At 40.5% G+C, this 123,690-nt stretch overlaps 6 protein-coding genes and 2 long non-coding RNA genes across 12 annotated transcripts in view; 6 read left to right on the top strand and 2 right to left on the bottom strand.

Annotated features, from left to right (window-relative positions):
- LOC116042236 (B-cell receptor CD22-like) overlaps nt 1-13,364 on the top strand; it is a 35,854-nt gene extending 22,490 nt beyond the window's left edge. Inside the window, exons 6-11 of the mRNA XM_036000018.1 lie at nt 10,125-10,227; nt 11,577-11,734; nt 12,086-12,167; nt 12,282-12,342; nt 12,915-13,132; nt 13,231-13,364. Of these exons, the coding sequence (XP_035855911.1) occupies nt 10,125-10,227; nt 11,577-11,734; nt 12,086-12,167; nt 12,282-12,342; nt 12,915-13,132; nt 13,231-13,303 (695 nt within the window). The 3' untranslated portion in view covers nt 13,304-13,364. The remainder of the gene's footprint in view (nt 1-10,124; nt 10,228-11,576; nt 11,735-12,085; nt 12,168-12,281; nt 12,343-12,914; nt 13,133-13,230) is intronic.
- On the bottom strand, nt 3,117-6,665 carry LOC116049905 (serine/arginine repetitive matrix protein 1-like). 2 transcript variants are annotated; one of them, XM_036000017.1, is made up of 4 exons: nt 6,435-6,665; nt 4,189-5,431; nt 3,966-4,158; nt 3,117-3,615 (listed from the first exon to the last, which is right to left on the bottom strand). In XM_036000017.1, exons 1-4 carry the CDS (start codon nt 6,500-6,502, stop codon nt 3,224-3,226), a joined length of 1,896 nt encoding a protein of 631 aa, XP_035855910.1. In that variant the 5' UTR covers nt 6,503-6,665; the 3' UTR covers nt 3,117-3,223. The 2 variants fall into 2 exon arrangements, with proteins under 2 accessions (XP_035855910.1, XP_035855909.1); XM_036000016.1 differs by having other exon boundaries at nt 3,966-5,431; nt 6,435-6,663.
- A 17,041-nt stretch (nt 13,365-30,405) lies between the features above and the next one.
- Nucleotides 30,406-37,974, bottom strand: LOC116042543 (B-cell receptor CD22-like). Of its 3 annotated transcripts, none has more exons than XM_036000025.1 (10): nt 37,898-37,974; nt 37,740-37,817; nt 36,612-36,962; nt 36,272-36,484; nt 35,743-36,006; nt 35,299-35,553; nt 32,611-32,871; nt 32,389-32,485; nt 32,217-32,274; nt 30,406-30,524 (listed from the first exon to the last, which is right to left on the bottom strand). In XM_036000025.1, exons 2-10 carry the CDS (start codon nt 37,807-37,809, stop codon nt 30,441-30,443), a joined length of 1,653 nt encoding a protein of 550 aa, XP_035855918.1. In that variant the 5' UTR covers nt 37,810-37,817; nt 37,898-37,974; the 3' UTR covers nt 30,406-30,440. The 3 variants fall into 3 exon arrangements, with proteins under 3 accessions (XP_035855918.1, XP_035855916.1, XP_035855917.1); XM_036000023.1 differs by having other exon boundaries at nt 36,272-36,490; XM_036000024.1 differs by lacking the exon at nt 37,898-37,974 and having other exon boundaries at nt 36,272-36,490; nt 37,740-37,881.
- Nucleotides 37,975-44,029: 6,055 nt separating this feature from the next.
- On the top strand, nt 44,030-121,384 carry LOC116036645 (B-cell receptor CD22-like). The gene is made up of 16 exons (XM_036000603.1): nt 44,030-44,072; nt 44,995-45,249; nt 45,879-46,142; nt 51,397-51,657; nt 52,034-52,115; nt 52,225-52,285; nt 53,037-53,179; nt 53,328-53,407; nt 53,735-53,848; nt 65,199-65,537; nt 66,663-66,878; nt 66,979-67,248; nt 100,206-100,466; nt 116,795-116,906; nt 120,679-120,827; nt 121,215-121,384. Exons 1-16 carry the CDS (start codon nt 44,030-44,032, stop codon nt 121,313-121,315), a joined length of 2,751 nt encoding a protein of 916 aa, XP_035856496.1. The 3' UTR covers nt 121,316-121,384.
- LOC116036647 (B-cell receptor CD22-like) lies at nt 51,223-77,003 on the top strand. The gene is made up of 9 exons (XM_036000026.1): nt 51,223-51,306; nt 68,340-68,600; nt 69,048-69,308; nt 71,512-71,630; nt 71,993-72,134; nt 74,985-75,066; nt 75,165-75,225; nt 75,606-75,787; nt 76,839-77,003. Exons 2-9 carry the CDS (start codon nt 68,504-68,506, stop codon nt 76,927-76,929), a joined length of 1,035 nt encoding a protein of 344 aa, XP_035855919.1. The 5' UTR covers nt 51,223-51,306; nt 68,340-68,503; the 3' UTR covers nt 76,930-77,003.
- On the top strand, nt 92,724-94,297 carry LOC116036649. Its single transcript, XR_004897007.1, has 4 exons — nt 92,724-92,889; nt 93,545-93,559; nt 93,734-93,770; nt 93,865-94,297. It is a non-coding gene; the product is annotated as an uncharacterized LOC116036649 (long non-coding RNA).
- On the top strand, nt 103,429-106,453 carry LOC118494810 (vascular cell adhesion protein 1-like). 2 transcript variants are annotated; one of them, XM_036000028.1, is made up of 5 exons: nt 103,429-103,778; nt 104,181-104,262; nt 104,965-105,013; nt 105,424-105,596; nt 105,743-106,453. In XM_036000028.1, the coding sequence occupies exons 1-5, from the start codon at nt 103,493-103,495 to the stop codon at nt 105,807-105,809; spliced, it is 657 nt and encodes a 218-aa protein (XP_035855921.1). In that variant the 5' UTR covers nt 103,429-103,492; the 3' UTR covers nt 105,810-106,453. The 2 variants fall into 2 exon arrangements, with proteins under 2 accessions (XP_035855921.1, XP_035855920.1); XM_036000027.1 differs by having other exon boundaries at nt 103,430-103,778; nt 105,409-105,596.
- LOC116065650 lies at nt 109,658-115,611 on the top strand. Its single transcript, XR_004897005.1, has 3 exons — nt 109,658-109,740; nt 109,835-109,908; nt 115,295-115,611. It is a non-coding gene; the product is annotated as an uncharacterized LOC116065650 (long non-coding RNA).
- Nucleotides 121,385-123,690: the final 2,306 nt, after the last annotated feature.

A 123,690-nucleotide genomic window follows, 5' to 3' on the forward strand; every position in this document is an offset into this window, starting at 1 on the left:
ATCACCAGACTTTACGCACTAAAAATAATAACTGGCTAAGTTTCCAACAGAACGATGAGGGAGATGTCAATCAAAGTGAAAACACCAGTGTGGCCTTTAAGGTTTCACATACAAATATTATATTTTTATGAAATATGATGCATTAATATTGATTAAACCATAGATATTGTTCTATATCTATGGATTAAACTACCAAATATAACTCATTAGCATTTGTTCCAGCTAGCTACAACATTACAATGCTGCTTATACTCTAATCTTTAATTCTGAGGTGATTCAGCTTCATTGTTACTGTTATTTATAGGAGTTAACTGGATGCGACTCAGTACAAATACAGAAGAAGAATCATCATATTAATCTGTAAAAACACTGAGCATGAACCAAATAATGATGTGACCACAAGGTGACGCAACATGCATGACAACACATCTTTGGATTATCACTTTAATGTTAGTTAAATTTTTTTTCTTGCTTTTGTTCCATCATCATCTGCTTCAGATATCTTCTTGAAGATTTTCCAGATGTTTCTTTTGTCCCATATTCACTACTGAGCTCCCAACGGACCTTATTTATGATATTTAGTGTCCCAAAAATTGGTTTTAGCACAGAATACAATTCCCAGTTGTTGGTATAAATACTTCAAAAAAGTTGCAGTTGACTTTTACCTTAGAAACAGAATTGTTGTCACGTTTCTTTGAGTAAAACACTGGTCCGTCTCTATATGTCAGTCAGGGCCAGACTTGGTGGATGGATACAGAACCTGGATGTCTTTAAGGATGATGTCAGGACTAATTATCTCTTCAACTCCAGCCTCGTCTTCTTCTCCTTCCTCTTCACCAGTGGTAGACTGAATATACTCAAATACTAAAGTATAATTTTGAGTTGTTGCACCTTAGTATTTTCACTTTATGACACTTTGTTCCTCCATTACATTGCATTTCAAAGTGACATATTGTCCTTTTTTTACTCAACTACAGCTTTAGTTATTAGTTACTCTCAGATTAAGAATTTTAATACAAAACAGGACAATTTTATAAACCATGATGCATTGTTGTAAATTAACACAATGAGCTGTCAGGAAGGAGGATCAGAACTCAGGCGCAGTCTGGAGTAGGTGGTAAAGAATCTTATTTTATTGAAGCTGTGAGTGTGGGCTGGCAGTGGGGGTGCTGGGTCCGAAGATGGCTGGACTGGCAGTGGGGGTGCTGGGTCCGAAGATGGCTGGACTGGCAGAGGAGGTGCTGGGTCTGAAGATGGCTAGACTGGCAGAGGGGGTGCTGGGTCTGAAGATGGCTGGACTGGCAGTGGGGGTGCTGGGTCTGAAGATGGCTGGACTGGCAGAGGGGGTGCTGGGCTGTGTTCCTCAGTGGGGCTGCATACTTGATGTTCCAGTGCGCTATTGGCAGCAGAGGATTCCAAAGGTGGGTTATTTCTGAGAACAGAGATCTTCCAGTTAGTAACATCAGGGAGCGGAGCAGACAGGTAGGTACAAAAACAAGAAACTAGACTAGATACAAATCTCAAAGGCTGGTGAAAAAGCATACTCAGTGGTAAGCACCAATCCGGCAGGGAGAGGAAAGTCCGACTGGCATTTGAAGGCAGATGATGGAGCAGGATGAGTAGCAGGTGCGCTGATTGGAGTTGGTACCAGGTGTGGGGAGAATCAACAGGGGGGGCGTGTCCTCACTCTGTGGAAAATGGCGGGAACAGAAACACAGACAGACAGACAAAAAAAACACACAGACACACACACACACACACCAAACACACGGCAGGCATAACAAAATGAAGAAATAAACCAAAACACATTCACACACACACACTAGACTGTCACCGTGCAGAAGTCACGGCAGGCGGGGGCGTGACATGAGCTGCCTCTCGACTAGCTACAACAATACAATGCTGCTTACTCACCATCTGCAATAATAATTCACTTTCATAATGTATCATATATTGTCAACTTTTTATGAGTATTTTTACACTGTGGTATTGCTACTTTAAAGGCATACTATGTAACTTTTCCCTCTTTGGTCCTCCTACAGGTTGTCTCATTAGAACTACAGCTCACTCGGCTGTAGTTCTAATGAGACAACCTGTAGGAGGACCGAAGAGGGAAAAGTTACATAGTATGCCTTTAACTTAAAAGATAAGTATAAAAAGCTCCTTATGATAAAAAAAAACTTCTAAACAAAAGATACAATATACATCTGAATCAATGCAATGAAACAATGAAATGGGTTAGGCTGTTTACCTGTTATCATCATCATCATGAAGCATGAACCAAAAAAAGGAACATTCAGCAGCAGCAGGTGGGCTGGAACAGAGGCTCCTGTAGCGCCTCCTGGAGGGCACTCACCTTAGCAGATGCTGAAAAACTGGTCCATGCCTTTGTCTCCTCCAGACTGGATTACTGTAACGCACTTCTCATCGGGATCCCTAACAAAAGCCTGCAGAGACTGCACTATGTTCAGAGTAGTGCTGCAAGGATCTAGCCTGGTCCTACCAGACTCTCTCAAGTGTTAACTTCCTCAGCACCGTGGGTGATCGGGCTTTCTGTTCTGCCGCTCCTCGGATTTGGAGCGCCCTCCCCGACCATCTGAGAGCACCTCAAACTATTGAGACTTTTAAAAAACGACTAAAAACATTTCTATTTAGCAGAACTTCTGAGTTTTAATTAACCCTGCAAGTCGCTGCGCTGTCTATTTGTATTTTATATTGATGTTTTTACCATGCTTTTATGATCTTAACTGTAGCACTTTGAGATTTGCTCCAAAAGTAAAGTGTATTACAAATAAAATATATTATTAAATCTATTATTAAGTCTCCTCGGGACTCAGGACCCACTCCACCTGTGATCCACTACTCTAATCCAGTGTTTCTCAAACGGGGGTACTTTGGAGAACTGCAGGGGGTACGTGACATTTTTTGCAAAATGTTTTTCAGTTACAAGACTGTAGTTACTTCTACTTGTACTTCTACTTTTTTCAAAGTTTTTGTCGCTGTTTCTGAAGTTTGTCACCTTTTTTTTGAAGGTTTTGTCGCTTGTTTTGACCTATTCTTGCCTTTCTTCCTTTACTTTTTTCTACTGTCTTTTTGTCTTTGAAGTTATTTTTTTAAAGATTATTTTTAGGGCATTTTCAGCCTTTATTTCTACAGGACAGCTGAAGACATGAAAGGGGAGAGAGAGGGGGAATGACATGCAGCAAAGGGCTGCAGGTGAGAGTCAAACCCAGGCCTGCCGCCTCTTTACTTCAGTTTTGTCAAATCTGAAATGTTTGCTGTCTCCCTCAATTACCTCTCTCTGTTTGATGCCATTTTTTTGATTGCTCTCATATTCTCTTAAATGATATATGTTAACAAGTCTGAGTTTGGGTGACCTGACTGGCATTGGCCCGTAGCGAAGATTTAACATATCTGGGCTATCTGAGTTGCAGCATAACTCAGAGATATTCTCCATCTTCTTCACATCTATTTCCTTTCTCTCTACCTTCAGTCTTTGCTTCCTCACTTCCCTCTCCAACTTAAATTCTTGTCTGTGTTTGTACAAGATCAGCTCCCTCCTTCGGTCAAGCAGCCGTTCTTTTTCTGCCATTTTCTTTGGATTTCTGAGGGGACCTGTAACCAACAGCATATGAAAGGTTAAGTCTGGAGTCCAGTTGTACACTCGCACCCCTCCCAAAAGGAAATAGGCAACATATTTGTTTTGTTGCAAGTTGTTAAAAATATATGTTGGCCTGGCGCCATAAGTGAGATAAGAGCTATCTTAGCTTAACTGAGTATGTTTCCTTTGTCCTCTATGATAATTAAATAAGATAAATAAATTAGTTTTTACATAGTGGTGTTGGACCTTTTACTAGTGAAGAAATTCAATACTTGTTCCACCACTGATCTACTGTGATCAAAAGGAGGCTATACATATACCTGTATGACATTTTATGTGACAAAACGTAAGTGTACTTTCTTACCATGACGCAGGAGGTAGCGCTCATCCACATGGGTTGAATGGATTTTCCTGGCAATGCGGTCTATCTTGCAATTGAGCCACCAAATGTTTATTCTTGAAAGCAGACCAAACGTTTTCCTCTCCTTCTCCTGGTTCTTTCTCTTCATCTTTTCACATCTCTCTCTTTCTCTTTTTAAACCCTCCTCCTCCAAACGCTGCTTTTCTCTTTCAATGATCTCCCTCTCCTTTCTCACACTCAGATTGATAGATAAAGGGCTATTAGCCCTTCTTTCTTGCTGCCTCCTTGTGGTCGAAGGCTCGTCGTCTTCAGAAGATGAAGATGTAGAGGAAGGGCTGTCACCACTTCGTCCGTCCTGCCTCAAGGTGTTTGAAGGGTTGAAATCTCCACGAGACAAAGGTCTCTCACCCCTTCGTACGTGCTCCCACCAGATGGTAGGCTGGTCAATGTCAATGCAGGGCAAATGGTTCTCACCAATTCCTCCATCCTGCCTAAAGGTGGTAGAAAGGTTGATGTCTACGAAGGACAAAGGACTTTGTTGTTGCTGCCTCTTTGTGGTAGAAGGCTCGTCGTTTTCAGAAGAGGAAGACGAAGTGCTCTCAGCCCTTTTTCCTTGCTGCCTGGTGGTAGAGGGCTTGTTTTCTGCACAAGACAAAGAGCTCTCGCCCCTTTGTCTGCTCTCCTTCATGATGGTAGAAGGGTTAGCGCCCACGAGGAACAAAGAGCTCACATCCTTTCGTTCTTGCTGCCTGGTGGAAGAAGGCTGGTCGTCTTCAGAAGATGAAGACGGAGGGCTCTCACCTCTCCATGCTTGCTGCCGTCTTGGAGTAGAAGGCTGCTTGTCTTCAGAGGATGAAGAGGAAGGGCTCTCAAACCTTCGTACTCGCTGCCTGGTGGTAGGAGGTTGATCGTCTTCAGAAGAGGAAGACGAAGGGCTCTCACCTCTCCATGCCTGCTGCCGCCTTGGAGTAGAAGGCTGCTTGTCTTCAGAGGATGAAGAGGAAGGGCTCTCACCCCTTCGTATTTGCTGCCTGGTGGTAGAGGACTTGTTTTCTGCACAAGACAAAGGGCTCTCACCCTTTTGCCTGTGCTCCTTCATGATGGTAGAAGGGTTAGTACCCACGATGAACAAAGAGCTCACATCCCTTCGTTCTTGCTGCCTGGTGATAGAGGGCTGGTTTTCTGCACAAGACAAAGGGCCCTCACCACTTTTCCTGTGCTCCTTCATGATGGTAGAAGGGTTGGTGCCTCCACTAGACGAAGGTCTCTCACCCCTTCGTCCGTGCTCCCTCAAGATGGTGGGAGGGTTGAGGTCTTCAGGAGACGAAGGTCTCTCACTCCTTCGTTTGGACTTCTTCGAAGAAGAGTCCATATCTCCTGAAGACCGAGGTCTTGCAAAGAATTTTAGTCCAAAAATGGATCTAAACATTTTCTTGATGATTTCTCGTTTGTATACTGGCGTTGTGAAACTGCAAGTACAAACACACAAACACACACAGCAATTACTTCACTGATCACATTATTGTTTCAAGCTGCACACTAAGCAGGTTATTTCACTTAACTAAACCTTCTGAACTTAAATAAACTGAGAAATATGTATCTGGTCACACATCATTATTGCACTGTGCTTGATAAAAAAAAATGCAAAAGGTCTGCCACAAATTTCACTTAGAATAATAATAATAATAATAATAATAATAATAATAATAATAATTATACTTATATTATATAGACTTCAGACTACAGTAATGTACTTTCAAATAAATCAATCAAGTATGAATGTATGTCAGACACATATACAGTACATATATCCATTGACATACTATAGCTGCAGCTAGCAGGCTACAGCAGTGACGGACTGGGATCAAAAAACGGCCCTGGCATTTGCAACACACAGGCCCTATTTTCAAACCACACCAACCCATAGAAATAAAATTGGATAGAAAGGTCATTTCCAATCAAATCAACGTAGCAGAAAGGTGTACCATTGCAATGGTAACTATAAAGTTCAACAAACCGTGGAGTAGTAACGTTACGAGGCAGAGAGCCAGCCGCTAAATGAGTCAAATTAACTATATGCCATTTTATTTCTATGCACCAACGTCACACAAATGTCATAAAACATAAAAAAAAAACCCATAAAAAGCAAAAATGTGCCGACAACAGTTTAACATCTTAAAGCATCTGCAGACCACTAGATGGCGGTGCTACGACATGATCCGCTCCACTAAAGGCACATCCAGCACAAATACACCGGCTCGACGTTAAAGCACAGTAGCTAAGCTAGCTAGCTACATCATACAACAGCTCCACCAAAACACGGAAAGAGCAATGCACGGCCACAGTTCAAATGACAACAGTTTCACCAAAATATGCAGCTGCTAACGTTAATATTAGCTAGCTGAAGCAACACACTCTATTTGTTTGTAAAATAAATCACTTAATTTAACATATTATTCACCGGAAGCCAACCGTGCTATCTTTGTTTTCTCTCTCTTTTTCTCGGCTCCCCCCTTTGGTCGTTTCGTGCCGCGGTTCATTGTCTTTTATCGTGGTGGTGGTCAGTGATAATGGATTCGGCGCTAAAAAAAACATTTTGAAACTATCATAGACTTCTATTGTAGTTGCTCGCTCTCGCCGTTCACGGGTACATGGTACTGTAAACATTTCCATGGCAACAGCGACTTGGACCAAACAATGACGTCGTTGTAACGCTTAGGATTGTGGGTAGTGTCGTTTTTCTCCATATGATCGCGAATGAAAATAACTTTTTGAAAAATAACAAGACAAATTATTGTTAATATTTGATTAATATATATATATATATATATATATATATATATATATATAAAACCATGTTGTAACCATGTTTAACAGGTTACAAGACAAATATTTATATATAAATAAAGTTTAGAAAAATAACAAGACAAATTATTATTTGATCAAATAATAATTTGTCTTGTTATTTTTCAAAACGTTATTTATATATAAAATATATATATTATCAGTAGAGGATGGCCAGTCCATCGCTGGGCTACAGTGAGAATGATAATATTAGACAATATTTCTACTATTAGTAAGAATAATAAAAATAATAAAAACACTACAATGAAAGCAGTATTTTCTACGACTAGCTCAAAAGACACCTTCACTGTAACACAACAAGACATTTCTGTTTTACATCAACAACCCACAGATCATTTTAAAACAGGACGTATTTAGTCATATAGTCATATAATTCACATGTGATCTGTGATAAGCTGCAGAATGTCACAAGTGCAGGGACTGCAAACCGCTTAGTCAATTTAAAGTGTCCTCGAGGGCAAGGAAACTACACATGCAGTCAATGTTGTGCAAATGCAATTTAGGCAACACGTAATGCAACATTTAATAATTAAAATTGTTTTGTGCAAGAGACAAAGTGCATTTGCATCTCCTGATCACAGACAGCACATCTGATAGCTGGAATATAACTGATAAAAATATGTATTTATTTGACAGAAACATGTGATGAAAGTAAATGTACTCCTTCCCCAACACAATACGGCTCTACTAAACAGAAAGAGTTGAGTAAAAAAGTAGTTTGAGCTCTGCTGTAAAGTGCGACTTACCTTTCCAAAGGGTTGTGTGGAAAAGGACTGGAACTCTGTGTGCCGCTGTAGAAGAGACTATCAGCGTTCTAGTTCTGTTGTTTTGTTTTGTTTTTAAATAAAAGCAGAGGTTGAGTCTACCGTTGCGCAAAGTCTACGTTCAGTTACGCGTTCTGATTCGTCGACTGACCGTAGACTCCCCCAATTAAATCGCTCCGTTTGACCGCAGACTACCAATTGGAAACGTAGGATTCGCCGACCGCAGACTACCAATCACACGCCGACATTCAAAGCTGAACCTGCCGCTGCGGTCAACGGAGGTCTCCGGTGATCGTAGCCTACAGTATTTCTGGTAAGTCTGAATGAAATAATTCTTAATAACACTCACGGCTTATATTTTTACTAAGCCTGAAATTATTAATTATTAATTACACGCACTGTTTGTACTGCCCAGTTGATTTTTTTGATCGTTTGGGAAAGCTAATGGTATCAACTAAAGCTAGCTATAAGTTAACTAAAAGTCCCGTTGACAGGTAACGTTAACGTTAAAGTTACCGCTAATCGTTCATTAAAATATTCTCAGCTGAGTCATTTTAAATAATACATTCAATTTTATTTGTTGTGTATCCACTACGGAATAATAGCGTACGCCGGTTACCTTAACGTTACTGCTAACGTTAGTTAGCTAAATGTCAGTGTCTCGGTCAAATCTCCGTCCTCGGCCTACGTTAACGTTACTCGGAGGCCTTTTAAATTAGGCTATTGTATTTGTTAAACACTAACGTTACGACAATATTTCTATCGAATAACGTTACAGTAGACCGGGGCGACCCTCCTCAGATACCTTCAGATTTCATTCATCATTCATTACCGTTACAGTAACGTTAACGTTACTAACTTGTCATGACAGACAAACCATAGTCTGCATAGTTTCCATTAATGCCATAATCACCGGTGGAAAAATCATGTTGTAGAGCAGGGATTCCCAAAGTGTGGTACGCGCACCCCCAGGGGTACGCGAGCTGCCACCAGGGGGTGCGCGAGAGGAAAAATGTAATGGCGGTCTGTTTTTTTAAGTGGGATTTTTCCATACAATAAAAAAACATGAACAGTAAACATTTCCTTTGTAATCGCTTTTATTTTAAATAAAAAAAACTATAATTTATTAGTTTTTGATAGAAACGTAGAAGAAGACAGCAGCTGTCTTCTTCTACGCACTGCTCTTCTTTTATGCACTGCAGCCGCTAGGCTACATGCGTGCCAACTCATTTCATTCATTCCATATATATATTATAAATATGCTTAACTGGCTGAAATCAGGGAAACTGTCAAGTGGGACGTCTTATGATAAAGTTGTTAGTCACAAAGGAGGAGAGGGACCAAGAGAGAGTGAGGATTTGGAGGCAACAGAGACGGAGAGAATAGAGAAAGAAAATGAGCGGGAGTCAGAAGATGCGCCGGAGGAAACCGAAGAGGAGGGAAGGAGATGGCAAAAAAGAGGTGATGAGGGTGAACACCAGACGGGGAAAAAAAAGAAGGAAATATGATGACAATTATCTGGGTCTGTTCTAGCAAACAGCTGTCTGAAGCCGTCTTATCTCCGTCGTCACCTGCACACGAAACATGGCAATTTAAGTCAAAAGCCCCTTACATTTTTTAAAGTAAAGTTGGAGGAGTTGCAGAAAAGCCCAAAAAAAAAAAGCAGTTTCATTCATGCGTTGGGTCTACGAAAGACGCATTACGGGCTTCATATCTGCTCAGTTACAGAGTAGGGAGAAAGGGGCTGCCGCACACAATTGCTGAAGACGTGTGTTTGCCAGCGGCCAAAGAGATGGTGGAGTGTATGATTGGAGAGAAAGAGGCAAAAAAGTTGGACGTGATTCCTGTGCAATTTAATTCAATGTACTGTCGTTCTAATTTCCATAACCGTTGTGTTATGATGATGATGATGATGCTAGCTCCACGGTCATTTAATAGGCTTAGCCTATTGCTGCAATGTTTCTTTTACGCGGCTGAAAATAACCGTGCTTTCTGTTACTGAGCCTGTGTCTGTCACTTGTCCTCTTAAAAGTGGAAGCTATTGGTAGCTTTGTTGCATTATATTGAAACTTTGTTGATGTTGTTATTGTCATGCGTGTTCTGGTTATTTGCGCATGATTAAACATGAGTCTTTATATGGCGATAAAACAAAGCTTTGTTGCGTTTTTTTTTTGAAGTGGGGATTGGGGGTGCACCAACCCGGTTGGGACATAGAAGGGGGTGGGCAGGAAAAAAAGTTTGGGAACCGCTGCACTAGACCATCACCTGATGTTCCTCCGTACTCTGCCCACTGACGTTGTGAGATTATGGTTCAGCTCCCAGGTTCAGGAGTCAGTAGGTGGAGATGGACATCACAGCTGTAAAATTAGAGTTCATGTTTCAAAATTCAACGGACGATGAGCGCAACGGGCTCTACTAACCCACCTTACTGTATGTCTAATGTGTATTTCTAATAATTATCAGCTATCCAACCTGTATTAGAAATTTAAATGTTCATATTTTGTTAACAAACACAGATGTTTTTCTCTTCTAGATGCTCCAAAGCTTCCCTCTGTGTCAGTGAGTCCCTCTGCTGAGATAGTGGAGGGCAGTTCAGTGACTCTGACCTGTAGCAGTGATGCTAACCCAGCAGCTAAATACACCTGGTACAAGGAGAATGTAAAGCTCAGACCTCCCATTGAAGAACAACAGCTGGTCCTCACGTCCATCCAGTCCTCTCACTCTGGACAATATACATGTAGAGCTAGGAACAGCCTGGGCTCTAACACATCCAAACCCATTTCGATTAAAGTGAAATGTGAGTGAAACCACTTTATTTAAATAACGGTAAACAGTTTCTTCCAGATGTTCAAAAGCTAGGCAATCAGTTTCAAACATATTTTTAGGATATTTCATGTTTTAGCACATTCAAATGTAAGATACTCATTGGTTGTTACCCCCTCCCCACACACAACACACACAAACATGTTGCAGCAACTCCAGTCTGGTTGAGGAAAAGGAGAAAAAAATTATATAAAATCACATCTCTGTTTACTCCACTGTGTCTCAAACCAAGAGTCAAACCTTCAAAATAACACAGCGTATAGAATGTAGAAACAGCAACGTCAGCTGCTCAGTCCACCACTTTGGTCCTAATGAAAATAGCTTCAAAAGTGATTCATCTGTTGTCATGACATTTTTAAAAAGCCTTACAGATCTAGAGGGCTGTTATATTCTGTCACTTGTTCAACATCTGTTAGAACTAATGACCACTTATTGCCTACCTATGTTTTCTCCTCCAGATGGTCCAAATCTTCCCTCTACGTCAGTGAGTCCCTCTGGAGAAATCAAGGAGGGCAGTTCAGTGACTCTGACCTGTCAAAGCAATGCTTATCCAGCAGCTAAATACACCTGGTACAAGAAGAATGGAAATCCAGAACTTCAACCTCTCAGTGAAAATACATCGCTTGTCTTCAGCTCCATCCAGTCCTCTGACTCTGGAGAGTATTACTGTACAGCTGAGAATGAGCTGGGGAGGAGGACATCTAGATCCATCTCTATTGATGTGAAATGTGAGTGAAACAGTTTATTTAAAATGAATGAGCTTAAATCTGTCCAGTCTTTACAGGAAAATATTTGTACTGATCATAACTACTTTCTTCAGCTCTAGTTCTTGCTTCCCATTCACAGTCTTCTGATATTCACTGAGCAGCTCCAGGAGATTTTAGGGGTTTTGTGCTGTTTTAGGACTCAAACATCACACATCAATGTAGTCAGACCACCTTCAAAGTCTAAAATGCTGATAGACACAGCTACACAGAGTTAGTAATTTAAATACCATGTGTTCTTCTGCAGTGAGTCACCTTTAACCTAGAGTAATCTCTGTTAACACATCTCCTCCAGATGGTCCAAAGCTTCCCTCTGTGTCAGTGAGTCCCTCTGCTGAGATAGTGGAGGGCAGTTCAGTGACTCTGACCTGTAGCAGTGATGCTAACCCAGCAGCTAACTACACCTGGTACAAGGAGAATGAAGACTCACCAAAAGCATCAGGACAGATCTTCACCATCACTGACTTCAGAGCTGAACACAGTGGGAATTATTACTGTGAAGCCCAGAACAGAAGAGGACGTCAGAACTCCACCTTACATCTGACTGTTGTGGCAGGTAATCATACTCCCACATGATCTTAACCTTCCAGTTCTTTATCTATGCATCTAATGACAAATATATGTCAACATGAATACATTTGCAAATTAATTGTTTGCACAAAACAATAGTTACTAATCCAGAGGTTTGACATTTATAAAAACTCACATTAACACACATTGTTGGAAAGATCATTTTTACATTATAGGACGTTAAGCAACAAACAGCAAAACTACAGTACACATGAGTCATTATGTGGAATGCATCTGTCTGAGGATCTATGATCTTATGTCTAATTATCAGTTGCTAAAGGACCCAAACAACTTGTAATTCCATAATGAATCGTCTGGTTTCATCACTGTTTCCCAGGTTCTATGAAATCAGTAGCTGCTGGATCCATCACTGCTATTTTCCTGGCTATCATATTCCTCTGTGCCTTCCTATTTATTAGGTGAGCAGTTCATCTTTACTGTGATTACATTCAGTGATGCATCCTAAATTCATTTAGTCATTTAGAGATGTATTTTGATGATTCATTTGATTGTTTATTCATTCTCCTTTCCAGAAGAAAGAGGTCCTCGAAACGAACCACCGAGCCTGGAGAGAGACCAGACAACCAAGCTCAGGTCAGAAGAAGAGTTCAGTCAGAGTCCTCTCTCACCTGGAGACATTTGAATAATGCTTCATGTCCTCTGCTAAATTATAAGTTGCTGAGACAGGGACACTGTATAAAATAATATAAACCTCTCCATCTACACAGACATGATAGGGTTTGTAAATAAAGAGGATTTAGACAATCCTTGAATTGTATTTCCCTCTGCTGGTGATCAGTAGGCATTACACCGACAAAAACAGAAGTGACCTCAAACCTGTGGTTCACTTTTTGGCTTTGAAAACGAGACTTGATCCCACAACAGAGAACATGAAATAAATATTGAAACCAGGAATTTGGAGCGCCTGGTGAAGTATTTGTAAATTCACTGGAATTGCAGAACAAGCCCCTCACCTTTGACCCTGCAGATGCTTTACAGAATACAGGTATATTCAGACAGACAGTATGAGGAAAATAAGGTGTCTTTTTACAATTAAATATAATGTAAACATGTTCTAGAAGAAACCCAATACAAGTACGAACCTAAAAAACAACCTTTAAACACTTACCTATGTAGCTGAGGACTCTTGTCTATGTTACCTTCAGGGTTCAGTGTATGACAGCCCTTCAGCTCCAGTCCAGAGAACTCCAGCAGAGCAGCAGGACGACCTTTGCTATGCCAGCGTGAGCTTCTCTAAAAACCAGGAAGATGTTCTCTACTCCAACATCAGGCTAGTTCAGCCCCACAGACACAAGGAGGAAGAGGAGGACGAGGATGTGGAGTACACTGCTGTCAACTTTAAGAGTGCCAGTGCTATCAAAGAGTGAGTCAATCAGAATTTTTTTGTATTCTCACCTTTTTAATGTTTTTTTTTTATGTTGTGGATTTTTCATTCTCTAAGTGTGTTTTTTTCATTCACAGATCAGGAAATCAAAAGGCTGTGGAGGATTTATCTGAACTGTACAGCACAGTCAGCAAACACCCAAGAGTTTGAACACAACACAAATCTGTGGTCTCTTTAAAGGGCCGGGTTGGTAATGTTGAAAAACTAGCAAGATTTGAAGGAAGCATCTCCTCGGTGCTCCGTCTAACCCCTCCCCCTGCCCTCTGGGCTCCCCCCCCCCACACAGACATGCACCCCCGCCTCACTACTTTAGACAGTGTTGAAGCAGGTTAAACACACATTTATGACTATTAGGATTAAGTTTATATACTGTATTTTATGCATTTTTATGACATGCAGCATTGGTCACTTTTCTAGTGTCATCAGTTAACAGCTGGTAAGCTTGTAATTTATAAAAATACCAATACAGAATTTGCTTAAAATGCAATAATTTACTGCTAGTGTTAGCGAATCATCTTGTCAAGTACATTTCTCCGTATATATTACTTTATCACAAGTTTTCTACTCAGTGCAGAAAAATCCTCACATTTTAGAAACTGGAAACGATCCAAACAGTTCTGTTGATCAACTGAGTGTTTAGTCAGCTATTTATTTCAGCTGGACTTGTAGGCCTGTATATTGTTAGGTAGTTTCATTTATAATAAAGCATTGTATTTTTTAAACTACATGTGTTTTGTGTGCAAAAATCTTAATTTGTAAAGCAGTAGTCTATATCCTTGGAATTCTAAACTCTGGTGGATTTCTGAGGACTATGGTTAACTGCTCCTCAGATCTCTGCAGGGTAAATCCAGACAGCTAGCTAGACTATCTGTCCAATCTGAGTTTTCTGTTGCACGACTAAAACAACCTTTGAACGTACACATGTTCCACCAAAACAAGTTCCTTCCTGAGGCTATTTGGCAGTCATTGGTTTAAAGAAATGCCAATAAACCAGAGCACGTTTTTCTCCCATCCCATAATGCTGTGTGGACTAGCCAGACCCTCCTCCACAGTGCTGTGGAGGAAGGTCTGGCAAAGCGAGACTAAGACAGAACTGACTGTACTGAAGGGTTATAATTTGTTGTTAATTTATGAGTTCATAAAGAGAATTTATATGTAACTTGATTAGTTACATCTTTCTCCATATAAACCACCGATGTGATGCGAACTGATTTAATGAGCCATTCGCAGTTTCACTGTACCGGCCGTGTGTACTTAGACTTGCATGGCTTAATCTTTGAGACAAGCATATGTTTCTTGCAGGATCAACCAGGTAGCCCTGGGGACCTTTAGTACATTTTAATATGAAATCTAACTGTATCCAAATTCCGTTCATGAGGCTTTTGTCTCTAATTTTGTTGACTCTTGTCCTGAGTATGAGGACATCTCAGAGACTGCAGCACAGACAGAAGACCCAGAGGAGCAGGAAGACCTGGTGTGAAGGTCAGACAGCTTTGAGTCTGCTGCATGGAGGGAAAAAAGACTCAAAATAATTTCTGAGGAATAATTCACCAAAACTTATTTGGTTTTCTTAAGATTCAGTTGAACCTGGATGGTAACAAAAAGGACAACATTGAAGTGGATACATTTACCTCAACTCCAACAGTTAGCATTGTCAGTTTTCAGAAGCAGCAGCAGGTAGCAGATGATTTGAGTGGAATGCAGCTTTATTTGTACCTGTGCAGGTACATTACATAAGTTCAGGATTTATCTTGCAATGCAAAATGTTATTTGAATGTAATAAATTGCTTTTAAGAAATATTAATCACCCTGTCACATGACACCTGTCCTGCCAGAGAAAGCCAGTAAAGTCCAAATATTTCACAGCATGTACAGTATATATTAGATAGTAGCCTATATTTCAACATTTACAAATTGTCCTCTTGGACAATTTAGAAATCTTTTTCTAAACCTGCAAAATTCTACTTGTAACTGCTTTACATAATTGCATTTTATTTTGCATCCCTATTATCCTTATTTATTTATCAAATATTTTTTTTCCAATTCTGAATGTTTTATTGTCTTTCTATATTTCTTATGATTGTACTTCCTGTGTTGTTGTTCTGTGTTTGTCTTTGTAATCTGACTCGATGACATTGATAATGAGAGTCGCCCCTCAATGATCTCCCGAAGATAAATAAAGGTTGAATGAAAAAAAAAAAACATAAGCCCAGCTCTGTCACACTTTGCTAGTTGAAACATGTTCTATGTATTTCAGTGGCTGACTCAAATCAACCTGCAGCTTGCACAGCAACTGTGTAGTTTGAACATCATGTCAGTTCCCCTCTCACTGCTGCAGAGGGCGGCGGTGTGCAAACAGTTTGGGATTTCAGCTTCAAGCAAACTCTTTATTTTTCAGAATAAAGTTGTTTTATTAATCAGCAATGAACACAAACAATAATAAAATATGTTTAATTGCTCTGACTTATTTCTCACTAGCTCATTATTTGTCCATCTGTATAACTTGTCACCATGTAATCAACTTTTACTCTGGTGGTAATGAACAACCTAAAACAACAACTGCTTCCTGAAATAAAGCTGACTCACCAGTTTGCTTTGATGAGACAAGAATTGAAAAGAACACAAAAACAAGATCACAAACATTTAAAGATTTAGTGAGTAACTTTTTGATATTAATGAACGTCCGTTACATTCAAGACATTAACAAATGAGTTGCTACAAAGCTCATTAAGACTATCAGCTCCACACAACTCTCTCTGTATTTCTCAGTATGACTATGTTCAGAAGATTGTGTCTTCCGGTGACTTTCCCACGCAGAAAAAAGGGACTGTTTGTTATTTATTTAAGGGGCCACTGGAGGAGTTTTGGGACCTTTAGGCTAAAAAGACTTTACCCTCTCCTTGCCAGTAATAATTTTTCTATGAACCTCCAAAATGACTTGAAGAAACATGACCGTCCACTTATGTGCTAGCTTGCCCTTAACAAAGAAGTACAGATACCATTTGATTTTTTACAGCCATAACATAGATGAGTTAACCTCTGCATTCTCATCTTACACATCCCACTCCTCTGTTATGGTGTGGTGGCCATTTCAGTAGATTTACTCACTAACATAGTTGTGGAAACACAATAAGCATGGAAACTAAATGCACACTTCCTGCATTACTGCATTACTTCAAGTACTAAGTTCCTCCTCTAGTAAACTAGTATTCACATGAAATAAAACAATAAAACATTGAGACCATTCAGCAAAGGACGCTGGGATATAACCAATTCAACACTGGTTGCTATGGACTCGTCACTAGGCTTTCTCAGACGTATATTTAGCACATAGGTAAAGCTGCCGAAGCTGAACATTATATTCCACAACGTATATGTTTATTTTTAAAGCAGATTTTAAGTTACATTGTAACAATTTAACAATTCGCCCTTATGAAATCCAATCTCGGCACGGCTGTCTTGGAACGCAATAGATAGACGCTTAAATTCAACTAAAATGTAACAGTGAACAATCAGTGTTGGACCTACAGTCTGTTGAGATGCCTCTCCAAACTCACCATGAAACGTTAAGACACTTTGAGAAAAAAGATCCGCATTTTGCCGTAATCCAATGGCACGGAAAAAAAAGTAATCCACAGAGATCAGTAGATCCACAAAAAGGGTCACGGTGTATCCAGCAAGGCGTCACATTCACCAGCCAGCTCCAAACAGGTGAACGAGGCCTCTCCACTTCGCTGTTTAAACAAAGTGGAATAAACGTATAAAAGTCCAAATCTACACAAAACCCGCAATCAATTAGTAAGCTGACATCACATGTATATACATGGCATTTAGGAAACCTTTATTGCAAGGTTGGCACGGCAAGATGTCCAGACTAGTGCAACAGTAACTTTCGTTTTTTGCGTCCTGCTGCTCCCATCATCAGCCAGGTAATATTTTTTTTACTAAAGTAGTATATGAAATCTGATGTATTACCTATCACCATTTAGTTGTTTTGTGTTATTTCAGATATTTATAAAATATCTGGTCATGCCAGATATAATTAATTATTCCACTCATTTTTTAAACAATGCAATTACCCGTTTCAGCCACCAGGGGGGCAGTGCTCCCTCTGCCCCACAGCAAACTCATTGGTCAGACCCATCTGGTAGCGAAGGAGGGCCGAGACTGAGAGCTACATGGATAAATATGCACCAAACAAGCCACTTTTCAAATTTTGCTGTTGTCATGAATACAAAAGGTGGGTGACCCCCCCTCCTAGACTAAAAAATGTTGGGTGACCCTCCCCTCAACAAAGAATAAAAAGACATGACCCTATTTTCCTCCGGTGGTCCATTCCATAAATACCGAACGGTCCCTAATTACCTCTTCTGAAGAGTCCATCATGTTTTTTTAATCATCCGTGTCCTCCTTGGCTACTAGCAACTGTGTGGAGGAGGGGTGGGGGTGGTGTGCAATCACGGAAGACTTTTATCATGTGGGCGCGCTGACAGTGTTGTTGTCATTACTTAGAATTCCTCGTGGAGGTGGCAGAACCACGCACTATAACTTCAAACTTTATCTGTTTCTTATTCTTCCACTGCAGCGCCACACTTTAAGGAAAGGGCTAATTTCATTCTATGAAAAGTGTAACTTTGGAAGATTTCTACTTGATCTTTCTAACTTGAACCGCTAAAGTCTCATATTACTTTCATATAAACACAATACGGGGACTGGGGTCTGTTTCAGGAAGGAGGTTTAACAAACTCTGAGTCTAACCCTGAACTCTGAGTTGATTTACCCTGAGATGGGAAACTCTGAGAACAACCACAAAGAAACTGGTCGGCGGAAATACTCATGCGCACATACAGCGAGTTTGAACATGTATTTCGTTAAAAAAGCAACACAGCGGCTGCTGTAAAAGAGAGAGAATTGGTGTGGGAGAACATTGCTGCTCGAGTCAATGCGTAAGCATTGACAGTGTATTCATTTCATATTTAATCACAGGTAACCTATAATATTACTGGTGAAAACTGGAATGGTATTACACCTATAATTTCATTTAGGTGCAATCCTGCGGAGATGAATCCCTATGTAGAGCATAAGATGGGTGGCGTTAGTGATATTAGGACGGATAAGGTTATGTAGCCTAGGCTGCATAACAGACTGGGAAGAAAAACGATACCGGTCAATAGAAGTTATCTGAAAATTAAAATGTCGGGGCTTCAATATCATCTCCCGACATATAACATCCTGCGAAGTAAAGCAGAAGTAATACAGCTTCTTCATCAACAGGATGGTCGACAAAAGGAAATGCTATGTTTTTAGAAAAAAAAACGTTTTATAGTCTGCCTAACATGGTTAATAAACCAACACAATTTTTTTTATTCATGCCGACAACAAACTGCAGTAAAATGCGCCTGATACAGACTGAATGAATGAATGAGGAAATGAAAGGGCGCTGTGTCAGAGGGAGGAGACTGAGAGAAACTCGGGGTTTCTTGAAGAAAATCTGCTCCCGACCAGGTTAGGTTCACAGGCTCAGTTACCATAGTAACTGACTCTGAGGTGAAGTTACCTCTCTTTCTGAAACAGAGAACCCAGAGTTTCCCTCATCTCAGGGTTAACAAACTCAGAGTTTTCACTAAACCTGCTTTCTGAAACGGACCCCCGGTCATTTTGTGTCCATCATTTACATTGAAAGTATGAACAGATGGAATAAAATGCAAGAAGTAAAGCCTGTCTCAGTGTAGAACCTGACTATTGTTCAACCTGGTCTTACAGAATTCCATAAAATGAACACGGCCCCTTTATTCATATGTCAGAAAGCGTGACAATATCTAAAAACATCTCATTTAAAGTTTGGTTGTCAGGTGACTGTCATGAAGGTTGTGGAGAGGAATAGAAACCAGTCCCTCCAGGCAAGCACAGAGAATATGGTGTGATCTTTATTCTCCATGCCAAGTAGCTCTTATCCTCTGCTGGCACCCCAATGTAAACTAAATACTTCTAAACTATAGGCCTAATTTGGACCTACCTCAATTAAAACTTTAAATAATGTTGCTTAAGGCTGGTTGTAGAATAGCTTCATGATATAATGCATATAGGGTTGTGTGTAGGTCTTGTCACTGTTTGTGAAAGATGAGCAATAGATTGTGGCTGATAATGTGCTTCAGTCTGGCTGCATATCACTTTGTTTATGTTGTTTTTTTATTGTAAGTATATATCAGCTGTATGATAAAACAATGTGTCAAGTGTTATGTGTGAAGCATTTGAACTCAAGGCAGAAATCCCTCTGGGGACAATAAAGTATCGCCTGCAACATGGTCTCCATGATATATTAAAAATGAAAACGTTGTCGTAGGACTATAGCAAAGACATCGTTGGAAACTTCTCAACCTGGAGAGTAACATATGTCAGTCTGAAGAGGATACATTACTCCTGCTTTGAAATATTGACCTCTGAACCTTGAACCCAGTACATGTTTGAAGGCTTGTCATTTAGCAACAGAAGGAGCTACACACATAGGACCAGCTGTTAAGGTACTACACACACATAGGACCAGCTGTTAAGGTACTACACACACATAGGACCAGCTGTTAAGGTACTACACACACATAGGACCAGCTGTTATAGAAGGTACTACACACACATAGGACCAGCTGTTATAGAAGGTACTACACACATAGGACCAGCTGTTAAGGTACTACACACATAGGACCAGCTGTTCTAGAAAGCTCTGGACCTCATCTGTCATGTTGATATGGTCATATGGTAATAAGCTATTTTCACCTATTCAACTATTATATTTTTAAAATCTGATGACACCAGTGTGTTCCCCATCCCAAAAAACCCCAGGGTGTATCCAAAATTCTACACTACCAACTTCTAATTATGAGAAATATACCAATATATTTAAAAACTACAACTCCCACTATAGACGGGCCCCAGAACCTGTTACCAAACTTGTGCACTTGTAGTTCTTCCGGGCTGGGTGGGGGGACATGTTCAACTCCTGTGTTTCTGCTGTCTGCCGTGGCTGCTGGCTCCATTCCATTTCAGCTTGCCGCCGCCGGCCGGCCGAACACACAATACATGAGACAAATACATGAAACTGTATTTTATTATTATTAATATCTTCATTGTTTACATCCTCAAATACAACGTTAGACAAAAACATCAATATTACGAATATTATGTATTTTTTATCATCCGCCGAGCGGCACGTACCACGTCACTTCCGGAGTTTTCCGCGGATTTTTTTAAACGTTATTACGGTGCATAACTTATATATATATATATATATGCATACTTATGCACACCACATACACACATACTCACACGTTATGCATGTGTGTGCAAGTGACGTATATATGTATGTGCAAGTGACATATATATGTTTGTGCAAGTGACGTATGCAAATATGCGCCATTGAAGTATGTATGTATGCGCAAGTGAAATATGTATGTGCAAATGAAGTATAGATGTATGCACAAGTGAAGTACATAGCGAAAGTGAAGTATATACGTATGTATGCGCAAGTGAAGTATATATGTATGTGCAAGTGAAGTATGCATGAATGTGCATATGACGTATATATGTTGCATATATGTGCAAGTATATATGTATGTGCAAATGAAGTATATATGTATGCACAAGTGAAATATATAGTGAAAGTGAAGTATTTATGTATGCACAAGTGAAGTATGCATGTATATGCAAGTGTTTAGTACCAGTATATATGTATGTGAAACTGAAATATATATGTATATGCAAGTGTTTAGTACCAGTATATATGTATGTGCAAGTGAAGTAGGCTATTAGGCTTAGGTGGCTTCTCATACCCAGGCCTTCATTTTAATAAACCATATTTTAATAATTGAATGCATCGTTTGCAAAACAACAGTAAGAATAATTTGTTCATTTCAACTGGAAGATTTACAGACATTTCTCTGCTTACAGCAGGGATCTTCAACAGGGGGTCCGGGGCCCCTAGGGGGTCCTCAGAGTCAATGCAGGTGGGCCTCGAAATTATTGTTAGTTTTTTAAAGTTTTTTTCAAAAATTAAAAAGTCTTAATCCAACATATTATTAGTAAATATAAGTCCCCACTGCTTACTGGCCTATAGGTAAGGTAGTCACCTACAGATACAGTTCACCCTAAGGATTCACTGTGCCACATGTATGTTTACCATCAAAACATGATTTATAAAATCAAGCCAACAATTATTAGGCTATTTGAATAGCAAAAAGGTATCTATAAAGGCTTTAGGCTGCCTTACAAGTTGTTGTAGACCTAGTTTAATATGCAACATATAGTAGGAGGTCCCTCTTTCAGTTAAGGGGTCCCTGGCTAAAAAACGTTGAAGTCCCCTGGCTTACAGTATGCATATTAATGATGTAAAGAGGAAGGAAGTCAGGACACCACAAAAGATGCACATTGTCTTCAAAGACCACATCCTCCCGTTTTTAATGTAGACATGTTTACTGTGAGTTACTGACACACAGTATTTCTCATGTATGTTATCTAGCTGCTGATTTAACAGAGACCAGAGGAACAGCTATGAGTTTAACAGCAGCAGCGAGTGGATTTGTTGTCTTCCTTCTCTCTGTTCAAGGTACTGTAGTACACATCTACATTTACAGTATATTGTAAGGCCTGAGATTCTTAATTGATGATTCTCTCTCTTTTAAGCCTCAAATTCAGCAACTTGTGAAGAAGTTGAAGCTGAGGCTGGGTTTTTATTTCAGAAATAAGTCTTGCTTTTCTTTTGATGCAAAAAGGAAACTTGTTGCTGCTACTTTTATGTCTGTGTTTGACTATGGTGCTGTTTTCTATATCATCTTCCTAATGCCTTCACTTCTTAGATACTGTATACCATGGAGCATTGAGCTTCATAATGTATCTTTAGGCCCTAACTCACCATTGATCCCTGTATGCTAGGGTTGGTTGGCCTGCTTTGTCCATCTGTAAACTTAATCACTGGCATGGCCTTTATATTTACATATATATATATATATATATATATATATATATATATATATATATATTAGTGTTTTATGTATACATTGAATTGCAGGGCAATCAGAACCCTGTTGTGCCTGCCTGTCTGTATCTGCACCACGGCCGCTTTCGGCTCGACGGCCAGTTATTTTATTTTGCAGCAAACGCGTTGAGTTGGGGTCACACTCAGGTCTGACTGTTTTTTTTCAAATGTTGAGTGTGTTCTCTGTCAAGAAGGTTATGTTTTGGGCTTGATTTGTTTGTCTGTTGGTTTGTTTGTTAGTCTGTCTTTAAGCAGGATTACAGATGTGGTATATTGACATTCTATAACATTCTATACACTTTGACTTAAGAGCATTACTATTTAAGACACTACACAGAAAAAAACACTTTTTTTTTCAGAGCTGATCTGAATCACAGGGCGGATACACAAATGATCTTTTTCCTTTCATTAACATTGCAGAAAGGGCATTTGTGCTACATTTATGTAATGTCTGAAAAATGACTTTCAGACTGGTAAAATTCACACTGCATTAGCATTGTGAAAAAGGGCATGGCTTGGTGGAGGTCTGTGCTCTCAGAGTTGTCCTTCTAGTTTCCTGTGTTTTCATCCCATTTTAAATGTAGGACATCTCTGCACACAGTTTATCCAACGGAGCCACCTAAACAAGCCAACATTATTAAAAGTACTTTTTCTAATCAACATCATTATCAACATTGTGTGCCTACACCAAATGTTACCAGTCTGCTTGTTTATGTGTGTTACACATCCGTGTTTGGTTAACAATAACAGGCATGTATTTGTTTCTCACACCTCAGTGTTCTGCATTTCTTTACAGTTTCCGTTCTACAGCAGCCTGACCACCGACAAAAAAATCAACCAAGCAAAGCAGATTCTTTTTTTATGTGTGTGTATCTGAGATCTCTGTCCAGAAGAGCGCAGTCCCAGGAACAGCTAACGTTAAAATACTCTCAGGTCTGTAAGAGAGGACCAGAGCTTTGAGGAATATATATATATATATATATATATATATATATATACACATGTATCTGCACCGTATATTAGTATCTTGCTATTTCTCTCTCTGAGACTAATCTGTGTATGTTATCTACATGTCACACTATCTGCCCTCCCCTCAGTGTTCTGCATTTCTCTACAGTTTCCATTCACACTCTGCAGCAGCCTGAGTGACCACAGACAGAAAAGCAACCGAGCAAAGCAGATTCTTTTATTTCCGCACACTTCACCCTTCTAATATTTAATCTTCTGCTTTTTATTTTGTTCACAGGTTCAATACATTGCTGTTCCTTCACTGCACCCTCTGTATGATGTCCTGCCTCAGTGCACCTAGAGATTAACTGCAGAGCAGAGATCATGTGTTCAGCTGTGACTGTTCCTTAGCATTATACATTCTCATGTAAAGCTGAATGATATGCATATTTCTCCATTCCTCTGTTCACTTTCGCATAAACCAGAAATAACATTAATACTTGATTTATATATCCATTTATAAAAACAGACATAGGAAGTCCCCAACAAAGAAGTACAAATATAGATCATTTCACAGATATAAACATAAACATCCTGAATCACCCCACACTGTAAATGCAAACATGGTATTTAATTAAAAATAGTAAAAAACATTTTTTATCAACCTGCTATTAACACTCGCTTTTAGTAAGTTACTTGTACCAAAGAATTTCTAATAAGGGAAGAAGTTGCACTCTCTCGTTACTTCAGGCTTCTGAACTGGTTGCAGTTCCACCAGAGTTCCATATAGGGGGCGCTCACAGGCCAGTGCAGACTGAATGGGACTCTATGGAGCTATACCCCTCAAAATCCACTTTTCTCCGGATATAATTTTTTGTCTAGTAATTTGAATGTTGCATTCAAAAGGGGAGGCTAAGAAAATACACACTGCTGGGTGTTAGATTTTTAAAACAAACACCAAATGAGTCAATGGCAGAATAAGCTGTTTGGCATTGGCAGAGATTTGGCAAAATTTTCATGGGGGCAACCCACATACTCAGCACTGCTGCTCATCCCACAAATGCATGTTCCTTACACCATTTGAAAGGGAACTAAACAGGCTTTCCAACAGTATAAGATTTATTGCCAAAAAAGAAAGAAATAATCTACCAAACACAAATTTCCTTACTTTTTGTGCTAAGTTTAGTTAAGATAAAACTGCAGTAAAACAGTCTAAAGTTGGTCCACGCTCCCCGACCCAAAAACAAGTTGGTACTATCAGATTATCTTTGTCTAACACTGACTTAAAGTGGGACGGCATGAGAGCAGAAGTAGTTTTGGGAAATGTAGCTTCACACACTGAAGAGCCTTCACTACATGTAAGTCTGTCTCCTGATGTAGTTCTGAGTCTGATTGTGCTTCCTGATGTTCTCTGTGTTACAGTGATACAGGGTCAGGATGACTGGGGAGTAACTTACACCTCTACTCAGATCTGTGCTGTTAAAGGATCAACAGTGGAAATACACTGCAGCTATACATACCCATCCTGGTGGAAAGACAGTTATACTAGAGTTGAGAGAACATTATGGTTTACTAAAATGAATTATTATCAACCTGTAGATCTGACAACAGACTCAGAATATTCAGGTCGTGTGCAGTACAGTTATAAAAACAAGGACTGCACTCTGAGAATCTCAGACCTGAGAGAGAGAGACTCAGCTGAGTACAAGTTCAGGTTCATAACAAACCAACAACGTGAAAGATATATCAGTTCACCTGGAGTCACTTTGTCTGTCACAGGTAATATTTTCATTAATATGTTAAATACTTCCAAATACACCAACACAGTACATTTAAAAACACTGAATATGTTGATAACGATCAATCAGTTTGTGAAATTACTTTTAACAAAAAATTACAGTTAATAAATAAATACAGTTACTAATTGCTTGCTGCTACTTCTAGGAATTGTAACTGTTATGGTGATGTGTATGTACTTTTTGTTTTTTTTAGAACCTGTGATAAAATATTGTTTCTTGTTCTCATGTCCAGCTCTGCAGGTGCAGGTGATCAGAGTAACAATCTATCAATCTTTTACCGGGGCAGAGCTGAAGTGTCACAGCAGCTGCAGTCCAGCTGGTCGTCTCTCCTACGTCTGGTTCAACAACAGAGAACACATTACTTGGGAGGAGACATCTACTTATACAACCTGGTTTAATCCCACAGACGTCTTCTCCTGTGCGTTGAAAGGACATGAGAAGTTCCCCTCTCCTTCAGTGTGTGAGTTTACTGTGTCAGGACACAAACACACTGACATTACAATACAATGACAATTTCAGACGTAATCTCACTGGAGTCTTCTGATTCTTAATGTAGGTGCAGCAGGATTATTCATAGAAACAAAAATCACTCCAGTAGTAGAAATATTCAGATATACTTTATGTTCTGATGTTACATTTCAAAATTCTTTCCTATTATTATTTCAGGACGATTTGAACTGTAAAATATGCTGTTGCTTCATGTTATGTTTAATAATTCTGTTATTGAGATGCTCCATTACTTGATGATTTATGATGTCATGGCCAAAAGCTCTAAACTGCAGTTAATTGAACAGTTTTGGACTGAAACAGAATCCATACTGTCAGCTTCTAAGTTTGATTTTAAACTTTAAAATGGAGTTTCTGAAGATTTATTCATGACAGTATTTATGTTAGTAAGGATAAATCTGAAAACCATTTGATTATATTCACATTTATTGTCATAAGGTTCACTCCTTACCCACTTATCCACAACAGAATCAGCAGAATTATTTACAAAACGAGGGCTGTGGTGTCTGGAGCTTGTGCTCCTGGTAGGGTCTCCCAAGGCAAAGTGGTCTCAGGTGAGGGGCCAGACAAAGAATGGTTCAAAAACCCCATGAAAAAACGAGGTAGAGATGATGTGACCCTGCCCGGAGGAAGCCCGGGGCCCCCGTCTGGAGCCGGGCCCAGATGGAGGGCCCGTCAGCGAGCGCCTGGTGGCCGGGTTTGCCACGGAGCCCGGCCGGGCACAGCCCGAAAAAGCTACGTGGCACCTCTCTCTCCAACCCATGGGCCCACCACCTGTGGGAGGAACCGCTGGGGTCGGGTGCGCTGCCACATGGGTGGCAGTGAAGGTCAGGGGCCTCGACGGACCAGACCCGGGCAGCAGACGCTGGCTCTGGGGACGTGGAACGTCACCTCTCTGTGGGGGAAAGAACCGGAACTTGTGCGGGAGGTGGAGCGCTACCAGTTGGATCTGGTGGGGCTTACCTCTACGCACAGTCTCGGTTCTGGAACCATACTCCTGGATAGGGGTTGGACTCTTTTCTTCTCCGGAGTTGCCCAGGGTGTGAGGCGCCGGGCGGGTGTGGGGATACTCACAAGTCCCCGGCTGAGCGCCGCTACGTTGGAGTTTACCCCGGTGGACGAGAGGGTCGCCTCCCTACGCCTGCGGGTTGTGGGGGGGAAAACTCTGACTGTTGTTTGTGCGTATGCACCAAACAAGAGCTCGGAGTATTCGGCCTTCTTGGAGACCCTGAATGGAGTCCTGTATGGGGCTCCAGTAGGGGACTCCATAGTTCTGCTGGGGGACTTCAACGCGCACGTGGGCAATGATGGAGACACATGGAGAGGCGTGATTGGGAGGAACGGCCTCCCTGATCTAAACCAGAGTGGTTGTTTGTTGTTGGACTTCTGTGCTAGTCATGGATTGTCTATAACGAACACCATGTTCGAACATAGGGATGCTCATAAGTGTACTTGGTACCAGAGCACCCTAGGCCAAAGGTCAATGATCGATTTTATAATCGTTTCATTTGATCTGAGGCCGTATGTTTTGGACACTCGGGTGAAGAGAGGGGCAGAGCTGTCAACTGATCACCATCTGGTGGTGAGTTGGGTCAGAGGGTGGGGGAAGACTCTGGACAGACCTGGTAAACCCAAACGGGTAGTGCGGGTGAACTGGGAACGTCTGGAGGAGGCCCCTGTCCGACAGACTTTCAACTCACACCTCCGGCGGAGCTTTTCGTGCATCCCTGTGGAGGCTGGGGGCATTGAACCCGAGTGGACAATGTTCAAAGTTTCCATTGCTGAAGCTGCGGCGGGGAGCTGTGGTCTTAGGGTCTTAGGTGCCTCAAGGGGCGGCAACCCACGAACACCGTGGTGGACACCGGTGGTCAGGGAAGCCGTCCGACTGAAGAAGGAGTCTTTCTGGGATATGTTATCCCAGGGGACTCCGGAGGCAGTTGCAAGGTACCGAAGGGCCCGAAGGGCTGCAGCCTCTGCCGTGAAAGAGGCAAAGCAGCGGGTGTGGGAGAAGTTCGGAGAAGACATGGAGAAGGACTTTCGGTCGGCACCAAGGTGCTTCTGGAAAACCGTTCGCCACCTCAGGAGGGGGAAGCGGGGAACCATCCAAGCTGTGTACAGTAAGGATGGGACGCTGCTGACCTCAACTGAGGAGGTAATAGGGCGGTGGAAGGAGCACTTTGAGGAACTCCTAAATCCGACTAATACGCCCTCTATGGTAGAGGCAGAGCTGGAGGATGATGGGGGATTGTCGTCAATTTCCCTGGTGGAAGTTGCTGAGGTAGTTAAACAACTCCACAGTGGCAAAGCCCCAGGGATTGATGAGATCCGTCCAGAAATGCTTAAAGCTCTGGGTGTGGAGGGGTTGTCTTGGTTGACACGCCTCTTCAACATTGCGTGGAAGTCGGGGACGGTGCCTAAGGAGTGGCAGACCGGGGTGGTGGTTCCCCTTTTCAAAAAGGGGGACCAGAGGGTGTGTGCCAATTACAGGGGTATCACACTTCTCAGCCTCCCCGGTAAAGTCTACTCCAAGGTGCTGGAAAGGAGGGTTCGGTCGATAGTCGAACCTCAGGTTGAAGAGGAACAATGCGGATTCCGTCCTGGTCGTGGAACAATGGACCAGATCTTTACTCTCGCAAGGATCCTGGAGGGAGCCTGGGAGTATGCCCAACCGGTCTACATGTGCTTTGTGGATCTGGAGAAGGCGTATGACCGGGTCCCCCGGGAGACACTGTGGGAGGTGCTGCGGGAGTACAGGGTGAGGGGGTCCCTTCTCAGGGCCATCCAATCTCTGTACGACCAAAGCGAGAGCTGTGTCCGGGTTCTCGGCAGTAAGTCGGACTCGTTTCAGGTGAGAGTTGGCCTCCGCCAGGGCTGCGCTTTGTCACCAATCCTGTTTGTAGTATTTATGGACAGGATATCGAGGCGTAGTCGGGGTGGAGAGGGGTTGCAGTTTGGTGAGCTGGGGATCTCATCGCTGCTTTTTGCAGATGATGTGGTCCTGATGGCATCGTCGGCCTGTGACCTTCAGCACTCACTGGATCGGTTCGCAGCCGAGTGTGAAGCGGCTGGGATGAGGATCAGCACCTCTAAATCTGAGGCCATGGTTCTCAGCAGGAAACCGATGGAGTGCCTTCTCCAGGTAGGGAATGAGTCTTTACCCCAAGTGAAGGAGTTCAAGTACCTTGGAGTCTTGTTCGCGAGTGAGGGAACAATGGAGCGGGAGATTGGTCGGAGAATCGGCGCAGCGGGTGCGGTATTACACTCAATTTATCGCACCGTTGTGACGAAAAGAGAGCTGAGCCAGAAGGCAAAGCTCTCAATCTACCGGTCAGTTTTCGTTCCTACCCTCACCTATGGTCATGAAGGCTGGGTCATGACCGAAAGAACGAGATCCAGGGTACAAGCGGCCGAAATGGGTTTCCTCAGGAGGGTGGCTGGCGTCTCCCTTAGAGATAGGGTGAGAAGCTCAGTCATCCGTGAGGAGCTCGGAGTAGAGCCGCTGCTCCTTCGCGTCGAAAGGAGCCAGTTGAGGTGGTTCGGGCATCTGGTAAGGATGCCCCCTGGGCGCCTCCCTAGGGAGGTTTTCCAGGCACGTCCAGCTGGGAGGAGGCCTCGGGGAAGACCCAGGACTAGGTGGAGGGATTATATCTCCAACCTGGCCTGGGAACGCCTCGGGATCCCCCAGTCGGAGCTGGTTAATGTGGCTCGGGAAAGGGAAGTTTGGGGTCCCCTGCTGGAGCTGCTACCCCCGCGACCCGTTACCGGATAAGCGGAAGAAGATGGATGGATGGATCATACTCAGCTGGTCAGTCTCAACTCTATGAATACAAACATATAATATAATATATAATATAACATTAAGACTTTTACTGCAAAGTAAATAGAATATAGCATGAAATGAGCACTCAGTAAAATATCTGCAGGGTAAAAAGAGGAGCGGCAAATTAGCTAAAGAACTGTGATCCTGAGGTTTGATATCAGTCTGGTTTTTGTTGAAATATCACCTGTTCATACTAGCTATTAATGAAGTAATATGAGACTTTAGCTGTTCAAGTTAGACAGATCAAGAGGACATCTAGAATGTAATTATCTCTTTCCTTGAAGTGTTGAGCTGCAGTAGAAGGACAGAGTCAGTTTGATTCCATCAGGCAGTTGCTGTTTTAGGTTGTTCACCAGAGTAAAAGTTTATTACACTGTGACAAGTTTTACAGATGGACAACATTGGACAAGTGAGAAATACATCAGAGCATACCAACTGATTTACATTTTAATTACACTCATTACTGATCAATAAAAACTTCATTCTGAAGAATGAACACAAAAAGAGTTTGTTTAAAGCTGAAATCAAAAGCTTACACCTGCACACTATCTCCCTCTGCAGCAGTGAGAGGGAACTGGCATGATGTTCAGACTACAATACATGCAATACAATACAATTCATTCAATACAAATGAACAACTAACAAAGTTTGACAGAGCTGAGCTAATGTTTTTCAATGTGTAAAAATATACCATATAAGATCTACTGTACATGCTGTGGAATAGTTGGACTTTACTGGCTTTCTCTGCCAGGACAGGTGTGATGTGAAAGGGTGAACAATATTTCTTAAGTAATTTACTATATAAAACATCATTACATTACATGTCATTTAGCTGACGCTTTCATCCAAAGTGACTTACAATTGCAATATATCAGAGGTCGCACACCTCCGGAGCAATTAGGAGTTAAGTGTTTTGCTCAGGGACACATTAGTTGATGTATCGCAGTGGGAATCAAACCCAGACCTCCCGCACCAAAGACATGTCCACTGCACCATCACCACCACCATATCACTTTGCATACCAAGTCAAATCCTGAACTGAGTTCAGTTATGTTATGTACCTGCACAGGTACAAATAAAGCTGCATTCTTCTCAAATCTTCTGCTACCTGCTGCTTCTAAAAAACTGAGAATGAAAACATTTGCAGTGCCCCCCCCCCCATGCAGCAGACTCAAAGCTGTCTGACCTTCACACCAGGTCTTCCTGCTCCTCTGGGTCTTCTGTCTGTGCTGCAGTCTCTGAGATGTCCTCATACTCAGGACAAGAGTCAAACTGATGAGGAGAGACATTAAGATGAAAGTCAATTAGATTTTATAACAGAAGAAAGACTGTTTCCTTAAATTGCTCTTTGGTTAAAAAGGACTTATGCAAGAAATGGGGTTGGAAAATGTGTGACGGTAAAGACACGTCTGTGGTTTCTATGAAGAAAGACTGAACTGATCAAGTTATATGTGAATTGTCTTTATGAACTCATCAACAACAAATGATGACCCTTTGGTAGAGTAAGGCCCTGTTTACACGAATACGCTCGCGGGTGAAAACGACAAAATATTTTATCAGATGTGCCTTTCGTTTAGACGGTGACGGCATTTTGGGGCTCAAAAACTCAAAAAAGTGAAACCACCCTCCAGAGTGGAAATCTTAAAAACGCTCCACCATCGCGTTCCTGTCTAAAGGGCAAAAACGCACTGTGCGAGTGTGTGTGCGTTTGTGTGTGTGTGTGTGTGTGTGTGTGTGTGTGTGTGTGTGTGCCGTGTGTGCGCGCCGCGTGTGTGTGAATACTGTAAGTTCTTTATTTATTAAGTATATTTGCAGATACCCCCAATTAAAAAAAACAAATCTGATTTGAGTCAAAGGCACCAAGATCTCACTGTGTGGGCTGCTCTGTTCTTTATCTAGTCAGCAAAGCTATGAAGACCAGCCAAATCACTGACTTATTTATTCTGTAATGGGTAAATGTCACCCAAGAACCTTCATATTTGTTTTAACGTTAGGAGAATACCCTTAATAGTTGATTTGTTTGTATTTTTTGAGTGAATTGACGTTCATTTTGGGTAACAAGTGGACGCAACTATCACTAAGGCTAGCAAGCTCCCCAGTTATATAAGCTGTTGTTTTTATGATTTTGATCATATATCTTGTGACTATACCTTCGTTAAGGTCCTAAGGTGTAAGACAGTTGATGATTGTTGTTGATTTTGGTTAAATATGCCAAATTGCTATTTTATTTATGATTGTTGTTCAGACGGCTTAGCTAAGGTAGCTAATGCTGGCGGCATCTGTCTCTTGTTGCCATGGAGACATTCCGAGTGTTCATTCAGCAGTTTAATACTGTTTTATAAGCATGATATATTATTAGCCACACATTATGAGTAACACATCAGCACCAGAAAGTAAGCAAAAGAACACTAACAAAATGTGAATCTAAACAATGAGAATATACTGTACTCTAGTTATCAATATTAGGGGGAAAGTCACTCTGACGACGTACATAGTTCAGACATCTTTAGATAGTGAAGGTGTGTGTTTCACACGTTTGTAAGGCGACGTACTTAGTTCAGACATCTTTAGTGGGTGTAAATATGATGGGAATTCTAACATACGCAGTCAGAAAATGTTTCTAACATGCACTCGCCGCCTAGTCGCCGCTGGTCTCTCGTCTGCAATCCCTATTAAATCAATTCAAAATTCCACACGGTTTGGTGACGACGGGGAGGGTAGCCTGCTCCTTCTCCTTCTCCTGGTTATCCTTTGAATGGCACTATCCACTAGCCATACGCAGACTTGGTGTTTCGCATTTCACACACTTTTACGTCACCATATGCACGTAGATTCCCCCCCCCCCATAACACTCGTCTAAACGCGGAATAAAAAGTGAGAACGCAACGCCACTTTTGCGTTTTCTCTTCAGATCATTTCCGTCTAAAGATAGCCTCAGTTCTGTCCCAAATCTCTCTCTCTCACCTCCACAGTCTCTTTGGGTTCATCTGGTTCAGTGGTGGAGCTCAGAGCTTTCTTCTTCCTGAATTTAATCCAAAAACAAACAAATAAAAGGTTTAATGGGAAACTGAAAAACTATGATTATGAGTTGAAGTAATAGTAAAAAATCAGTGATGATTCATTTTTATAGTTTCACCTCATCCACCGACAACAAAGAAGCAGAGGAATCAGCCCCCCCACCCCCACCAGAGTCAACCTGATGCTGTTTGTTATCAGTGTTATTGTTGATGTATCTAGAAATGGAGATAGACAGTCATTAGATAAACAGTACTGGACCTTATTGGGGTTTGATTCATACATCAGTTTGCCAGGTGATACTGTCTGTTAATGAGACAATTAGTGTCATGGAGAAACTTACCTGCTACAACAATCAGATGTAAGGTGGAGTTCTGACGTCCTCTTCTGTTCTGGGCTTCACAGTAATAATTCCCACTGTGTTCAGCTCTGAAGTCAGTGATGGTGAAGATCTGTCCTGATGCTTTTGGTGAGTCTTCATTCTCCTTGTACCAGGTGTAGTTAGCTGCTGGGTTAGCATCACTGCTACAGGTCAGAGTCACTGAACTGCCCTCCACTATCTCAGCAGAGGGACTCACTGACACAGAGGGAAGCTTTGGAGCATCTGGAGGAGAAAACATAGGTAGGCAATAAGTGGTCATTAGTTCTAACAGATGTTGAACAAGTGACAGAATATAACAGCCCCCTGGAATTTGTGCAGCTCTGTAAGGCTTTTTAAAAATGTCATGACAACAGATGAATCACTTTTGAAGCTATTTTCATTAGGACCAAAGTGGTGGACTGAGCAGCTGACGTTGCTGTTTCTACATTCTATACACTGTGTTATTTTGAAGGTTTGACTCTTGGTTTGAGACACAGTGGAGTAAACAGAGATGTGATTTTATATAATTTTTTTCTCCTTTTCCTCAACCAGACTGGAGTTGCTGCAACATGTTTGTGTGTGTTGTGTGTGGGGAGGGGGTAACAACCAATGAGTATCTTACATTTGAATGTGCTAAAAAATTAAATATCCTAAAAATATGTTTGAAACTGATTGCCTAGCTTTTGAACATCAGCAAGAAATATGTATCGGCATAACTTAACTAAAATTAAACTGTTTACCGTTACTTACATAAAGTAGTTTCACTCACATTTCACTTTAATAGAAATGGGTTTGGACGTGTAATGCCCCAGGCTGTTCCTAGCTCTACATGTATATTGTCCAGAGTGAGAGGACTGAATGGACATGAGGACCAGCTGTTGTTCTTCAATGGGAGGTCTGAGCTTTACATTGCTCTTCAACCAGGTATAAGTAGCTGCTGGGTTAGCATCACTGCTACAGGTCAGAGTCACTGAACTGCCCTCCACTATCTCAGCAGAGGGACTAACTGACACAGAGGGAAGCTTTGGAGCATCTGGAGGACAAAATGAGTAAAGACACATTACAGTTTTTTTTCCGATTGCTAAACGTCAGTGGGCCCAACTGAAGCCACATGTGCAAAACTCTAACTACAGTCTGCAGAGCAGCAGTTCATGTGGACCAATCTCTAGTTCGTTTTTTCATTGCTTGAACACACTTATCCCATGGCTTTAACCACAATGTGCACAACACTGTGGATTTACAGCACTTTGTTCAAATGCTAACACACTGCTGTCAAAACTGTTAACCACACATTCAAAACAGAATAGATTTCAGTCTGGTGCCTATCACACACTGCTGATCGCAACTTTAGCTGAAAGCCTAAGCAGGTGTCTTGTTTTAGACTAGTTAGTGAACATATACGGTATTTATATAAAGAAAGCTCAGAAAGCCTTTTTTTGTATACAAACACCAAATAAGAAGGAAACAATTATACACTGTACCGTTTGAGAATAACAGGTAAAAGAGCAAAGATACCATTATGTCCAGGTAAGATGTCTGAGGTTACATATACAGCTATACAGCTATAAAAACAAAAGTGAGATGATGCAGACATCCAATGTGATGAGGAGAACTTGCTGCATGATGCTGGAGAGAGGCAGGATTAGTCACACTATTCTTTGTTACTGTTATGTACCTTTAGTTTTTTTTTCCATTACTGTAATTCCATAAATTACCAGAGACAAAATACTATATTGAAGCAAACTGCTGCTTTTCATTCCTTCTTGTTTACCTTACGTAACATTGGTACATTATAAAATCTATATCTTTTCTTTAAAGAAACTATTGAGTAGTGTGAAGTCACTCAGATTGTTCAAACTGTAAAGATGAGAAAGTTTGTAATTTCTGTATTGGTGTTTGATGCTAGTGTTTTTACTCTCAGTGTGTTCTGAGTGACGGTGTGTGTTATCTCAGTGAGGATTGTTCATAGTGTTTGGCTGCACTGAGCCTGTGTTGAGACGTGTGTTAAGAGTTGTGTTGCTTGGAATGAGTTTTGCAGGTGATGTGAACTGTTTAGTTCAGGTGACTGTTGGTAGTGCAGACTGTAGTTTGAGTTTTGTCCATGGGGCTTCAGTTGTGCCCACTGTCGTTTAGCAATCGAAAAAAAACTGACATTTGGTTGCTACTGTGTGTTATATTTAGATCACTAAAGGCAGATTACTGTTAACCATACAGAGAAGCAACACCTCACACAGTCTGTTAACTAACAGAATGATGTGGCAAAGTTTGGTTCCTATTTGTGAACTCTTAATAGACAGACAGATTAACTGTTACATGACTGAATCCTTCAGATGAATCGCTAACATCTCCAGTTATACAGGTAATAAAAACTGCACTACTACTGTACAATGATACACACCAATTAAATGTTCTGGTAAAAGGGTGTGGGGAGATGTGTGAAAACATTAAAATTATGACAAATCATAGAGTAGTTTTGTTCTGAGAAGTCAAACTGATGCCAACAGCGACTAAAAACGACCTTTTCCTCATCTACTGCTGTTCAGTGACCTACAGCTGTCAATGTGAAGCAGACTGAGCCGAAAAAAGCAGGAATGATCAGCAAAGTACTCCTACAAATTCAGACAGTCACTAGCTGTATGTTGCTTTTTAAAATAGAGCTGTTTTACTCACATTTCACATCAATAGAGATGGATCTAGATGTCCTCCTCCCCAACTTGTTCTCAGCTTTACAGTAATACTGTCCAGAGTCAGAGGACTGGATGGAGCTGAATACAATCTGTGCATTTTTATTGAGAGGTTTACCATTCTTGTACCAGGTATAAGTAGCTGCTGGGTTAGCATCACTGCTACAGGTCAGAGTCACTCTACTGTTCTCTCTGATATCCCCAGTGGGAGTCAGAGACAGGAGAACAACCTTTGGAGCATCTGGAGAAGATAATATGAAAACAAATTAACTTTAATCATAAATTGTGGTGTAATAGTGTGTGTGTGTGTGTGTGTGTGTGTGTGTGTGTGTGTGTGTGTGTGTGTGTGTGTGTGTGTGTGTGTGTGTGTGTGTGTGTGTGTGTGTGTGTGTCAATCATTTGCTGTTATTAAATGAGCCGTTTCACTCACATTTCACATCAATAAATTTGTATTGAGACATCTTCGTCCCCAGCTCGTTCTCAGCTGTACAGTAGTACTGTCCAGAGTCAGAGGACTGGATGGAGCTGAAGACGAGCTGTGGTCCTTCACTGAGAGGTTTGAAGTGTACATTCTCCTTGTACCAGGTGTATTTAGCTGCTGGGTTAGCATCACTGCTACAGGTCAGAGTCACTGAACTGCCCTCCACTATCTCAGCAGAGGGACTCACTGACACAGAGGGAAGCTTTGGACCATCTGGAGGAGATAATGTTTAAAGACACATTTCATTAAAAACAATAAAAAGTCACTATACAGAAAATCATTTATATCATGAATAATACAGTGGGTCATCTGGTGAGGAGAAAATGTACACGTTGAAATCACGTTCTTGTTAATACAAAAGTTGAATGAGTGACTGAATATAAGCTCAAATATTACACATAATGTCTTGAGTTTCTCACATTAAAATCTATAGGTTTCTAAGTTTGCTCTTGTATTAGTGACACTGGAGTAAACTCACACACTGGAGGAGAGCGGTAATCTTCATATCCTGTAACAGCACAGGAATAGCTGTTGTTATCTTCAACAGAGACTCTGAGAGAAGATGATGTTTCTCCATCCATTTTCTGTCCATTATTGAACCAGACATATGAAGGATTATCAGGTACATTACAGCTGCTGTGACACCTCAGCTCTCCCTGGGTCCATGATCTTGTCACCTGCACCTGGAGGTCTGGAAATGTCAAGATAGATTAGAAATGTCATTTCAAACTAAACCATTTCAGTACATGCATGCAAATAGACAGACAAAAGATTCACAAGAAAAAACAATTGGACAAAATATTCCAATGAAAATATACCTGTAACAGACAAAGTGACTCCAGGTGAACCAGTGAAACCATCATGGTTTGTTATGAACTTGAACTTGTACTCAACAGAGTCTCTCTCTCTCAGGTCTGAGATACTCAGAATGCAGCTCTTCTCATCACAGTGATACTCCACACGACCTGTGTAGTCTGAATCTGTTTTCAGATCTACAGGTGCTTTATTACTCCCTTTAGTAAACCAGAATCTTTTTACCACCTCAGTAGTTTGATGACTCATTGTGGATGGGTATCTGTAGGTGCACGGCATTTCCACAGTTGATCCTCGTAAGGCACAGATCTGAGTAGAGGTGTAAGTTACCCCCCAGTCATCCTGACCCTGTATCACTGTAACACAGAGAACACCAGGAAGCACAATCAGATTCAGGAGGTTCTTCGATATGAAAACTTCCTAGATGACAAATACTTGGAAAAACTACTTGGCACTAAAACTGAAATGTTTCTCTCGTATGATATCATATGTTAATAATACCATGAGTTTAAAAGTGCAAGTATGACTTATGTAATTTCTGTTTTAAGCCACAGTGAACACAAATATGGAGAAGCACAAAGGCTGTAAAGTGTTGCTTAGTAATGGCTCGGCTGCTTCTGGACATTATATTTAGAAATCACCAAAGGCAGATTACTGTTAACCATACAGAGAAGCGAAACATCAGACCAACATCTGCAAGTTACAAAATGATTGGGGAAGTTTGGTTCCTATTTTTGAGCTCTTAATATATGTTATCTTGTTCTCTCAAAAATAGACAGACATTTTTAGATTAACTCTTAAATGACTGAATCCTTCAGATGAACCACTAACAGCTCCAGTTATACAGTTCATTGAAACAGCCCTACCCGTACTGTGCAATGATACACACCACTAAACATCTAAATGCTAAAATCTAAAAATGTAGACAGTCACAAGCTGAATGTTTGCTGTGTTTTTTCACTTAAATATTTAGGTTAAAGGATGCAGGGAACAGAAATATGTAAGCAATCTGATGACAATAGTTATCACCACAATAAAACCACTGAGTGCTAAATGCAATGATACACAAAAACATCTAAAATGGAACATTACCTACAACGAGATGCAACAAAGAAACTGTAGATATACAGTACCTGGCACAGAGAGAAGGAAGAAAACAAATCCCCTCGCTGCTGCAGTTAAACTCATAGCTGCTCCTCTCATCTGCAGGACTTCAGAGAAAATAACAAACAGGTAAATAATGTATGCAAGAAATAGCAATCACGTCAATAAAAAAAAAAAATCAGCTTACAACAGAGAGAGATGTCGTCTTGAAAGATAACGCTCCTCTGGGGTCAGTACGGTAAACAGAAGACAGAAGTCAGGCTGCTAAGAGGAAGGAAGTCAAGTTAAGTTTAACATTATCAATATGCATGAAGTTGGTGACTGTCAGATTGGACAGAAGTGTGAGTTTTTTTATTTTAATGGATGCCCATATCTAAAAGTGTATGTTATAGTGTTACCTCAGATAGACGTGCATCAATTTGCATAATGATACTAAAATGATAATAACTTTATTATCCTCGTAGGTGGCAAATCGTTTTAAGACCAGCAGAGAATAAAAGACAGCAGTTCATACACAGAACACACATCATACTGTAACAAGCAGATGTATTAATATTCATACAGGAAAAATCACATCAAGCTATTAATGAGACCAATGGTAACAGGGACAAATGAGCTAACCTTAACCTTACAAATAAACAACTGATTAAAACATTAAAACTGATTCAATCAATACTGATTTAAGTTTGAAGAGTACGAAACTAACTTCTGAGTCTGAGAGAATAAAAAAAACATTGACTTATTACTTTTTTTGCTGTTCTTGTTGTTTTGAGTAAAATAAAATATAGATACAGAAAATACAGTGCAGAGGATAAATGCGTCAATGATGTTACAAGTACAAAACAGATATTGAATAAAAACAGGTGGGCATTATAATCTGAAATAAAGAAAGCAACAATATAGATAATTTAGCAATGTTACAGCAGAAGAAAATAATTCAGAAAATGTGTGTAAAAATGCTGATATAGAATGAGATATTTGAGTGACAATATAACCAGTAAAGACAATCAAAACAGATACAAAAAGTATTTGACAGGATTTTAGTAAAGAGTCATGACCAGAAAAAGTCTACCAGTCACAGTAAACCTACGCAGAGCTAAAGCGTCCAGCTGGTCGTCTTTCCTTCATCTGGCTTTAGAATAGAGAGGAAATGAGGAAGGACACCTTGTCTTCACCAGTCCAGTTTTATCCCTGAGAAATCCTGTGGTGCTTTGAAAGGGCGTGGGGATTATCAATCTCTATCAGTGTGTGAGTTGTATCACTGTATCATTATGCAAATTGATGCACGTCTATCTGAGGTAACACTATAACATACACTTTTAGATATGGGCATCCATTAAAATAAAAAAACTCACACTTCTGTCCAATCTGACAGTCACCAACTTCATGCATATTGATAATGTTAAACTTAACTTGACTTCCTTCCTCTTAGCAGCCTGACTTCTGTCTTCTGTTTACCGTACTGACCCCAGAGGAGCGTTATCTTTCAAGACGACATCTCTCTCTGTTGTAAGCTGATTTTTTTTATTGGTGTGATTGCTATATCTTGCAGACATGATTTACCTGTTTGTTATTTTCTCTGAAGTCCTGCAGATGAGAGGAGCAGCTATGAGTTTAACTGCAGCAGCGAGGGGATTTGTTTTCTTCCTTCTCTCTGTGCCAGGTACTGTATATCTACATTTACACTGTAGGACATATAGTATGTTTATTTAGAGTTTAACAAAGTTATAAATAGAAAAAATGAATTCCTAAACCATCACCTTTTCTAGATGTAATGTGTGGTGTGATGTAAACCATTAAAACACATTCTCTTCTGTTTCTTTGTTGCATCTCGTTGTAGGTAATGTTCCGTTTTAGATGTTTTTGTGTATCATTGCATTTAGCACTCAGTGGTTTTGTTGTGGTGATAACTATTGTCATCAGATTGCTTACATATTTCTGTTCCCTGCATCCTTCAACCTAAATATTTAAGTGGAAAAAAAAACACAAAAAAGCAAACATTCAGCTTGTGACTGTCTACATTTTTAGATTTTAGCATTTAGATTTTTAGTGGTGTGTATCATTGCACAGTAAGGGTAGGGCTGTTTCAATGAACTGTATAACTGGAGCTGTTAGTGGTTCATCTGAAGGATTCACTCATTTAAGAGTTAATCTAAAAATCTATGTCCATTTTTGAGAGAACTAGATAACTTATATTAAGAGCTCAAAAATAGGAACCAAACTTCCTCAATCATTTTGTAACTTACTTACAGATGTTGGTCTGATGTTTCGCTTCTCTGTATGGTTAACAGTAATCTGCCTTTAGTGATTTCTAAATATAATGTCCAGAAGCAGCCCAGTGTCAATGTGTGCTCATGAGTCTGTGTCCTAATCTCAGTGCTCCTCTGACCAAAGAGTGAACGAAGAAGAAACAAAACTGGGAGAAATAACACTCATAATAATAATAATAATAATAATAATAATAATTATTATTATTATTATTATTATTATTATTATTATTATTATTATTATTATTATTATTATATGGAGTTCCTTAAAGCCTTTGTGCTTCTCCATATTTGTGTTCACTGTGGCTTAAAACTGAAATTACATAAGTCATACTTGCACTTTTAAACTCATGGTATTATTAACATAAGATACCATACGAGAGAAACATTTCAGTTTTAGTGCCAAGTAGTTTTGGTCAAAGTATTTGTCATCTAGGAAGTTTTCATATCGAAGAACCTCCTGAATCTGATTGTGCTTCCTGATGTTCTCTGTGTTACAGTGATACAGGGTCAGGATGACTGGGGGGTGACTTACACCTCTACTCAGATCTGTGCTCTAAAAGGATCAACCGTGAACATATCCTGCAGCTACACATACCCATCCACAATAAATCACAATGTTACCAAAGTTGAGAAAAAATTCTGGTTCACTAAAGGGAGTAATAATGCACCTGTGGATCTGAAAACAGATTCAGACTACACAGGTCGTGTGAAGTATTTCTTTGATAACGACGACTGCACTCTGAGAATCTCAGACCTGAAAGAGAGAGACTCTGATGAGTACAAGTTCAGGTTCATAACAAACCTACCAGGTGGGAGTTTTGCTGGTTCACCTGGAGTCACTTTGTCTGTTACAGGTAATATTTTCATTGGAATATTTTGCCCAATTGTTTTTTCTTATGAATCTTTTGTCTGTTTAGTTTGAAATGACATTTCTAATCTATCTTGACAGTTCCAGACCTCCAGGTGCAGGTGACAAGATCAAGGACCCAGGGAGAGCTGAGGTGTCACAGCAGCTGTAATGTACCTGATAATCCTTCATATGTCTGGTTCAATAATGGACAGAAAATGGATGGAGAAACATCTTCTCTCAGAGTCTCTGTTGAAGATAACGACAGCTATTCCTGTGCTGTTACAGGATATGAAGACTACCGTTCTCCTCCAGTGTGTGAGTTTACTCCAGTGTCACTAATAAAACATCAAACTTAGAAACCTATAGTGATTGTTGTGAGTATAGTGACTTTTTTATTGTTTATAGGGAAATGTGTCTTTTTACATGTTGTCCTCCAGATGGTCCAAAGCTTCCCTCTGTGTCAGTGAGTCCCTCTGCTGAGATAGTGGAGGGCAGTTCAGTGAATCTGACCTGTAGCAATGATGCTAACCCAGCAGCAGTGATGCCGGGTAATGCGTTACTTGTAACGCGTTACTCTAATCTGACCACTTTTTTCAGTAACGAGTAATCTAACGTGTTACTATTTCCAAACCAGTAATCAGATTAAAGTTACTTATCCAAGTCACTGTGCGTTACTATTTTTGTCATTTTCCTTAGTAAAAATATATATTGTTTTTGCTTTCTTCTTGCATCTCGGGGAGTGAAGTCACGTATGCGACGACAAGTCACGTTTTCAGCATGTGGACAGTTAAAGTGTACCAGGCAGCGACACAAACGTAAACAACAATGGAGGGAGGAGAGAGATGCGCGTTTTGTAGCTGGAAATACAGTCACTATTTTGAGTTTGTGTCAGCTAAAGATGGCAATATTAAGGTTCGTTGTACTGGTGGCGACAAAGTGCTATCTAGCTACAAAAATACTACGTCAAATTTGAAGAAACATTTGGAGTCGCAGCACCGCACAGTCAAATTTACAGAGCAAGTCCCGCCAGGTGGTGCAAAGCAGAGAGCAGGAGGTCCCCCACCACCCAAACAACAAAAGCTGGACTTCGGTGCAAAACCAGTAAGTGGGGGAGAGTTGAAGAAGTTGGTCGGGCAGTATGTTGTAGAGGAAATGCTGCCCTTAAACACGGTTGACTCGCCTTCGTTTCTTGCGATAATAAACAAGATCCCTACTACTGTCAATGCCGAGTTGCCTCACAGAACAGCTTTGTCATGGTTGTCATTTTTATGTTGAGGCGGCGGGGTGTTGTCAGCAGCTACTGAATGTAACTAATAAAGTAACTTGTAATCTAACTTAGTTACTTTTAAAATCAAGTAATCTGTAAAGTAACTAAATTACTTTTAAAATCAAGTAATCTGTAAAGTAACTAAGTTACTTTTTCAAAGTAACTGTGGCAACACTGCCCAGCAGCTAAATACCCCTGGTACAAGGAGAATGTATACAAGCCTCTCAGTGAAGGACCATAGCTTGTCTTCAGCTCCATCCAGTCCTCTGACTCTGGACAGTATTACTGTGCAGCTGAGAATGAGCTGGGGACAAAGGCGTCTCATTACAAATGTATTAGGGCTGTCAAGATAACGCATTCATTTCGATTAATTAATCTGAGAAAAAATAATGCTTTAAAAAAAATAACGCAGATTAATCCATTCCATATTGACGTTTGACCCGGAGCCGTTCTAGCCACCATTCGACTGTAAACGAGGGAGACGAGAATGTGCTGCCTGGATCATTAATTGGAACATTTACTTGTAAAAATCTTCTTCCTGCCAACCCTGGCTACCGAAATCTGGTGCCACTGATATGTCTGTGCTTCCCTCTGATGCTCTGAAATAGACGATACAGACAAGACAAACACCGCTGCACGTGACGCTAGTTAACACTATACTCAACAGCAGCTAACGTTAGCCTACCGCTAGCTAGTTAACACTATACTCAGCAGCTAACGTTAGCCTACTGATAGCTAGTAGCTGGATTAAAAACGGTTAAAATGCTGACAGCGAACACTAAACGGTGTAAAGTTTGACTGTGTTTTACTGTAGAGGATTCAACACCGGTATGTAACAATCTGCAGCTGCCATCGGAGAAACAACACAGTTCAATGAAACTGGTAAACTACAGCTTCGTGGTGCATTTGAAGTTATTGTAAATGTCCTTTTCCCATCTGGTGGTTGTTTTTGTCGTTCAACAGCAATTTACTTGTGAAATAAGTTATTGTTATTGTTATACATTATTATTAAATCATTTAATTTTGACCATATGGCCTTAGCAATAAACAAGCCGTTCTTTAAACGTACAATATGTAACTTTCTGCCGCTAGGGGTCTCTCAACCAAAACAATGGATGGTAAACACAGACGTTTGATGACGTTGGGAAGTTGCGTGGAATTATGGGAGTTTTTATTGCTAAACGCTATTGTTGATTAAAATGCATCTGTTCACGGACGAGTTTACCCATTCAAGTTTATTCACGTTACGTTTAGTAACGTTTATTCATGTCATGCTAATAAAATAGCTGCAGTTTCCCCAACATAATTACGTTTTTCTTGATTCAATCTGTATTGGTAGCTAGCTGACCAGTTAGCTAGTGAGCCAGCAAGCTAACATTAGTGGCTAACGTTAGCAGGTTTTACCACACTATATTTCACATGCCAATGTCACCTTTTGGATTTTACCGGGCGGACGGGGTTTGTTGTAACGCTAGCTAGCTACTCAACGAGGCTGAGAGACGGGTGTGGGTGGGGAATGCAGGGGGACTCTCCGCGATAGCGAGCATGTTCGATTGCTGTTATCTTAACTATTCGTTTTGGTGCTTAACCCACCTGCTGTCTGGTTAATTTAGCTAGCTAACTGTAAAGACAGACAGGAGAAATTCGGCAGGGAGGAGATTTTCGGTACAAACACCGGAGATGTAGCGAGCTAACTGTAAAGACAGCTAAACGCGAAGGGGGGAGAAATTTGGCAAGGAGGAGATTTACGATACAAACACCGGTAGCTAGCTAACATTATAGATGGCCGATGTTGTGACTAGGATGCCTGGGTCTGCTATTCTCTGTTTCCCGACGCTTCATTAAACTGCCGTTAGCACTCGGCACCGGCTGGGGCTAACGGTAACTAGCTATTGCTACATGTCCCGGCTGTGTTGTCAGCTATCATCCCGAATGAAGTCTCTTCATGCCGGGGGTGTGAGGCAGGCAGAGCGGGGTGTGCTAGCTGGCTAAATTAGCATTAGATTAATCGTCTATCTATACAGCTAACGTTAACGATACTAGTGAATTTATTCGTGGGTTAGCGCAGTGCTGCTTTTATCCATGGTCAAAACAATCATAGTACTAATAACTTCATGAGCGTGATGAACGATGTTGTAACCCTATAATGTTATCCACCAAGCATTAGCTAGCATTAACGTTAGCTACTTGTCAGCACATACATTGTAGTAACATTAAGCTGGATTAATATTGATATGTATCAATAAATAAGGTTTCTGCTGTATTACAGTGTTGCAAAGTGGCATGTAATTAATCACAAAATGATGCATTTTGGCAGAAAAAGCAGTGTTACCAGTATTTTTTTCTGTGACACTGTGTGAGTTACAATTAGCTACTCTTGAACGTAACATCTGGGTGCTTGTGTTATGACGGAAGTTACGAGTAACTAGAGGGTAAAAGGTTATATGACGCCACTGACGGGCGACTAAATGAAACATGCCGTGTCTGAAAATAAAATAACAGATTTCTCTGGGTTTGCCATTTTATGGAAACATTTGGGATAGTGTAACTACACAACTCTAAAAAATATATAACATAGGTATGGTCGTTTTTGGACATTTTAATGCAGAAAAGTTACATATTGTACCTTTAATGTCACCAACTGTTGTTAAGTACCCTTTTTCTTTTAATTATGTATGTGATTAATTCTGATTAATCAATCACAGAGTATGTAATTAATTGGATTACATTTTTTAATCGATTGACAGCCCTAAAATTGATTGATGTGAAATGTGAGTGAAACGGCTCATTTAATAATAGCAAATTGATTCTCACACACACACACACACACACACACACACACTATTGCACAACATTGTATGATTAAAGTTAATTTGTTTTCATATTATCTTCTCCAGATGCTCCAAAGGTTGTTACCCTGTCTCTTACTCCCACTTGGGATATCAGAGAGAACAGTAGAGTGACTCTGACCTGTAGCAGTGATGCTAACCCAGCAGCTACTTATACCTGGTACAAGAATGGTAAACCTCTCAATAAAAATACACAGATTGTCTTCCGCTCCATCCAGTCCTCTGACTCTGGAGAGTATTACTGTAAAGCTGAGAACAAGTTGGGGAGGAGGACATCTAGATCCATCTCTATTGATGTGAAATGTGAGTAAAACAGCTCCATTTTAAAAAGCAACATACAGCTAGTGACTGTCTGAATTTATAGGAGTACTTTGCTGATCATTCCTGGTTTTTTCGGCTCAGTCTGCTTCACATTGACAGCTGTAGGTCACTGAACAGCAGTGGATGAGGAAAAGGTCGTTTTTAGTTGCTGTTGGCATCAGTTTGTCTTCTCAGAACAAAACTACTCTATGATTTGTCATAATGTTAATGTTTTCACACATCTCCCCACACCCTTTTACCAGAACATTTAATTGGTGTGTATCATTGTACAGTAGTAGTGCAGTTTTTATTACCTGTATAACTGGAGATGTTAACGATTCATCTGAAGGATTCAGTCATGTAACAGTTAATCTGTCTGTCTATTAAGAGTTCACAAATAGGAACCAAACTTTGCCACATCATTCTGTTAGTTAACAGACGGTGTGAGGTGTTGCTTCTCTGTATGGTTAACAGTAATCTGCCTTTAGTGATCTAAATATAACACACAGTAGCAACCAAATGTCAGTATGTACTCACTCGTCTGCTCTACATTGTTCATGATACAAATGATTTTCCATAAAGCAATATATATTTTTTTCATTTAATGTGTCTTTACACATTGTGTCCCACAGATGGTCCAAAGCTTCCCTCTGTGTCAGTGAGTCCCTCTGCTGAGATAGTGGAGGGCAGTTCAGTGACTCTGACCTGTAGCAGTGATGCTAACCCAGCAGCTACTTATACCTGGTTGAAGAGCAATGGAAAGCTCAGACCTCCCATTGAAGAACAACAGCTGGTCCTCACGTCCATTCAGTCCTCTCACTCTGGACAATATACATGTAGAGCTACGAACAGCCTGGGCTCTAACACATCCAAACCCATTTCTATTAAAGTGAAATGTGAGTGAAACCACTTTATTTAAATAACCGTAAACAGTTTAATTTTAGTTAAGTTATGCTGATACACATTTCTTCCAGATGTTCAAAAGCTAGCTGAAGCTAGGCAATCAGTTTCAAACATATTTTTAGGATATTTCATTTTTTTAGCACATTCAAATGTAAGATACTCATTGGTTGTTACCCCTCCCCACACACAACACACACAAACATGTTGCAGCAACTCCAGTCTGGTTGAGGAAAAGGAGAAAAAAATTATATAAAATCACATCTCTGTTTACTCCACTGTGTCTCAAACCAAGAGTCAAACCTTCAAAATAACACAGCGTATAGAATGTAGAAACAGCAACGTCAGCTGCTCAGTCCACCACTTTGGTCCTAATGAAAATAGCTTCAAAAGTGATTCATCTGTTGTCATGACATTTTTAAAAAGCATTACAGAGCTGCACAAATTGCAGGGGGCTGTTATATTCTGTCACTTGTTCAACATATGTTAGAACTAATGACCACTTATTGCCTACCTATGTTTTCTCCTCCAGATGCTCCAAAGCCTCCCTCTGTATCACTGCGTCCCTCTGGTGAAATCAAGGAGGGCAGTTCAGTGACTCTGACCTGTCAAAGCAATGCTTATCCAGCAGCTAAATACACCTGGTACAAGAAGAATGGAAATCCAGAACTTCAACCTCTCAGTGAAAATACACCGCTTGTCTTCAGCTCCATCCAGTCCTCTGACTCTGGAGAGTATTACTGTACAGCTGAGAATGAGCTGGGGAGGAGGACATCTAGATCCATCTCTATTGATGTGAAATGTGAGTAAAACAGCTCCATTTTAAAAAGCAACATACAGCTAGTGACTGCCTGAATTTGTAGGCGTACTTTGCTGATCATTCCTGCCAGGGCTGTACTGGGACTGAAATTCACCCCGGGACTTTAAGATGGAGAGGCCTTTTACCCTTGGTGCACGAGCAGAAGGATTTTTTGCAGTTATTTTAATTCTAATAGTGTTTTTATGGTATAAAGAGAATCAGATTACGCTGAAGAAAATAGTTCTGTCTCTACGGTTAGAGTCCTGCATGTCCATGGCAACGCTCTGCTTTGAGCGGACTGTTATCAAGCAATAACAGACCGCATTCATGGCACGAAACTAATGCAATCGTTTTTATAGCAAACCGTCTCGCTCTACATTATCCCTTATATAATATATATGCCTATATTTAAATGCAAATATAAATAATTTCAGTGTATAATAAACACATCACTAATGGTGCACCTGTCCTGTCCATGCTGCTGGGTCCTCCTTCCTCATCTGTAACGTTACCTCCTGCCACAGCACCCTTTTCACGGAAAAGGTCTGTTAATTTGGCGCATTTAGCTGCCTCTTGTGCCAACATTTTCTTAAAGGTTCTTAAAGGACATGAGGATATCTCATTCACAGTGTGTTTACTCTTTGTCACTAAATGTGTCCAACATTTGATGTAGGTAAATTTACATCATATCACACATTACACATTAAAATGAAGGTAAGCTGAAATATAACATTAAGAATGAGATTGTAGTTATAAAGCCACTTAAAGAGGCTGAGGTCAAAGCCACTAGACCATCACCTGATGTTCCTCCGTACTCTGCCCACTGACGTTGTGAGATTATGGTTTGGCTCCCAGGTTCAGGAGTCAATAGGCGGAGATGGACATCACAGCTGTAAAATTAGAGTTCATGTTTCAATATTCGACAGATGATAAGAAAAACGGGCTCTACTAACCCATCTTACTCTACTGTATGTCTTATGTGTATTTCTAATAATTATCAATTATCCAACATGTTGTATTGAAACTTTAAATGTTCATATTTTATTAAAACTGATGTTTTCACTTCTAGATGGTCCAAAGCCTCCCTCTGTGTCAGTGAGTCCCTCTGCTGAGATAGTGGAGGGCAGTTCAGTGACTCTGACCTGTAGCAGTGATGCTAACCCAGCAGCTAGATACACCTGGTACAAGGAGAATGTATACTTCAAACCTCTCAGTAAAGGACCACAGCTCGTCTTCAGCTCCATCCAGTCCTCTGACTCTGGACAGTATCACTGTACAGCTGAGAACGAGCTGGGGATGAAGACGTCTCAATATAAATTTGTTGATGTGAAATGTGAGTGAAACGGCTCATTTAATAACATCAAATTGATTGACACACACACACACACACACACACACACACACACACACACACACACACACAGGTTTGTGGCACTATCTTTGTGGGGACCAGTTATTGACATAATGCATTCCCTAGCCCCTTACCCTAACCTTAAAGGGATATTTCACCGTTGGAAAGACGAATATATCTTTAAATTGGGTCACTTATGTAGTAGAATTGTGAAAACATTTTAGAAATTGGTGGCTTCTAGGCCAAGATAAGCCAGAAAATGTGTTTTTGGCTCATATGGATGAGAAACTCCAAATCCCAGAATTCACTTGCTTCGCTGCTTTGGGAGTCCACTCCCAAGCCACATCTACCGTTTACAGACAGACAGTGAGGCAGCATTAAACTCAACTCAAGTGTGTTTTATTGTCATTTCAACCATATACATGAAACATTTCACCGTGGCTCAAGTGGTTACATAATTAAAATATATAAAAACAACATTATTTAAAAGCGACATACGAAACAGGCTATATTTAGCTAGTGCACACACATAATAGGCTCCGTAAAGTTCAGCTAATGCATACTAGCATTAGCGCTTGGTGGGCCGTAAACACCGAGCATAAACACAGTGTAATGGTCGGCATTTAACAGTCACAAACTACACCAGCAGTTAGCAGTTAGTTGGATACAAGCACCCTATTTCTGCACCTGTCTGTGTTAACACAGCCCACCTCCACTAGTCTTACCCGGCGACAGAGCAGCCAGCCTGGTAGCTAGATAGTCCGGTACACTGTTGTTCAACCATGTTTCAACAACAACAAAAACACAGCAGTCTCTGAACTCGCATTGGGAGTTTCGTTGAAGTTGGATGTAGTCCAGTTTGTTGTCTAATGAGCGGACACTTGCAAGCAGCATTAATGGAACAGGTTGCCAGCTAGTGTTAGCTTTCCACCTAGCTCGCCTCGAACTTCTGCACACAGCTGTCCCCGGCTATTTTCATCAGGCGACACCGCAGGCTGAGGTGCTGGTTTCCATAGCAGGCAAAGCTTGCGTAGTGTGTCGAGTATTCCGTCTGTAATAAAGTGTCCTGCATATTCTCCGATCTGTACCAATGTATCCCAGTGGTACACATGTGCGGTAGTTTGAAGGCACATAATTGTTGTAAAAGTTTTCTGCTGAGAAGAGTTTAGCCAAGATTCAAGATGGCTGACGCTCGTTTTGCTTCGGTAAGCTTTGTGTAAAGACGACAGTCCAACCCCCTATGGGTGGGTTGAAAACATGCGGAAGTAGCTCCTACTACTGGCTGTAGTCCATTTTCTCTGGGCAAAAATGCCTTTGACGATGGAAAACGACGATTTTTGCGTCATCAGAGGCTTTTTTCCAGACCCACAATACAGCGATCTCTCATCTCAGGGGGACATGAGGGAGGGAAGCACGGTCATTTAAAAATACTACCGGGTTTCTACTGATACAAAGCTTAATGCTAAATTGGTGAAGTATCCCTTTAACCATCACAACTAAATGGCTAACCTTAACCCTAACCATAACATAATTCTATCACTAATCCTACGACCAAGTCTTAAAGGACATGAGGATAACTCATTCACAGTGTGTTTACTCTGTGTCACTAAAAGTGTCCAACATTTGCTCTAGGTAAATTTACAGCATATCACACATTACACATTAAAATAAATGCAAGCTGAAATATAACATTAAGAATGAGATTGTAGTAATAAAGCGACTTAAAGAGGCTGAGGTCAAAGCCACTAGACCATTACAGGGCTCCAGACTAACTTTTTTCACTAGGAGGACAGTGGCCCCCAACTGAAGATTTTAGGGGTGCAACCAGGAAATTTAGGGGCACACACTGTAAATCAACATGCTAACCAAATATTCACATTTCTACTAATTTCCACTGTATTACTAATAAATACATTGATAATAGATGCAGAAATTACAATGTGCTGTTTCAAATTCAGTGTCACTTTTGAAGATGCAACATAGGTTAACCGACAGCATCATCGCTGTCATGAAAAAAAAAAAAAAAAAAAAAAAAAAAATATATATATATATATATACACACACACACACACACACACACACACACACACACACACACACACACATACCAGCTCTAGTCTACAATTACAATGAATTCAACTTAAAATTAAACATGCATTGATTAGGCTACTGCTGAACCAATATCGGTACCGATACCTGAAATTATTTCAGTTGTAAAAATTATTGTCAAACCTATTTATCCTATGTACTTAGAACATTATGTTATTTTATTAGAATATGTTACACTCTAAAGAAATTAAACAAAAATAAAAAAAAACCTCCCTCTCTCCTCCCAAACCCATCCCTACAATCTATTAAATTGAATAATTATTCATTTCTTACTCACTGTAACTCTCAGGTACCGAAATTTCGACGTTTAACGTGCAAAAAAGGGGGCAAATTTACTGGTCGCACATGTGCGACTGGATGTAAAATTCAGTCACACACTCTCAAATTTTGGTCGCAAAATGCGACCATTTGGTCGCAGTCTGTAGCCCTGCATTACCTGATGGTCCTCCGTACTCTGCCCACTGCCGTTGTGAGATTATGGTTTGGCTCCCAGGTTCAGGAGTCAATAGGCGGAGATGGACATCACAGCTGTAAAATTAGAGTTCATGTTTCAAAATGTTTCTAATAATTATCAGTTATCCAACCTGTTGTATTGAAACTTTAAATGTTCATATTTTATTACGGATGTTTTCTCCTCCAGATGGTCCAAAGCGTCCCTCTGTGTCAGTGAGTCCCTCTGCTGAGATAGTGGAGGGCAGTTCAGTGACTCTGACCTGTAGCAGTGATGCTAACCCAGCAGCTAACTACACCTGGTACAAGGGGAACCAAACACTGCTTCAAGGATCAGAAAGACGTTATAATTTCTCCTCCGTCAGCTCTGAGGACAGAGGGAACTACTACTGCAAGTCTGAGAATCAATATGGACAGATCAACTCCTCATCTCTATTTATAGATGTACAGTGTAAGTGACACCAATCTGTTCTATTTATATGATACAAAGTCCTTCAAAAGCATGCATGCCAAAATTAATGGACTATATGTTCTCCTCCAGATGGTCCAAAGCTTCCCTCTGTGTCAGTGAGTCCCTCTGCTGAGATAGTGGAGGGCAGTTCAGTGACTCTGACCTGTAGCAGTGATGCTAACCCAGCAGCTAACTACACCTGGTACAAGGAGAATGAAGACTCACCAAAAGCATCAGGACAGATCTTCACCATCACTGACTTCAGAGCTGAACACAGTGGGAATTATTACTGTGAAGCCCAGAACAGAAGAGGATGTCAGAACTCCACCTTACATCTGACTGTTGTAGCAGGTAAGTTACTCACACTGCATCAGAAGGTTAGAGGAGATTTTTTAGTGCCTTCCAAAACCGCTGCATAAAAGATTAGCATTTTCTGATCTGCTACCTTCATGGTTATGGTTTGGTTTAGCCTTATCAACGATAACCTCTTATTTTCCTCCTTCCCCTCTTTTGAAAAGTTACAAAAAGATTGAGGTCATGGTAAAAAGACTTTGATGGCTTCCTTACCTTCAATTCTTGATCAGCACTTCCTTGGTCCATGACAGTTTAGATTCCTCCTATTTATAAATAATATATTTAAAAGAAGTTGTAGCTTGTTCATGTGCCTGTAGCGTGTAATGCTGCTCGCTATTAGTTGTCTGTCTATTCATGTATTATGGTTTTCTAGGATCCTGGAAATTAATAGCCTCTGCCACAGTCCCTGCTATTTCTCTCGCCATCATATTCATCTCTCTCTTCTTATGGATCATGTGAGCAGATCTGTTTCATAATTTTTCATAAAGTTATTCAACATGTTTTCATTTTAGCAGTGGGTTTAGCACATTAGTTTAACTTTTTAAAATGAATTCTCCTGACCAGAAAGAAGAGATCCTCCAAGCAACCGTCTGAGCCTGGAGAGAGACCAGACAACAGGGAACAGGTGAGGAAGTAGACTTTAAAATACTCCACTGCAAAAGAAAACACATTCAGGCTCTAAGGTTAAGGGGAGACTGCTTGTCAAGTCAAATTTATTTATATAGCCATAATAACAGAAAAAAATAACCTTTGGAAGAGCCAGTGAGGAGGGATCGCTCTCCCTGGACGAACATATGTGCAATAGATACACCAGCTACAATGCTCTACTCCCTGGTTTGTAACTCAACTTAAAAAAAATAATTCAGCAAGCAAAACCTTTTGGTCCACCTTCCATTACCAAAATTCATTGTTTTCTTTCTTTTACATCTTTAACAAACCTCCGACATAATACAATACATCAAAAACTTTGCTACCTTTCGTCGGAGAATTTCATTCCTTTGCCTAGATCTTTATCATGCAGCATGCAGTTAAACGAAGAATATTTGAACTCCAAATATAAATAATAATGTAAAATAAAGGTTGTCTTTAACTTTTTTCCTTTTGCATTTTAGCCCAAACATGAATGCAAAGCAGATATTTTTTCTTTTTGGAAAATGACATTACTCTGTTAATGCTGTGTTGCTAATGGAATTTGAAATGCCTCCCTCTTGAGAGATGCAGCACACATACAGTAGTCGCCAAAATGGCGTCCAAATCTTTGGCTTTGAGTAAAATCCTACCTACTGTATTTATAAGTCCCATTAGACTTAATTTCTTAAGGGGGCCATCTACCCATGTAAAATAAGTAATGAATCTGGTTTGTCCAATGTCCACAGATGCAGCTAGCAGAGCAGCATGGTGAACTTCACTATGCCAGTATCCGCTTTTCCAAAAAACCAGCTCGCCCCAGAAGATACAAAGAAGTAGAGAAGGTCGTGTACGCTGCTATAAAGTTTAAGAGTGCCAGTCCAGCCCCGAGGTGAGCAGCTTCTCACACGAGAATGTTAGGCTTAAATTACAGTTACAGGACACTATTGATTTATTCTAATGCTGGTGTCACTTTTGAACGACTCTGTTTTAGGCTCTTTTTTTATGGTCACGGTTGGGCTGTTTGTATCTTCTTACAGTAATGACACATCTTCAGAGCCCCCTGATGTTATTAATGACAGGGCTCAGGAAGCTGCGGAGGATCCAGATGCGTTGTACAGTACAGTCAACAAAAAGGGGAATCTCTAGTCTACTTCCATCTATGGTATTATTTTTTATCTTTATAAATGAAATCACTTTGAGTTTAAAAAGAAATATCCCCCAGGATAGGCATATCCAGGAATACATATAGACCATACATAAAACACAACTTTTAATTTACAAATTTAAGCCAAACATATGGCCGTGTTAAGCTTTCTATTTGACTTGTCATAGGTCAATGCTAAAGTATATGTAAAGTGTTCATGAATTATTGCGTTAGATTGTGAATGTGACTTGTGTAAACTTGTTTGATCTCCTCCTCTTCCTCCCACCTGCCTCCATGCAGATGCCCCAACAGACCTGCAGGACATCGTCCCTGACTGGCTTCCCACTTTCTGGAAAACACAGAACAGGCCGTTGGGAGCACCTCTTGGAATTGAAACCTGTGTCTCAGCGGTGGGTGAGAATTTTGACCCACGGCAAGTTTTTCTGTAAATAACACTGGACATCACCTGTTCTCCCTTCTGTTGGTTAACATGAAGCTTTGTGCTGCGTTTTAGTGTATGAGCTGTTCTAATTGATTGTCCCAGAATCTTGTTGCAGGTTATAAAATTGAAAAGTTTGTGCAAGAACCCTGTTTTTGCACAATAATGTGAACATTGTTGACTGAAAGTGGCAAGCTAGGCGGTCTGACACCTCTGCCTACCTTGTCGTTCCCCTGTGATTGAGAAAAGCAAAGTGTTTCTTTATTTCCTTTTGTATTTAAGCCCAAACATTAATGCAAAGCAGATATTTTTCTTTTTGGAAAATGACATTACTCTATTAATGCTGTGTTACTAATGGAATTTGAAATGCCTCCCTCTTGAGAGACACATACAGCCACCTCTGCCTACACAAAGCAGTGAATTACTTAAGTTCAAGTCAATGGACTGTGACCTGGATGGGCTGGGAAATCCTAGAAACTGCAGCCTGTCGTGCTGATCGATTTTTATTAAAGAACCTTAACAACAGCAGTGGAAACTTATTTTGGATGGACAGCTCAATAGAAATGCAAAAAACAAGCAGTCAGTGGTGGGAAATACCGCTGGTGCCTCGCTGCATTTGTTGTCTCTTTAAAGATGCAGTAGGTAAGACTTATAAAACAAACTTTCTGTCATATTTGCTAAAACTGACCCTATGTTCGAGTAGACCTACACAAAGCAGGTAATTTAAAAAAACAATTTGGCTCCTCTGCCACCACCTACAGCCTGTAGTGCCTGTTCAGATGCTCCAATCAGGGCCAGGGAGGTGGGGTGTCTAACTGTGTGTCAATCACTGCTCATGCACACACATTCATTCTCCCTTGTGGGGGGAGGGGCTTAGGAGACCGTTTTGGGTTTTAGCGGAAAGGGGGGAGGGACAGAGAAGTTGTCGATGTTAACATTTTTTGGCTAAATCCTGGATCTTCACAATCCTACCTACAGCACCTTTAACCTCCAGTGCATCCCCACCTTTAGGCTCTATAAGGTACAATCACTGAGGCTGATCCTGGGAGCCTTTGAAAGTGAGACATGGTAATGTTGCTTTTCACATCAGCAGCATGGCACTCATTTTGTGTATGTTGGAGGAGTGGACACAGCCAGTGAGTAATATTTATTTTACATTAACAAGGTTAAAATAAAAGCCAGCAAGACGTATTTCTGCATGTATCCGTTCACTGATACTATCAGTTAATATCTTTAGAATTTGTAAATGAAATGGCAAAATAGAATTTCTTACTTCAAAAAGGCAGGACACCTTTGGAGAACGTCCATTTGCTAATCTAGTTGTAGTTTCCTCCTGCTGCCACTAGATGATAGAAATGATTTTAGATAGAATGACTCTTTACTAAAATCCTGTCAAATACGTTTTATATCCGTTTTGATTGTCTTTACTGGTTATATTGTCACTCAAATATCTCATTCTATATCAGTATTTGTACACACATCTTCTGAATTATTTTCTTCTCCTGTAACATTGCTAAATTATCTATATTGCTGCTTTCTTTATTTCAGATTAAAATGCCCACCTGTTTTTATTCAATATCTGTTTTGTACTTGTAACATCATTTACGCATTTATCCTTGGCACTGTATTTTTTTTATCTATATTTTATTTTATTCAAAACAACAAGAACAGCAAAAAAAGTAATACGTCAATGTTTTTTTATTCTCTCAGACTCAGAAGTCAGTTTGGTACTCTTCAAACTTAAATCAGTATTTGTTGTTTACAGTGTTTTGGTTTAGTAAGGTTAAGGTTAGCTCATTTGTCCCTGTTACCATTGGTCTCTTTAACAGCTTTTAATAGATTTTTCCTGTATGAATATTAATACATCTGCTTGTTACAGTATGATGTGTATTCTGTGTATGAACTGCTGTCATTTATTCTCTGCTGACTGTAAAACGATTTGCCACTTAGGGAGATAATAAAGTTTACTTAACATTAACATGTAAGTTGGGTCGGTCCTTGGTTTTGAAGCAGGAAAAAAATGGCAGCTGAGTCACTCACGTCCACAAATTACTGCTAAAACGGAACAAGAAATATGCTATGCAGTGACAGAATCTTGATTCATAGTTGATCAGAACCACTTAGTTTGATCTGAGTTTCACAGTGTGCGCTGGACGGAGAATGCCAGTCATGTCATCATTTTAAAACGTAACCATGGGCGATAAATGATTGCGATTGACCCGTCAAGTTTTTGGACGGCTGTAAATCTGTTTGAATGGGAGGTGGGAGGAGGTCATCTGCCAGAGCAAATGAAACGAGCTAGTAGATTTGTCTGGTCACCAATTAATTGTAACGTCAGTGCTGGTGTCTTGGTGGTCCAGTGTACAAATAAATGTGTACTCTAAATGCCTGGATTACCTACACCTGCTTCAAAACCAGTGTTGTTCTTTATTTTGCTTCCCTTTTTCTCCTTTTTTTATTGCCCTTTTCAACAGAAGTTACTTGAACAAAGGAAGTACACATGCAAATAAACACAATGCTGCACAAGTCTGTTTTTTGGATATTCTGCTGCATTTATTTAGATTTTTCTTTCATCTATAATGTCAATTGTGAGTCTGACACTGTTATAGAAGTGCAAAGCAGTACTCTTCCAATTATAAGAACACAGCATTAAAACTAGCTGTCTCTCCTAAATAAAAATGTGTCTGAACAAAAGGACTTTAACTAAGCAACAATGTACTAAATTCGTTTTCCTGAGTTCCCCTAGACATTACACAAAGGTCATGGCAGTTCTTAAAAGTTAATGAGGGACTGAATAAGTGTGCATTTTAAAGTGTTGACAACAATGAATATCTGCCTTTTATTATTTTTTTTATATAGCCCAATATCAAATATCTGCATCATAGGGTTTTACAATATGTACAGCACACGACACCCACTGTCCTCCGATAAGGAAAATCTCGCAATTGACAGTCTGATAAAAGTATACTTGTAAACATGACAAATGCGTAGGAGGACGTTGAGGAACTTCAGGTGTTGTCAAACAGGATGTGTGTGTGTGTGTGAGAGACCACAACTGGTAAGTCCAAGTTAATTTTTAGCGCACAATCCCATTCAAAGCAATTCAAAGGGCGTCACAGAGTGATAACACTGTAAAAAGATGTCTGATCCCAGCTGAGCTCTGCTCTCACAGTGGCAACATCAAATTGTTAAACTACAGTTGTAGTGTTCTACCACTCTTTATACCTGTTTTTTATAACACTGGTTTATAAATATACTGGTTGTTACCTTGCTGTTATCTGACTAGGTATTTGCTGATATCATGCATGTTAATAACAGAAAGAGGAAGGAAGTGGGATGATTGTTAAAGTCTGTCCTCTGCTTACTGCCACAAAGGAAAGTTGTCCATCACGACCACATCTGTCTCTCTCTCTCTCTCTCTCTCTCTCTCTCTTATTATCGATGTGACCGGTTTATTTGAGCACAATATTGGCCCGTTGATGTTTTACTGTCTCTGAAGCCAGGTAGACGAGAGGAGCAGCTATGAGTTTAACTGCAGCAGCCAGTGGATTTGTTGTCTTCCTTCTCTCTGTGCCAGGTACTGTACTATCTACATTTACATTTAAAGCATATTCCAGTGGGTTTGTAATTTTTTTTATCTGAGACTTGAAGTGTGATATTATGTATACCTTTGTTTTGAAACCACACACCCATACTCATTCTGTTTCCTTAGAACTAGACCATGAGTGTCCGTTTAAATCCCAGTTGTCTCTAATGTCATATGGTGGTTTCTATTATGACAAAATCTGAGGTCATTAGATTTTCACACATGCGTCTTTTTGTATTCTTTTACCTGAACATTGTAAAAGGTTATATACAGTTTAAGACGGCAAGAGTAGTGGGAGGGAATGACGATCAAATCTGAGCTGCACCGCGATAATCTAATCTTGGCTTCTAACCGTACCATACCGTGAAGTTAACGTTATGGAAAAGGATCTACATTAAAGGGTAACTACCGTTTTTTTCAACCTGGACCCTATTTTCCTGTTTTTGTGTCTAAGTGACTGATGGGAACAACAATCTTTGAAGTTGGTCCAGTACTAGGCAAGATCGCTGCACTCGGCAGTGGCGAAACAAGCTACAATGTAAGTTAATAGGGCAGTTGTCCAGCTTGTATTTACCTTCACAAAAGTGCTCGTTTTGCCGCTGACAGGCTCAGATTAATATTCTAAGTGTCTGAAAACATTATGGAAAGGATCCCTTCAGAGATAGACCTTTAAAACCTCTTTGAGACCTTTCTGTTTAACCAGAAACAGCTCTGAAGTCACTAGCGCTAAACCCACCAGACTCCATTTACAAAAGCAAGACTTTTAGCATTTATAGAGCCAACATATTTTCACATGTAAATCGGTAAACTATGTTTATTTAAACCAAAACTAGAGTTGTGATGGTTAGAAAAGTGGAAAGACGACCCAAAACGGCTTTTCATAGTATTATTTTGTTTCTGTCGACTTTGAATGAAGTGTATTTTACGACGCTAAAATGACTGTTTATTTACATCAGTCTGGTGGGTTTAGCGGATGCAATTTTGCGGATGTTTATATGTTGTAATCCTTTCCATAATGTTGTCAGACACTTAGAATATTAATCTGAGCCCATCAGTGGCAAAACTATTAACTTACATTGTAGCTTGTTTCGCCACTGCTGACTGTAGCGATCTCGCTTAATACTGGACCAATGTCAAAGATTGTTGTTCCCATCAGTCACTTAGACACAAAAACATAGAAAAATAGGGTCCAGGTTGAAAAAAATGGTCGTTACCCTTTAAGGCAATCTCAATTATTTTTTATCCAAGGAACGGTCAAAATCAAGGGCAACTTTGTGAAAGGTGCAATGGAGCTTAAAGGTAACTAAAGTCACTCATTGACCTCCAATGAGACAATGATTCTGCTAATTCATTGGTTGTTCTGCTTTCTATGTTTTGAGTGACTGCACCGCAGTAGCAGGCAGTATTAGCACTTAGCCGTACCCTATGGTAACAGCGAGTGCGTGGGCAGTATGATGAGTTGGAAAAGTCAGGGATTCATGAGCACTCGGTGCCTTCAACAGGCTGACCCGACCTGAAAGATTTGTTTATTTATTTTCGCTGATCACTAGCATTTTGAAAAACTTTATTTCTATGGCAGTTTCAGGTAAAGACACGTTTGCACAATGTTGCTGTGTTGAAAGTGCAGAACTGAAGAAGTCTCTCGGATGAGAGACAAAACCTCTTTAAAGAACCTTTTAACCAAGTCCAGCCTATCCTTTCTTTGATAACTGACCTGAATAACTGATAACCTTTATTGACATCGTAATATTATTAATGTGTTAATGTACGCCCTACTCAAAAGTACGGTTTCCATTTAAATGTAGCACATATTTTTATATTATTTTTTAAATGTCCAGAAAATGGGCAAAAGAGAATGCAAATGAATGTGTGTTTCTATCCACTACTGCTATGTGAATGTTAGCACTTGGTTCAAGTGTTCAGACTTTTTTTAGAGTCTGACAGCTCTGTCATGCAAAGATGTAAAAAAAGACAATACAGCAGTCGTGTCAAATTACAAATTATGCTTCCGCTCATACTGGGGAAAAAAAAAAAACTGTTGCTGCCAAACAGAGAATTTGAGTGTCAAAAAAAAAAGGAAGGGCCCATTCATATCTGTCAGTGTGATATTTCCATGTTCTGGTGAGTCAACAGTAATTTGCCTTTTTATTGTCTGCATAATACCTACGCATGCAACCTCACTGTTGTTCTTCCTCTGACACTCATTCTGTTAAGGCCGAGGCTCTGACCCAGAACACAGAGAAACACTCACGGACACACCCGCCGATAGGGGGGGTCAAACGGGTCTGTTGTCCCGGGCCCAGGGTAGGGGGGGGTGCAGAACTGGGCTCTCATTAAATTATGGAATAGTAAAAAAAAAAAAAAAAAAAAAAAAAAAATTAAAATAGGCCTATTTGTGGAAAAAACTAATATTTGAGTTACATAAAAACTTTATTTGTTTTCTTCCTAATTGTCCTTGAAATAGTGGTCAAGAACCCCCCCCCCCAACACAAAAATGGTTTGGCCATTGATCAAAATTTGATGTTGTCATTTGATTTGAAGTTCAGTACGCTCAAAATGTCCGGTCAGCACAAGTCCGGTGCTCAGAAAAGGAAAGAAAAGAGAAGAAGAGAATAAGAAAATAGAGGCCTTGGAGATTTTCTAAACAAATATTTAAAAAAAAAGGTGGTGACAGTAAAGCTGGAACTAGTAAAGTCAACGTAGAGCAAGGTAAGAAACAGCGCTATCTTTGACAGAAACAGTTGAGTTTGGTAGCTTCGTCAGAGAGGATGAGACAGAGAGGAGAGAGATCCAGCTGCAGTCAGGTGACAGAGAGAATGATGCGGGAGGGGCCCGCTGCCCCGCAACGGAGAGACAGAGTCAGGCTACCAGTGAGAGAGAAGAGAAAGAAAGAGAGAAAGAGAGAGGCAGTGGTGAGTCCAAACTCTTTCTCCGTAATCTGAGCAGGGAGGTGGTTGAGGTCTGAGCAGTGTAGAGCTGGCGGAACAGCAGACCACGGCAACAGGTCTTGAGGCATAGGTCTGAACAGAGGGAACAGGACGTTAACAAAAGCACGAGGAATATAACACTGAGACTAAACTGGCACAAACAAAGTTCTCAGGGAGCCTAGTTACCACACTGGTAGGTGCAACGATCTGGCGCCGGGGATGAGCTTCGCCCAGGAAAAAATACTGCAGGGTTGGTAAGTGAAATTGACAGCAGCTGCGCAGGTAGTGATTAGTGGGATAGCCAGCAGCTGTGCAGAGAGGTACATCGACCGGCCACGCCCCTTGACCTACTTCCAGGTCAAGTCAGCAATATACACATACAGACACATTGGCCCAATCCCAAAGTCCGGACTCACAGACTTTGGTGCGTGTTCTCACGAAATTCGTAAGGGCTTAGGGTTGTCCCAATGTCAAATTTCAAAGGGTGTGAGGGTTTGAGTACACACTTCCCGAGCCCTTTCCGTGAGTCTGCATCGATGCAGACTTCACCAAAGGGAATTACCCACAGTTCAAAGCGTTGTGACGTTTACTGCGGAGACCATAGGGAAATCCGGAAATTACAAAGGTAAACAACAGCACCACACATGACCACGGAACACAGACCAACCTGGGGCCTGTTTCATAAAAGCAGAATATATAAATCCAGGATAACTGATAAAGCGAGGCTTGACCTAGTCTAATCTGTTCATCCTGGCTTGGTGTTTTTCACAAAGGCCAAGCCAGGCTGAGGAGGAGAGACTAGGTCGAGCCAGGCTGAAGTAATTCAGATAGATGCGCGTCAACGGCTTTCCTCAAAAGACCGCAAGGTCGATCACAGATTTACTGATGCCAAAATGGAGAATACGCATTGTACATACTTTATACAGAGTGAGCAGCAGCTTCTTGTGGAAGTATGATGACGTGAAACAGATTATTTGTATAAAAAGAAAAGAAACACGGCCGTTGTAATGAAACAGCGAGAGAAAGCGTAGCAGACGATCGCGGACCGACTGAATGTGTAAGTAGCCTAAACATATACATTAACTGACCACTGCTCTGAACTGAAACCGTCATAATCATACCATTCAAGGATTAGGCTACTAATCATTTGCACAAATTAACAGTTGTACTCTTTGCCTTAAAAGTAAGCAGAAGATAATGTTACTCAGGAAATTTACCATGAAGATCAATTTTCTACAACACTAGAATATGATGCATAAATATCTTTCACTCTGTTTCTCCCTCTCTCTCATGGGCTAAAATATAAATTTCTTAAGTCATATTAACTTCCACTGCTCGCTTTTAATGCAAAGTGTACAACTGTTCGTTTTTGCAAATGACAGTGACTCATTGAATGGTTTCAGTTAAGAGCAGTAGTTCATCAATGTATATTTTTAGACTATCATTCAGTCTGTCCACTATTATCTGCCATGCTTTTTCTTGTGTTTTTTTATTTTTTATGTTTTATAGAGGACGAGTTTCCTTCTCTACATATTATATTCCTTGCACCCTTGTATATATGAACATAGAAAATAAAGACACTGAAGAAATGTGACTCTAAAATCTAGAAACTATAAAGATAATTAAGTGATAAATTCATTGCACACTGTAAACATGAATGAGTATATTCATCAGTTATTTCCCCCCCCAGCAAAATATAAGGTCAAAAACCATTGAGGTGTCCTCTCCCTGTTGTTACATGAATGTACAGTAGCCTACATCACTATATAGTTACTGGTCCAGTGAACTAAGACTATAATTTGGGAGGATTGTACAATTAGGATATGTTCTTTAAATTGTACAATCCTCCCAAATTATAGTCCCAGTTTACTGGACAACACAAATTGTGTGCTAAGAATGCCAAATACAATGCACATGGAAGCGGAACAAACATGATCCTTATTGTTAAAGAATTAAAAAAAATGAATCAACTCAAATAATTCAAGGTGCATTGGTCAACTATAGAAATGTACAGCATTGTATGTATTGCCCTTAGTAACAGACTTCATTTAAAACACATTTGAAATGTTATCAGCCTTTTCTAATTATCTCAACAACTGCCATAATATATTCATCAAACTTCTAACAACAATATGAACAGCAGTCTTCATACAGCAGTATAACAGTAACAATGACTGTCACATGAATAATTATTAAAAAAAATTATGGTCACAACTTTAAATAATAACAGTACTTAAAGGAATTAAATGAACAGCAATATGCACCTGTTGTATTTTAATCCAGGCTGATAACAATAGGGTAAAACCACTGCTGGGTGATCAGAAAAGGCTCCAGGATTAAATAAATCCTGGCTGTTAGCCTGGTCGGGAGCAGGCTAGCTGCACAGAATAAATCTCCATGGTGATTTATGTGCCTCCACTTTCGTGAAACCGAGTCAAGGCTTAAATCATCCAGGATAACTGATAAATCCTGGTTTAATCCCTTATCTTGGTTTTGTGAAACAGGCCCCTGTTGTCCAGCTTGTAAAACAAGAGTTTGAAAAAATTTGGAATCAGGCAGCCGCCTCCTGTGCCTTGGCTGTGTGGAAAGCAACAAACTTAAAATGAAAATTCCCAAACCGGCAAGTTTTAGCAATATCTTTGTTAGTAAACGTCGCCAAGGTAACATGTGATCTGTGAGTACTTAGTCCTTAGTCCTCAGGGCTCATTTTGGGATTGGGCCACAGACACAGTGGGGAAAAAAGGCGAGTGACACACAGAACGGGAGAGAACAGCTGCCCACGTAACACATTCACAGCCTGACCACAACGTAAACACAGAGGACACAAACCAAACAAGCACAAACTCTCAACAGTTATCTCTCTCTTATCTATTCAGTGTGTGTTGTCCAGTACATTCCTGTTCTTTCACCACATATTCAGACTGACAGCTCTGTCATGCAGAGATGTAAAAAAGACAATACAGCAGTCATGTCAAATTACAAATTATGTTTCTGCTCATACTGGGGAAAAAAACTATGTTAATGTTGATGCTGAACAGAGAATTTGAGTGTCAAAAAAAAAATGAAAGAAAAAAGGAAGGGCCCATTCTTATCTGTCAGTGTGATAGTTCCATGTTGTGGTGAGTCAACGGTAATTTGCCTTTTTATTATCTGCATAATACCTATGCATGCACCTCACTGTTGTTCTTCCTCTGACACTCATTCGCAGCCTGACCACAACATAAACACAGAGGACACAAACCAAACAAGCACAAACTCTAACAGTTATCTCTCTCTTATCTTTTCAGTTTGTGTTGTCCAGTACATTCCTGTTCTTTCACCACATATTCAGACTGTTTGATTAACTGTAGAAAGCATGTGTACATTCCCCTTTGTACTGTAAATTCAAACAATGGTTTACTAAGCAAACACTTCTGCTTAGTAACACATTTGCTTAATGCTAAATAACATAAGAGTCCTAACACTTTTTTATTGCCCTTTTCAACAGAAGTTACTTGAAAAAAGGAAGTAAACACAATGGAGAACAGGTCCTGTTTTTTCTGCTGCATTTATTTCGATTTTTCTTTCATCTATAATGCCACTTGATAGTCTGACACTGTTATAGAAGTGCAAAGCAGTACTCTCTTAAGGTACACATTTTACAAATGTAAGAGTGTAGGGCCTCTACCAGTTATAAGAATACAGCATTACAACTTGCTGTCTCCCAAATAAATAAGTTTCTGAACAGGAGGTCTTTCACTAAGCCACGATGTACTAAATTCTGTGTTTTGTTGAATAAATGGCTTTATAATGAGTTACGAGCAAGCCTAATGCGGCTTTTCACACTGAGAATATATCATATTAATATGGTCAAATTATTTTTAATTGGCCTTGAATCTACAAAAGTAAAGAACAAATGTGTCAGAATTATGCAAAAGAGCCTCTTAACCATATCTAAAGTTATCCAATGTGCTAGTGATGGGCGAAATAAACACATTTTTTTGAATGAGTTTGTTTTGGTTTTTTTAAAGATTTTTTTTGCCGCTTTTTTCCCCTTTATATCAGAGTGACAGTGGATAGACAGGAAAGGTGGTAGAGAGATGGGGGATGACACGCAGCAAAGGGCCGCAGGTCGGACTTGAACCCGGGCCGCTGTAAAGGCCTATATGGGGCGCACGCTCTTACTGGGTGAGCTAGAGGTCACCCCTGAATGACTCCTTTTAGTGTCCAGTATGTACCGGGTCAGCCCGTTGAATGTACCGAGTGCTCACGAATCTCCAACATTTCCCACTCATAATAGATAGATAGATAGATAGATAGATAGATAGATTTTTATTGATCCCAAAAAAGGGAAATACTGTCACCGCACTCACTGTTACCGTAGGTTACTGCTCATGCTGCCTTACATGGTAGCGTTATCTGTCCAAAAGTGATTCAGACTCATCAAAATAACCTCTAGTTGTACATTCACACATCCAAAATGTGTTGTAAACAAACGTCCTGAACCGGATGTCAACAAATTATCTCATTGTATAGCAATAACAGTTAAATAACAATTTATTAAACAAATGTATGATACCAACAGATGAGATGGGCTTTGTTCAGAGTTGTAACAGAATGGAATGTAACATACCCACAACATGCAGACATGATTTTTTACATTGATGCATGTTGGTCGATGCTCTACTTCTCCAACCCTAAGCAAAATGTCTGAGATGAAGCTTAAGTCATTTTTAGGAAATGTAGTTCAGTTCTCCAGCAGGTTTAGATAATGAAGCAAAAATATTTAGTTCTGTCCTCTGACTGTGCTTCCTGATGTGCTCTGTGTTACAGTGATAAAGGGTCAGTATGGCTGGGGAGTGACTTACACCTCTACTCAGATCTGTGCCTCCAAAGGATCCACAGTGGACATGCACTGCACCTACATCTACCCACCCACTGTAACAACAGTTACACAAAAATTCTGGTTTATTACATTACTTTCTAATAGTCCTTTAGATCTGAAGAACAGCTACAAAGGCCGTGTGGAGTATCACTTTGACAACAACAACTGCAGTCTAACGATCGCAAACCTAACAGAGAGCGACTCCGTTGTGTACAAGTTCAGGTTCCTAACAAACCTCTCAACAGGGAAATATACTGGTGAACCTGGAGTCACACTATCTGTCACAGGTAACGTGAAGGTTTAATTGATTTAGTTTCAAATGTTGAGCATGTTAGAAACATCAACGCTAATGTGTGTATATTAGCTCACGTGTACGTAGACCGTTCACTCCGAAGCGATTCAGCTCAGTTATTACTTGAGAAACTTACCTGGTACCACTCTGACTGTCACAGGTCCTGATGAAGTTGAAATGACATTCAAATGGCATTTACACTGAAGACACTGGGGACACACAACTTTTTGAAATAGTCGCTTTTGTCCCATTCCAAAGCAAATTGCTAATGCTGTGAAAAAATGGAACACAGATATGTGGAGTTTCGAGTGTGCAGAAAGTTTGGAACATGAGCAGAAATCTTGCTAAAACACATCGTAGCCATTGAAGTCCAGGGGGTTTATAAATGAATTAAAATGCCTTCATTTATTTTGGATGTTGATGGCGCAGTGGATATGACACATGCCTTTTTTTGTTGTGGGAGATCTGGGTTCATTTCCCACTGCGATACATCAACCATGTGTCCCTGAGCAAGACACTTAACCCCTAGTTCCTCCAAAGGTGTGCAACCTCTGATATATAGCAATTGTAAGTCGCTTTGGATAAAAGCGTCAGCTAAATGACATGTAATGTCATTTATCATTGGTGTGAACATTAAAGAGGTTACTTACCCAAACAAAACACACAAAGAGGGAAGAGTAAATTGTCTACATGTGTTTACTAAGCCAAGATAACATAAAGTAAGAAAAGTTCATCCACAGAAGCATAAACATTTGAAAGCAATACAGAATGCCTGAGAGCATTACTGCATTATATACATTTCCACCATACATCTTAGCATAAAGATTCACCAGAATGCAGTAAATCAACCATCTGGGGTCTGTGTAACACGCTAAAACATTTCTGGGGGATAACATTTTTAGTTAATAGTGATAGATACACATGTAATGTAGCATTGTTTATATACGATTGAGTGTGATTATATGATCTTAAGTACTTTGATAATCAAAAGTTTAAGTAAAGCATTTTTTTTAGTTACTATACTATCCTTACTATACTATACTTCATATTTACTGTTGCAGTTTTTGATGTGTGTTTCTAGTAACCATGACTTTGTGAGCTTTTTTTTTGGCATATTCAGCTCTCCAGATGAGGGTGAACAAAGTAACAGTCAATCAGTCTAGTACCGAGGCAGAGCTGAGTTGTCATAGCAGCTGCAAAGAACCTTCTTATGTCTGGATCAAGAATGGACAGAAAGTTCCTGAAGAAGCTTCTTCTTATACGGCCTATTTGAATCCTGGAGACAGCATCTCCTGTGCTTTGAAGGGATGTGAGAAATACTACACTCCTTTACTGTGTGAGTTCACTTCACTGTGTCATAATGATTTATGTATGAACATCCACTGTTAAACTTGTTCTGATCTTTTAAACAGAGACGTGTGTTTTTTCCCTTCCAGATGCTCCAAAGGTTCCCTCTGTGTCAGTGAGTCCATCTGGTGAAATCATGGAGGGCAGTTCAGTGAATCTGACCTGTAGCAGTAATGCTAACATAGTAGTTAATTATACCTGGTACAAGGAGATTCCCAATCAAAAAGAAAAATTTCTCAGTGAAGGACCACAGCTCGTCTTCAGCTCCATCCAGTCCTCTGACTCTGGACAGTATTACTGTACAGCTGAGAATGAGCTGGGGAGGAGGAGATCTGAATACATCCTTATTAATGTGAAATGTGAGTAAAACAGCTTAGTGAAAAATAAACTGAATGTCCATCCATCCATCTTCTTCCGCTTATCCGGTAACGGGTCGCGGGGGTAGCAGCTCCAGCAGGGGACCCCAAACTTCCCATAAACTGAATGTTGATTTTGTTATTTTTTAAAGCAGTCTGTAGTAGATGTTTAAGGGGCGGTTTTAGTCACTATCTGTCACTGTTGTCACACAAGTTGGGACATAATTATATAAATTAGTGCTGTCAAACGATTAAAATATTTAATCGCGATTAATTGCATTAATGTCATAGTTAATTCGCAATTAATCACAATTAATTGCACATTTTTATCTATTCTAAATCCTTCATTTCTTTTTGTCCCATTATTTTTTCTCACTTTAATACTCTTATCAACGTGAAAAAGTGGATCGGCTTGCTTTGTGCAAATATTTTTTTAAGTTTGTTCTTAATTGTGGTATCCATGTGCTTCTGTCTGAAGCATAGACTGTGAATATTAATATACAGTCTATGGTCTGAAGTCATCCATTGTCGCCTGGCTTTGACGAGGGGGAGGAAATTCACATCAGCTGTGTGGTTGGTATCAAGTGTATCAAGTATTTCAGACTTGACGTGCTGCGATGATAGCTCAGTTCACAACGACAAAACACACAGATCACTTTGGTCTTTTCAATGGAACCATTTGGCAACTTTTTAAAAGTAAACTTTCCATTCAGAATCTTATTGGCATGCATTTCCGCGTCTCGCGCTCGCCATCCACTCAAAACTTAACGTTAGCCTACTACTCTTTGGCCGGCTCGCAAGCCCAAACAAGTGTGTGCAGTGTGCCTGTTGTTTTGTTTCCGGTCTAGCTAGATCCGGTGTGGTGTTGTAGTTTTTCTAACGTTACTAGTTGTTGCAACAGCATGTGAAAAAAACTACAAAGTTTGCTAGGCCAAAAAGAACGTTAATCTCGCAATAAAACAATTGACTGTTAAAATGGGTTTGCGTTAACGCCGTTAATAACGCGTTTAACTGACAGCACTAATATAAATATGTGTGGCGCTAAAGCAACACCTTCTCTTCATAGTTAATTTATGTTACCACATTTCCATTAGATGGTCCAAAGCTTCTCTCTGTGTCAGTGAGTCCCTCTGCTAAGATAGTGGAGGGCAGTTCAGTGAATCTGACCTGTAGCAGTGATGCTAACCCAGCAGCTAATTACACCTGATACAAGGAGAACCAAACACTGCTTCAAGGGCCAGGAGGTATTCATCTTTTCATGCCCATCAGCTCTACGGACAGAGGGAACTACTACTGCAAGTCTGAGAATCAATATGGACGGATCAACTCTACTTCTCTATTTATAGATGTCCTGTGTAAGTAGTGAAGTGTAAATCCAACAGCTTAAGTCAACAAGTTACTTTAATGAACATCATCTATGTGGTGGTCTCCTTTTTAGAGATGTGGTCTCCTTTTAGATATTCTCTGTCTGTAAGCTTTCAGGACATTTTAGGAGTTAAATGAAGTGTAACTGACATTGCCTCCATGTTCTTTCTTGAGTTCCTACATTTCCTGGAGCAGTCCTTTGACACAGAAAAAGTGTGGACTTGCGTTCAGCTGTAGTTTATTTATGTTGGAGAAGAAACTGTCAATGATAGCAACAGCGAAGCAGGAGCCTTTTCAGTCAAATTTAATGGCAATGCATCTCACTTCCTGATCAGGCGCACGGTCTCTAAGTCATGTAACAAGTACACACAGTACATTATCCCATATATCCTGCGTGCTAATATTTAAATCAAATGTGTTGGAATGCTTTTCACCAGATGGTCCACAGCTTCCCTCTGTGTCAGTGAGTCCCTCTGCTGAGATAGTGGAGGGCAGGTCAGTGACTCTGACCTGTAGCAGTGATGCTAACCCAGCAGCTAACTACACCTGGTACAAGGAGAACCAAACACTGCTACAAGGACCAGAAGGTATTTATCATTTCACCTCCATCAGCTCTAAGGACAGCGGGAACTACTACTGCAAGTCTGAGAATCGACATGGATGGATCAACTCTACATCTCTATTTATAGATGTCCAGTGTAAGTATAAAACATTGATCTCCTAACCCAACACTGTGTTTACAAGTCAGGGAAAGCCCCCCATTGTTTTTAGCAGGGCCGTGCAGAGACCTTTTGAGGGGCAGGGGCTCAAATTCAAAAAAGGGCACATGGAACAAGATTTGCTAACAATATACAGTAGTATGTCATCTTTATTTTAAAAACTGTATATTTTCCATTTTAACATAATACTAAATACACAATACTGTACACCTCAAAATGAAATATGGAGCCTTACATTAGACTACATTCACACAAATATATCCAAAAAATGCAACCGTTGTCCAAGCAAAATGTAATCTTACATACAGTATCCAAATGTATGTATGAATATATGTATATGTATGTATATAGAAAGTGCAATATTAAATGTTACATAATACTAAATCCACAATACTGTACACCTCAAAATGAAATACAGAGCCTTACATTAGACTACATTCACACAAATACAAGATAACGAGATATCGAACCAGATAAACAGTTTAATTGTAGCCTATAACTGCAACCTGAGCTGACTATCAGATTTCTGTAGCAGAAAGGGATTTGCAAAGGTATGCAGCATGTTTCAGATTATTTTCTCAAAATATAAGGATGTCCTTTATTAAGAAGTCAAAATGTATAGACCACCAACCTACACCGCAGACTACAAATAACCTAAGCTAATTTCCTAAAGAAGTGACATGTTCTTTTAAGTGGGCTGCTGGTTGAGAGGCAGAAAGCAGACACACACACACACACACACACACACACTTCTGTTAACCTACAGAGAACTGCTGCTGTCTTCTCTTGTGTATCAGAGAATGAAACGGGGCGCTATAAGGCTATCACACGATGAGTAATTGTGGCTGCGGCAGCTCGTGCAGTTACCGCAAAATGTGACTACTTTAAAGTTAGCTGCCTGCTGACTTTTTTAATCCTGGAGGAGACTTGTTATCTAGCGGCAGCGACTAGAGGCCTCTATAACAAACCAAATGTGCGTGCATGCATTCGTATTTACTTCAAAAGCACACTTACCGGCACTTCAACTTTCTCTCGCTCTTGCTGGCTTGACTCACTTGTATCTAAGTGGTGCGCCTGGCAGGAAGCGGACATGTGTCCTGCGATAACCCTGGTCATCATGTGATATGAAGGTTTAGGTCGTTTTATCTAGCTGATTATTATTGTTAAATACTATTCTTAAATGGACCACTTGTGGGCCATCGTCAAAGAGAAAATGTGAAAAAAAAAATCTATACAAAAAAAAGGGCACTTTGGCCTTGAGGGGCAAAAGGGGCAGGTGCCGCCCCCTGCATGTGCATGGTTTTTAGTCCATTTATTTTGTTTATGAGGGATGTTTTGTTTTGTACACGTAACTTTAAAACCCTCCTCTTCAGCCATACCAGAACCACAATGGAAATAAGCTTAGTATCTTCTTTATTTGCCAAGTATGTGTGTGTGCACAAGTAGTTTGACTCTGGCTCTCAGTGTACTTAAATAGTTCCAAGAAAAAATATTTTGGAAGGTGGATAGAAATGGACGTAAAGCTAAAAAAGAAGGGAAACAAAGGAACACAAATGTATATAATGATGTACTTACAAGTTGTTTATATATATTTATATACATCTATATACAATTATTTTTCACCAAACAACAATATACTCTACAATTTACAGACTGTGTAACCTGTATATAGACATTGTAAACAAGTATAGAAATAGTGCTAGGGTGTTTAGGAGTGCACAGTGTGCAGTAATACATTCTGAATGGGTAATGTAATAGGTCTATATACAATATAGTATATACAGAGTGCTTAGATTTTTATTTATTTATGTCATCCTTTTTGTGTGTGAACAATAATAGTTTAAACATAGGCCTGCATATCACACATTCATTACAACTTTAGTAAGCTGTAGTATGAATTTAAAGATCTATTTGTTCATTTCATGATGATGCAATTCATGTTCAGGTAAAACTAGTTAAAGTTTTAGGCAAGTTGATCTTGCCCCACTCTCTGACAGTTAGTGTGAACTTGATGCACTCAGTCATGGTTTAATTGTATAGAGAGACAAAGCATCAGTGATACAATGTGTTTTTCCGATCAAAGTAATGCGTATTTGGTTCTGCTGCTACATACATTGTATTTCTCATGATATGGAAGACCTGTAAATATTATTGAAATGTCTTTCAACGTATTGTCCTAAAGATGCTCCAAAGACCTCCTCTGTGTCAGTGAGTCCCTCTGCTGAGATAGTGGAGGGCAGTTCAGTAACTCTGACCTGTAGCAGTGATGCTAACCCAGCAGCTAACTACACCTGGTACAAGGAGAACCAAACACTGCTTCATGGACCAGAAGGAAGTTATAATTTCACCTCCATCAGCTCTAAGGACAGCGGGAACTACTACTGCAAGTCTGAGAATCAACATGGACGAATCAACTCTTCATCTCTATTTATAGATGTCCAGTGTAAGCCACATGATGAACAACTTAAATGTATTCCTTGTGATACAAAGGTCCGTCAATATCATGCATTCTAATACAACTTAATATCTCTATATTGTTTCCAGATGCTCCGAAGCTTCCCTCTGTGTCAGTGTGTCCCTCTGCTGAGATAGTGGAGGGCAGTTCAGTGACTCTGACCTGTAGCAGTGATGCTAACCCAGCAGCTAAATACACCTGGAACAAGGAGAATGAAGACTCACCAAAAGCATCAGGACAGATCTTCATCATTACTAACTTCAGAGCTGAACACAGTGGGAATTATTACTGTGAAGCCCAGAACAGAAGAGGACGTCAGAACTCAACCTTACATCTGGCTGTTAGGTCTGGTAAGTCTTTCCTTTGCCTTTTGATTCTGTGGGTGGAGTTGTCCTCTGCATACACACAGTTAAGTTTAAACTTTTACTCTTCAGCCTCAAATGCTGCTGACTCAAATGACACCTGTAGACAGATCTTGATGTGTAACCTTGATAGAGTTTCCTTTTAATTAGGCTATAGCCTGAACTAACTAAACATACCTAATAGTTGTAAGAATACAATTTATATTCTCTCAAATCTTGAAGTTCTCTCTTGTGATTTAAGATATGTACAGTGTTTCCCACAGAATAATATTATATTTGCGGTGGTAGCTGACCCGGGGGTGGGGGGGTCCACGTGCGGAAAGAGGTGCAGAATTCTTATAATAATTGTACTGCAAATATTTTTGGCATCTTTTTATAACAGCTTAAATAGACAATCTGCCCACAGTCCCATCCTCAATGCTATAAGGGTGCAGGGGCAGTTACAGCACACAATGCAATCTTTCAACAAACAAAAAAAACATAAATTTTACTGTATATGTTGTTAACTTGTTGAACACATGAACATGTTGACAAAACAAAATTGAAAACAAAATGTTTGCAACTTACCCAATTACCCTAGTGGGGATTGTTTTGCGTCTCTTACACATAAGTCGATATTGACTAGCAGGTCATTTTAACGTTACAGCATGGTAACCTCGACAACGCAGCTTATAACATGTGCTAATGTTATATCCTTACTAGCTAAAGTTAGGCGTCTTACATTACTAATAACATGCTAATAACTTCTTTGAATTTCTGCGAGATTAAAAGTGCGTTAAGAACAATACATTAACCTTAACTTGAATGCATCTGGTAAGGATGCCCCCTGGGCGCCTCCCTAGGGAGGTGTTCCAGGCACGTCCAGCTGGGAGGAGGCCTCGGGGAAGACCCAGGACTAGGTGGAGGGATTATATCTCCAACCTGGCCTGGGAACGCCTCAGGATCCCCCAGTCGGAGCTGATTAATGTGGCTCGGGAAAGGGAAGTTTGGGGTCCCCTGCTGGAGCTGCTACCCCCGCGACCCGAGACCGGATAAGCGGACGAAGATGGATGGATGGATGGATGGATGGATGGATGAATGCATCCGTGTTGGAGAAATTGTCCTGAGGTGTTCAAAATACAAGGGTTTTTCCTGGCTCAGAATTGGCCTTAGGGGGGACACATATGAAGTGGGGGGGGGTCTATGGGTCCTACCCCAGGAAATTTTGAGCGTCAAAAACTTCATTTCCTGCATTCTGATAAATTTTCATGCACTAATGTATGGTGAAAACATCTTAATTTATGTCAAGGAAAATACAAAATTCTGCAGGTAACAATTCAAAATTTTCCCAAGGAGCACGTTTTGCTCCTCAGTTGAAAAATGTAGGAGTGACTTACATAAGGTAACTGCTATTACTGTTGTGGCTATTTGTACAATAATACAATAGTTTTATGAGTTCAAAACATTATGAAGTGTAATATTTTCTATTTTGAAATATTGATAAATAAATTGTCAGTGATGTTGAATAGCCTATAGGCATGTGAACAGCGGATTAATTGCAAATGTAACCATCATAGTGTGAAATACATCAATAACTTACGTGAACGGGGCTCAGCAGAGAAGCGGAGCGAGACGACGTCTCTGCAGCTTGTTCAGGGAGTCAGGATATTACTGCTAAAGCACTCAAAACTTTGAGTTTAATGCGTAGGCTCACCCATGGCTCACATCCATATGGCTCACATCAGGTGTTAAAATTAACTGTACCAAAACATGGAAAAAGGACTTAACGCGACACACGAGATGTTTTTATTATTACAGGTTATGAAACTGTCGATAGACTGCAGCGTAGCCCGCCGCGCAGACAGACAGCAGTCGGAGCTCCCGCGGACGGAGAGCTCTGTGTCCAACAGCAGCGTTTTTTCTCGCTGCGCCGCCAGTCCCCAGACCAGCATGGTCACCTGGACCGTCCGGTACAATCTGACTCTGCAAACGGAGTTACCATCAGCGCTATACAGCGGAGCATTTAGATCCAGTCCAATCAGCACCAGCCAGATGTGCATATACTGTAGTGACTGTGGATGAGAGGGAGGCTGGCTGCTGAAAATCAGACGTTTTGGTGAACGTGATATTCCTTTGGCGCTGGCTAAAACCTCTTTAAGGGGCGCCAAAACTTTCTCTATGCAGTAAAAACCCTCAACAGATACGGGTAATAAATTCATAATACTAACCATTAAACTCCGGATGGACTCCAGCCGTCTCTGTGGGGAAAAAGATCGATGTAGGAAAAAGCAACTTCTTCTGTGTGTTAATTAGTGGATCACAAACCAAGTTTAAGGCTCATAGCACCACCTACATTACTGTATTGGAGTGTATAGAATAATCAATGGCATTAATTCATCTGCACGGAGGAGCTATTCACAGTCGGGTCTGATGTGTTTGTGAGAGAGAGAGAGAGAGAGAGAGAGAGAGAGTGAGCATATACGACAGTATGTGACAGTCAACATTGATTGTGTGGCGGGCCGCCACAAATATATCATTGTATGGGAAACACTGATATATATGTATGGGAAACAATGATATATATATATATATATATATATATATATATATATATATATATATATATATTTTAGGGGTGCACAATTCAGAAAATGTCACGATTCGATTCAATATTGATTTTTAGGCTCAAGATTCGATTCAAAATTGATTCTCGATTTAAAAAAAGATTCTCGATTAAAAAAACAGTATTCACAGTATGTAAATGTAGTTACTTTTCCCATGTGATTGCAGTAGAAAAAATTAAATAAAATATGAATGGATTTTTGTATAAAGTGTTTTGATTTGGTTCCTATTTCCTAGGAGAATGGATATTAATAACTGCTGGAACAGTCACTGCCATTTTAATAGTTGTCATACTCATCGCTGTCTTGCTTGGGATTAGGTGAGCAGTAATTCTCTGTTTATTGGACCATTCAAAATTCATTTGAAGCAGTCAATTCTACAATTGATTTATTTGTCCCTTTTGATTTGTAGGGTTAGGAAAAAGAGGGCCCATAAGCAACCACCTGAGCCTACAGAGGGGCCAGACAGAAGTGCACAGGTGAGGAAGATCAGTTTAAGTACAAAAGAGCGTTCCACATTTTAACACAGTATTGGAAAAATGAAATTCAAGTACAGATGTGTGTGTTTACAGCTAGTCAGGACAACATATTAGCACTTGTTTTTTTAATGCGGTACGGATTATGCTCCCTTCTTCCTTAGTATGTGAGCTACATGTTTGATTTTCAGATCTTTCACCCTGTTAGAGTAACTGAGCTACTAAGAATGCTGATTGGAGATCTATTTAAAAGTTGTACCAAAGTTTAGCATATTTTTTCTTTAAAGATCCTTCCTGCTGGTGCTTTCTGTTACACTTTCTGCGACTTCTGTTTGTCAGCGTGTCAGCTACGTAAATTTACAGGTGTTCCTATTTGTCTATAGAAACAACCAGCGGAGCCGAAGGATAACCTTCACTATGCCAATGTCCACTTCTCTAAGAAACAAGCAGATCCTCTCTACTCCAATATCAGAACTGCTCTGGACCAAAAACCCAGAAGGGAAAAGGAGGTGGACAGAGTGGAGTACTCTACTGTCAAACTCAATAGTGGCAGCACTGCCCCAGGGTGAGCAGCTCCTCTCACAGGAACATTATCCTTATTATAAGATGAAAATTACAGTTCTAGAAGTTTGAGTGTTTTACTGAGTTGGCTAGGATTATTGAGTGTATTCAGCTGCTGTATTTTGACACACAGAGTGTAGTTTTCGTTGGAGGTTTACGTATATATTTTTTACATTTTTCCCTTGAGAGAGAGGGACATGTCCAGGGTTCCCTTTGTCGCCACTTTGTTTTGTGTTGAGCTTTGAACCACCATTTATAAACCATTAAACAAGTTCAGTTTCCCCATATACAGATGATGTGTTTCTGAATCTATCTAAACCTTTACATTTTACCATGACTGATGGATTGCCTTTCCACATTTGGTAAGCTTGCAAGATATGAAATCGATGTTAGTAAAAACCATAGCCTTGACTTTGAACCCTTATATACTGTAGGGTCACACCTCAGATTAAAGCTATTAAAAAATGTTAATAGCTTAAAATTTAATTACAATACATGTATTGATTACTGTTACTTACTATTGATTAATATAATAACCTGTCCATACTGGTGATAAAGTGGTCCCTTCTCATCATGACTACAATGCATGAGAGAAAGGCCACAAAAACGGTGCTTGTGGATGCAAAAATACGTACCAGACTTCAGCTGACGCTAAGAGAAATCTTCAGCAGTCTGACATAGACAAATTACATCTTTTAAGGTTACAGTCTGTTTAGTACAAAACTGCCTCTGTGTGAGCTTAACTGGAGGGACATTAGTGCAAAGAGGGAATAAACCAAGATAACTGTGGATTTTGTCCTGGAGTTCTACGAAGAGATCATTTCACGGCCAGTATGGAGAGAGGAAATGACCACAGTGACTAATAAATGAATGTGCATATAAGTGTATGTGTTGTCTTAAGAATGGTTCAGATTTTAAGTCTATAGTTACATCTAATTTTATCTAACTGCATATTTGATAAACGGTTTGTTTAGTTTTATGATTACTGTTGGAATACTTGTATCATGTAATATAAAATCTTTAGAATCCTCTCATTTGTCCCCCACCCCTCTCAGAAACAGTAGTCAGGAAACTGAAGTGGATCCAGCGGCATTGTACAGCACAGTCAACAACTTCCCCCCGAAACATGGATACCAGAATTTCTAATCTTCTAATCATACGTGGTAATTATTTGTTTAGTCTTAATTCAAGCAGGTAACTACATTTGAATTCTTATTTCTTAGAATAAAATAAAATAAACATAAATCTACTCATATGTTTAGAACCCGATACCGGATAAGCGGACGAAGATGGATTCACTCGTTATAGCATGCACAGCTTCAACGAACATGTAAAAGTATTCATAACTTGTGCAATAGATTGTAATTATGATTTGTGTAACATGTTTCTGTGGCCACCTGACAAATGTGAGTCCAATCTTCACAGGGCTTTATGCTCTCATTTGGTTTTTATCCACTTTTCCTCCTCTTACCTGCGTCATTGTCATAACAGCAGTTGTTTGTGTTTTGCGTTCCAGGAAGAGAGTAGAGTCTGCTATTTAAAAAAAAATGATCTTGAGGGAATGGGGGAACATACATTTTCAGATCTAGTCTGTAATTCCACACTGCTGTCACTAGATGTCCATACAGAGCAACATTTGTATCTTACTCAAACTCCTGTTTGTGATTTGAAATGCTTTCTGGGACATGTAGGATCTCTCCTACATATGTTCTGTGTCCCTGTGTGGTGTATTTTTGGTGTTAGAGATCTTCCTGACTATCTGGTATATCGGAGACAGACATACCTGCTTTTAAATGACACCTCATCATCAGGCCTGGATTTAGGCATAGGCATTCTAGGCACGTGTCTAAAGCCCATTTGCTACTAGGGGGCCCAATAAGAGGAAAAAGTCAAAATATATATATTTTTTATAGTTAAAATTTTTTATAAATGTAACTTTCCAATCTAACACTTGTATTAGTGTAAATATTATGTATAGTAGAGTAAAAACGCCAATTGCGAGAAAGTATTTTTTGTATGTTAGCTAGCCATAACAGTTACACTACTACTACTTTTCTAGGATGCTTTCGGGTGCAGCAAAGCAGAAAAAAAGGAAAAAGAAGAAAGAAAATGACGTCTCTTAGGCCCTTCAAATAAGTCTAAATTAGATGCATTAAAATACCTACTCAAATAAGTTAGCATACTAATCATGTGGCAGTTAAAAGTAATCCTGTTTATTCACTATATAAAGTATCCATATGGAGGAGGCCTGGAAAATAAAGTATGCCTAATGTAATCTTAACAAAACAAAGAACCAGCCTTGCGTTGGAAGCCTGCACACCCCCTCTACGCTACAATCAATCCCGAGCATCCTTTATGGAGCTATCTGTAGAATGCACAGTGCAAGCCAGAAAACGATTAAAGATTGGGTATTTGCAGCTGCAGTGGTTAAAGTGAAGGCTGGGGAAATTATTTTCTATTTATATGTTTATTTTTTCATTTTTTTCGGCATACAGAGCTAATTTTGTGATCTGCTGTATTATAGTATTTAATCTCCTTTCATTTACTCTTGCAGCAAGGGGTGAAATGTTGGGTTTTTTGCCACTGAGGGAGGATGGGAGAGGGGGAGGGATGAGTATCCTGTTTCAATTTTGAGGGGGGAGATGAGTATACTGTTTCAATTTTGTATTGTACTATTGCAACAGTTAACTATTGTACTACATTCTCCTTTTTAAAATTAAAATAAATAATACTGGCAGCATATCAACTCAGACATCCTGTCGAGTACATTTCACTCTTGTTGTACAATGTATGTTTTTTGTTCCCCTTTAAAAGAAAAAAAAAAGTGTAATCGTTTTCTTCTTGTCAGTCATAATCTATTGTGGATCCTACTTTGCTAATTCTTTACAACTCAATACCAATTGTCAATTGTATGCCTTCAATATACATATTATTGTGGTCTGTGTTTGTTCTGTGTGTGTTCTGTACAAGTTAGTTACCAGCAGGCTAGTCTCGCTTTGCCAGACCCTCCTCCAAAGCGCTCTGAAGGAAGGTCTGGCTACTCCACACAGCATTCGGGTATGGGAGGAAAACGTGTTCTGGTTTAATGGCATTTCTTTAGACCAATCAGAATCGTCATGGGCGGTGCTAAACTCCGCACAGAGCCGCTGCAAAATAGTTGTGCGAGAGAAAACTCAGATTGGACAGATAGTCTAGCTAGCTGTCTGGATTCACCCTGCAGAGATCTGAGGAGCAGTCAACAATAGTCCTCATGAATCCACAGAATTTAAAATTCCACCACAAAGAAAGCGGAAGAAAACGGAAAATACATGCATCCGGCGGAATTTCCTGCAGCACCGGAGCAATCTCGGAAGTGGAACGCGAAGGATATAGACTACCAGCACTCTTAAATAGTTCAAGTTAAGAAGGTAATACTTGGCAAAAAAAAATCATGAATGTTAATAATGTGAAGAGGAAAGAAATCATGTAGTAGTGATGAATTGAAGACTTGTAAAGACTAACAGATTTAATTAAAGGTCCTGTACATGACATTAATATAGCCGTAAGGGACCGTTCGGTATTTATGGAATGAACCACCGGAGGAAAAATAGGGGAGGGTCATGTCTTTTTATTTTTTGTTGAGGGGAGGGTCATCACATTTTTTTTAGTCTAGGGGGGAGGGTCACCCAACTTTTGTATTCGTCAGAACAGCATCATTTCAAAGTGGCTTGTTTGGTGCATATTTATCCATGTAGCTCCACGTAGCTCTCTCAATCTCGGCCTCTACATGTGAAAGAATGTAGGAGGAGATACATTTTGAAGCAAAGGATTTGAAGGCCGCTCTCATTGACTTTAATGTTAAAATAAAATGTTTAAAAGCTTAATATTTAAAAAAGTATAAATAGTAGGAAAAAAGTTGAAGAAGTCCCATCACCTGCTGAAAGAGCTGAACATTTTAAAAGTTGAATGGTTTTAATAGCTGAACGTATGCAGAAGAGGGAATAAAATAATAAAATAAAATAAAATAAAAAACAGAATAACAATAGTTGGAATGCTGCTGAATCAGCATTCCCACTAATAATACAATGTATTTGTTGCCGCCTTTCAAGACACCCAAGGACACCTCACAAAACAATAAAAACATAAATGTTGGCAGCGAAACTGCTATGGTGCCAACAGTAAGTACTGTAACACTACTTATTCTCTTTTTTTTTGAGTTTATAGTTTGTAAAACAACATAACTTTATTGTGTTGTGGGTACTTTATGTACTGGCATTTGGCTCCTCATGCATATTAATGATCAAAAGAGGAAGGAAATGTAGTCTTTACCAGCCTGATATCTGTCTTCTGCTACTGACAACAGAGGAGAGGCATCTTTAAAGACGACGTCTGTCTTCATTGTAAGTAGAACCAGTTTATTGATACTGCATACCTCCTGTGTACATTATTTTATCTGCTGACATGTTTTATTGTCTCACACAGAGAGATGAGAGGAGCAGCTATGAGTTTAACTGCTACAGCGAGTGGATTTGTTGTCTTCCTTCTCTCTGTCAGGTACTGTAAATCTACAGTTACATTCATTCTTTAAATGAATTCTGTGAAATGCTACAAATAGTAGTTTGGTGTACAATTGTGGAAACTCAGATGTTATCAGTTTTGTTTGTTTTGGGTCAGTTGGATTTTAGAAGGATCTTCTCTTGTGTTGGCCAGCATCTTTGACTTTTGTCTTTTGCATGAAGTAACTGTGTGCTAAGCACTTTTACATGATGTAAACAGAGAATATTGTGGCTTTTATTCAGAACTGTTACCTCCTCACTCTGTGAAAACATATTACTTTAATCTGATGACACCAGAGGCCTGTACTACGAAGCAAGATTTTGGCGAACTTCAGGTTCAACCCAGGGTTTTCTGTACCACGACGGATCACTTATTACCGGGTTCAATCACCGTGGTAACTTATGCTGAACACCTAACCTGGTCGGGAGCAGGTTATTTTGGAGATTAGATATCAACTGGTGTAAAAGCACCGCCTACTGACCAATCTACACTCAATTGATGGAGGACGGTAAGACGGTAAGACCAGGCGGAGCTCGGTGCGCGGAGAGGGGGAGAGAGAGAGAGGGAGAGAGAGGGAGAGAGAGGGAGAGGGAGAGAGAGGGAGAGAGAGGGAGAGAGGGATGCGCTCATAAAATTTAAAACATTTAGAGACCGACAACCCCGTTAACATTCCCTGATGGGTATTTTTATGAAATATATAGATTTTAATGGGAGGGAATAACATATAGGCTATCGGCATCTTGAGCCGTGTGTTGCCACTGCCCAAAGCGGTTTGAATTATGTTTTTATATGTTTTATTTGCTCTCACGATTGCTTCCACTGCCAGGGTTGCAACTGAAATAATAGGCTAAAGCAACGACAGTTTATGGAAAGGACAAGTGTAATTATAGTCAGATCTTGGTCCTGACTGAGGGGGAAGATATTGATAAGTGTTGTGATTTACGCATTTACAGCGTCGGCTATTTTTTTGCCAGCCTTCCTCCTGTTTTAGGAAGCAGCGACTGTATTGCGCTTTGCCTGCGAAACAGTGTCTGTGTTCTTCATATTTATGTAGAATTATAATTTGCTCTTCTTATATCAAATATGCGACTCTGGTAGATGTTTGCGATTGGTCGTGCTGTGCAAACACCGCCTCTTTTATGTGAACGCGCGCCGCTGGATTGGAAAACCCTGTGTTGATTGAACTAGTTGATAACCACCGTTGTGACACAGCTTATGCGGGACTGCGGTTGTTAGGGTTAGTGAAGCCGGGTAACTGAAATAAATCCAGAGCATGTTGATCTTGATTCGTAGTACAGGCCTCTGTTGTAGAAACGACAGCTCGCTTTTATCACGTTGACGTTTTTGGAGGGATATTAGTCTCACAGTAAAGGCATCACATACAACCTTCTCTTTATTGATCACACATCTGAGCCCAACCCTGCTACTTCCTTCTGTACTCTCTGACTTCAGTGTTCTGCATTTTTTTTCAATTTTCACACTTACCTCAGCATCAACCTGACCTCAGAGTGAACCTAGAGGAAACTAACCAAGAAATGTACTCTAATAATTATCCATAATACATTATTATTCATTCATATTAAAATACATATTTGACCCTTCCTTTTTTAACTTCTCTATGCATATGCATTTCTTGTCTGAAAATAAACTGCTAGACTCACTCTCCTGGGCTGAATCTCTTCACCCTTATTTGATAGCTCCTCTGTCCTCGTCTGAACCAGAAGTTGTTCTGTCCCTCCTCGGTGATGGCCGCCTGCCATGAACATGAAGGAGTCATTTTGAGTATTCATGACTGTTGTCATTAAGTGTCATTCAGTAAATTATGACACTCAATGCAAAGTTAGCATTGTCCAAAATGTCTTCATCATGACAACTTGACTTAAAGAAGACAACAATCTCTGTGTTATAACAACTTGACATTAAACTAGACAATACAATCTGTCGATGTCTTTGTAATGACAACTTGACATTAACCTAGACAACATAACCTGACACCTCGGTACTGCATTCACTGTCGTCAAACTGGTCTTATAATTTTTAAGACATCTTAATAACAAATCCAAATGGTTCCACTTTACTTGAGGTTATGGCTATTATTCATGACACCGTCATATAAGCATTTGATGATGAAATCAAACTTCATGACAGGTTCAAATTGTTTCACTTTACTTGAGGTCAAGGAAAAATATTCATGACACAATTATAATGCTCTCATGATGTAAAAACCAACCTCTTAATTACATTTTAATGTAATGTTAACACATGAAGCTAAATAGTTTATTAAAGTTTGATAATTGGGCCTGTGTAGTGGAATTGTGTCCAAATGAGGCCCTAAGGCCTGTCAAATCTGACTCCAATTTATTACTTTATTACATCTTCTATATCGGACTTAAGTTTACCAGAACACGAGGATCAATCTGAGACATGTAATATTTACTGGTTTGCACACTGGCTAAACTAGCTTATATTATTAACTGGAACGGACACTGGACGTTACTAACGTGTTGTTTATTCCACCATCTTCAATCACACACCGACTCTCGCGAGAGTACAGGGATATTGCCCGGGGGCTACGGTGTCCCTATAGGGACATACAGTCAGGATGTTACATCTCCCTTCTTAAGAGAAAATGGCATTACAAAAACACACACAACATTAATTCCCTGAACCTAACACTTGTGTTTGAAGGCACATATAAGGAATCTGCAAAAATACATTCTTTGGTCATTAGTGTCATTACTAAATGTAAACAGATAAAGGCAGCAGTTAAATGGCCTAGGACATGAGTGCAAACAATTCAATAGTGTTCAAGATAGAGAGCAAGGTTCTCATTTCCTGCAGAATTCAAGTAACATGTAGGTAACAGGTAAGTAAACTAACTTACTTTATGTTTCCAAACAGGTAAATAACAGGTAAGTACTTATTTTTTCATTCACCTCTTTTCTCTTATTTTCCTTCTTTGTTATTTTTTAAGGCAAGAAGCAAGTGATTAGGAACAAGAAACAACAGTTGAACTACAAGTGAGTTTTTTCTTCTTTTTTTATTTTTATTTTTTTTTAGGGCAGCGATCCGCCTACACCCTTTACATTACGTTACAAGTCGAGGACTTGTCTTGGCCTGGAGATGCGGCCAAACCTTGTTGTGTAGCTGGGCTGTTGTGGATTTGTTGGTCGCGGGTGATCCACAGGTTCAGGGTGCGGGGGCTGTTTGTTGTTGGTTTGTGTGTCTGCATGTTGTGTGTCTGCATGTTGTGTGTCTCTGGTGCCTGGAGCATCTCTGCTTTCGCAGAGTTGCCAGCGGTTGCGTCGGAGAGTCTGTCCATCTCCTGTCTGGATGTGGTAGCTCCTGTGTATGTGTGTGCGTGTTGTGTTACCGTTGCAGGTCTCCAGGATCCATCCTCCTGACGGAAACGGATAGGTGTGCCAACAAGTAGGTGAGACAGTGGCTTGGTGCCTCTGTTGAAGTATGCTTGTTGGCGGTGTTGACATGCTTTTCGCCTATCTTGGACGGCTTTCTGGGGTACTACCTGTGGCTGCAGATGTCTGCTGGTCACTGGGAGTATGGAGCGTAATCATCGGCTCATCAGAAGCTGGGCAGGTGACTGGAGGCTGTCCACTGGAGTGTTCCTGTACTCCAGCAGAGCGAGGTAGGGGTCTTTGTTTCCAGCTTTCGCCTTGTCCAGGATGCGCTTCGCTGTCTGGACAGTCTTTTCGGCGAGGCCGTTGCTCTGTGGGTAACGCAGACTTGTGGTGGTGTGGGTGAAGTCCCACGCGTCTGCGAAGCGGCGGAACTCCTCAGAGCTGTAGCATGGTCCGTTGTTGCTGATGACTGTCTCTGCGATGCCATGACGAGCAAACACAGTCTTAAGTTTGGTGATTGCTGCAGGTGAGGTACATCTTGTAAGCTGCTCCATTTCAAAGAATCTGCTGTAGTAATCTACGACGACGATGAAGTTTTGAGTGTTCCATGTGAAGAGGTCCATACCTACCACTTGCCATGGTCTTTCTGGTATGTTGTGTGACCGCAGGGGTTCTTTGGGGTTGGCATCGTGCCTTTCCTGGCCTATGTTGCACTGCTCTACTGTTGCTTCTATCTGTTTGCTCATCCCGAGCCAGAACAGGAGGTCTCGCGCTCTACGCTTGCTTTTCTCCACGCCCATGTGTCCTGTGTGTATGCGTTGAATCATGTCTCCTCTGAGGCTCTGGGGGACTATGATTTTCTCACCTTTGAATAGTATTCCTTCCATCTCGGATATCTCGTCTCTGTGATTCCAGTATTCCTGGATGCTGGGCGGGCATTTCCTCCTTTCATCAGGCCATCCATTCAGCGTGGCTCTTCTAAGTGCAGTGAGCTGTACATCCTGTGCTGTCGCGTCTTTTATCTCCAGTAGCTTGCTGTCGCTCACTGGAACAGTGCTTATGAGTGTGTGTACCTGTGCTTCCATGCTCTCCATAAGGCTGCTGTCTTGGTGCTCGATGGACTTCCGGGACAAGGTGTCGGCCACTGGGATGTCCTTTCTGGGGTGGTGGATGATGTGGATGTTGTATTTCTGGAGCTGTAGTATCATCCTCTGTAGCCGCGGTAGTGCTGCAGCCAACGGTTTTCGGAGTATTACTTCTAGAGGTTTGTGGTCGGACTCTGCAATCACTCTCCGGCCGTACATGTATTCGTGGAAGCACTTGCAGCCGAATAAAACTGCATACAGTTCCTTTTCTATCTGAGTGTAGTTCACTTCAGTGCTGTTGAGTGACTTGGAAGCATAGGCAATGGGCTTTTCATCCTGGAGCATGACAGCGCCGAGGCCACATTTTGAAGCGTCTACTTGGAGTCTCAGTTCTTTCTGAGGATCGAAGTACGCAAGCACAGGGTGATGTGTTATCAGTTCTTTCGTCTGTGTGAATGCTTTGTCATGGGTTTTGTCACATAGGAACTCACTGTCCTGCTTCAGTACTTGGCGTAGTGGTGCATTCACCTGAGAGAGATGTGGTGCAAATCTGGCCAAATAGTTAATCATCCCAAGGATGGTTTCCCTCTGCTTGTGGGTGGCTGCATTTCCCGTATCGCCCTCACCTTTGCCGGGTCTGGCTTGAGGCCTTCACTCCAGAGCGTGTGGCCGAAGTAGCTGACCTCTGACACGCCTATCTGGCATTTGTCGGGATTTAGCCTTACCCCTCTTTTTCTTGTGCGGGTCAGCATGGCCCTGAGGTTGTTGTCGTTTTCAAGCTTTGTCTTGCTGAAAACGAGGATGGCGGCTACACCTGGGAGGCCTTCATACGTCTCATCGACGCGCCTTTGGAATTCGTCTTGAGCTGAATTGATTCCGAATGGCAGCCTCAGGAACCTGTACCTGCCGAAAGGGGTGTTGAATGTTGTTAGCAGGGACGACTTTGTACTCAACTTTATGGCCCAATAGCCTGATCTAGTGTCGAGGACGCTGAAGTACTTCGTTCCAGCGAGCTTTGTGGTGACGTCCTATAGCGTCGGTAATTGGGTAGTGGGGCCTTTGTATCGCCTTGTTGAGGTTTCTGGGGTCCAGGCAGATTCTCAGCTTGCCAGTCTGAGGTTTTTCTACAACTACGAGGGCGTTGCATTCTGTGGGCTCTGTCACTTTGCAGATCACGTTGCTCTCTTCCATCTTGTCAAGCTCTTCTTTCAGTCTATCTCATAGAGCGATCGGTACTCTTCGTGGAGGGTATACTACTGGTGTGGCGTGCAGGTCGACATGGAGGTTGCACTCCCGTGGAAACTCTCCTATGCCCTGGAAGACGTCTGCAAATTCCTTAAGAAGGCTGTCTGTGTCTGTGCATAGCTTCACTTCTTCGTCGGCCACAGCCGTTATCAGCTTGATTAGCTTAAAGCTTAAATTGTATTTTAAGGCTGTACCAGAATAGGTTTACATGGTTTAATTTTCAAAAAACATTATATTTTTGTACTGCACAGCTTTCTCTCACTGCTGCAGATCCTCTTTTCACTCTGTGTTCAGGTCTCTGTTTCAGCTACAGAGTGAGACATCCCTTCTTCTGTACTATCTTTGTTTGTAGTCGCACATGCGCAGTAGCTAGGTAAGGATCATGCTAGCTAGCTGTTTCCATAGACAGTAAAAGAAAGGCTGTTTCTCCAACTTCGGTCAGTTGCAAGGCAGGATTAGTTGGGAGACTTATTCTAAATAAGGGCGCATATGTAAGTAGTTCTTTTGTAGATTATGGTGAACTTGTGTGTGTTGTAGTGCTTTGCCATTGAGAACGAGGTAGCATGCTAGCGCTAGAATGCTAACAGTTGCGGTTAGCCAGCTCGTTTCGGCTAGTGATGTAGAAAGCTGTGCAGATTTTGAACAGCTCGCCCGGAGTCTGAAGGCAGGACACATTCAGAAACCCTTATCTCGCTCAAAACAGCATGGATGTTTTTTTTTTTCAAAGTTTGTATGTGTGTGGAAGCACCAGACACACAAAATAACACCCCAAATCCCAGAAAAAGTGATATTTTTCATAATATTGGCACTTTAAAGTCTAGACTAGCTCTCATCCCTAGACTGAGGGGTGCCTTGGTGTCTACTATGTAGAACTCAAGCAGTGTTGCCAACTCTTTTCCAGTGAAAGTCGCTAGCACTAACTCCAAAAGTCGCTAAAAGTCGCTAGATGACGTCATACGCTCATTTGCATATTTTTGACGTCATTACGCAATCATTTGTATAAAGCTTAGTGGTTGTGTCAGCAAGGTAGATAGAAAGAAATATAACTCTTTTGCCAAATAATCACAAATTCAATACAGAAATTTATTTTACCTTGTAATTATTACTTAGGTAGCCTATCTTAGAAGTAAAAAAATGAAATTCTACAAAGGGAGGGAAAAAGATCGATAAAGAATTCTCAAAGAAGGCTGGCTTGCCCAGGGCCAGGCCAGCTCAGCGGCGTCTTTCTCCCGTCGCGTCCTGCTGTCTGTCCTACCTACACCAGCCCCCACACACCCTGTCCCCCCCTCCCCTTCTACCTGCCTGCACACTGTGCGCAGTGCTGCTGCACTTGAGGAGAGAGGGGAGAGGCTGCTCCTCTGTCACAGAACAATTCAATTCAATTTTATTTATAGTATCAAATCATAACAAGAGTTATCTCGAGACACTTTACAGATAGAGTAGGTCTAGACCACACTCTATAAAGCCCCAACAATTCCAATAGTTCCCCCAAGAGCAAGCATTACATTAACATTAACATTAGCAGTGGCTATTGCGACAGTGGCGAGGAAAAACTCCCTTTTAGGAAGAAATCTCGGCAGACCCAGACTCTTGGTGGGCGGTGTCTGACGGTTGGGGTTATGACGGTACAGGATGTAGCGTGGCACAGCAGAGCATGGGTGGACGCGGTGGACGCAGCAGGACGTAGTCGGGCATTGCAGGGAATCGCAGAGCGTAGCCTGGTGTAGCAGGTCCATAGCCACAGCTGCACCCAAGACCCAGGTCTTGGTGTCGCCCTAATCCGAGGAGATGTTCTGGGCGAAGAAGAAACATAAGGACTCCGGGGAGTAAACTCCCCAGAGCTAGGTGAGTAACAAGCACTTCTGAGACAGGATGTGCATAAAAGGAAACAAAAGAAAAGAGCGTGTCATAAGAAGGAACTTCCTCGGCAGTCTAGAATAATAGCAGCTTAACTAGGAGAGGCACTATATTATTGATTATACGATAGGTAAATCTGATGACTGTAAAGAGAAGCAGAGAAAAGCAGGGGTGCTGTGTCTGTAGCTATACGCCCTGCCCCGCCGGTCTAGGCGTTCACTGCAACTCCTCACTCCCTAACTATAAGCTTTATCAAAGAGGAGAGTTTTCAGTTTAGTCTTAAATGTAGTGACGGTGTCTGCCCCCCGAACCCAGACTGGGAGCTGGTTCCACAGGAGAGGAGCCTGATAGCTGAAGGCTCTGCCTCCCATTCTACTTTTAGAGACTCTAGGAACCACAAGTAACTCTGCATTCTGGGAGCGTAGTGCTCTAGTGGGACAATAAGGTACTAAGAGGTCCTCAAGATATGAAGGAGCTTGACCATTTAGAGCTTTATAGGTCAGAAGAAGGATTTTAAATTCAATCCTGGATTTTACAGGAAGCCAATGCAGAGAAGCTAATACAGGAGAAATATGATCTCTTTTCTTAGTTCTTGTCAGAACACGCGCTGCAGCATTCTGGATCAGCTGGAGAGTCCTAACGGACTTATTTGAGCATCCTGATAATAAGGAATTACAGTAGTCCAGCCTGGAAGTAACGAATGCATGGACTAGTTTTTCTGCATCGTTTTGAGATAGGATGTTCCTAATTTTAGCAATGTTACGAAGGTGAAAAAAGGCTGTTCTAGAGGTTTGTTTTAGATGGGCGTTAAAGGATAGATCCTGATCAAAAATAACTCCTAGATTTCTGACAGTAGTACTGGAGGCCAGGGCAATGCCATCCAGAGTAATTATATCTTCGGCTAATGAGGTTCGTAGGTGTTTCGGGCCCAGCACAATAACTTCGGTTTTGTTTGAGTTTAACATCAGGAAATTGTAGGCCATCCATGATTTTATATCTTTAATGCAATCTTGAAGTTTAGCTAGCTGGCTGGTTTCGTCTGTCTTGATTGACAGATATAATTGGGTGTCATCCGCATAACAGTGAAAGTTAATTGAGTGTTTCCTAATAATATTGCCTAGAGGAAGCATATATAAGGAGAATAGAATTGGTCCAAGCACTGAGCCTTGAGGAACGCCATGGTTAATTTTAGCGTAATTGGAGGGTTTATTGTTAACATTAACAAATTGCAATCGATCAGAGAAGTAGGACTTAAACCAGTTTAGTGCGATTCCTTTAATGCCAACTAAATGTTCCAGTCTCTGTAAGAGGATGGTATGGTCAATAGTATCGAATGCAGCACTAAGATCTAATAAGACAAGTACGGAGACAAGTCCTTTGTCAAACAGAAGACTGTTTTGGTGGCTACAGGAGAGAAATACCTCGCGTGCTCGCTGGACAATACTGGCGACTTTCTATGTCGCCAGATTTGTCGCTAGTCGCTTTTTTGAAAAAAAGTCGTTAAGGGGGTCTGAAAAGTCGCTAAATCTAACGACAAAGTCGCTAAGTTGGCAACACAGAACTCAAGTACAATGGAGGTGTTTTTGTACCTACACTTCAGATGACAGGTGCCCTTCACTTTCAGCAACTCTCCACCATAGCCAGATATCCTTTTGGTGGCTGGTTTTGTGGCAGTATCTCTAAACAGTCTTTCGAATATGTGTACGGGAATTGCATTGGTCTGTGCGCCAGTGTCAATTTTGAATTTGACTTTCTGAGTTCCGATTTCAATTTCAGCATAAGCTTGTTCATTACGTTTTCCGGTGTTTTCGGTTGTAAGTCCATCAATAAAGAATTCTACCTGCTCATCTTCAGTGTCTTCATCCACATTGTGTATCACTTTTCTTGTGTGTTGCTTTGACCTGCAGACTTTTGCAAAGTGATTGAGTTTTTTGCATTTCATGCACTGCTTGCCTTTGGCTGGACAGGCACCCTCTTTGGTGGTGTGCAGTAGGGGTGGGCGATACTGGGAATTTTGTTATCGATCCAATACCAAGTAACATGATCATTGAATCATTTTGTGATTTTGCCTTTAGTTAGTTTATTATGATTATGATAAAACACAGGACAAAGATTTTAGGCAAATCTAAATGTTTTTATTTACTAACTAGAACAATATAAAACAATGTAACGGTATAAAAATAATAAAATAATATAACAAAATATAAATATAACAAAGTCAACAACACAACCAAAAATACCTTCCATTACACACAGATATCTGTGAAAAATAAAGTCAGTTGTGCAAAATAAGTAAACAAAAGCCACAATGTATAAATATGAATATAACAATATAAACAACACACTTCTGACTCTCCGCCTCAGAGAGAGAGAGAGAGAGAGAGAGAGAGAGAGAGAGAGAGGCTGTTTGCACGCTGCGCACAGACTTGGAGAGACGCTGTGCTCGCATGAACTCAGAGAGAAACTGCAACAAAAGTATCGATCTCATCACGACAGTATCGATCCGATACCAATACTCATCTTGGTATCGATACTATCGATATTTAGTTCGATACTCCCAGCCCTAGTGTGCAGGCCTCCGCATCGGTCCCATTCTCTGTGTGCTGTGGCGGACTCCCTCGGCCTGGCTTTGTAACTCGTGTGTGTTCATCTCTGTTCAGGTCTTCAACCTATGGCATGTAAAGCATTGTTGCTGGGGTCTCTGCCTCCGACCATCTCTTTGAGTTGGGCTTGCGCTAGCTCGTGAAAGCGCGCTATGTCTATGGCTTGGTCCAGCGTTAGCTCCACTCCATGGCTGAGCAACTTCTCCCGCACTCGCTGTGAGTTTGTAGCGATAACAACAACGCGGTCTTGCACCATCTCGTCGCTATTGGGGTATCCACAGTCTTTAACTAGCAGCTTTAGCTCGGTGACAAAGTGTTTGAAAGTTTCCCCATCCCCTTGCATCTTTTCATGGAAGCGATATCTTGCGTATATCAGGTTAGACTTTGGTGCGAGATATGAAGTGTACTTATCGTAGTATGTCTGCAGTTTCTTTGCATCTTCATCTGTTAGTGTCCATGTGTTGAAAATGTCCCGTCCTTTCTCTCCGATCCACAAGAGAAGGTAACTGCATTTGTCCTGTTCACGTTTCTCCCGTAGGGGTCCAGAGAATATCAACTCTGCGTGCTGCTTGAAACGTCGCCACGCTTCAGGTAGGTTCGCTGAATCCCAATCCATCTTGGGTGCTGGAACGCCGAAACTATCCATCTTCTGTCGGAACGTGAGTATTAGAGCCTCTACTCTGACACCATGTAATATATACTGGTTTGCACACTGGCTAAACTAGCTTATATTATTAACTGGAACGGACACTGGACGTTACTAACGTGTTGTTTATTCCACCATCTTCGATCACACACCGACTCTCGCGAGAGTACAGGGATATTGCCCGGGGGCTACGGTGTCCCTATAGGGACATACAGTCAGGATGTTACAAGACAAAGAGTTCAGTTAAGCAAATTTACTGAGTACAGCATAAGAGTTACAACACAATTGTGGGTTCACAAACAGCATCTAAGTTTCCCTAGCGTTCAGACAGTGAAGTCAGAGCCGGTCCACCAAGATCTCGTCTGAAGTGTGAGCCCTGATCAATCCTCTCCCTTCAGTTTTTGTTCTTAAGACAGAAACTGTTATCTTACACACACACACACACACACACACACACAAAATCGGGACCTTGTGGTGCAACTTCCTCTTCTGTTCTCGCAACCTTCAAACACTGCACCTCTATGCCATGAAAGCCTAAACTATTTTTTATGACTTAAGCTTAACTTTCTGTGCATCAGAGGTCACCCGGAGTACTTTTAACCACTTCATTAATGACTAACACAGCTCTTTTGCAACGAGCACATACACACACTTTGTTAACAAAATATTTATACACCTGTCATGACATATTTATGACAGGTTATGTTGTCTAGGTTAATGTCAAGTTTACACAGAGATTGTTGTCTTCGCTAAAGTCAAGTTGTCGTGACAAAGACATCTCGGCTAACTTTGCAATAAAAGTGTCATAATTTACCGAATGACAATTAATAACACTCAAAATGACTCCTTCATGTTCATGAAAGGTGTCATGTCATAATAATGACAGCGTCATGTCAGTCTTATGAACACCCCTTCAAATAAAGTGTTACCTACAAGAGAGCAGCCTTCCCAGAAGCCGTGCAGCTGAAGGAGTTTCTAACTCCGCCCAAACAGCTGACGAAGTCATGTGACGCTTCAGAGGAAAGGACGTCTCATCTCTCTAAAACACATTTGCTCGTTGCCTCTCTCCTCCGATGATTTCCTCACGTCTCTCCCGGGCCTCCTCGGTGGGAGGGACTAAGACATGAGGAAGGGAGGCAAGTGGAAACTTCAAGGAGTCAATTTAAGTGCTATGGGACGTACCCCTGGTCTGATCTGCTTTTGGGTTTTACTACAGCAAACCTGACACTATTGACACTTCCTGATCTTAATCTGAACCTCTAATGCTTAATAAATTAAATGTCCAGGGTCAAAGACTTAAATACAAATACTTTCACTCATAAAATGTGAAAATAAAGAACCTAAAGTGAATTTAAATGTGAGTGAACAATCAGGGATGGATGGTAAAATGTCTCAGGGTCCTGATTCAGTATCTGTGTGGCCCATTCAGGCTCCATCACTCTGAGCGCTCCCTCCACTGTCTGCTTTGAAGGCTGACTCCACCCAAACTACAAAGAGACACATTTTCTCCTTTACCTGCTGTGGTATCTAGCCATGCAGGTAGTTTCTGTTTTATTTGGCTGCATGCTGTGAGGTCTGAATGTTTGTTCAAATGTTAGGCCAAGGAGGTTATGTTTTCTAATCAGTTTGTCTGTACGTCTCTTTGTTCCTTCCTTTTTCTGTCTGTCAACAGAATTACAGAAAATGTACTGGCCCCATTTTCATGAAACCTGGTGAAAGGGTGTAGATCGGCCCTAGGAAGAAACCATTACATTTTGGAGCGGATCCAAACTACGGTGAGGATACACAAATTATTTCTCACTTTTATTAACATTGTGAGATAGGGCATTTGTGTTGCATGTATGTGGTGTCGGAATAATCAGAAAAATTTGTTTCAGACTGGGAAAAATCTTACTGCATTAGCATTGTGAAATAGGGCATGGCTTGGTGGAGGTCTGCACTCTCAGAGTTACCCTTCTAGTTTCCTGTTTTATCCCATTTTAAATGTAGGACATCTCTGCACACAGTTTATCCAACAGATCCATCTAAACAAGCCAAAGTCATCAAAAATACTTTTTTTACTTTATACTTTTACCCCTTGTTTTGTTACATGTCCATGTTTAGTTAACACTAACATGCATGTGAGTTTCTCACGGCTCAGTGTTCTGCATTTCTCTGCAAACTGAAGCAACCTGACCGCAGAGAGAACAGAGAAGAGACAAGCAATGATGACATTTTCCATTCCTCTCTTATGATTAATACTCTGCTCTTCATTCTGATCAATGTAACTGCCTCATGGTTCACAGGTCAAATACATTCCTGTTCCATCACTACACCTGCAGACTGTGACATCCTGAATCAGTGCACATAGAGATGAACTGTCTGTCTGTTCTTCTCTTCTCTTTATGAATGCTCTTTTCTGGTGTCGGTGGGATGTTGGTGGTGAAACAGGTTTTCTAACAACAGGTCAACATTAGTTTCTTACTCTCTTTTTGAAGTTTATAGTTTGTAAAACAAAATAACTTTATGGTGTTGTGGGTGTGTGCTGAAATGTGGCTCTTCATGCATATTAATGATCAAAAGAGGAAGGAAATGTAGTCTTTACCAGCCTGATATCTGTCTTCTGCTCACTGACAACAGAGGAGAGGCATCTTTAAAGACGACGTCCGTCTTCATTGTAAGTAGAACCAGTTTATTGATTAGTTTATTGATACTGCATACCTCCTGTGTACATTATTTTATCTGCTGACATGTTTTATTGTCTCACACAGAGAGATGAGAGGAGCAGCTATGAGTTTAACTGCAGCAGAGAGTGGATTTGTTGTCTTCCTTCTCTCTGTGTCAGGTACTGTATATCTACAGTTACATTCATTCTTTAAAAGAGGGATTCTGGGAAAATGTGGGACTGAAGGTCATCATGTGTGAATAAGTAGATCAGAGTTGTGTGAAAGGCAAACTTCCAGAAATGCTACAAATATTAGTTTTGTTTACAATTGTGGAAACTCAGCAGACGGTATCAGTTTAGTTTGTTGTTGTGTTAATTGGACAGTATCTTTTAATTTTGTCCTTTGCATGAAGTAACTGTGTGCTAAGCACTTTTACATGATGTAAACAGAGAATATTGTGGCTTTTATTCAGAACTGTTCCCTCCTCACTCTGTGAAAACATATTACTGTTTAATCTGTTCTAAAGACGACCCTGGTTGTTTTTTTAAAGGAATACTGGTCAGTAAAGGCATCACATACCGTCTCAACTTCTCTTTATTGATCACACATCTGAGCCCAATCCTGATACTTCCTTCTGTACTCTCTGACTTCAGTGTTCTGCATTTCTTTTTAGTTTTCACACTCAGCATCAACCTGACCTCAGAGTGAACAGAGAGGAAACTAACCAAGAAATGTACAGACTCATATACTTCCTATTATCCCTGAACATGTTTTATGTATATTAATATACATCAGCTCTTCAACTTTTAACATATTTAACTTTTAGTTTGTGTTTAGACTTCTCTTTGCCTGTTCCTTCTGGTTAAATTCTGAAATAACTTGAAAAAAGTTATTGTTAACAGGAGTTGGAAAGTGCCTAAAAGAGGAACTTAAAACAGATATGTTATGTATAATTCTGCTCTATCCTAGAAGAGTCTGTAAAAGGTATTTGTATTTTTTTGTTGACATGTAAGAAGCACTTTTCAGGCTTATTTTAGCAAACATTTTTTTAATGGAAGAACCAAAGCCAAAGCATCCAGAAGTAACACATATCCCTATGTCCCAACTATAATAAAATATGATGAAACCTGATGAAATTCTAAAATACAGTTAAGTTAGACAGATGCATGATGAGGAACTTTTTATGACTTTTTTTAATAGCTGCAGATAATTGGTCTGATAATTGAGGATTATGAAGCTTGTCCAGGTTACCTTTCCCTAGATCATGTTGGTAGTATGATCACTTTGTCTTATTAACTGTTTGTTAATTGAAGTTATTAATTCATTGTGCTTCCTGATGTGCTCTGTGTTACAGTGATACAGGGTCAGAATGGCTGGAGAATGACTTACACCTCTACTCAGATCTGTGCTGTTAAAGGATCAACAGTGGACATACGCTGCAACTACACATACCCATCCTGGTGGAAAGACAGTGATACTCCAGTCGAAAAAACATTATGGTTTACTAAAATGAATAATTCTGAACCTGTAGATCTGACAACCGACTCAGAGTATTCAGGTCGTGTGCAGTATAACAGTAAAAACAAGGACTGCTCTCTGAGAATCTCAGACCTGAGAGAGAGAGACTCAGCTGAGTACAAGTTCATGTTCATAACAAACCATTCAACAGGAAAATATATTGGTTCACCTGGAGTCACTCTGTCTGTTACAGGTAACTTTTCATCTGGAAATTTAATAAATGACTTAGTGTTCAACATCTTGATGACAACATGAAAGTTACTTGCATTTGGGTGTGTGTTGACAGTTCAGTCTAAAATGAAGACTTATGTTCATTATTATTATTATTATTATTATTATTATTATTCAGATCTCCAGGTGCAGGTGAGCAGATTAGAGGTCTCCTGGTCCTCTAACTGGGCAGAGCTGAAGTGTCAGAGCAGTTGTCCTCTACCTGGTCATCCTTCCTACGTCTGGTACAAGAATGGACAGAACATTCAGGGACAAACATCTGATTCTTATTCAGCCTCCTTGGATCCTGCAGACAGCTTTTCCTGTGCTGTAAGAGGACATGAGGACTTCCCCTCTCCTTCAGTGTGTGAGTTTACTTACAGTCTTCCTCTGACATAACACCATCTAGTGGAGCCTGAACTGCATGTAACTCAGTGGTATTTGGTGATTGGTGCAATTGAATGAAAACCTAAGCACTTATCAATTATCTCTTATTTCCTGACCTCACTATAAAGCTGTAAAAAAACAGCTCAAACTAGACATTTAGGGAGTGTTCGTTATTTAATTAAGGGGCCACCGGAGGAGTTTTGGGGCCTCTAAGCTAAAAAGACGTGACCCTCCCCTTGTCAGTAATAATTTTCTTATGACCCTCCAAAACAATTTAAAAAAAAGGAATGAGCCTCCCCTTGCATGTAAGTTTGCACTTAGCAAAGAAGTACAGACACCATTTGACTTTTACAGCCATGACATACAGGAGTTAACCTCTGCATTCTCATCTTACACATCACACTCCTCTGTTATGGTGTGGTGGCCATTTCAGTAGATTTAAAAATATAAATATAATATCATATAATATATATGAAATAAAACAATAAAACATTGAGACCATTCAGCAAAGGACACTGGGATATAACCAATTCAACACTGGTTGCTATGGACTTGTCACTATCGTCATTGTATATTTAGCACATAGGTAAAGCTGCCGAAGCTGAACATTATATTCCAAAACATATATGTTTATTTTTAAAGTTTTTAAGTTACATTGTAACAATTTAACAATTCGCCCTTATAAAATCCAATCTCGGCACGGCTGTTTTGGAACGCAATAAACAGACGCTTAAATTCAACTAAAATGTAACAGTGAACAATCAGTGTTGGATATACACCCTGTTGAGATGCCTCTCCAAACTCACCATAAAACATTAAGACACGTTGAGAAAAATGATCCGCATTTTGCCGTAATCCAATGACACGGAAAAAAAGTAATCCACAGCGATCAGTAGATCCACAAAAAGGTAAATGACACGGTGTATCCAGCAAGGCCGATACGAGCGTCACATACGAGGCCTCTCCACTTCGCCGTTTAAAAAAGTGGAATAAATAAAATTAAAATTAAAAAAAAAAAAAATTAAAAATAATAGTTGGGTGACCCCCCCACCCAGACTAAAAAATGTTGGATGACCCTCCCCTCAGCAAAATATAAAAAGACATGACCCTCCCCTATTTTCCTCCGGTGGTCCATTCCATAAATACCGAACGGTCCCTTAGCAAATCAAGATTTGTCTATATGTCTGTTCTTCTTCTTGAATCTGTTCTTTTAACTTTATTTGACACTTATTTAGCAATTTTAACCCTTCATTTTAAAATGAAAACACTTCATGGGTCCAGGTTTAAACTAACATTTTTTTCTTCTGGTCCATCCACAAAACATGAGTGAAAAGAATGAAGTCAGATGTTCACAAGTCCTGAATATTTACGAGTTATTAGTGTTAGAAGATCTGTCAGATCAAGTTTCTTTGTGGAAGTGATGATGTCAGAAAATGTCACAGCAGGAAAAATCATGTTTGACACATTTTCATTATTTAATGCCCTCATGTATCTTATTAACCAGCAGAGGTCATCAGTAGACATGACAGTGTCCAAACACACTGAACCTCAATCATTTCCTTGTTTACTCCACTGAGTCAGTAACAAACTAGTAACCATGGTAACAGGACACCATGTTTCTATTATCCACTTAAGTTATGTTCCACCTATAAAACAAACTTGTCTTTAAATTAAATGTTGAATGTGTTCACATAAGATAAACTTTTTAGGCATTGTCTGACATTCTATATTTTAATTCAGTTCTTGTTAGACTGATGCATGATGAGGACTTTTTATGACAATGACTGCAGATAATTGGTTCCTTCAGAACACATTGGTAGTATGATCCACTTTGTTTCATGAACTGATTGTTATTAATTCATTGTGCTTCCTGATGTGCTCTGTGTTACAGTGATAAAGGGTCAGTATGGCTTGGGAGTGACTTACACCTCTACTCAGATCTGTGCTGTTAAAGGATCAACAGTGAACATACCCTGCAGCTACACATACCCATCAGCTGTAGGTGATGTTGCTACTACAGTTGAGCAGAGATTCTGGTTTAATCAACAGTTTGTGGATCTGACAACAGTCTCAGAGTATTCAGGTCGTGTGCAGTATCACTCTGAAAACAAGGACTGCTCTCTGAGAATCTCAGACCTGAGAAAGAGAGACTCAGCTGTGTACAAGTTCATGTTCACAACAAACCAAGGTGGGAACTATGTCGGTTATCCTGGAGTTACTCTGTCTGTCACAGGTAACATTTTATCCAAATATTTTATAATTTACTTACAAGTGTTCAACATCTTATGAAGGTTACTTGTATCTGTGTGTTTGTGTGTGTGTGTGTGTGTGTGTGTGTGTGTGTGTGTGTGTGTGTGTGTGTGTGTGTGTGTGTGTGTGTGTGTGTGTGTGTATGTGTGTGTGTTTTGACAGTTCAGTCTAAAATTAAGACTTCTGTTCCTTATTCACATATTCAGGTCTCCAGGTGCAGGTGAGCAGATTAGAGGTCTACCGGTTCTATAACTGGGCAGAGCTGAAGTGTCAGAGCAGTTGTCCTCTACCTGGTCATCCTTCCTACGTCTGGTACAAGAATAGACAGAACATTCAGGGACAAACATCTGATTCTTATTCAGCCTCCTTTGATCCTGCAGACAGCTTTTCCTGTGCTGTAAGAGGATATGAGGACTTCCCCTCTCCTTCAGTGTGTGAGTTTACTTACAGTCTTCCTCTGACATAACACCATCTAGTGGAGTCTTTAACCTTTTGTACTGTACCTTAACTTCATGTAACTCTGTGATATTTGATGATTTATTTGGCAGATTTGTATGGAAACCAAATCACTAATCAATGATCTCTTATTTCCTGACCTCACTGTAAAGTAAAGCTGTAAAATAAGAGCTCACACTGGAAATGTAGCCACACAACATTTGTCAACATGTCCTGCGTCTGTTTAAAATATGTACTTGTGTCTTTGTTTGACACTTTTCTTCATTGAAATGTGTTATTCAGCAATCTTGACCCTTCATGTCAGATGTAAAACACGTCATGGGTAAAGGTTTTAACTTTCATTTTTTTATTCTGGTCCATTCACAAAACATGACTGAGAAGAATGAATCTGTCCATTCAAGTTTCTTTGTGGAAGTGATGATGTCAGAAAAAGTCACAGGAGGAAAAATCATGTCTGACACATTTTCATTATTTAATGCCCTCATGTATCTTATTAACCAGCAGAGGTCATCAGTAGACATGACAGTGTCCAAACACACTGAACCTCAATCATTTCCTTGTTTACTTCACTGAGTCAGTAAGTGTGTCAAACTAGTATCCGTGGTAACAGGACACCATAGTTTTTCTACAATCTGAGTTTCTAAAATAGAAGGAAGTGAAGTTTCACCACCCACTTTGTGTTTCTATGAACTAGTGTTGATTTAAATATCTTCCACTGTGAAAACAAATTCATCTTGGAATGAAATGTTAAATGTCTCTATGTCTCTATGTTTTCTCCTCCAGATGGTCCAAAGCGTCCCTCTGTGTCAGTGAGTCCCTCTGCTGAGATAGTGGAGGGCAGTTCAGTGACTCTGACCTGTAGCAGTGATGCTAACCCAGCAGCTAAATACACCTGGTACAAGGAGAAGCCAGTCTTTCAATCTCTCAGTGAAGGACCACAGCTCATCTTCAGCTCCATCCGGTCCTCTGACTCTGGACAGTATTACTGTAGAGCTGAGAATGAATTAAGGAAATACATCAATATAAATGTAAAATGTGAGTAAAACAAAGCTCATTTAAAAAATCATGTAACTAATGACAACTTGTTAAAGCTTTATTAGCCACTCCAGTGTTTAGTTGATCATGTTCTTTCTTCAGTTCTGCCTGTTTCCCAGTCTGCTGCTGTAGTTCACTGAGCTGCTGCAGTAGATGATGAAAAGACAGTTTTATTTACAAATGTCTCCCAGATCTGCACGGATGTTCAGGGGATTCAAACCATCAGTGATCCAGAAAACCACCTCAGGCTTCTGTCCTGTTCTCAGTCCAACCCTCTTACACCAAATCTGCTCATCAATAGTTAATCAGGGCCATCATTCCAGTATTTACAACATATATCAAACATATTGTGTGGTATAATTTATTTCTGTTTCCCCTCAAAAATATGGAACATTCTTCTACTCTCTGGTTAGAATTTAATGTTTATCACTTAAGTGGTCCCAACAAAGAGATCAGCCTGCTGCCAGTCACAAACCACCTCTAAAGGTTTAGATGCTTTTACACACAACTATTACTCATTTCAACACAAGATGTAGCACCAAAGAAATCCAACCTAATTTTTGGTACCTAATTTATTTTATCTCCTCCAGATGGTCCAAAGCTTCCCTTTGTGTCAGTGAGTCCCTCTGCTGAGATAGTGGAGGGCAGTTCAGTGACTCTGACCTGTAGCAGTGATGCTAAACCAGCAGCTAACTACACCTGGTACAAGGAGAACCAACAACTGCTTCAAGGATCAGAAGGAATTTATAATTTCACCTCCATCAGATCTGAGGACAGAGGGAACTACTACTGCAAGTCTGAGAATCAGTTTGGACAGATCAAGTCATCGTCTCTGTCAGTAGATGTTCAGTGTAAGTACCAAACATCTGGAGAAAAGGAAATCTGGTGACCCAGCAGTAAGAGACATATGCCATGTAGCCACAGGGAACCTGGTTCACATGTTATTTCTTTGGTACAGAACTCTTATTAACAATCTCCAAAGAAGTGATGTGAATGTATGCTAACTGTGGTCTGTTTGTGTAGGTTGACAGACAGATTGCCCCAAGGTCAAGGAGTCTTTATTATCCCCGAGGGGCAATTCGTTGTGCAGCAATAGAATGCATCATAAACAACACATAATCCATACAAACAACAGACACTATCAATAGAGGGCACAAAAAATACATACTACACAGAAGTCCTCATTTCACATTGAATTATTAACAAAGCCTATAGCAGCAGGGACAAAGGAGTTTTTGTGTCTGTTTGTCCTGCATTTAGGCAGACAGAATCTGCGGCCAGACGGCAACAACACGAAGTAGCCGTTCAGGGGGTGGCTTATATCAGCCAAGACTGACTGGGCCTTCTTCAAGGTCTTTGACTCATATAGCGATTTTAAGTCAGTCAGGGAGTTGTCGGAAATTTTGCCACACACTTTAGTTATGTATTGCAGCCTGTTTTTGTTTTTAAGAGTGAGGGACCCAAACCAGCTCACAAAGGCAAAAGAAAGAATAGTTTCAATAAAACAACAATAAAACATCCTCATAAAAGTCTTAACATTAAAATTGCGAAGTTTACGATAAAAAAACATGCGCTGGTGTGACTTTTTACATACAGCGTCAACTTGAGGCTCGAAGGTGAGTTTGTCGTCTATTATAATACCAAGGTATTTGTATTGCTTCACTACTTCGATAGCCTGATCGTTAATAAGGGTGGGAGAGAGGGTGGGGGGATTCTTCCTAAAGTCAATCAGCATTTCTTTAGTTTTTTCCGCGTTAATGTTCATAAAAGACGATTTGCACCACTGTAAAATCAGTTAAGGTAGCGCCATACTCAGGGTCGTTGTGCGTCAGCAGCGACACTATTACCGAGTCGTCAGCGAACTTAATGATATGACGCCTGGTGTGCTGGCTTTTGCATGCATTTGTATATAAAATAAATAAGATCGCGGAGAGGACACAGCCCTGGGGGGAACCAGTGGAGGAAAAGAGAACATCGGATAAGATGCTATTCACTCTCACGCGTTGAGACCTGTCAGTTAAAAAGTTCATCAGCCAACAGATAAGACTAGGATCGATATTAAAAGTATTCTTTAAAATCCCTGCTAAAATATGTGGTTGAATGCAATTAAAGGCTGAAGAAAAATCAATGAAAAGCAGCCGCACAAAGCTCTTTGCACCCTCAAGATGGGTATAGATCAAGTTAAAAAGAGTACATGCTGCATCTTCCACTCCCCGTTTTGGTCTGTAAGCGAACTGAAGCGGGTCTAGTAGATCTTGTACAGAGTTCAAAAGTTCGTCTTTCACGATCTTCTCTAACGTCTTCATAATAAGGGACATGAGTGCCACAGGCCTAAAGTCGTTAAAAGACTCTGGAGCCTTATTTTTAGGCACCGGAACAATAATTGAGTCTTTCCAAAGATTAGGAACGGTGTGGAGGTGTAAGGACATTTTGAAAATAAAACAAAACATGTCTACCAGCTGTTCAGCACAATTCTTTAATATACGGCCTCCAATGGCGCCCGGGCCAGGACTTTTCCTTTCTATAACACCTCTGAAGAGTGTCAGGACCTTATTTCTGTTAACCTGGACATTGCTCTGCCCAGGGGCAATGTTATTAAAGACTGACAACTCCTCATTAAAGTCATAAGTATTAAAACGATTATAGAAAGTGTTCAGTTCATTTGAGAGGGCACGGTCTGACATGCAATTCAGGGAAATCGGACACTTCTTAGACTGCATCCCCATCATGGCTTTCACACCCTCCCATGCAGGATGTGAGTTGCCTGTGCTCAGCATGTTCTCAACTTTGTCCTTATAGTTACATTTTGCAAGCTTAAGTTCCTTTTTAGCTTGTTTTTGAAATACTCTATATTGAGTCATGTTACCTCGGTTGAAGCTAATATTTCGTTGATTAATTATGCTTTTAACAGATTTGGAGACCCAAGGTTTATTATTTGGATATATGGAAATGAGTTTTCTAGGAATGACTAACTCCTCACAGAAGGTGATGTATGCGGAGACAGTCTCTGTAAGCTCATCAATATCCTTACATTCATTTTTAATCCAATCAGTACAGCAGTAGCATTCCTGTAGACACTGGATTGAGTCCTCTGACCAAACCGGAACCAACTTTCGTTCCGGCTTGTTTCTCTTCAGTACCGGTTTGTAGGACGGAACCAAATAAACAGAGTTGTGATCGGACATGCCAAGTGGAGCAGAGTGGATCCTGATCTTTGAGCCACGTCTCTGTCAAGGCGAGGAGACAGGCGGATCTGTATTCTGAAAGGAACTTTACTTTTGCCTGAAGCTCGTCCACTTTATTTCGAAGGGACTGGACGTTGGCACGGATAATTGAAGGAAGAGGTATCCGACGATGGCCTTGTCGCTTCAATCTTTGTCGTACGCCGCCGCGTCTCCCCCTTTTCCTCACTCCTGTCCTGGATGCCCAACTCTGGTTCTCTGCGGGGACTGCCGACCGGATGATCTCTGGTGGAAGAGCCGCCTGGGAGTCCACAATTCCCGCATCGGAGTTACGCAGGAACAGGAGAAACTCGCGGGTATATTAGGGGGACTCCTTTTGTTCGCAGAGTACGCCCAAAAGTTTGCATAACAGCGTAAAAAGGATAAAACATCCCATCAAACTAAGGTGAGTCGATGTTATGACCGTCACACGCAGATCAGTTAAAATCCAGGTTAGTAGGGACGCTGAAACCAGGTTAAACGTTAAAAGACAACACTCTCACTCTCACTCTGCTGCTGCCTGTCGCCATTACAGCGCCAAGATCACCCAAGATCACAAAACATTTTTGTTCACAAAATACCTGCCCTTAATCCAAAATAACATGTGACAAAGCCATGGTAACATTTAATATACATCATTATCAGATGTGAATGACATGGATCTCTCTAAATCTCCTCCAGATGGTCCAAAGAATACCTCTGTGTCAGTGAGTCCCTCTGCTGAGATAGTGGAGGGCAGTTCAGTGAATCTGACCTGTAGCAGTGATGCTAACCCAGCAGCTAACTACACCTGGTACAAGGAGAATGAAGACTCACCAAAAGCATCAGGACAGATCTTCACCATCACTGACTTCAGAGCTGAACACAGTGGGAATTATTACTGTGAAGCCCAGAACAGAAGAGGACGTCAGAACTCCACCTTACATCTGACTGTTGTAGCAGGTAAGTTTTTACATTCAGCTACAACTGTAAACTTATCAGCTTGAATGTTTTCAGTAAGGGCAGGACATTGTTGAGGCAAAAAATAGGAGTTTGTTCCAGTTATCTGGGAGTCAGACTCCTCTGCCTTCCTAGAATCTCTGATACCAAGATCCAAGAAAGAGAACAGTCCAGATTTCAACTTGGGTGTGAAACAGGGCTCTCATGTTTTCATGTATGATTACATTTTTCTTCCACTAACAAGTTCATCAGCTCATAAAATCATATTTAGATTTTTTAAACTAAATGGATTTAATATACGCACATGTACCGTTTTGTCATATATCCCTCTATGGAACCAATGAGCTTAAACATGTTATAACACCCTGATTAACTGTCTGTTTTCTTTTGATCACCATATCTCAGGAGCAAGTCCGTTAATAGCTGCTGGAACAATCAGTGTTGTTCTCCTGGCTGTCCTATCCCTCTCTGTCTTCCTGTGGATCAGGTGAGCAGTTCTGTTTCACTGAATCATTGTTTGTTAAAGCTATAGGCCGCAATTATTTTATATTAATGAACGTCTGTTACATTCAAGCCATTGCCAAATGAGTTGACACAAAGCTAATTAAGCCTACCAGCTCCACACAACTCTCTCTGTATTTCTCAGCATGGCTATGTTTATTAAATGGTGTAGTCCGGCTACATTCCCTCGCAGCAGCTCGAGTGATGTGTTTTACGTCACCGCTTAGACAGGAAACATCAGCGTTCAGCTTTGGAGACGAAGAGGACTGCTGCAACAGGTGAAGGCATGGCTGAAAAACTGAAGAAGCGCTCACGAAATGTTTCAGTCAGTGATTGTACTGCTAAGAAAAGACCCGCACGTTTAGCAGAAGGACTACAATCCCACGGACCGACCACGTTGCTATCATTTAAAAATTACAAGATAATTACCTCTTCTAAAATGTCCATGTTTTCTTTAATCCTCTGTGTCCTCCTCGATTTGAGGGATAAACGCTACTAGCAACTGTGTGGAGGAGGGGTGGGGGTGGCCCGCGATCACCGAAGGCTTGCGTCATGTGGATGAGCTGACAGTGTTGTTGTCATTACTTAGAATTCCTCATTCCTCACGCACTTTAGCTTTAAATCACTAAAAGTCAGTTTGTCAGAACTAAAACATTCCATCATTTATTTTTTTAATTCTCCTGACCAGAAAGAGGAGGGCTTCCAGGGACTCGTCTGGACCAGACAACAGGGAACAGGTGAGAATAGTTACGTATATTATTCTACTATAAAAGAAAACCCATTCCATTAAAACTGCTGAGTCACTTACTGTCTTTAAGGGCTCCTAGAAACCTCATCTGACTGAGAAGGACCTTATGCTGCTCTTTTTATCTCTTTTCAAAGAAGTTAATTTCTATCACACTCTCTTTGATTCTCCTCTTGTCTTGGATGTGACTAAATTCCTGGTAGTTTTCTTACTATTTGTCCCTTCCTTGTATATGCCTTTCCTTTTTTCTGTCATACAGCAACATGTTGGTAAAGCAGGGATATTAATTCCATCTGTCCTGGTTGCAATCCTCTGAAAGAATGCACTATTCAAATGAAAAACCTACTCATGTAAAATGCGTAGCTGAAAGTAATTGTGTCCCTGCAATGTGTACCTGATCAGAGTGAGCCAGAGGAGCAGGTTGACCTTCAGTACGCCACCATCCACGTCTCCAACAGCCAGGCAGATCCTCTGTACTCCAACATCAGAGCTGCTCAGCCCCTCAGACACAGGGAGCAACAGGAAGCTGTTGAGTACGCTGCTGTCAGGTTCAACAGTGACAGTACTGCCCCGAGGTGATCAGCTCCTCACACAGGAACATTATCCTCACTACATATCACACAACTTTGACGTACAGTCATTGCTTTTATGTTCCTATTACAGTATGATGAGAATTATATTGTTTCATATCTTCAGAATCACCTTTTTGTCTTCTTCTCAGAACCAGAGGTCGGGACACTGGAGAGGATCCAGCTGCTTTGTACAGCACAGTCAACAACATCCGATGAACACAACAGGCATTTCATTTATAGTCTGATATTTCTATCTTTTTTCCAAAAAAATTATTTAAATTAATCAGGTAACCATTGATTTTTCTATATTGTATTTTCAGGATGGCCCTCTCCAAGAATGTACAAAGAGACAATTATAAATCTTATAGAAACTTAAATGTATTACTTAAACCGAAACATAAACCAGTGTTCAGTTATTTTACTCTGTATGAGTCAGCTCTAAAGAATGAGTTAAGTATTTCATGATTTATTTCGTTAAATTGTATATATGCTATGAAAGGACAATATTCAGTGACCTTTTACGTGTGGTTTGAATTAGTCTCTAACTGGTCTTCCTCCCAAACGTCCCCGTTCAGACGCTAAAACATACATGAAGTAGTTGTTAATGCAACAAGGGATGTGATCCCCAACTGGCTTCCCACCTACAAACACTGGAAGTTGTTTTTGTTGGAAAGCACGGTCAAGCCAACAATGGTAATGTTTTCGTATTTCTTTTTAAATTTCTTTTTGTATGGATATATTTGATGGTGACGGTAGAGAAAAAGTCAGAAAATGTGAGGAGAAAGTTATACGGAGTGTCTATTTGCACCCCCGGTACGAATAGCCTCGGCCACACAGCTGAGCTATTCACACCCTGTGACGTAACAACAAAAACACGTTGCTCGCGTGCACCGAAATCATGGCGGACGTTCATCTTCCATGACAGCAGAAACTGGCATATTAGGAAAGTTTTGTCTCTAAAGTTTATAACAGTTGAATTTCTAGCGGAAAATGGATACTACAGTTGCACTTTCTTTCTTCAGTGAAAGCATACAACCGTTAGTTTGTTAGTTAGTACCTATTTTTTGTATACAGTATGGTTACCTAGCAACCGAGGCTTGAAGACACCAAGTGGTAAACAGTTGTACAACATTCTGTGAAAAGTACTAGGTGAGTGGTTAGAACTCTGAGCTTTGGTCTGGGAGTCTGGAGTTTGATTCCCTGTTGAGGTGATCATGTTTTTTTTCATTTTGGATTGGATAATTTGCATGCCATTGCGCAAGTCAGGGCCCGCGAACGCGAAATTTTTTTTGAAGGGTGGTAGGGGAAGACTCATGAATATTCATTAGGGGACTCAACCCTGAATGGCTAGTACTCGTTGCCTGCTCTGGTTGGGTTGGTTAGGTTTAGGCAAGAGGAGTGGGATTGGTTATGGTTAGGGTAAGAATGTCAGGGCGAGCCAATCAGTGATGAGTTCCCTAATGAATATTCATGAATCTTCCCCTACCACCCTGTAAAAAAAAATATCGCAGCCCACGCAAGTGTATGTATCAGCGTCTCTCTGTGTGGAAAATATTGGACACTGCAACGATGATATTCCAAAAAGGTGTAGTACATGATTAGTATGGATAACTGTGTGTAAATATATGCCAAGGTACTGTAAATGCACAGGGGTGCAAATAGCATACATTGATATTTGTACCAGACGGGGTATTAATAGAACACATTGCTGTGTGCACCGGCGGGGTACAAATAGCATTCATTTCTAATTGCACCAAGGTACGAATAGCATACACTGCTACATTGTACCAGGGGTGCAAATAGCCTCACCCAAAGTTATATCATGCAACAAAGGTTGCTAGCTGTGTTGGAATAATACCTTTGACGTTGCGATTAACTGATTGGCGTCTTAATCATTAGGCCTTTAAACATTTTCTGACATGCAAATTAGCACCAAAAACAAATGACAGCAGAGGTCAATTATAAAGAGAAGACTTGGGTAGAAGTGTTCAATCTTTAACGACGACTCTTCAAACTCAACTGACTATATTGCATCACTGTTGTCAGTGGCTTCAGATCGTTTTGTAATCATTGGTGGTTTTTTATGAAAGTTTTTTAAATGTAAAGACACCAACTTCCTTTTAAACCAGAGTGTATGATGGGATCACAGAGAAGCAGTGAAGACCTCAAAGTTTAAACTGCTTTTCACAGACAGGGTCACAAAGTGCTTTACAATGTTTTAAGAATAAAATAAAAGAAATATACAACAGATAAAATTATCAATAAATAAAAGACAGAGGTTACCCAAAAGCTAGCCTGAACAAGTGAGTCTTCACTTGTCCCTTAAAACAGTCCACATTCTCAGCAAACCTAATGCTGGTTGGCAGAGCATTCCAGAGTCTGGGTGCCATAGCAGCAAAGGCTCTATCCCCACATGTCTTCAGACGAGTGCGTGGCGTGGATAGCAGATTTTGGTTGATAGACCTGAGAGAGGGTGTGTAGGTGAATTATGTTGGCAAGATAAGCAGGGACCATAATAGGTTATGGTGAGAATTTTGAATTGGATCCTGTAGGTTACAGGAAGCCAGTGAAGGGACCAGAGTAGAGGAGTGATATGGGTGCGCCTGTGACCTGGAAGGGCTGGAAGATTTTTACCAGGGGACACATTTCCCCTGAGAAGTATATTCTAAATGACTGTAAAGTTACAACTTCTTATTTTGCTGCTGTGCTGTTGTAGACAACATGTGTTTCATGTGTAGTTTCTAGCTGTTGCTCCTAGATATAAGAGTTATATTTTACTATTTTACTGATAACAGACCATTTCTTTTTTATTTATTTTGTATTCCATGTACTGCATATAGACTTTTGTACTTGTACTATATTGTTTTTGTCTTGCTTAAATAAAAAAAATAAAAAATAATAGTTTTTTTGTCCAGTACAATCTCTTAAATGGCTCATTCGATGGGTGTTTGTAGTCTTTTTGTGCTTGTTGTTAAGCCTTTGACATCCCATTTGTTTTCTGCTCTGATTAAACAGATTTGTTTTGCAGAGTAGACAACAATCTAAATCCTCCTAAATGACACTAGACGTCCCCATCTTAGAGTTTCCTCTTAACACCCATTCAGAAATCTGAAATTTTAGTAAGAAACAAGAGAACTTTAGGCTAAGAGAAGGTTGACCCCATTGCTATGGATGTTCCTATGAAGTTCCTAACGGATAAATAAAGTTCTTTGGCAGAGGTCTGCACTCTCAGAGTGCCCTTCTAGTGTCCTGTGTTTTTATCCCATTTTAAATGTAGGACATCTCTGCACACAGTTTATCCAACGGAGCCACCTAAACAAGCCAAAGTCATTAAAAGTACCTTTTTCTTATCAACATTATATCACTTATGTGTGTCTACACCAAACCCTACCAGTTTGATTGTTTATGTGTGTTACATGTCCATGTTTAGTTACCACTAACATGCATGTGAGTTTCTCACAGCTCAGTGTTCTGCATTTCTCTGCAAAGAGAAGCAACCTGACCGCAGAGAGAACAGAGAAGAGACATAACAAGAAAAGAATATACATATTTCCATCCCCTCTTGTAATTAATACTCTGCTCTTCTTCCTGTTCAGTAAAACTGCCTCATGATTCACAGGTCAAATACATTCCTGTTCTGTCACCTGCAGACAGGCTTTACAATAAACTTTTTTATCATTCAGCCAAACGGCTAGTGAATGTTATTAATGTCTTCAGCCACTCAATAGAATATGGATTTTTGGGTGGATGTTGCTAATTTTGAACCCTGCCTGCAGACTGTGTGACATCCTGTCTCAGTGCACATAGAGATGAACTGTCTGTCTGTTTCTCTCTTCTCTTTATGAATGCTCTTTTCTGGTGTCGGTGGGATGTTGGTGGCGAAAGAGGTTTGGTACCAAAAGGCCAACATTCATTTCTTTCTCTTTCTTTTTTAAGTTTATAGTTTGTAAAACAACAGAATTTTATTGTTTTCCTTAAATAAATACATTTATTTTTATAGTGTTGTGGGAATGTACTGGCATGTGTCTCATCGTGCATATTAATAATCAAAAGAGGAAGGAAATGTAGTCTTTACCAGCCTGATATCTGTCTTCTGCTCACTGACAACAGAGGAGAGGCATCTTTAAAGACGACGTCCGTCTTCATTGTAAGTAGAACCAGTTTATTGATTAGTTTATTGATATTGCATACCTCCTGTGTACATTATTTTATCTGCTGACATGTTTTATTGTCTCACACAGAGAGATGAGAGGAGCAGCTATGAGTTTAACTGCAGCAGCGAGTGGATTTGTTGTCTTCCTTCTCTCTGTGTCAGGTACTGTATATCTACAGTTACATTCATTATTTAAAAGAGGGATGCTGGGAAAATGTGGGACTGAAGGTCATTATGTGTGAATAAGTGGATCAGAGTTGTGTGAAAGGCAAACTTCCAGAAACGCTACAAATATTAGTTTTGTTTCCAATTATGGAAACTCGGCATACGGTATCAGTTTAGTTTGATGACCCTGGTTGTTAAAGGAATACTGGTCAGTAAAGGCATCACATACTGTCTCAACTTCTCTTTATTGATCACACATCTGAGCCCAACCCTGCTACTTCCTTCTGTAGTCTCTGACCTCAGTGTTCTGCATTTCTTTTTAGTTTTCACACTCAGCATCAACCTGACCTCAGAGTGAACAAAGAGGAAACTAACCAGGAAATGTACAGACTCATATACTTCCTATTAAAAAAAGTTATTGTTAACAGGAGTTGGAAAGTGTACACATATTTGTGTTGACATGTAAGAAGCACTTCTATTATTATTATCATCTACTATTTTTGCAAACGTTTTTTTTAAATGAAAGAACCAAAGCCAAAGCATCCAGAAGTAACACATTTTACTGTCTCCCAACAATGATAAAACCCAGGGACGGACTGACAATCTGCGTTCGGGAAAAGTCGGAACGGACTAAACACTAGAACCGACTAGAACGGACGTCCAACCGGGGGCGCTAATAGGATCACGTATATGCTACGTGCAAAAAAAAAACTGAGGAAGAGTAGGCCTACTAGTCTGGCTATCACCAGACCAAGCTCAATATTTTAAGATTGAACATTACAGGGCGAAATCAAATCACAGATCAGGCTGGGTTTTACCCAGTCTATAGGCCTACATCATTAGACCTGACAATGGCTAGTAGAAAACGTAAGGAGAAAGGTGGATGGGAACAATTCAAACAAAAGAGGGCCAGAGTTAATTTCACATCAACAAGAGGTACTGGTAAGTGCCAGGAGCAGGACACATTATAATAGGCTGCCTTTAACAACGCTGAAGGGGAAATTTAAGGGAAACTTAAAGCTTCTGATTCACAGCGTGTAGACCACATTAGACCAGGTGCAGATCCAAAACCACTATACCTAGACTTGTCAAATCTGGACTAAATTATTCTAGAGAGGGTAAAGATTGTTAAAAACCCAGTTTCAGATTTGTGAAAGTTTTAATGTATTTGTGAAAATGCAATAAATGGAGATTTTACTGTTTTTTTTCACATGTAGACCACATTGAACCAGGTCCAGATCCAAAACCACTATACCTAGACTTGTCAAATCTGTACAAAATTATTCTAGAGAGGCTAAAGAGTCTTAAAAACACAGTTTCAGATTTGTGAAAGCTTTATTCTATTTGGGAAAATGCAATAAATGGAGATTTTACAGTGTTTTTCATATGTAGACCACATTGGACCAGGTCCAGATCCAAAAATAGTGTACCTAGACTTGTCAAATCTGGACAAGAATTAACCCAGAGAGGCTAAAGAGTCTTATAAACACAGTTTCAGATTAGTAATGCTTTCATAGCAGGTCAACCGTTTTATTTTATTGCCACTGCATGGCCATGTGAAAAAAAAACGTAAAATCTCCCTTTATTGCATGTTCACAAATAGAATAAAACTTTCACAAATCTGAAACTGTGTTTTTAAGACTCCTTAGCCTCTCTAGAATAATTTAGTCCAGATTTGACAAGTCTAGGTGTAGTGGTTTTGGATCTGCACCTGGTCTAATGTGGTCTACACGCTGCGACTCAAAAGCTTTAAGTTTCCCTTAAATTTCCCCTTAACTGCCAAATCGGAAGCTGCGAATCGGATGCCAACTTCAGCGTCATCTGCCTTTATCCCTATCTTAGCGAATTGCATAGTCAGCTATCAACATGGGTGTGAATCATGATTATGAAAATTATCGTGCCATCTAGTGCTGTCAAACTTATAATAATTTCTGTTAGGTTAATTTGAAACATTAAACGCGTTAGAAATTAATCGTGGCTTGACCGCGATTTCACTTCGTTGTATATGAGAGGTTTTAGTGAGCTCACTTTTGCTGCTAGGATGAAGATATGGTATTGAATTAAACGGGAAAACATCAGGCACGCATTGGTACCACTCTAAACATGCTAACAAACAGGGAAGGGGGCTAAATAATTCACCAAATTTAACCAAAAGTTTAACCAAAAAAATCCTAGCTTGCACTTTCTGTCTGTCTTCCATCAGAGTGCAGTTTTTCCTTCTTTCATATTTGCGTTTACTGTTGTGGAACTGGCAAAGACCTGGTGGACTAAATTGATAGGGCCTAGTCATTTTCATCATTTCACAGCCTTAATATGAATCAAAAGTGTAATATGACATTGACAAAATATTAAATAGGTTATTCAATGCTAATTCTTTAACACAACCTATCTTTAAAATCATTTGTTTATTCAGGTTGAAGATAGTTGCAGCACAAAAGATGACCGGGCAGTAACTAACACTCTCAGTGTAGTTTTGGTATAGCCCTATAGAATATCTAATCCCTATGTTCAGGTACAGCAGTAGCCTACTTTATCTCTGAAAGTGTTGTCAGTAATACTCTGTACTGTTTTATAATTACAAGTTTGTGTAGCCACTGACATTTCATTATTTGTATTTTATTTTCAATGCAGATGTAATGGCATTGTACATTTTTTGTTTTTATTTGAAGGCTGAGGCTTCATTAATAAACACAACTCCAATTATCACCATTGGTTTTGAGATGTTACTAGCTGTGAATACCTTATCTGATAGGCTACAGTATTGTGGCATAGTATCAGGACATCCTGGCTAGTGTCTGTCGCGCACGGCTAGGGGCGAATGGCCGGATGATGGGCCTATTTGGGAGAAAGTCCAGGGCTGTTTTTTAGCCCCAGTCTGTCCCTGATAAAACCTGATAAAACCTGATGAAATTCTAAAATACAGTTAAGTTAGACAGATACATGATGAGGAACTTTTTATGACTTTTTTAATAGCTGCAGATAATTGGTCTGATTATTGAGGATTTTGAAGCTTGTCCAGGTTACCTTTCCCTAGATCACATATGTATAATGATCTACTTTGTCTTATTAACTGATTGTTAACTGAAGTTATTAAAAGGATATTTCACTGCTGGAAAGATGAATATGTATTTAAATTGGGTCATTTATGTAGTAGAAATGTGATTATTTTTTTTTTTTTTAAATTGGTGCCTTCTAGACCGAGAAAAGCCAGAAATGGCGTTTCCCCCACTGCTAGTACCAGCTCTACTCGGCTCGGCTCAGCTCAGCTTGACTCAGCCGTGGTTCCCCCATCGTCCATTTTCCATTGCAGATTTAGTACCGCCTCATGCGTGAGGCGAACGTGGCTGATCGTCTTAGCGCGGCTGCAGGAAACTGCCGTGACCTAACGCGAAACACACGCAGAACGTGGAAGGTGTGTTGTTGTTGCCACAGCCGGAAGACACATTTTGTTTCAAATGAAGCTGGAGGCAGCAAAAAAAACACAGCTAGCTAAACTATTTAAAAATGGCGGGTTTGTTCAGGACACCCCTGTCTGTCGCTTTCACGTCACCTTTTGGTATCGGCTCAGCTCGCTTGGAACCTCGACGGAGGTGGTACTAAAAAAAGTACCTGTTAGCAGGTACCAGTCGAAAATCGAAAAAGGCGAGTAGAGTCGAGGTGAATCGAGTAGGTACCATGTAGTGGAAAAACACCAAAAATGTGTTTTTGGCTCATGTGGATGAAAGACAACAACTCCCAGAATACACTTCCCTACGAGGCCACGCCCAAGCCGCACCTACTAGTTACAGAGGGCAGTCAAGTCAAGTCAAGTGGGTTTTATTGTCATTTCAACCATATACACTGTATATAGTGAAACGAAACAACGTTTCACCGTGGCTCAAGTGGTGTAACACATTTAAAATATATAAAAACGACATTTTATAATAAGGACATTAAATAAAAATGACATACGAGACAGGCTTTAGTGCACACACATTATAGACTATACATAAAGTGCAATTACTACTTAAAGTAGAGCATTTAAGACAACAGAAAACAAAAGACATAAGGCATAAGTAGACTTATAACAGAGCAGTGATTGTTGTAAGTTAGGTTCACTGTGAGGTGAAGGTAGAATATAAGAACTTTCTTGAGATTAGCGTGGTTGAAATCACCAGCAACAATAAATAGTCCATCCAGATGTGCGCTTTGGAGCTCACTGATAGCTCCGTAAAGTTCTTGGTGACATGTAAACACTGAGTATAATCACAGCCGTGAATTTGCGTGGAATGTAGAATGGTCGGCATTTAACAGTACAAGCACCGCATTTCTGCACCAGTCCGTGTTAACACAGCCCACCTCCACGAGTCTTACCCGGCGACAGAACAGCATCTCTTATCTGCTCGGAAGGCTAGCAGGCCTGGTAGCTGGATAGTGGAGTCCGGTACACTGTTGTTCAGCCATGTTTCCACAAAAACAAAAACACAGCAGTCTCTGAACTTGCGTTGGGAGTTTCGTTGAAGTTGGATGTAGTCCAGTTTGTTGTCTAATGAGTGGACGTTTGCAAGCAGGATGGATGGGAGAGGTGGCCGGCTAGCGTTAGCTTTCCAGCTCAAACTCCTGCCCTTGTTCTGCGTTTCTCACACATCGCTATGGATGCCCCTTTACCCGGCTAGCAGGTGAAGCTCGCGTAGTGTGTTGAGTATTCCGTCCGTAATAAAGTTTCCTGCATATTCTCCGATCTGTACCAATGTATCCCGGTGGTACAAATGTGCGGTAGTTTAAATGCACATAATTGCAAGGTTGCTGCTGAAAAAGTCTTTGCCAGACAAACATTTTACATTGTACTGCAGCAGCAGCTGCTCCGTCCGCCTCTTGTTCCTCCATCAACTGCAACTGTTCATCGCTGTATTGCGGCTCATAAAGGTAGCCACGAGCATCGGATTCGCGCACCAGATTTTGAAAATCCCCTTCTGCCAGATAATCTTCAAAACTACCTTCCTCCATCGTGGTTAGCCTACTAAAGTATGAATTAATTACTCAGCTTTCTCCACAGAGCAATAGCCTGTTAGCTTAGCTTCAAGATGGCTGACACTATTTTGAAATTCTGGGAGTGAGGTCCGACCCCCTATGGGCGGGTTGAAAACATGCGGAACTAGCTGGCTGTATTATGGCTGTAGCCTCGGGCCAAAAATGCCTCCGATGACGCTAAATGACAATTTTTGCGTCATCAGAGGCTTTTTTCCAGACACACAATACAGAGATCATTGGTCTCAGGGGTCATGAGGGAGAAAAGCACGGTCAGACGAAAATACTACTGGGTTTCTACTGATACAAAGCTTAATGCTAATCGGTGAAGTATCCCTTTAATTCATGCTGCTTCCTGATGTGCTCTGTGTTACAGTGATACAGGGTCAGCATGGCTGGGGAGTGACTTACACCTCTACTCAGATCTGTGCTGTAAAAGGATCAACAGTGAACATACCCTGCAGCTACACATACCCATCCTGGTGGAAAGGTGTTGCTAATACAGTTAAGTGGAGATTCTGGTTTATTCAACAGTTTGAGGATCTGACAACAGTCTCAGAGTATTCAGGTCGTGTGCAGTATCACTCTGAAAACAAGGACTGCTCTCTGAGAATCTCAGACCTGAGAGAGAGAGACTCAGCTGAGTACAAGTTCAGGTTCACAACAAACCAAGATGGTTATACTGGTTTTCCTGGAGTCACTCTGTCTGTTACAGGTAACTTTTCATCTGAATATTTAATAAGTTACTTAGTGTTCAACATGAAAGTTACTTGCATTTGTGTGTGTGGGTGTGTGTTGACCGTTCAGTCAACAATTAAGACTTCTGTTCCTTATTCACATATTCAGATCTCCAGGTGCAGGTGAGCAGATTAGAGGTCTACCGGTTCTATAACTGGACAGAGCTGAAGTGTCAGAGCAGTTGTCCTCTACCTGGTCATCCTTCCTACATCTGGTACAAGAATGGACAGAACATTCAGGGACAAAGATCTGATTCTTATTCAGCCTCCTTTGATCCTGCAGACAGCTTTTCCTGTGCTGTAAGAGGATATGAGGACTTCCCCTCTCCTTCAGTGTGTGAGTTTACTTACAGTCTTCCTCTGACATAACACCATCTAGTGGAGCCTTTAACCTTTTGTACTGTACCTTAACTTCATGTAACTCTGTGATATTTGGTGATTTATTTTGCAGATTTGTATGAAAACCAAATCACTAATCAATGATCTCTTATTTCCTGACCTCACTGTAAAGTAAAGCTGTAAAATAAGAGCTCACACTGGAAATGTAGCCACACAACATTTGTCAACATGTCCTGCGTCTGTTTAAAATATGTACTTGTGTCTTTATTTGACATTTTTCTTCTTTGAAATGTGTTATTCAGCAATCTTGACCCTTCATGTCAGATGTAAAACACGTCATGAGTAAAGGTTTTAACTTTAATTTTTTATTCTGCTCCATTCACAAAACATGACTGAGAAGAATGAATCTGTCCATTCAAGTTTCTTTGTGGAAGTGATGATGTCAGAAAATGTCACAGGAGGAAAAATCATGTCTGACACATTTTCATTATTTAATGCCCTCATGTATCTTATTAACCAGCAGAGGTCATCAGTAGACATGACAGTGTCCAAACACACTGAACCTCAATCATTTCCTTGTTTACTCCACTGAGTCAGTAACTGTGTCAAACTAGTATCCATGGTAACAGGACACCATCGTTTCTACAATCTGAGTTTCTAAAATAGAAGGAAGTGAAGTTTCACCACCCACTTTGTGTTTCTATGAACTAGTGTTGATTTAAATATCTTCCACTGTGAAAACAAATTCATCTTGGAATGAAATGTTAAATGTCTCTATGTCTCTATGTTTTCTCCTCCAGATGGTCCAAAGCTTCCCTCTGTGTCAGTGAGTCCCTCTGCTGAGATAGTGGAGGGCAGTTCAGTGACTCTGACCTGTAGCAGTGATGCTAACCCAGCAGCTAACTACACCTGGTACAAGGAGAACCAAACACTGCTTCAAGGACCAGAAGGAAGTTATCATTTCACCTCCATCAGCTCTGAGGACAGAGGGAACTACTACTGCAAGTCTGAGAATCAGTTTGGAGAGATCAAGTCATCGTCTCTGTCAGTAGATGTTCAGTGTAAGTACCAAACATCTGGAGAAAAGGAAATCTGGTGACCCAGCAGTAAGAGACATATGTCATGTAGCCACAGGGAACCTGGTTCACATGTCATTTCTTTGGTACAGAACTCTTATTAACAATCTCCAAAGAAGTGATGTGAATGTATGCTAACTGTGGTCTGTTTGTGTAGGTTGACAGACAGATTGCCCCAAGGTCAAGGAGTCTTTATTATCCCCGAGGGGCAATTCGTTGTGCAGCAATAGAATGCATCATAAACAACACATAATCCATACAAACAACAGACACTATCAATAGAGGGCACAAAAAATACATACTACACAGAAGTCCTCATTTCACATTGAATTATTAACAAAGCCTATAGCAGCAGGGACAAAGGAGTTTTTGTGTCTGTTTGTCCTGCATTTAGGCAGACAGAATCTGCGGCCAGACGGCAACAACACGAAGTAGCCGTTCAGGGGGTGGCTTATATCAGCCAAGACTGACTGGGCCTTCTTCAAGGTCTTTGACTCATATAGCGATTTTAAGTCAGTCAGGGAGTTGTCGGAAATTTTGCCACACACTTTAGTTATGTATTGCAGCCTGTTTTTGTTTTTAAGAGTGAGGGACCCAAACCAGCTCACAAAGGCAAAAGAAAGAATAGTTTCAATAAAACAACAATAAAACATCCTCATAAAAGTCTTAACATTAAAATTGCGAAGTTTACGATAAAAAAACATGCGCTGGTGTGACTTTTTACATACAGCGTCAACTTGAGGCTCGAAGGTGAGTTTGTCGTCTATTATAATACCAAGGTATTTGTATTGCTTCACTACTTCGATAGCTTGATCGTTAATAAGGGTGGGAGAGAGGGTGGGGGGATTCTTCCTAAAGTCAATCAGCATTTCTTTAGTTTTTTCCGCGTTAATGTTCATAAAAGACGATTTGCACCACTGTAAAATCAGTTAAGGTAGCGCCATACTCAGGGTCGTTGTGCGTCAGCAGCGACACTATTACCGAGTCGTCAGCGAACTTAATGATATGACGCCTGGTGTGCTGGCTTTTGCATGCATTTGTATATAAAATAAATAAGATCGCGGAGAGGACACAGCCCTGGGGGGAACCAGTGGAGGAAAAGAGAACATCGGATAAGATGCTATTCACTCTCACGCGTTGAGACCTGTCAGTTAAAAAGTTCATCAGCCAACAGATAAGACTAGGATCGATATTAAAAGTATTCTTTAAAATCCCTGCTAAAATATGTGGTTGAATGCAATTAAAGGCTGAAGAAAAATCAATGAAAAGCAGCCTCTTTGCACCCTCAAGATGGGTATAGATCAAGTTAAAAAGAGTACATGCTGCATCTTCCACTCCCCGTTTTGGTCTGTAAGCGAACTGAAGCGGGTCTAGTAGATCTTGTACAGAGTTCAAAAGTTCGTCTTTCACGATCTTCTCTAACGTCTTCATAATAAGGGACATGAGTGCCACAGGCCTAAAGTCGTTAAAAGACTCTGGGGCCTTATTTTTAGGCACCGGAACAATAATTGAGTCTTTCCAAAGATTAGGAACGGTGTGGAGGTGTAAGGACATTTTGAAAATAAAACAAAACATGTATACCAGCTGTTCAGCACAATTCTTTAATATACGGCCTCCAATGGCGCCCGGGCCAGGACTTTTCCTTTCTTTAACACCTCTGAAGAGTGTCAGGACCTTATTTCTGTTAACCTGGACATTGCTCTGCCCAGGGGCAATGTTATTAAAGACTGACAACTCCTCATTAAAGTCATAAGTATTAAAACGATTATAGAAAGTGTTCAGTTCATTTGAGAGGGCACGGTCTGACATGCAATTCAGGGAAATCGGACACTTCTTAGACTGCATCCCCATCATGGCTTTCACACCCTCCCATGCAGGATGTGAGTTGCCTGTGCTCAGCATGTTCTCAACTTTGTCCTTATAGTTACATTTTGCAAGCTTAAGTTCCTTTTTAGCTTGTTTTTGAAATACTCTATATTGAGTCATGTTACCTCGGTTGAAGCTAATATTTCGTTGATTAATTATGCTTTTAACAGATTTGGAGACCCAAGGTTTATTATTTGGATATATGGAAATGAGTTTTCTAGGAATGACTAACTCCTCACAGAAGGTGATGTATGCGGAGACAGTCTCTGTAAGCTCATCAATATCCTTACATTCATTTTTAAATAGATCCCAATCAGTACAGCAGTAGCATTCCTGTAGACACTGGATTGAGTCCTCTGACCAAACCGGAACCAACTTTCGTTCCGGCTTGTTTCTCTTCAGTACCGGTTTGTAGGACGGAACCAAATAAACAGAGTTGTGATCGGACATGCCAAGTGGAGCTCTGCTGTAGGATTTATAAGCACCTTTAACGGATCCATAACAGAGGTCCAGCCTTTTGGTCCGTCGTGTTGCACAGGTGACATATTGATAAAAATTACACAGGGACTTCCCTGGTTTACAGTTATTAAAATCGCCCATGACGAAGTTTGGTGCTTCAGGTGAAATCCCCTGAAGCCGCTGCACACACTTCACCATAGCCCGAGTCGCTAGGTCGGCATTAGCCTTCGGGTGAATATAAACAAGAGTTACAAATATCTGTGGGAATTCCCTGGGCAGATAGAAGGGGCGTAGAGATACAGACAAAAGTTCTATATCAGGAGTACACAGTTTTTCTCTGACAATCACCGTATTGCACCATTTCTTGTTTACATAAAGACATAAACCTCCACCAAGTGATTTTCCCGTCACTGTGGAGTCTCTATCAAGACGGACAGGTTCGCCAAAACAATCCAACTCAAAATCAGAGAGTGGATCCTGATCTTTGAGCCACGTCTCTGTCAAGGCGAGGAGACAGGCGGATCTGTATTCTGAAAGGAACTTTACTTTTGCCTGAAGCTCGTCCACTTTATTTCGAAGGGACTGGACGTTGGCACGGATAATTGAAGGAAGAGGTATCCGACGATGGCCTTGTCGCTTCAATCTTTGTCGTACGCCGCCGCGTCTCCCCCTTTTCCTCACTCCTGTCCTGGATGCCCAACTCTGGTTCTCTGCGGGGACTGCCGACCGGATGATCTCTGGTGGAAGAGCCGCCTGGGTGTCCACAATTCCCGCATCGGAGTTACGCAGGAACAGGAGAAACTCGCGGGTATATTAGGGGGACTCCTTTTGTTCGCAGAGTACGCCCAAAAGTTTGCATAACAGCGTAAAAAGGATAAAACATCCCATCAAACTAAGGTGAGTCATTGTTATGACCGTCACACGCAGATCAGTTAAAATCCAGGTTAGTAGGGACGCTGAAACCAGGTTAAACGTTAAAAGACAACACTCTCACTCTCACTCTGCTGCTGCCTGTCGCCATTACAGCGCCAAGATCACCCAAGATCACAAAACATTTTGTTCACAAAATACCTGCCCTTAATCCAAAATAACATGTGACAAAGCCATGGTAACATTTAATATACATCATTATCAGATGTGAATGACATGGATCTCTCTAAATCTCCTCCAGATGGTCCAAAGCTTCCCTCTGTGTCAGTGAGTCCCTCTGCTGAGATAGTGGAGGGCAGTTCAGTGACTCTGACCTGTAGCAGTGATGCTAACCCAGCAGCTAACTACACCTGGTACAAGGAGAATGAAGACTCACCAAAAGCATCAGGACAGATCTTCACCATCACTGACTTCAGAGCTGAACACAGTGGGAATTATTACTGTGAAGCCCAGAACAGAAGAGGACGTCAGAACTCCACCTTACATCTGACTGTTGTAGCAGGTAAGTTTTTGCATTCAGCTACAACTGTAAACTTACCAGCTTGAATGTTTTCAGTAAGGGCAGGACATTGTTGAGGCAAAAAATAGGAGTTTGTTCCAGTTATCTGGGAGTCAGACTCCTCTGCCTTCCTAGAATCTCTGATACCAAGATCCAAGAAAGAGAACAGTCCAGATTTCAACTTGGGTGTGAAACAGGGCTCTCATGTTTTCATGTATCATTACATTTTTCTTCCACTAACAAGTTCATCAGCTCATAAAATCATATTTTGATTTTTTAAACTAAATGGATTTAATATGCGCACATGCATGGTTTTGTCATATATCCCTCTATGGAACCAATGAGCTTAAACATGTTATAACACCCTGATTAACTGTCTGTTTTCTTTAGATCACCATATCTCAGGAGCAAGTCCGTTAATAGCTGCTGGAACAATCAGTGTTGTTCTCCTGGCTGTCCTATCCCTCTCTGTCTTCCTGTGGATCAGGTGAGCAGTTCTGTTTCACTGAATCATTGTTTGTTAAAGCTATAGGCCGCAATTATTTTACATTAATGAACGTCTGTTACATTCAAGCCATTGCCAAATGAGTTGACACAAAGCTAATTAAGCCTACCAGCTCCACACAACTCTCTCTGTATTTCTCAGCATGGCTATGTTTATTAAATGGTGTAGTCTGGCTACATTCCCTCGCAGCAGCTCGAGTGATGTGTATGTCACCGCTTAGACAGGACATCAGCGTTCAGCTTTGGAGACGAAGAGAACTGCTGCAACAGGTGAAGGCATGGCTGAAAAACTGAAGAACACTCACTAATGTTTCAGTCAGTGATTGTACTGCTAAGAAAAGATCCGCACGTTTAGCAGAAGGACGACAATCCCACGGACTGACCACGTTGCTATCATTTAAAAATTACAAGATAATTACCTCTTCTAAAATGTCCATGTTTTCTTTAACCTCTGTGTCCTCCTCGATTGAGGGATAAACGCTACTAGCAACTGTGTGGAGGCGGGGTGGGGTGGCCCGCGATCACCGAAGGCTTGCGTCATGTGACCTTTATTGAAACAATGACGTGCACCATTAACAGATATTAAGAAGAAATAACAAAAAACTAGAATATGATAGAGATGCAAATGAAGCGTAGCTTATATGTGCTTTGTTAATTACATCAGGTGTTCTTCATAAAGTTATGGTTCCTACCTGATTACCAGACCCAATGTTATATGTTAACTTAACTTAAAACCATAGCCTACTATGAACCAAACAGAAAGTTACCTATGTTATATATATAGAGGGGAGGGGCTGAGCAAGCCATGGTGCAAGTGAGTCCGTCCTATGCACTGCAAGACTCTTCAGTTACGCCCCTCTCTTGCATCTGCAGACAGACTCTTCTCGCCTGTGTGCGCTATAAATACATCGTTGATTAGACAAAACATGTAATTGTATTTTATCAACCTGTCGGGTCCTCATGTACCTGTGCGGGGCACCCACATAGAACCTATGGGAACACTGCCGTTGACTGTGTGGTATTCATTAGAGCTTAAGGTCTTAAACACAGAGATTAACTGCCTGGGATTTTAAGCATGGTGATCTCTGGCCTTAGTCCTGCTGCACCAGAATGCTGCCTTTGAGCCTTGATGAAATGTCTCAGTGACTGCTGGATAGATAAAGGCTCCATTTTGAATGGTTAGTGCTGGTGTGCTCGACCGCTGTCTTATATCCTCCTCCTGTCAGAAACACTTGGCTGGACACGTGTGAACCCCACTGCCATCCGTAGCCTGTTAGCACATGAAAAGGCTGCTCTCGACCATAGACATTCTGAGAGGTTACTGTCTCGCATTGTGTCCATTTACTTTGAGGCTCAGAGTGGCTTAAAGTAAACAGGACAAAATGCATTTATAGCACTTTGAACAGTAATGAATCCTGTTTGAAATGGATACAGCAGTGTTGCCGAGCATACAGACGTCTTCCCACATCTGTGAAGTTAATATGTCTGTGGGGAACTGCGACGCGTGACATGGGGGGATGCACCTGGGCTGACTTGATGAAGAAAATGCTTCACTTTTTTATTATATAGTCCTCTTTAGCTGTCCATTAAGTCTTGTTAAACCTAAAGCCTCAATTCTCATCAAGTGCCTGTCGTTTGATGAAGAGCCATTACTTTCACATCTGGACAAAACAATAGCATCACAATAAGATTGGATGAGGTGGGCTCTCTGTGCAAACTGATTTTACTTAGCTCTCTGCAGCAGGCTGTTATAACCACATTAGATCAACTGAATATGTACCTAATAATAATTTGATCAGTTTGGGCAAAAGCCATTATGGGGAAAATTACCAATACAAGTTTAGACATAACTAGTCAATTTCACCAAAAATTTAAAATACAGATAAGATGTCAAATATTTGCAGTTTATTTGCTTTTTTTTTGTTTGGCATGTGATTGCTGTATATTAATGTAATTGACAGTTATTGAGTGCAAAAAACCGTACATTTTTTTCCCTTACAGGTAAATTACCAGTGGGATAAAGTTAATATCTCTGCCATTACGTTTTTATCATCATATAAATGTTGAACATTTCACTTAATGTTTTTCAATATCCTAGTCTTCATTGTAGTAAATAAACTACTTGTACTAGTACTGTTACTATAATGCTACTGCCAAGTATAACTAATATAATAATAATAGTGTAAATCTCTACTACTCCTATGTGTGATCAACATGTTCAGGGTAACTAAGCAAACTGTAAATATATGTGTTGCTTGCTTGCCTTGATATTTACTGAATTATTTATCTCTGTTTAACAATTCAATAATAGCAGGTGCATAGTATAGCAAATAGAAGTATTACTTTCTGTCTTATTTAGATT

Source organism: Sander lucioperca, chromosome 4 (genome assembly GCF_008315115.2).
Source record: "Sander lucioperca isolate FBNREF2018 chromosome 4, SLUC_FBN_1.2, whole genome shotgun sequence".
Lineage (NCBI taxonomy): Eukaryota > Metazoa > Chordata > Actinopteri > Perciformes > Percidae > Sander > Sander lucioperca.

Bases quoted from the DNA above. Each gene is read 5' to 3' on its own strand.
- LOC116049905 (XM_036000016.1), bottom strand. From the start codon at position 6,502: ATGAACCGCGGCACGAAACGACCAAAGGGGGGAGCCGAGAAAAAGAGA. The intron at 5,432-6,434 runs GTTGGCTTCCGG...TTGTACTTGCAG, and splicing joins GAGAAAACAAAGATAGCACG to TTTCACAACGCCAGTATACA. The intron at 3,616-3,965 runs GTAAGAAAGTAC...TGTTGGTTACAG, and splicing joins GCGCTACCTCCTGCGTCATG to GTCCCCTCAGAAATCCAAAG.
- LOC116042543 (XM_036000023.1), bottom strand. From the start codon at position 37,809: ATGAGAGGAGCAGCTATGAGTTTAACTGCAGCAGCGAGGGGATTTGTT. The intron at 36,491-36,611 runs GTATATTTTCAT...CTATCTTGACAT, and splicing joins AGTCACTTTGTCTGTTACAG to TTCCAGACCTCCAGGTGCAG. The intron at 32,486-32,610 runs GTAAGTTTCTCC...CTCCATTTCTAG, and splicing joins ACATCTGATTGTTGTAGCAG to ATACATCAACAATAACACTG.
- LOC116036645 (XM_036000603.1), top strand. From the start codon at position 44,030: ATGAAGTCTCTTCATGCCGGGGGTGTGAGGCAGGCAGAGCGGG. The intron at 46,143-51,396 runs GTGAGTGAAACC...GTTCTCCTCCAG, and splicing joins CATTTCTATTAAAGTGAAAT to ATGGTCCAAAGCTTCCCTCT. The intron at 100,467-116,794 runs GTAAGTACCAAA...TTTCTCCTCCAG, and splicing joins TCTGTCAGTAGATGTTCAGT to ATGGTCCAAAGCTTCCCTCT.
- LOC116036647 (XM_036000026.1), top strand. From the start codon at position 68,504: ATGCCCATCAGCTCTACGGACAGAGGGAACTACTACTGCAAGTCTGAG. The intron at 68,601-69,047 runs GTAAGTAGTGAA...GCTTTTCACCAG, and splicing joins TCTATTTATAGATGTCCTGT to ATGGTCCACAGCTTCCCTCT. The intron at 75,226-75,605 runs GTGAGGAAGATC...ATTTGTCTATAG, and splicing joins GGCCAGACAGAAGTGCACAG to AAACAACCAGCGGAGCCGAA.
- LOC118494810 (XM_036000027.1), top strand. From the start codon at position 103,493: ATGGATCTCTCTAAATCTCCTCCAGATGGTCCAAAGAATACCTCTGTG. The intron at 103,779-104,180 runs GTAAGTTTTTAC...ACCATATCTCAG, and splicing joins ACATCTGACTGTTGTAGCAG to GAGCAAGTCCGTTAATAGCT. The intron at 105,014-105,408 runs GTGAGAATAGTT...GTGTCCCTGCAA, and splicing joins GACCAGACAACAGGGAACAG to TGTGTACCTGATCAGAGTGA.